The sequence below is a fragment of the Pseudophryne corroboree genome, chromosome 2 (assembly GCF_028390025.1).
Source record: "Pseudophryne corroboree isolate aPseCor3 chromosome 2, aPseCor3.hap2, whole genome shotgun sequence".
In the NCBI taxonomy this organism is placed as follows: domain Eukaryota; kingdom Metazoa; phylum Chordata; class Amphibia; order Anura; family Myobatrachidae; genus Pseudophryne; species Pseudophryne corroboree.
This window is the reverse complement of record NC_086445.1, coordinates 918,311,472-918,444,922: the sequence shown is the minus strand read 5'-3', so window position 1 is coordinate 918,444,922 and position 133,451 is coordinate 918,311,472. Positions and strand designations below refer to the sequence as shown.

Genomic DNA, 133,451 nt, shown 5'->3' with positions numbered 1-133,451 from the left:
GCCTCAGTTAGGATACTGTGCCCGGACGAGCGTACACAATAAGGAAGGATTTTGAATCCCGGGTAAGACTCATACCAGCCACACCAATCACACCGTACAACTTGTGATCTGAACCCAGTTAACAGCATGATAACAGAAGGAGCCTCTGAAAAGATGGCTCACAACAACAATAACCCGATTTTTGTAACAATAACTATGTACAAGTAATGCAGACAATCCGCACTTGGGATGGGCGCCCAGCATCCACTACGGACTATGAGAAATAGAATTATCGGTAAGTAAATTCTTATTTTCTCTAACGTCCTAGTGGATGCTGGGGACTCCGAAAGGACCATGGGGATTATACCAAAGCTCCCAAACGGGCGGGAGAGTGCGGATGACTCTGCAGCACCGAATGAGAGAACTCCAGGTCCTCCTCAGCCAGGGTATCAAATTTGTAGAATTTAGCAAACGTGTTTGCCCCTGACCAAGTAGCTGCTCGGCAAAGTTGTAAAGCCGAGACCCCTCGGGCAGCCGCCCAAGATGAGCCCACTTTCCGTGTGGAATGGGCTTTTACAGATTTTGGCTGTGGCAGGCCTGCCACAGAATGTGCAAGCTGAATTGTACTACAAATCCAACGAGCAATCGTCTGCTTAGAAGCAGGAGCACCCAGCTTGTTGGGTGCATACGGGATAAACAGCGAGTCAGATTTTCTGACTCCAGCCGTCCTGGAAACATATATTTTCAGGGCCCTGACTACGTCCAGCAACTTGGAATCCTCCAAGTCCCTAGTAGCCGCAGGCACCACAATAGGCTGGTTTAAGTGAAAAGCTGAAACCACCTTAGGGAGAAATTGAGGACGAGTCCTCAATTCTGCCCTGTCCGTATGAAAAATTAGGTAAGGGCTAATATAGGATAAAGCCGCCAATTCTGAAACACGCCTGGCTGAAGCCAGGGCTAACAGCATTACCACTTTCCATGTGAGATATTTTAAGTCCACAGTGGTGAGTGGTTCAAACCAATGTGATTTTAGGAATCCCAAAACTACATTGAGATCCCAAGGTGCCACTGGAGGCACAAAAGGAGGCTGTATATGCAGTACTCCCTTGACAAACGTCTGAACTTCAGGAACAGAAGCTAGTTCTTTTTGGAAGAATATTGACAGGGCCGAAATTTGAACCTTAATGGACCCTAATTTGAGGCCCATAGACAGTCCTGTTTGCAGGAAATGCAGGAATCGACCCAGTTGAAACTCCTCTGTAGGGGCCTTCCTGGCCTCGCACCACGCAACATATTTACGCCAAATACGGTGATAATGTTGTACGGTCACATCCTTCCTGGCTTTGATCAGGGTAGGGATGACTTCATCCGGAATGCCTTTTTCCTTCAGGATCCGGCGTTCAACCGCCATGCCGTCAAACGCAGCCGCGGTAAGTCTTGGAACAGACATGGTCCCTGCTGGAGCAGGTCCTTTCTTAGAGGTAGAGGCCACGGGTCTTCCGTGAGCATCTCTTGAATTTCCGGGTACCAAGTCCTTCTTGGCCAATCCGGAGCCACGAGTATAGTCTTTACTCCTCTCCTTCTTATGATTCTCAGTACTTTTGGTATGAGAGGAAGAGGAGGGAACACATACACTGACTGGTACACCCACGGTGTTACCAGAGCGTCCACAGCTATTGCCTGAAGGTCCCTTGACCTGGCGCAATACCTGTCCAGTTTTTTGTTGAGGCGGGACGCCATCATGTCCACCTTTGGTTTTTCCCAACGGTTCACAATCATGTGGAAGACTTCTGGGTGAAGTCCCCACTCCCCCGGGTGAAGATCGTGTCTGCTGAGGAAGTCTGCTTCCCAGTTGTCCACTCCCGGAATGAACACTGCTGACAGTGCTATCACATGATTTTCCGCCCAGCGAAGAATCCTTGCCACTTCCGTCATTGCCCTCCTGCTTCTTGTGCCGCCCTGTCTGTTTACGTGGGCGACTGCCGTGATGTTGTCCGACTTGATCAACACCGGCTGACCCTGAAGCAGAGGTCTTGCCTGACTTAGGGCATTGTAAATGGCCCTTAGTTCCAGGATATTTATGTGAAGTGACGTTTCCATGCTTGACCACAAACCCTGGAAATGTCTTCCCTGTGTGACTGCTCCCCAGCCTCTCAGGCTGGCATCCGTGGTCACCAGGACCCAATCCTGAATGCCGAATCTGCGGCCCTCTAGGAGATGAGCACTCTGTAACCACCACAGGAGAGACACCCTTGTCCTTGGAGACAGGGTTATCCGCTGATGCATTTGAAGATGCGATCCGGACCATTTGTCCAGCAGATCCCACTGAAAAGTTCTTGCGTGGAATCTGCCGAATGGAATCGCTTCGTAAGAAGCCACCATCTTTCCCAGGACCCTTGTGCATTGATGTACTGACACTTGGCCTGGTCTTAGGAGGTTCCTGACTAGGTCGGATAACTCCCTGGCTTTCTCTTCCGGGAGAAACACCTTTTTCTGTACTGTGTCCAGAATCATTCCTAGGAACAGCAGACGTGTCGTCGGAATCAGCTGCGATTTTGGAATATTTAGAATCCATCCGTGCTGTCGTAGTACTACTTGAGATAGTGCTACTCCGACCTCTAACTGTTCCCTGGACCTTGCCCTTATCAGGAGATCGTCCAAGTAAGGTATAATTAAGACGCCTTTTCTTCGAAGAAGAATCATCATTTCGGCCATTACCTTGGTAAAGACCCGGGGTGCCGTGGACAATCCAAACGGCAGCGTCTGAAACTGATAGTGACAGTTCTGTACCACAAACCTGAGGTACCCTTGGTGAGAAGGGCAAATTGGGACATGGAGGTAAGCATCCTTGATGTCCAGAGACACCATATAGTCCCCTTCTTCCAGGTTCGCTATCACTGCTCTGAGTGACTCCATTTTGAACTTGAACCTTTTTATGTAAGTGTTCAAGGATTTCAGATTTAAAATGGGTCTCACCGAGCCGTCCGGCTTCGGTACCACAAACAGCGTGGAATAATACCCCTTTCCCTGGTGAAGGAGGGGTACCTTGATTATCACTTGCTGGGAATACAGCTTGTGAATGGCTTCCAATACCGCCTCCCTGTCGGGGAGAGATGTTGGTAAAGCAGACTTCAGGAACCGGCGAGGGGGAGACGTCTCGAATTCCAATTTGTACCCCTGAGATACTACCTGCAGGATCCAGGGGTCCACTTGCGAGTGAGCCCACTGCGCGCTGAAATTCTTGAGACGGGCCCCCACCGTGCCTGAGTCCGCTTGTAAGGCCCCAGCGTCATGCTGAGGACTTGGCAGAAGCGGGGGAGGGCTTCTGTTCGTGGGAAGAGGCTGTCTGCTGCAGTCTTTTTCCCCTTCCTCTGCCCCGGGGCAGATATGAGTGGCCTTTTGCCCGCTTGCCCTTATGGGGACGAAAGGACTGAGCCTGAAAAGACGGTATCTTTTTCTGCTGCGAGGTGACTTGGGGTAAAAAGGTGGATTTCCCAGCCGTTGCCGTGGCCACCAGGTCCGATAGACCGACCCCAAATAACTCCTCCCCTTTATACGGCAATACTTCCATATGCCGTTTGGAATCCGCATCACCTGACCACTGTCGCGTCCATAACCCTCTTCTGGCAGAAATGGACATCGCACTTACTCTTGATGCCAGAGTGCAAATATCCCTCTGTGCATCACGCATATATAGAAATGCATCCTTTAAATGCTCTATAGTCAATAATATATTGTCCCTGTCCAGGGTATCAATATTTTCAGTCAGGGAATCCGACCAAGCCACCCCAGCCCTGCACATCCAGGCTGAGGCGATTGCTGGTCGCAGTATAATACCAGTATGTGTGTATATACTTTTTAGGATATTTTCCAGCTTTCTATCAGCTGGTTCCTTGAGGGTGGCCGTATCCGGAGACGGTAACGCCACTTGTTTTGATAAGCGTGTGAGCGCCTTATCCACTCTAGGGGGTGTTTCCCAACGCGCCCTAACCTCTGGCGGGAAAGGGTATAATGCCAATAATTTTTTAGAAATTAGCAGTTTTTTATCGGGGGAAACCCACGCTTCATCACACACCTCATTTAATTCATCTGATTCAGGAAAAACTACGGGTAGTTTTTTCACACCCCACATAATACCCTTTTTTGTGGTACTTGTAGTATCAGAAATGTTCAAAACCTCCTTCATTGCCGTGATCATGTAACGTGTGGCCCTACTGGAAAATACGTTTGTTTCCTCACCGTCGACACTGGAGTCAGTGTCCGTGTCAGTGTCTGTATCGACCTGAGGTAACGGGCGTTTTATAGCCCCTGACGGTGTTTGAGACGCCTGTACAGGTATTAACTGATTTGCCGGCTGTCTCATGTCGTCAACAGTCTTTTGTAAAGTGCCGACACTATCACGTAATTCTTTCCATAAGACCATCCAGTCAGGTGTCGACTCCCTAGGGGGTGACATCACTAACACAGGCAATTGCTCCGCCTCCACATCATTTTCCTCCTCATACATGTCGACACAGCGTACCGACACACAGCACACACACAGGGAATGCTCTGATAGAGGACAGGACCCCACTAGCCCTTTGGGGAGACAGAGGGAGAGTTTGCCAGCACACACCAGAGCGCTATATATATACAGGGATAACCTTATATAAGTGTTTTTCCCTAATATAGCTGCTGTATATATTAATATGCCAATTTAGTGCCCCCCCTCTCTTGTTTTACCCTGTTTCTGTAGTGCAGGACTGCAGGGGAGAGTCAGGGAGCCTTCCTCCAACGGAGCTGTGAGGAAAAAATGGCGCCAGTGTGCTGAGGAGATAGGCTCCGCCCCCTTATCGGCGGCCTTTCTCCCGCTTTTTAATGGAAAAATTGGCAGGGGTTAAATGCATCCATATAGCCCAGGAGCTATATGTGATGTATTTTTTGCCAAACAAAGGTTTTTTATTGCGTCTCAGGGCGCCCCCCCCAGCGCCCTGCACCCTCAGTGACCGGAGTGTGAAGTGTGCTGAGAGCAATAGCGCACAGCTGCGGTGCTGTGCGCTACCTTATTGAAGACAGGACGTCTTCTGCCGCTGATTTTCCGGACCTCTTCACTCTTCTGGATCTGTAAGGGGGCCGGCGGCGCGGCTCCGAGACCCATCCATGGCTGGGCCTGTGATCGTCCCTCTGGAGCTAATGTCCAGTAGCCTAAGAAGCCCAATCCACTCTGCACGCAGGTGAGTTCACTTCTTCTCCCCTTAGTCCCTCGGTGCAGTGAGCCTGTTGCCAGCAGGTCTCACTGAAAATAAAAAACCTACTTTAAACTTTTACACTAAGCAGCTCAGGAGAGCCCCTTAGCCTGCACCCGTCTCGTTCGGGCACAAAAATCTAACTGAGGCTTGGAGGAGGGTCATAGGGGGAGGAGCCAGTGCACACCAGGTAGTCCTAAAGCTTTTTACTTTTGTGCCCAGTCTCCTGCGGAGCCGCTATCCCCATGGTCCTTTCGGAGTCCCCAGCATCCACTAGGACGTTAGAGAAATGACAAATAACGTAAGGGGCATGAATCAGGATTATTTTTCTTTCCTGTGGTGGCTAATGTCTGGGCGTATAAGGTAGTCCTTTTCCTGCAATACCACGCCCCTTTATGCAAAGCCACGCCCATTTCAACGAAGCAACACCATCTTTTTTGCGGCGCGCGCATGTTTGTCCCTTTACTAGTGCCAATTATGGGGGATGTGGGGGGGATGGCGGGGGGGGCGCCGAAGAATTTTTTGGCTTGGGCGAAAAAAATTTCTAGTTACGCCACTGCCCCAGTGTGCCTGCATACCATACTTACCTACTTTGCTGCCTCCTCCTCCGGGAGGAGGCAGCGTTGTAGGTGCATGGGGGCGTGGCCGGCAGCAGGACGGGCGGTTCGGGGGCGTGGCCGGCAGCAGGATGGGCGGTCCGGGGGGCGTTGCATCAGGGTCACGTCATTGTGACTCCACCCCCCGCTGTGCTGTGCCGAGAAACGAGGCGCTGCATAGCGGGGGGCGGAGCTTCGATGACGCGATTCAGCGTGAATCGCGTCATCGGACCCCCTCGGGCCGCCCACTTGTTCTCTGCTGCGGGCGGCCGAGGGGGAAAGCGGGAGGCTTGCCCACCTTTCCGGGGGGCCGGGAGGGTATCCCGATTTTCGGGAGCCTCCCGGCCATTCCGGGAGGGTAGGCAAGTATGCTGCATACACAGTCATGCTGCGTATGCAGGGGGCCTAACGGTAAGCCCGATGGGCTTGATGCCCGCGTTGCGTTCGCATTTTTAAGTGCTATTGCCCCGCTGGGCAGCGCTTCTCATGCTGGGCAGCCTTGTCCTGTGCTGGGCTGTCCACAGCATGAGGTTTTTTCAGTAGCAGATTTTGCAATCAAGCAGAATCTGCTAGTGAAGATGAATGAGCGCCAGAATACATTAAGGGGTCTATTCATGAAGCAGTGAAAAGTGTGGAGAAGTGAGCCAGTGGAGAAGTTACCCATGGCAACCAATCAGCTGCTAAGTATACTTTTATAGGAGCCCTTTTTTTAAATGTTACCTCAACACTGATTGGTTGCCATAAGCAACTTTTCCACTGGCTCGCTTCTCCACACTTTTCACTGCTTCATGAATAGCCCTGTAAGTATCTTAGGGGTAAATGTATAAAGCAGTGATAAGAGTGGAAAAGTGGACCGGTGGAGAAGTTGCCCATGGCAACCAATCATCATTGAAGTAACATTTATAATTTGCATACCATAAATTATACAGAGCAGCTGATTGGTTGCCATGGGCAACTTCTCCACAGGCTCACTTCTCCAGTCGTATCACTGCTTCATACATTTACCCATTTTTGGTCTATTCATGAAGCTGTGAAAAATGTGGAGAAGTTGCCCATGGCAACCAATCAGCTGCTCTGTACAAATGTATAGTATGCAAATTATAAATGTTACTTCAATGCTGATTGGTTACCATGGGCAACTTCTCCACTGGCTTACTTCTCCACACTTTTCACGGCTTCATGAATAGACCCCTAAATGTGTCATTTAGTAACCTGCAGGTTGTTAACGAGTTGTTCTGTCATATGTACACATGCAGGTAAATTTTGGTTATATCGTCCAAAACTGTATGTACAGGGTGGTGGCAGGTTGACATCACTGAAAGATATCATTAGCAATTTTTCTCAGTAGTGTATGCACTAGGGGCCTAATTCAGACCTGATCGTAGATGTGCTAAATTTAGCACATCTACGATCAGTCAAACAGACATGCGGGGGGATGCCCAGCACAGGGCTAGTCCGCCCTGCATGTCAGGCCATACCCCCGCTTCCCCGCACAAATACAAAAGCGCGATGCTGTTGTACTTTAGGAGTAACTCCGTACCAGTGCAGCTCCTGTGCGGTGGCAGAGAGCTACTCATCTCCCCGCACGGTCCGGGCACGCCTGTGTTGCTCGGGCCATGCCCCTAAAACGGCGGCCCAGCCCCTGTCAATACGGCAGAGGCGATCGCAGGGCTGAGATGGCCGTCGGCTGTCTGGCTTGCGCCGGCGCATGCGCAGTTCAGACCTGATCGGCTGCTGTGCGAAAATACATAGCACCGATCAGGTCTGAATTAGGCCCGATATCGTTTGCCCAGAAGTTCAAGGGAAACACTGATGATATCGCTCATGGAGCATATCGCCTAGTGCAGCGGTCGCCAACTCATCGCTCGCGAGCATTGGGTAGCTCGCAGACACAATCCAGGTCGCTCAACCCTTACTGGCTGCTGCCGCTGCCCAACTTAGTGGGGGAGTCCGCAACTGACTCCCCCCGGTCGGTCCCTAGCACTCCGCCACAGCGGAGGAGACAGACGCTAGAGGTCATATTGACCTCTAGCTTCTGTCATGCAGCACAGCACTATAGATATCCGGAAGTGCCAGGAGCGCTCAGCGCTGGCGCTCTCGGCACTTCCATTACACCCCACTCCCCACACACAGCATGTTTGGAATCGGAGGAGGCTCCCTCCGCTTGTCCTAGTATCCCGCTTGCCTGTAGGAGTCCTCTGCTCCAAGTATAAAAATGTGTCCTGCTGCAGCAGTGGCGCCAGCGACTTCTCCCTGGCAGCAGGTCCACCAATCTCACACTCCTCTGCTGCTGCACGCACTGGATATAGACCTCTGGCGTTGACCGGTCCCCCCCTCTACAGACTAAAAGGATCTTGTAGGGCTGCGCTGACATCACACCCTCCTTCACACTAACACACACAAGTGCTGGCCGCGCACTGACCAAATAGGGGGACACGTCTGCTGGCGAGATGAGGCTCCTTCCCTGCCTGTTCCTCCAGTTCATCATAGGCACCACCAGAGAGAGAGAGAGAGAGCACCGCAGGTAAAATGTGGAGTAGAATGAGGGACGTACCCCACACCTGCAGAGTAGGTGTGTGGGGTGGGGTTGGGGATGGGGGCATGGGCTTTGACAGCAATAGTGGGGGCCCCCACAACCTTTGTTGCCCTGGGTCCCCACCTGCCTTAATCCATCCCTGCCTGTTACTGTAATGAGCATTACACCCCTGGCAACAAGACCCCTGACAGTGAGCATTACAAGCAGAGCATTACACCCCTGGCAACAAGACCCCTGGCAACAAGCATGACACTCAGAGCATTACACCCCTGGCAACAAGACCCCTGGCAATGAGCATGACAGACAGAGCATTACACCCCTGGCAACGAACATTACACTACTGGCAACAAGTCCTCTGGCAATGAGCATGACACCCCTGGCAACAAGCATGGAACCCAGAGGCAATGACCATTACACTCCTGGCAACAAGCATTACACCCCTGGCAACTAGACCCCTGACAATGAGCATTACAAGCAGTTCATTACACCCCTGGCAACGAGCATGACACGCAGAGCATTACAGCCCTGGCAACAAGACCCCTGGCAACGAGCATGACACGCAGAGCATTACACCCCTGGCAACAAGACCTCTGGCAATGAGCATGACACAGAGCATTACACTCCTGGCAATAAGCACAACACCCCTGGCAACAAGCATGGATCCCAGAGGCAACGATCATTACACTCCTGGCAACAAGCGATACACCCCTGGCAATTAGACCCCTGACAATGAGCATTACAAGCAGTTCATTACACCCCTGGTAACAAGACCCCTGGCAATGAGCATGACACACAGAGCATTACGCCCCTGGCAACGAACATTACACCACTGGCAACAAGACCCCTGGCAACAGGCATGGAACCCAGAGCATGAAACCCCTGGCAATGACCATTACACTCCTGGCAACAAGCATTACACCCCTGGCAACAAGTAGGATACCCAGAGTATGAAACCCCTGGCAATGAGCATGAGACCCTGATAACGAGCAGGTAATTTAAAATTAATTAGAGGCCTTACTGTGGAGCATAATGTGTAATGGGCATTACGGTGTGTGGCATAATGTATCACGGGTATTGCAGTAGGAGGCATAATGTGTCAGGTATTACAGTGTGGGACATAATGTATCACGGGCATTGTGGTGTGTGGCAGAATGTGTCAGGGACATTGCGGTATGTGGCATAATATGTCACGGGCATTACTGTGTGTGGAATAATGTGTCAGGAGCACTGCGGTGTGTGGCATATTGTGTAAGTGGCATTACTTTGTGTGGTATAATATGTCATGGGCATTACGTGTGTAGCATAATGTGTAAGGGCATTACTGTGTGTGGTATAATGTGTCATGGGCATTACGGTATGTGGCATAATGTGTAAGGGATATTACTATAAGGAGGAAAAACTACAAATAATGTAAAGGGCATGAATCAGGATTTATTTTTTTCCTGTGGTGGCCAATGTCTGGGCATGCAGGTTGCAAAACTAGGGTGTAAGATAGTGTTTTCCTGCAATACCACACCCCTTGCAGTGAGGCCACACCCTCTTTTTGGAGCACACGTGCCCATTGTGCACGCTAATTCTTTACTTTTAACATAGCAATGGGAGGGGTGCCAGAAACTTTTTTGGCAGGAGGGTGCAAAATGTATAACTACGCCACTGCCCACGAGTCCAGTCTTAACACTGAGAGCGCGCCAGCAACCATTCAAGTACGGCTTTTTTTTCTCTCAAAAACTTTAGTAGCTCCTCAGGAGGTTTAATTTTTCTCGAGTAGCAATTAAGGTTGGCGACAACAGGCCTAGTGTGTACCCAGCTTTACTCTCCGTGTGGGCTTTGCTGCAGCTGCCTAAAGCTGCGTAGTGCGTACACACTAGACAATGTATATGCCCAGCCAATGGGACGGCCCATTTAACAATACATCGGCCAACCCGTACACACTAGCCAATGTAATGAACGATGGAACAGTCCCTGGTTCCATCCTTTATTACTCTGCATGACGCCACAAATGATATCTTCTCATCTGACTGCACTGCAGTCAGATGAGAAGATGCAACGAACGACAGACGGAGCACGCGATAGTGCGTACACACTGGACAATGGGGGTCATTCAGATCTGATCGCTGGGCTGCTAATTTTGCTGTCCTGCCTTCGGATAGTTGCCACCTCCAGGGGGAGTGTATATTTGCCGTACAAGTGTGCGATGCTATGTGTACGCCAAGCTGCAAAAATCTGTGTGCAGTCCCTGCACAGCCCAGGACTTACTCCTCCAGTGCGATCACATCAGGCTGATTGGGTCCGGAGCTGACGTCAGACACCCTCCCTGAAAACGCTTGGGAACGCCTGCGTTTTCCCTGACACTCCTAGTAAACTGTCATTTGCCATCCACAAACGGCTACCTCCTGTCAATCACCTTGCGAACGCCTATGCAAATGGAATTTTTGCACCATTCCATTGCCGACCGGCGATGCCCGTTGTTGTTGTTGTCCGATGCGCGTTCGCATTGCGGTGCATGCGCAGTTAGTACCTGATCGCCCACTGTGCAAAAACGCCCACACCAGCCCGCCCCTTCAGCCGAGGAGGAGGACTGCAGCACAGCAGTGTTGAGCAGCTGCGAGGCATCTGGCGTGTCTGTCAAACACACTTGTGTTAGCAGCATCTGCCCTGCGGGAGGAGCACAGCACAAGGAAGGCTCATGAGTCCTGGCTTGGAGTCAGGCCTCGGAGTGGGGGGGGGGCTATTTGGGACTGAGTGACGGCAATGTTACGGGTACTAGTGTGCTATGACAGTCCTGCTGCTTGCCTGCCAGTGCCACTACCGCCCAGTCCCACCCGTAGTGAGACAGTGCCTGGACCCTGCTTGCTTGAAATCTTGCACCCCATCTCTGCTGCTCTGCAAATTGCAAAGGCAAGCCCTTAGCCATCTGAGGGGCCTGGCTGGGGGCCATGAAATTATAATTTTTTCCTGTGGGCCTGTCACAGACCATTCACCGTTCTGTTGATACTTCAATAACTTAAATTTGCCTTTCAAGGCTTTAATACTCGTATTTTGAAAATGTTAATAAAAGTAAGTCATTGTCAGTACTAACTAGTCACTCATTTCTAAAAGTACAGAATAAATAATATTTTCATTGCCCAACTCCAACAGGTATCTCAGGAATCCCGGGTTTGAGAATTTTTCAATCCCGAAAATTTACTCTAGCTGGGATCTTATACCCAACTGCTTTAGAGGCACCAAAGGGTTGTTGGCCATAAGATTGTGGTCAATTTACTGCATGTGTCATGTATATGCAGATGAACATTTCTAAATATCGGTTGGGCCTCCCATATCCAAAATGCTTAGGACCAGAAGGATTTTGTACTATTCAGTATTTTGGAATATTTGCATATTACAATGAGAGATCTTGAGGATGTGACCCCAGTTGAAACACAAAATGTATTTGTGTTTCATGTACACCATATTCATGCAGCCTGAAGGTAATTTTATACAATATTTGTGCACTGAACCATCAGTAATGACTATCTCAGTCACACTCAAAAATTGTTGAATTTCAAAATATTTGGAATATCAGATTTTCAGATATGGGAGACTCACCCTATTGTACACAGAGAGAGACACACTTCTTCTGTACATTTCACTCTTTATTATGTCACAGAAATACAAGCAGAATATTCTTGGCGTGTTGCTTATTGAAAAAATGTTGATAAGGAAGGAAATTTATCCCAGGGACTTTTTTTCCTTACAAGACTTCTCGCATCCCAGCCAGTACTCAGCAATGGGCCGTGGGTAACGAGGATAGACATAATCCACGCGTTTGGTCTGGAGGTTGACGCGGTAATATTTGTCTGTGGGATAGAAGAAACAAAACAGGAGGTCATGAGATCAGATGATAATATTTGCAAATGGCTGAACTTGAAGGACTTGAAGAGATATGGACAGTGCTTAGTAATCAATATGTTACTGAAGTGGACGAGGCCACACCATGGAGAGTTTTGAACTCTGACTCCATCAGTACTTTTTGTAGCATCGTGTGACTGAAGGGGTTGTGGCCATATCTTGTGGGTGGCGTGGTTGTGTCACTTTGGCAGACTGGGCCTTGGAACTCTATAACCACCCTGCCTCCCTCCCCTTGGAGTTACTGTGAACTATAGCCAGAGTGATGCATTGTGGGAAAAGTAGTCCAGCTGGTATGCAAAATATTGTCATTGGGAACAAATTAGACATTTTCTGGCCTTGAAGCTCTTCTTTATACTTATTGCTGCATGTTTATCTGGGTTGGGTTCTGGATACCGACGGTCAGCATGGCAATGTCGGGATCCTGGCCGCCAGAATGCCAGCAGGGGGGCGAGCGCAACGAAGACCCTTGCGGACTTGCTGCACTCTGTAGCTCGCTGCGCTCGTCACAGGTTCTATTCCCACTCTATGGGTGTCGTGGACACACACAAGTGGGAATAGCCCTCGGCTCCCTGCCGGCATTCTGGTGGCCGGGATCCCGATGGCCAGGATCGTGACAACATCTCGCTTATCCTCAGTCAGTGCACATATGAGAGATAACATTTACTAGTCCCTACAACATTAACTTCAAAAACGTTTGATTTCTCCTGTCATTAACTTTGTATTTAGTTAATAGATAAAGATAATATATTAACACTTCTATTTTTTAAAGCATTCTTACTTTGCAGCATTTTTTCCACACCTGCCTAAAACTTTTGCACAGTACTTTATGTACATATCTATATATTTAAATGGATTTTTTTTTTAAGAGCAGCTACTCCGAAATGACAACATCGATTTGGATGGTTCAGGTGTCATTCAATAGGGTATGTGATGTATATGTGCAACCAAATTCTGATAAGTGGTCATGTCGTTGATGAATAACGCATCAATGGCCCTCATTCAGAGTTGTTCGCTCGGTAATTTTCTTCGCATCGCAGCGATTTTCCGCTAATTGCGCATGCGCAATGTTCGCACTGCGGCTGCGTCAAGTAAATTTGCTAAGAAGTTTGGTATTTTACTCACGGCATTACGAGGTTTTTTCTTCGTTCTGGTGATCGTAGTGTGATTGACAGGAAGTGGGTGTTTCTGGGCGGAAACTGTCCGTTTTATGGGAGTGTGTGAAAAAACGCAGCCGTTTCTGGGAAAAACGCGGGAGTGGCTGGAGAAACGGGGGAGTGTCTGGGCGAACGCTGGGTGTGTTTGTGACGTCAAACCAGGAACGACAAGCACTGAACTGATCGCACTGGAAGAGTAAGTCTCGAGCTACTCAGAAACTGCACAGAAAAATCTTTTCGCAATATTGCGCATACTTTGTTCGCAATTCTGCTAAGCTAAGATACACTCCCAGAGGGCGGCGGCTTAGCGTGTGTACTGCTGCGAAAAGCGGCTAGCGAGCGAACAACTCGGAATGAGGGCCAATGTCGGGATTTTTTTCCCATAGAAAAAGCATTGAGTGGGGGGCACGCATTTTTTTTTCTTTTTTTGGCCTGTTGACTGGTATAGTGTATAGTCAAAATAGTTGATAACATCAAAACTCACACAGTGCAAAAACATGAAACCTATTCCCATCTTGGAGTCTACGGGGTAATTCAGACCTGATCGTAGCAGCAAATTTGTTAGCAGTTGGACAAAACCATGGGGGTCATTCCGACCCGTTCGCACGCAGCGGTTCTTCGCTGCGGTGCAAACTGGTCAAAACTGCGCACACGTGGTGTGCGCATTGTGCACGTGCGTCGTTGCCCGGCGACGGATGTCGCCAGGCAACAGAGCACCCAGCGAAAAAAAAAGACGCTGCACTGGACGGAAGAAGATGGACAGCTGAGAGGCGTTCCGGGGCGGATACTCACCGTTGGAGGCCGTTTTCGGGGAGTGAGAAGAAGAACGCAGGCATCTCCAGGCGAACGGAGGGCGGATGTCTGACGTCAGGACCGGGGCCTTCATCGCTGGATCCATCACACAGGGTAAGTATGTCCAGGGCTGGTCTTGTTTTGCAGGAAACTTTTTAAGCGTAGCAGGGCTGCACAAGCAATCGCAGCCCTGCTATGCTAAAATACACTCCCCCATAGGCGGGGATTAGTTGATCGCAGCAGCAGCAAAAAGTTACTGGCTGCGATCAACTCGGAATGACCCCCAATATGCACTGTAGGTGTGGCAGATATAACATGTGCACTGTGCAGAAAGAGTTAGATTTGGGTGGGTTATTTTGTTTCTGTGCAGGGTAAATACTGGCTGCTTTATTTTTACACTGCAATTTAGATTTCAGTTTGAACATACCCCACCCAAATGTAACTCTCTCTGCACATGTTACATCTGCCCCCCCTGCAGTGCACATAGGGGGTGATTCAGAGTTGATCGTAACTGTGCTAAATTTAGCACAGCTACGATCAGGCATGCGAGGGGACGCCCAGCAGACGGCTAGTCCGCCCCGCATGTCAGTCCCTGCCCCGTCGCAGAAGTACAAAAGCATCTCACAGAGGCGATGCTTTTGTACTTCAGGAGTAGCTCCCGGCCAGCGCAGCTGCTGCGCGCTGGCCGGGAGCTACTCGTCGCTGCCCGGGTCGCAGCGGCTGTGTGTGACGTCACGCGGCCTGCCCCCGGCACGGTCCGGCCACTCCTGCATTGGCCAGACCGCACCCCTTAAACAGCGGCTTAATGCCGCTGTCCCACCCCCTCCCGCCCAGTGACCGCCTCTGCCTGTCAATCAGGCAGAGGCGATCGCTAGCTAAAGACAGCCATTGGCTGTCTGGCATGCGTCAGCACACTGCGACACCGGCGCATGCGCAGTTCAGGCATGATCGCTGCTGTGTGAAAACGCACAGCACCGATCAGGTCTGAATGACCACCATGGTTTTGCCCAACTGCTAACAAATTTGCTGCTGCGATCAACTTTGAATTAGGCCCTTGAAGGGGTTAAAGGAACATTAACATAAAAAGAAAGAAAGGATTTGACAATAAAAGCTTTCTGGGGAAACACTCTTACTAATTGGGAAATGAAATTGATCGTCTATGTTACTCTTATTATGTACAAATAGCTAATTGTTTTATTTATCAAGCATAATTATCTTTGTGGTTATATTGCAAGAAAATAATAAAAAGATTACAATCATTCCTTCAACATTAACTAATGGTTTGTGGTGCTGACTGACTTTACCTGTTTACAGAGTAAGAAGCTGATTCAGAGGTGGTCGCCGGTAACCCATCATGCACAAGTGGCCGGTGGTTTCCCTCTGCGTATGTGTCTGTCCCACACTGCACATGAGCCGCCATGGTGACACAGAGGTGCAGATTGAAATTGATTGATGATCCATCAATATCGAAGGCCGTAACTAGGAGGGGGGGGGGGGGGGCGTTTTTGCACAGTGGGCGATCAGGAATAGACTGTGCACGCGTGTGCACCGCAATGCACAAGCGCGTCGGCAAACAACAGGCATTGCCGGACAGCGACAATTTCAATCGCACAGCCATTCGCAAGGTGATTGACAGGAAGAGGACGTTTGTGGGAGGTCACTGACCGTTTTCAGGGAGTGTCAGGGAAAACGCAGGCGTTCCCACATAGGTGTGCGCAGGGGGGGTGCCTGGTGCGCCCAGGCACCCCCTAATGTCTGGCACTCCGATCACACATGCCTGATGCAGCGATCGCCGAGCAGGCTGATTACTGTCCCCTCTGTGCTGCACCCTGTCAGGACTGCATTACTGACCGGACACCTGGGTTACTCAAGGGTGCCACTGCCACCGGCTTTCAAACTCCCAGCTCCACCTCCATGTACAAAAACAGCGTGATGTGACGTGATTACGTCATGCTGCTCGCACACCCACTCGTCACACCCGCCACATATCCACCTCTCTCCTTCTATGCTATGCCAACGCCAGCCACTGATGAGGATCAGCATGCAGCCAGCGTTCCTCTTAGGAAGATAAATTCAATACTGGCAGGCAGCCGGCGGCAGCATTGGCACGTCACTCGTTTTTCCAGCAGCAGCAGTACTAGTCTGCGACTGTCAGTGTCAGTGAGTGACTGACTTGTAAGTAAGCTGCTGCAGCTTGCAGGGGAAAGAGACGGTGAGCCAGACCAGGCTGAGGAGGAGCAGTGTAATTGCAGTGAGTGCCATCAGGGGTGTTTGTTTGGTGCACACTACAACATCTGACAATGGGGGTAATTCTGAGTTGATCGCAGCAGGAATTTTGTTAGCAGTTGGACAAAACCATGTGCACTGCAGGGGAGGCAGATGTAACATGTGCAGAGAGGGTTAGATTTGGGTGTGGTGTGTTCAATCTGCAATCTAAATTGCAGTGTAAAAATAAAGCAGCCAGTATTTACCCTGCACAGAAACAAAATAACCCACCCAAATCTAACTCTCTCTGCACATGTTATATCTGCCTCCCCTGCAGTGCACATGGTTTTGCCCAACTGCTAACAAAGTTCCTGCTGCGATCAACTCAGAATTACCCCCAATGTATCTGCTTTATTAGGATTGGTACAAGGGTGGATATTTTATATTGTGTTGACCGTCAATAGATGGCGCTAGACACGCCCAAAAGGCGGTGCTAGACACACCCCTCCCAACGGTGCACCCCCTAATAAAACGTGCTGCGCACGCCTATGCGTTCCCAAGTGTTTTCAGGAAGGGTGTGTGACATGAGCTCTGGCCCCGATCAGCCTGGAGTAAGTCCTGGGCTGCGCACAGACTGCACACAGTGGAAAAACCATTCAATGGTGAGTGAGTGAACGGATTTGCAGCTGTCCGCTGACTGAGGTTTTTTTTTGCAGCTCGGGTACACATGCGATCGCACACTTACACAGCGAATATACACTCCCCTTAGGCGGGAACTATCTGATCGCAGGATAACAATTTTAGCAGCCTAGCAATCAGGTCTGAATCACCCCTCATGTCCGATGGTACAACAAATGGTGCACTAACAGTGTGTCTTTGTATGCTCAACAACGAATTTGTGCCACAGCCAGTGGGCGTATTAACAGGGTAACAACTGACTGCAGCATTAATATAAAGACGCAGTAGCAGCTACAACAAAACTGGCAGTCGCTACTGCAACTACGTCCACCTCTGAGACACCCCTAAAAGAGTGAATATAGACTAACAGTATATAATAATATATATGCCGGTATCAGTCTGACACTCTTATAGGATGAGGACTGGCGGTACAGAGAGGATCCAACAGATTAGGAATGTAAGTGGCCCCTGGGCCTTCCCCCTGGGAACACATTCCTAGAATAAGCATGCTCCTTACTTTGGGGTATTACTCACCTTTTTTAAAGAAGTAGACACTCTGGACTGGCTGGCATTCGGCACGGCTTGGTGGAGGAAGCCAGTCCGGATCATATTCATCATCATCATCAAGCATATCATCCAGCATGTCAATCAAGCTGGGTCTTCTCTTGCGGCTTTTCCTGCGTTTAGACTTTCTTCTCTTGCTACGACGTAAGGAAGGACTTTTCTCTTCTTGAACATAGATCCTGCTTGGCAGCACAGCATCCACTCCATTGGGCACCCCTTTCCAGTCCTTGCTTATATATTTAGGGCCTTGACTTCTTAGTGGTGTGTCTATGGAAATGGGTTCATAAAAAAATGTGAATAAGATACATGCAAGCTTAAATACACGCGTCAAAAGTCATATAACAGTGGTACAAGATATGAGGATGGCCTATATACAGTCTATAAGTCAGTAGAGGTTCAGTATGATTTACCAACGGACACAATACCGACGGTCATAATCCCGACAGCCATTGACCTACTGTCAAAATACCAACATTCATTATGCCGCCATGTTCAAAATGCAGACATAGTCAGAATACCGACATTTGAAATGCAGACATATCAAAATACAGACATAAGTTTTTTTTTGTGTCAGTGTCATCATAGGTCGACATGGACACCATCTAAGTGTACCGCGTCCCCTCGCATGGCTCGCTGCGCTCTGCACACTATTATATTCCCCCTCCAGGTCCACTGGGATGGTAAAGTATGAACAGGTCTGTTTTGGGGCAAAAATTCCTCAAAACGCATGCCGGTATTTTTGTATCTGTATACTTACCGCATATTACAAAATGAACACAAGCTGACCAAGTAAAGAAAATATACAGTATACTAGCCTGGACTAGGCGGATTCAGGTAGGCGGGCACCATGGTACATGCCCCCATTCCTTTTGTTTATGAAAATTGCTTTTTTATTACTATTTAAAAAACACGGTGCATTGACCGCTACAGTGAAATGGCACCGCAGCATTGCAATGGTATGCCACCACCCACCCGTCCCCCAGTAACTTAGAGCAGCTAACAGGCTGGCAGCTGCTGTCTGAGTGCAGGCCGGACGGATGGGGAGGAGGGGCCGCGATCCTCTCTCCTCTCCCAATTGCACCGACCCCGGCTTCCTTACTGAGGATGTCCTTGCCGCCCGGGATCTGTAGTCATGAACTCGTGACTGACCCCAGCATTAAGCCCAAGGAAGAGCAGAGGCAGGTCTGGGCCTTGGTAAGAAAATTGTAATACTATCACTTACTGCTGTCACCCTCTCACTGTCGTCCACTGCACCCCCTCCCTATCACCCACTGCTGTCACCCTCTTTCTGTCACCCACTGCTGTCACCCTCTCCCTGGCATCACCTTCTCCCTTTCACTAACTACCTTACTGCCTCTCCCTGTCACCCACTGCCTGTTACCTTCCCCTGGTGTCACCCACTGCCTCTCACTGACATCAACACTGCCTCTTCCTGGAGTCACCTTCCCTGTCAACCTTTCCCTGTCAGTTACTGAATCTCCCTACCCTCTCCGTCACCCACTGCCTCTCCTTGGCATCACCCACTGCCTCTCCCTGTCACCTACTTCCTGTCACCCACTGCCTCTCTCTGTCAGCCTTTCCCTGTAACTCACTGCCTCTCTCCATGTCTCCCACTGCCTCTTCCTGTCACCCTCTATCTTCTGTCACCCTCTGGCTTTCCAAGACATCACCCTCTCCCCTTCATACGGATATGGCATTCCATTTGAGGTCACGCCCCTCTCCTCTCTCAATTGCTTCAACCCGGCTTCCTTACTGAATATGTCCTTGCCGCCGGGGATCTGATGTCACTAACCCAAGAAGGAGCCACCATCCACGCGCTGCAGTTCTGAGACCTGGTAAGAGAATTGTAGTACTGCATATTTATCACCCACTGCTGTCACCATCTCACTGTCAGTGTCACTCACTGCTGTCACCCTCTACCTGTTACCCACTGGTGTCACCCTCTCCCGTGTGTCATCCTCTCCCTGTAACCCTCTCCCAGTAACCCACTGCTGTCACCCTCTCCCTGTCACCCACTGCTGTCTCCCTCTCCCTGGTGTCACCCTCTCCCTGTTATCCACTGCTGTCACCCTCTCCCTTGTGTCATCCTCTCCCTATCACCCACTGCTGTCACCCTCTCCCTGTCACCCACTGCTGTCACCATCTCCCTGGCATCACCCTCTCCCTGGCACCAACCTTTCCCTGTCACCCACTGGTGTCATCCTCTCCCTTGCTTCACCCACGGTCTCATCCTGGCATCACTTGCTGCCTCCCCCTGTCACCCACTGCCTGTCACCCTCTCCCTGGTGTCACCCACTGCCTCTCCCTGGCATCACCCACTGCTTTTTCTTGGTGTTACTCTCCCTGTCAACCCTTTCCTGTCAATCACTGCCTCTTCCTACCCTCTCCCTTACCTACTGCTTCTCCCTGCCTCTCTCTGTCACCCACTGCCTCTTTCTGTCACCCTCTCCCTGTCACCCTCCCTGTCTACCTCTCCCTGTCACCCACTGCCGTGCCCTGTCACCCACTGTCTGTCACCTTCTCCCTGGTATCACCCTGTCCCTGCTGTCACCCTCTCCCTGTTACCCACTGCTTTCACCCTCTCCCTTGCATCACCCTCTACCTGTCACCCACTCCCTGGTGTCACCCTCTCCCTGTCACCCACTGCTGTCATCCTTTTCCTTGCTTCACCCACGGTCTCATCCTGGCATCACTTACTCCCTGTCACTCACTGCTAGTCACCCTCTCCCTGGTGTCACCCACTGCCTCTCCCTGTTATCACCCACTGCCTCTTCCTGGTGTCATCCACACTGTCAACCCTTCCTTGTCTGTCACTGCCTCTCCCTACCCTCTCCGTCACCCACTGCCTCTCCCTGGCATCAATCACTGCCTCTCTTTGTTACCCACTGCCTCTTTTCATCACCCTCTCCCTGTCACCCACCCTGTTTACCTCCTCCTATCACCCACTGCCTTACCTTGTCACCCACTGTATGTCACCCTCTCCCTGGCATCATCCACTGCCTCTCTCTGGCATCAACCACTGCCTCTCTCCATGACCCACTACCTGCCACCCACTGCTGCTCTCTGTCGTCCACTTCCTGTCACCGACTGCCTCTCTCTGTCCTCTTTCCCTGTCACCCACTGCCTCTCTCCATCACCCTCTCTCTGTCTCTCACTGCCTCTTCCTGTCTCCCTCTATCTCTTGTCACTCTCTCCCCTTCATCTGGATAAGGCATTCCCTTTAGGTCATGCCCCTTGTTGCGAGGCCACACCCACATTGCAAGACCACACCACTTTTCCAGGAGCACGCACACTGAAGGTAACACCAGCCCCCTCTTCCTCTGTCATGGTGCCCCCCTGTCATTCTGTTTTGGATCCGCCCCTGGCCTGTACTCACTGAAACACATACAGTGCCTTGCTAAAGTATTCACCCCCCTTTGCATTTTTCATGTTTTGTTGCCTCACAACCTGGAATTAAGATGGTTTGTTTGAAGGTTTCCATCATTTCATTCACAGAACATGGCTACAACTTTGAAGATGTTTTTTTTCATATTTTTATTGTGAAGCAAACAACAAATACGACAAAATAACAGAAAACTCCGCGTGCATAACTATTCACCCCCCTAAAGTCAGTACTTTGTAGAGCCACCATTTGCGGCAATTACAGCTGCAAGTCGCTTTGGATAAGTCTCTATGAGCTTGCCACATCTTGCCACTGGGATTTTTGCCCATTCCTCAAGGCAAAACTGCTCTAGCTCCTTCATGTTGGATGGTTTCCGCTTGTGACCAGCAATCTTCAAGTCTGACCACAGATTCTCAATTGGATTGAGATCTCGGCTTCGACTAGGCCATTCCAACACATTTAAATCTTTCCCCTTAAACCACTCGAGTGTTGCTTTAGCAGTATGCTTCAGGTAATTGTCCTGCTGGAAGGTGAACCTCCGTCCCAGTCTCAAATCACAGGCAGACTCAAACAGGTTTTGCTCAAGAATATCCCTGTATTTATCACCATCCATCTTTCCCTTGACTCAAAACAGTTTACCAGTCTCTGCTGCTGAAAAACATCTTCACAGCATGATGCTGCCACCACCATGTTTCACTGTGGGGATGGTGTTCTTGGGGTGATAGGATGTGTTGGGTTTGCGCCAGACATAGCGTTTTCCTTGGTGGCCGAAAAATTTAATTTTAGTCTCATCTGACCAGAGCACTTTCCTCCATACATTTGGGGAGTCGTCCACAGGCCTTTTGGCAAACTCAAAACGTGCCTTCTTATTTTTAACACTAAGTAATAGCTCTATGGAGTGTACGGCTTATTGTGGTCACATGCACAGATACACCAGTCTCTGTTGTGGAACTCTGCAGCTCCTTCAGGGTTACCTTTGGTTTCTGTGCTGCCTCTCTGATTAATGCCCTCCTTACCCAGTCTGTCAGTTTGGTAGCGGCCCTCTCTTGTCAGGTGTGTTGTGGTATCATGTTCTTTACATTGAAGAGGATGGATTTGATGGTGCTCCGGGGGATCATCAAAGATTTGGATATTTTTTAACCCAACCTTGACTTGTACTTCTCAACAACTTTGTCCATGACTTGTTTGGAGAGCTCCTTGGTCTTCATGGTGTGATGCCTCTTGCTTAGTGGTGTTGCAGCCTCTGGGGCCTTTCAGAAAAGGTGTGTTTATACTGATAGATCATGTGACACTTAGATTGCACCCAGGTGGACTTCATTTCACTAATTATGTGACTTCTGAAGGTAATTGGTTGCACCAGAACTTTTGAGGGGCACCATAGCAAAGGGGGTAAATACATATGCACATGCCAATTTTACATTTTTTATTTATAAAAATTATTTTTTTATAAATTTTTCTCATTTCACTTCACTAACTTAGACTATTTTGTGCATATGCATCACATAAAATTCAGATTAAAAAAATTCAATTACAGGTTGTAATGTAACAAAATAGGTAAAAAGCCAAGGGGGGTTAATACCTTAGCAAGGCACTGTAGGAGGTTTAAAATATCTGCTACATATTGTAGTACAAAATAACTCATGCTCAACTAGATTATTACAGAATTGAATGGGTCTTTGGATCAGAATGGTGGGTTTAGCAGAGGTGCAAAAATGTCATATGGAAGGAGATGGGCAGAGTGAAGGCATTCCTAGCCAGGGCCGTAAGTACCTGTGTGCCTGGCACACAGTGCAGTCGCCATGAGGGCGCAACTGGCTGCATCCCCGTTCCAAGGGGACTTTAGTCAGTAGCATTGTAATGGGCAGGGAGAGGAGCCGCAGCTCCGGGTACAGTGGAGAAGGAGGAGGAGGGAGGTGGACTCGGGAGCCGCAGCAGCGCACTGTAATTGGTGGCGGCACCGCTGCAGCTGTCCCGCTCCTTCCACATAGGCTGGCCGCCGCCGCTGTGAATGCTGGGATGAGGACGAAACGCGTCTTCATCCCAGCATTATATTATATAAGTCTAAAAGACGAAACACGTTGGGTTTTCCCCCACTGACCTCCTACTATATATATATACACACACACACACACACACACACACACACACACACACACACACACACACACACACACACACACACACGTATGTGTGTACAAGGTATGGTTATTAAAGACTGATTTTATCATTTACATTTAATTATATTAAGTATGTTTAAATTCCATTCCCCTTGTGTGTACCCCCCTCTGCATCCAAACACTGCTGCATTTTTATTTTCTCTTGGTCAAAGCTGTGCTGTAGCTCATTATCTGCTCCGTCATTTTCTTCTTTACCTCAGTAACTGATGCAGAACGGGTTCCTTTGAGAACAGATTTAACTTTAGGGAAAAGAAAGAAGTCACACGGTGCTAGGTTTAGTGAGTATGGAGGGTGTTTTAGCACTGCAATCTGTTTCTCAGCCAAAAACTGCTTCACAGAGAGCTGTGTGGGCTGGTGCGTTGTCCTGACGGAGGATGAATCCATTTTCCCACAACTCTGGCCTCTTTTTTTTTATTGTTTCCCGAAAAGTTTCTTGAACATTTTGTAGTAATGTTGATTCACTGTTGCTCAATCTGGTACCCAGTCTGACAATATAACACCCTCGATACAGATCTGTCTGGCTACAGCTTTGCTGCGTATAGCAGCATTCTGTAGTGGGGTGCATCGCGACATGCCGCATGAATACGCAGTGGCTGCCAGCCCCATTGTAGGGACACATAGCGGTAGCGTGCGTACGCACATGACCAGGGCCGTAACTAGGTGTGTGCCGATGGTGCCTTGCCCAAAGCACAAATGCACTGAGGGCGCACCATCTGGCAGCACACCCGCAAGGCCGCTATCGCCTGACTCCGTAGTGCACACACTCATCTCCCGCTGTCGGGGGGGCATGCTGTTTCTTGCACACAGCGCTAAAATGTCTAGTTACGGCACTGCACGTGACCCACTAACTTTATCAAAGAAAACAAATAACGTGGCTTTGAATTTGGATTTGCTTTGATGTGCTTTCTTCATTCTTGATGATGGTGGTATTTTCCAGTGCATTGACTATCGTTTTGTTTCAGGATCCTATTGGAATATTCATGTTTCATCACCGGTAATAACTTTATCTAAAAAATGTGACTCCGTTTGAATTTGTTCCAAAGTATGGATTTTTTTTCTACATTTTCGTTTGTGTTTGATGTGCAAGGCCTTCTGGGATGTTCATCATCTTCGATATCCTCATGAGCGTCACTAAATCTTTCAGGCCACTCAAACACATATGCATATGACATACAATCTTCCCCGTAAGCCTCGGTTTGCATATGGAAAGATTCGTTGGACGTTTTGTTCAATTTAACTAAAACATTTAAGTTAACACATTGTTCTGCTTTCGATGTAAGCATTTTTATGACGCACGGGAAAAACACAGTTTGTTTGAACATTGGCCCTCATTCCGAGTCGTTCGCTCGGTAATTTTCTTTGCATCGCAGCGATTTTCCGCTTATTGCACATACGCAATGTTCGCACTGCGACTGCGCCAAGTAAATTTGCTAAGAAGTTTGGTATTTTACTCACGGCATTACAAGGTTTTTTCTTCGTTCTGGTGATCGTAATGTGATTGACAGGAAGTGGGTGTTTCTGGGCGGAAACTGGCCGTTTTATGGGAGTGTGTGAAAAAACGCTGCCGTTTCTGGGAAAAACGCGGGAGTGGCTGGAGAAACGGGGGAGTGCCTGGGCGAACGCTGGGTGTGTTTGTGACGTCAAACCAGGAACGAAACTGACTGAACTGATCGCAGTGGCAGAGTAAGTGTCGAGCTTCTCAGAAACTGCTAAGAAATTTCTAATCGCAATTTTGAGAATCTTTCGTTCGGAATTTTGCTAAGCTAAGATTCACTCCCAGTAGGCGGCGGCTTAGCGTGTGCAATGCTGCTAAAAGCAGCTTGCGAGCGAACAAATCGGAATGAAGGCCATTGTGTGGCAGCAAACTACCTGTGCGAGAGGGGTGAAACATCTGTCACAGCACTGTATAAATACAAATTGTTGCATCTTATTAATAAACCATAGTTTGTGCTTTTTTCATTTTTTCTTCTTCAGTGGTCTATAATATAACAGGTGGTGTATGCATCATATAAGCTAAGAGGGGTATACTGATGAGGTGGTGGAAGGTAGGTGAGAAGCTATGATGCCCATGGTGCTTGCAACAACCCACAGCACAGACCACACCCCCACATCACTGGCCACACCCTTATATCAGTACTCACACACCCACCATGCTGGTCACACCCCCTGTGGCAGCACATAATAGGCCCTTCATAAATTTCAGCTCCAGGCCAGTGAGGACCTTAATCTGGCACTGGCGCTGTTCCTAGCAAAGTACACTGGCGTTTCTATAATGGGTGCAGTGTGTGCGGTGCACACGGGCCCCTGAGTCCAGAGGGGGCCCCCACCGCACACGCTGCACCCACTTTTAAAATACTCACCACTCCGGAGTCCAGCGCCGGCATCCGCAGCGCTATGAAAACACAGTGAAATGGCTCAGCGGCCATTTTCCCGGAGTTTTGCGCATGCGCAGTAGAGAAATCTCAGAAAATGGCTGCCGCGCCATTTTCCCGGAGATCTGCGCATGCGCAGTAGTGTCTGAGCCCTCTTGCTCAGACTCTACAGCGCTCCGGGCAGTGAGGAGGGGGCCCGAATGGAGGAGGCTGAACACGGGCCTCCTCCTCTCTTAAAGCGCCCCTGACAGGAGGCATACCAATGCACTTTTCGGCACAGTGCAGAAATGAGATTTCCTTTTCTTGTAACAAGATTATTGTAGTGAGATACAGTGGTGGAAAAGGAGCACTTTAACTTTTAATAGAACCTGATCCATTTTAACAAAATAAGTGAAACTAAAGTAGAAGGTGGTTGGATTTGCCTCTGGAGATTTCTCCGCCTTTCTGCACACCTAGGTGGCGCACTGCTATGCTGTGGAGCGGTCTCCTATAAGACAAGTACACCTGCACCTTGAAGTGCACTGGATAGAAACTCCCAATTCTCTGGTACAAAACCATCAGATGCACTTTAGAAATTACTTCCAAAAGGTGAACCTCTCAGTGCATATAAATGGGAAGCTCACAGTGATAGGGCAATGCTGCTTAAATCAAACCATTACAGGAACTATGCAGATGAATGAAACTGGATGACTGAATTCTCCAGAGACACAAGCAGACATGGTAACTGCTCATAACATTACACCCAGTACTGAATTATAAGCTTTGGTATGAGTCATTACTTAAAATGTAGGTTTCTGTAGGAACTGCTGTGATGCCAGATTTACCAAGCTCCGCAATGCAAAGCCTATTACCTACTATTCTGCAAAATCTTCTTTCTCTGTCGGCCCCTAGTACACATGAGACCCGAAACAGGGTTCTACTTCAACCAATGGTAATGTCTCTCGAGATTTTGTATAGGTTTACTGTAGCTGCTCTGGTTTGCTTTAGAAGTGCAGAGACTCAGGGCCGGTTCTAGACCTTGTGGCGCCCAGGGCGAAAGTTTCCGCTGATGCCCCCCCCCCCTTCCCCACACAGGTAAAACAGAGTGAGTGCACAAAGTTGGCACGCATCAAAAATAGGGGCGTGGCTTCATGGGAAGGGGCGTGGTCACAGTAGCTGTGCCCTCAGTAGTTGTGCCCCCAGCAACTATGCCCCCTGTAGCTGTGCCCCCTGTAGCTGTGCCCTCAGTAGTTGTGCCCCCTGTAGCTGTGCCCTCAGTAACTGTGCCCCCAGTAGCTGTGCCCCCAATACTGTGCCCCCTGTAGCTGTGCCCCTAGTAGCGCCGATTACCTGAAAAAAAAAAATACTTACTATCCCCACTCCTGCTTCCCGACTGCTGCTGTCTTCTGTCTCCGGTGCCGCTCCTCGGATCTATGGGAGAGATATCATGACATCTCTCCCATAGCACCGCACAGACGCTAGAGGTCAATTATAACCTCTAGTGTCTATGGCTGCTCCCACAATGTTGTGCGGTGCGCGATGACGTCAGGGCGCTCTTCACACCTTCGTAAGGGGCGCTCTTCACACCGTCGTAAGGTGCTACGCCCCCTTAACCCTTGCACACCCTTGTGGTTGTGAGGTGTAATTGGGGTGGCCTGTGGGTGGCCAAGATGGTGTGGGTGGTGGATGATTAGGCAGGATGGTGTAAGGGTGCAGTTGGGTCTGTATGCTTGGGGCTAGCATTGATGGATGTTGTAGGGAACAAAAGACATAGGAATTGTAGGAATAGTGGGTGTGGGGTGAAGGGGAATGGGTGAGGGTGTTGTAAGGTGTCATGGAAGTTTGAATGTCACATGGTGATGGTGGGTGGTTTTTGGTGGTTTTTGGTGGGTATTGGTGAGGTGTGTGTTGGGGAGGGGCTTTGTGAAAGGGGAAGGGTGTGTAGAGCTGTGTGTGGTGTTAGGGGGTGATGTATGTCTGTTAAATGGGTGGTAGGTATGGTGGAGATTTGTATTGGTTTTTTATTGTGCGGTGCGCTGAGGGTTGGTCAGGTGGCTGGGTTTTTGTCGTGTATGTGGTAGAGTGGCATGCAGGTGTGTACTGATGCAGTAGTTGTGTGATGGTGAAGGGAATTACTGTTTTAGGGGTGGGATGTTGTTTAAAATGTTGGGTTGTGGAGATCATTTGGTCTTAAAGGTGTGGTGTGGCTAGGTTGGTTGTTTGCAGGTGTGGTGTAAAATGTGGTGTTAAAGATGGTGTGTACTGTAGGTGGGTTGTCAGAGGGCCTTTAGGAAATGGTCCAGGGTAAGGGAAGTGGTGTGTAATGATTGGCAAAGGTTTTGTGGAAGGTAGGTTGACAGAGGGTGCATTGTGTGGCAGAGGTGGTAGATGGGTAGGTGGGTTATGAGCAGGGCCATGGGGTGTATGTATTGGTGCTTGGTTGGTGATGTGATGGCGTGGGTAGGGTGCTGAAGGTGTTGTGGATGGTGTACTGGTGATTTGCAGGGGTAGGGGGATAGTGGTAGGCGAGGGAAAGATGGTGTGGATGTGCGGGTGAGGGCAGGGGTGTGTATGTTTTCTGGTGTGTATAGATGTTGTGCCGTAGGGGTGAGTGGTTATGGGTGGGTGAGGTTTACATGTGTTGTGTGTGATTTCTGTGGAGGGTATTGTAAGGTGTGCTAAGGTCAGTGGTGGTGTTTGTGGGTGGGTGGGTGGGGTGTGCAAATAGTGAAAGTTGTGTTGTTGCAAATGGTTTGGTGGAGGGGTGGTGTATTTGTGAAGGGTGGTAGGGAGATAAGGTGCTAGTGTGTTTCAGGGGTGGGCTTGTGAGGTGGTGTTGGAGAGGCATGTGCATTGTTGTTGGGGGTGTGGTTTAGTGAGGAGGAGTTGTGTTAAGGTGTGGTTGTGGGATGGAAATGTAGGTTGTGACAGTTTGTGTGGAGAGATGGTGGGGAAGGTTGTGCGTGTGTTGTGTGTCTGGTTAGAGAAGGGGAAATGTGGATGTGATTGCAGAGTTGCAGTGTAAAATGGCTTATGTAGCTGCTGTCAGTGGTGGTGGGTGTCCTGTGGGGAGGATGAGAATGTTAGAGACTAAATGGAGGTAGAGTGAGTGAGTGAGTGAGTTATTGTGTGGGCGCGTGTGTAAGGTTTGGTGTATGGTGTCCTTTAGATGGGGGGAGTTGGGTATGGTAGAGGGGGTGCATAGGTGGGGTTGTTGGCTAAGGGTAGGTGTATTAGGGGTAGGGACATAGTTGTTATATGATTAGTTTACTGGTGTGTTGTGATAGGGATTGTGGAGGGTGGTGAAAGTTTTGTGGATTTGGTAGTGGTGGTAGGGTGGGTAAAGGGGATTGCTTGGAGTGGGGCAGTAATTGTGTGTGTATTGGGAAGTGTGCAGGAACGTGGATGATACTGTAGTTGGTGTGGGGTAGGGGGGAGGGATGGGTGAGCAGGCAAGACTTGGTAAAGTTGGTGGTGTTGTGCATGTGTTGCCCAGGGGGATGGGTGACTGTGTCCAACACGGTACCGGCATCCCCTGTGACCGCAACGGCGGGAGTCAGTGCACGTCCACAGCATGGTCACCCGCAGTTGGCTGGGTTTGGCCGACAGGGTTGTTGCTACTGCTGTCCCCAGCGGGACATATATATTAGCGTTGTGATTTTGTGCCTGGCTGTGTAACGCAGGTAGGTGGATTAGGAGTAGGGGCATAGTTGTTATGCGTTTAGGTGGAAGGTGGTTTGTGATAGGGTGTGTGCAGGGTGAAGAAAGTTGTGTTGATTTTGGAGTGGTGGTAGGGCGTGTGTGATGTTTTGGAGGGGGCCTGAAAATGTGTATGTTGTCAATGTGTTTGTTTGTAGGGTAGATGTGTAGTGTTGTGGGATATGTGTGGTTGTGATGGGTACAGATAATATGTGTTGAGGGTGAGAGTGTGGACGTGGTATGTGTTGTATTTAGTGGATGCAGCATGGTGGAGGGGGGTGAAGGATCAATGTTTGTTTTGTTTGTGAGGTGTAGATAAAAATGTGTGATTGGGGTGGTGAGTAGAGTTAGTTTGGAGGGTGTATGTGGTGTGGGGAGTGTATGAGTTGGTGTAGGGGTGAGGGGTTAGGAGGTGTAGGAGTTGTATGTGTGTGTTTGTGACAGATGTTGTTGTAAGGTGGCATAGGTGTGGGTGTTCTGTATAGTGTGTTTTGTGTAAGATATTGTGTTGTGTGTATGGGAGTTTGGGATGGGGAGCACCAATTGGCATGTGGGTGGGTGGTTGTGATAGTAGAAATGTTGTGGGCTAATAGGTGGGGTGATGGTTTTTCAGAATCCATAGGGTGTATAGAGAGGGAGGTGGGTGTGTATTAGGGGTAAAGGTTGCACTGGGTGATGCGGGAATGGCGAGAGGCGTGTCGGGCGGCGGAAGACAGGTGCGGGTGATGGGGCTGGTGAAGGGCAGAGGGAGCTGGCGTGGTATGAGGGAGAGTGCCCTCCGTGACACAGTGTGTGCAGCGGTAGTGGGGAGGGGGGGAGCGGTATGTGCGGCTCTGTCGGGCGGCGGAAGACAGGTGTGGGTGACGGGGCTGGTGAAGGCCAGAGGGAGCTGGCGTGGTAGTGTGGGAGGCTGGCGGACTGGTGTCGGCCGCCTCCATGCCACAGTGTGTGCAGCGGTGTTGGGGAGCGGTGTGTGCGGCAGAGGTGTGGAGGGCGTTTAGCCGTGAGTGTGTGGCCGCGGCGCGGCTGCACTCTTACAGATGGTACGGGGGGTTAGCGGCGGCCTCGGTAGTGGGGGTGTGTCCCGCCGTGGTGGGGAAGGTGGGTGTGCTAGGTGGTGTGGGGTTTGGCTGTGTGGGTGTCCATGCTTACCTGGCAGTGCGGGGCGTCAGTGCGCTGCTGGTTTGTGCCTGGGAATGGTCTGGTGAATCTGTGGCTGCTGGTCCCTTCTGCTAATGGTGTGTGGTTTGCTACCACTGGGACAGGCCAGGAGCTGCTAAGTCCACCCAGGTCTGTGACTCCACCCAGCGTTAGAAATGCAGCCACAGAGTCACAGGGCTAATATATAGGAGATATTACACTTTAAGGTTAATTCTCTAGTGCACGCAAGTCAGCTGCAAGTGCGTGCATGAGACTTAATGAGGGCTCTCCGTGCGTAGGCTGAGCTGCACGCATCTATGTGACAGCACAGCCCCCCAGCCCTCCATGTGCTGAAGCAGCTACCATCCCCGTCACTGCATACTTGCTCCAGCTCTATAACTGATACAGAGATCCATCCGATATCAGGCGGCTCTCTGTATAAGCATAACTCAGCATTGCCTGCAATTCTGAGCACATGCCCAAGACACGCCCCTGACATGCTCAAGACACGCCCCTGACATGCCCAAGACACGCCCCTGACATGCCCAAGACACGCCCCTGACATGCCCTCAGAACGCTAAGTATTTGGGCGAAAGCCCAGTAGTTACTCCTCTCAGCTGCAAGTGGAGATGAGATTGTGTTGCATATGACTGTTATAATAACCACCTGTGGCTGCTCATAGTTGCATATATTCAGCCTAGACGCATGTGCACTGCAAAATATTGCAATATCCTATCCATATGGTAAAACTGATTTGCATGCAACTCTGAATAAAGGACCATAATGTGTGCTTGTGATAGGAATATTAGATTGTAATCGTCCCTGGTAAAAAGACTCATCTCCCTGTATAAAATCCTCTGAATGTGCAAAACTGCAGAGAATGAATAAACAGTAATAATAATAATTACACAGATCAGCATAGGAGAAAATACAAATAGATGAAACAAATCAAACTCTCAGTAAGTTTAGAAACAGCAAGTGGCTCTTTTATACATAGTGATAAGTATACTAGTAGTTTTATTGTGTAAATACATTAAACCAGCACTGCCTCACCTCTTAGCCATGTTCCAAACAGTAAGCTGAACAATTCCCAGCTGTCATCCTGCATCTCTACATACTGTGTGAATATCTCTGATGGGGATGAGGCAGTACACTCTTCCATGGTGGGCTGATTAGCGAATTCATACTGCCAATACTTGTTACCTGTACAGAAGAAACACACGCTCATGTTACACACTGAGAAGCTGGATATGGGGATTACGGCACCGGGATGGTGAACCTAATTGGGATGGCAGTATCGGCATTCTGAATAGTGTCAGGATTCCAGTGTCGGTATTCTGAATTCCGCGCATAGACAGGCACAGGAGCCGACATGGCGCTGGCGCCTGGGACTCCCCCCCTACCCCCCAGGTAACAGACTACCTCTTCCACCCCTTGCTCTTGGACATAGCTGCTCACTTCGGCCACCCTGGTAAGCAGTCTGTGTCCTGGATGGGGGGAGGGGGGAGTAGACCATAATGCGGTGGTGGGGGGATGTCCCAGATCGGCACCCCTGTGTCGGCTCCTGCGCACGCCTATGATTATGTGCAAGTGCTTAGTTCAGCTGTAAACTGTTCAGCGGTTGCTGTTCCTCAGATCCCATAGTGGTCAACATTTTCATTAGAGATGAGCGGGTTCGGTTCCTCGGAATCCGAACCCGCCCGAACTTCATGTTTTTTTTCACGGGTCCGAGCGACTCGGATCTTCCCGCCTTGCTCGGTTAACCCGAGCGCGCCCGAACGTCATCATGACGCTGTCGGATTCTCGCGAGGCTCGGATTCTATCGCGAGACTCGGATTCTATATAAGGAGCCGCGCGTCGCCGCCATTTTCACTCGTGCATTGAGATTGATAGGGAGAGGACGTGTCTGGCGTCCTCTCCATTAGAATAGAGATAGATTAGATAGAGAGAGAGAGATTGTGCAGAGTCGCAGACAGAGTTAGTTTACCACAGTCAGTGACCAGTGCAGTTGCTAGTTAACTTTTATTTAATATAATATATCCGTTCACTTCTCTCTGCTATATCCGTTCTCTGCCTGAAAAAAAAAACGATACACAGCACAGTCAGTCACACAGTGTGACTCAGTCTGTGTGCACTCAGCTCAGCCCAGTGTGCTGCACAGTCATCAATGTATAAATTAAAAGCTTATAATTAATTGTGGGGGAGACTGGGGAGCACTGCAGGTTGTTAGCAGGAGCCAGGAGTACAATTATATTAATTAACAGTGCACACTTTTGCTGCAGGAGTGGTGACCAGTGCCTGACCACCAGTATAGTATTGTTGTATACTACTAATATCTCTTTAAATATCAACCAGTCTATATTAGCAGCAGACACAGTACAGTGCGGTAGTTCACGGCTGTGGCTACCTCTGTGTCGGCACACGGCAGGCAGTCCGTCCGACCAGAATTGTATTATTTATTATTATATACCTACCACCTAACCGTGGTTTTTTTTTCATTCTTTATACCGTCATAGTGTCATCCTAATTGTTACGAGTATACTACTATCTCTTTATCAACCAGTGTACAGTGCGGTAGTTCACGGCTGTGGCTACCTCTGTGTCGGCACACGGCAGGCAGTCCGTCCGACCAGAATTGTATTATTTATTATTATATACCTACCACCTAACCGTGGTTTTTTTTTCATTCTTTATACCGTCATAGTGTCATCCTAATTGTTACGAGTATACTACTATCTCTTTATCAACCAGTGTACAGTGCGGTAGTTCACGGCTGTGGCTACCTCTGTGTCGGCACACGGCAGGCAGTCCGTCCGACCAGAATTGTATTATTTATTATTATATACCTACCACCTAACCGTGGTTTTTTTTTTCATTCTTTATACCGTCATAGTGTCATCCTAATTGTTACGAGTATACTACTATCTCTTTATCAACCAGTGTACAGTGCGGTAGTTCACGGCTGTGGCTACCTCTGTGTCGGCACACGGCAGGCAGTCCGTCCGACCAGAATTGTATTATTTATTATTATATACCTACCACCTAACCGTGGTTTTTTTTTTCATTCTTTATACCGTCATAGTGTCATCCTAATTGTTACGAGTATACTACTATCTCTTTATCAACCAGTGTACAGTGCGGTAGTTCACGGCTGTGGCTACCTCTGTGTCGGCACACGGCAGGCAGTCCGTCCGACCAGAATTGTATTATTTATTATTATATACCTACCACCTAACCGTGGTTTTTTTTTCATTCTTTATACCGTCATAGTGTCATCCTAATTGTTACGAGTATACTACTATCTCTTTATCAACCAGTGTACAGTGCGGTAGTTCACGGCTGTGGCTACCTCTGTGTCGGCACACGGCAGGCAGTCCGTCCGACCAGAATTGTATTATTTATTATTATATACCTACCACCTAACCGTGGTTTTTTTTTCATTCTTTATACCGTCATAGTGTCATCCTAATTGTTACGAGTATACTACTATCTCTTTATCAACCAGTGTACAGTGCGGTAGTTCACGGCTGTGGCTACCTCTGTGTCGGCACACGGCAGGCAGTCCGTCCGACCAGAATTGTATTATTTATTATTATATACCTACCACCTAACCGTGGTTTTTTTTTCATTCTTTATACCGTCATAGTGTCATCCTAATTGTTACGAGTATACTACTATCTCTTTATCAACCAGTGTACAGTGCGGTAGTTCACGGCTGTGGCTACCTCTGTGTCGGCACACGGCAGGCAGTCCGTCCGACCAGAATTGTATTATTTATTATTATATACCTACCACCTAACCGTGGTTTTTTTTTTCATTCTTTATACCGTCATAGTGTCATCCTAATTGTTACGAGTATACTACTATCTCTTTATCAACCAGTGTACAGTGCGGTAGTTCACGGCTGTGGCTACCTCTGTGTCGGCACACGGCAGGCAGTCCGTCCGACCAGAATTGTATTATTTATTATTATATACCTACCACCTAACCGTGGTTTTTTTTTCATTCTTTATACCGTCATAGTGTCATCCTAATTGTTACGAGTATACTACTATCTCTTTATCAACCAGTGTACAGTGCGGTAGTTCACGGCTGTGGCTACCTCTGTGTCGGCAGTCGGCAGGCAGTCCGTCCATCCATAATTGTATTATTATTATAATATATACCACCTAACCGTGGTTTTTTTATACCACCTAACCGTGGCAGTCCGTCCATAATTGTATACTAGTATCCAATCCATCCATCTCCATTGTTTACCTGAGGTGCCTTTTAGTTCTGCCTATAAAATATGGAGAACAAAAAAGTTGAGGTTCCAAAATTAGGGAAAGATCAAGATCCACTTCCACCTCGTGCTGAAGCTGCTGCCACTAGTCATGGCCGAGACGATGAAATGCCAGCAACGTCGTCTGCCAAGGCCGATGCCCAATGTCATAGTACAGAGCATGTCAAATCCAAAACACCAAATATCAGAAAAAAAAGGACTCCAAAACCTAAAATAAAATTGTCGGAGGAGAAGCGTAAACTTGCCAATATGCCATTTACCACACGGAGTGGCAAGGAACGGCTGAGGCCCTGGCCTATGTTCATGGCTAGTGGTTCAGCTTCACATGAGGATGGAAGCACTCAGCCTCTCGCTAGAAAACTGAAAAGACTCAAGCTGGCAAAAGCACCGCAAAGAACTGTGCGTTCTTTGAAATCCCAAATCCACAAGGAGAGTCCAATTGTGTCGTTTGCGATGCCTGACCTTCCCAACACTGGACGTGAAGAGCATGCGCCTTCCACTATTTGCATGCCCCCTGCAAGTGCTGGAAGGAGCACCCGCAGTCCAGTTCCTGATAGTCAGATTGAAGATGTCAGTGTTGAAGTACACCAGGATGAGGAGGATATGGGTGTTGCTGGCGCTGGGGAGGAAATTGACCAGGAGGATTCTGATGGTGAGGTGGTTTGTTTAAGTCAGGCACCCGGGGAGACACCTGTTGTCCGTGGGAGGAATATGGCCGTTGACATGCCAGGTGAAAATACCAAAAAAATCAGCTCTTCGGTGTGGAGGTATTTCACCACAAATGCGGACAACAGGTGTCAAGCCGTGTGTTCCCTTTGTCAAGCTGTAATAAGTAGGGGTAAGGACGTTAACCACCTCGGAACATCCTCCCTTATACGTCACCTGCAGCGCATTCATAATAAGTCAGTGACAAGTTCAAAAACTTTGGGTGACAGCGGAAGCAGTCCACTGACCAGTAAATCCCTTCCTCTTGTAACCAAGCTCACGCAAACCACCCCACCAACTCCCTCAGTGTCAATTTCCTCCTTCCCCAGGAATGCCAATAGTCCTGCAGGCCATGTCACTGGCAAGTCTGACGAGTCCTCTCCTGCCTGGGATTCCTCCGATGCATCCTTGCGTGTAACGCCTACTGCTGCTGGCGCTGCTGTTGTTGCCGCTGGGAGTCGATGGTCATCCCAGAGGGGAAGTCGTAAGCCCACTTGTACTACTTCCAGTAAGCAATTGACTGTTCAACAGTCCTTTGCGAGGAAGATGAAATATCACAGCAGTCATCCTACTGCAAAGCGGATAACTGAGGCCTTGGCATCCTGGGTGGTGAGAAACGTGGTTCCGGTATCCATCATTACTGCAGAGCCAACTAGAGACTTGTTGGAGGTACTGTGTCCCCGGTACCAAATACCATCTAGGTTCCATTTCTCTAGGCAGGCGATACCGAAAATGTACACAGACCTCAGAAAAAGAGTCACCAGTGTCCTAAAAAATGCAGCTGTACCCAATGTCCACTTAACCACGGACATGTGGACAAGTGGAGCAGGGCAGGGTCAGGACTATATGACTGTGACAGCCCACTGGGTAGATGTATGGACTCCCGCCGCAAGAACAGCAGCGGCGGCACCAGTAGCAGCATCTCGCAAACGCCAACTCTTTCCTAGGCAGGCTACGCTTTGTATCACCGCTTTCCAGAATACGCACACAGCTGAAAACCTCTTACGGCAACTGAGGAAGATCATCGCGGAATGGCTTACCCCAATTGGACTCTCCTGTGGATTTGTGGCATCGGACAACGCCAGCAATATTGTGTGTGCATTAAATCTGGGCCAATTCCAGCACGTCCCATGTTTTGCACATACCTTGAATTTGGTGGTGCAGAATTTTTTAAAAAACGACAGGGCCGTGCAAGAGATGCTGTCGGTGGCCAGAAGAATTGCGGGACACTTTCGGCGTACAGGCACCACGTACAGAAAACTGGAGCACCACCAAAAACTACTGAACCTGCCCTGCCATCATCTGAAGCAAGAAGTGGTAACGAGGTGGAATTCAACCCTCTATATGCTTCAGAGGTTGGAGGAGCAGCAAAAGGCCATTCAAGCCTATACAATTGAGCACGATATAGTAGGTGGAATGCACCTGTCTCAAGTGCAGTGGAGAATGATTTCAACGTTGTGCAAGGTTCTGATGCCCTTTGAACTTGCCACACGTGAAGTCAGTTCAGACACTGCCAGCCTGAGTCAGGTCATTCCCCTCATCAGGCTTTTGCAGAAGAAGCTGGAGGCATTGAAGGAGGAGCTAACACGGAGCGATTCCGCTAGGCATGTGGGACTTGTGGATGCAGCCCTTAATTCGCTTAACAAGGATTCACGGGTGGTCAATCTGTTGAAATCAGAGCACTACATTTTGGCCACCGTGCTCGATCCTAGATTTAAAGCCTACCTTGGATCTCTCTTTCCGGCAGACACAGGTCTGCTGGGGTTGAAAGACCTGCTGGTGACAAAATTGTCAAGTCAAGCGGAACGCGACCTGTCAACATCTCCTCCTTCACATTCTCCCGCAACTGGGGGTGCGAGGAAAAGGCTCAGAATTCCGAGCCCACCCGCTGGCGGTGATGCAGGGCAGTCTGGAGCGACTGCTGATGCTGACATCTGGTCCGGACTGAAGGACCTGACAACGATTACGGACATGTCGTCTACTGTCACTGCATATGATTCTCTCAACATTGATAGAATGGTGGAGGATTATATGAGTGACCGCATCCAAGTAGGCACGTCACACAGTCCGTACTTATACTGGCAGGAAAAAGAGGCAATTTGGAGGCCCTTGCACAAACTGGCTTTATTCTACCTAAGTTGCCCTCCCACAAGTGTGTACTCCGAAAGAGTGTTTAGTGCCGCCGCTCACCTTGTCAGCAATCGGCGTACGAGGTTACATCCAGAAAATGTGGAGAAGATGATGTTCATTAAAATGAATTATAATCAATTCCTCCGCGGAGACATTGACCAGCAGCAATTGCCTCCACAAAGTACACAGGGAGCTGAGATGGTGGATTCCAGTGGGGACGAATTGATAATCTGTGAGGAGGGGGATGTACACGGTGATATATCGGAGGGTGAAGATGAGGTGGACATCTTGCCTCTGTAGAGCCAGTTTGTGCAAGGAGAGATTAATTGCTTCTTTTTTGGGGGGGGTCCAAACCAACCCGTCATATCAGTCACAGTCGTGTGGCAGACCCTGTCACTGAAATGATGGGTTGGTTAAAGTGTGCATGTCCTGTTTTGTTTATACAACATAAGGGTGGGTGGGAGGGCCCAAGGATAATTCCATCTTGCACCTCTTTTTTCTTTTCTTTTTCTTTGCATCATGTGCTGATTGGGGTGGGTTTTTTGGAAGGGACACCCTGCGTGACACTGCAGTGCCACTCCTAGATGGGCCCGGTGTTTGTGTCGGCCACTAGGGTCGCTAATCTTACTCACACAGCTACCTCATTGCGCCTCTTTTTTTCTTTGCGTCATGTGCTGTTTGGGGAGGGTTTTTTGGAAGGGACATCCTGCGTGACACTGCAGTGCCACTCCTAGATGTGCCCGGTGTTTGTGTCGGCCACTAGGGTCGCTAATCTTACTCACACAGTCAGCTACCTCATTGCGCCTCTTTTTTTCTTTGCGTCATGTGCTGTTTGGGGAGGGTTTTTTGGAAGGGCCATCCTGCGTGACACTGCAGTGCCACTCCTAGATGGGCCCGGTGTTTGTGTCGGCCACTAGGGTCGCTAATCTTACTCACACAGCTACCTCATTGCGCCTCTTTTTTTCTTTGCGTCATGTGCTGTTTGGGGAGGGTTTTTTGGAAGGGACATCCTGCGTGACACTGCAGTGCCACTCCTAGATGGGCCCGGTGTTTGTGTCGGCCACTAGGGTCGCTTATCTTACTCACACAGCGACCTCGGTGCAAATTTTAGGACTAAAAATAATATTGTGAGGTGTGAGGTATTCAGAATAGACTGAAAATGAGTGTAAATTATGGTTTTTGAGGTTAATAATACTTTGGGATCAAAATGACCCCCAAATTCTATGATTTAAGCTGTTTTTTAGTGTTTTTTGAAAAAAACACCCGAATCCAAAACACACCCGAATCCGACAAAAAAAATTCAGTGAGGTTTTGCCAAAACGCGTTCGAACCCAAAACACGGCCGCGGAACCGAACCCAAAACCAAAACACAAAACCCGAAAAATTTCAGGCGCTCATCTCTAATTTTCATTCAAATCTACATATATTTCAGATGCCTAGCCAAATAAACATTACATTAAAAATGCATGCACACTTGTATATAGAAGGATCCAGCTATAGCATAGTTAAACCAGGTGGGATTCACTGATTGTAAAATTGACACTGAGGGACTTACTGGAAATGCTTTTGTAAATTTGAATGTTGTCACGTCACTATCGTCTTATGTTTCATTCTCAAAATATTATACTGTAGATCTGATTAGAATATGTACCTAGGTAAATAAGCCCTTTCATTTACATTCCAGTAATCTTTTTAGAAACACTGCCTATTTTGATAGAATTTAGGGCCTAATTCAGACCTGATCGCAGCAGCAAAAAAAAAAATCTAATGGGCAAAACCATGTGCAGCGCAGGTGGGGCAGATGTAACATGTGCAGAGAGGGTTAGATTTGGGTGGGGGGTGTTCAAACTGAAATCTAAATTGCAGTGGGGAAAAAAGCAGCAGCCAGTATTTACCCTGCACAGAAACAAAAAACCCACCCGGGCTTGCCCGCACCAGCCTTTCTCATTGTCTGACATCCACATGTTATCTGTACACAATGTATTCATGCTTCACCGGTGACACAAATCCCAGCATGTTGGGCCTATGTACCTATAACAAATTGTGTTTATAATATACTTTAATGTTTTGTACATTGCTTCCATAAAAAAATATTATTAACGTAACCCACCCAAATCTAACTCTTTCTGCAGGGGCAAACGCAGGATTTAGTGAGGGGGGTTTCTGTGAGGGGGGGGGGGGGGGGGGCTGTGTATATGTATGTCTGTAATGCATGTATATATATGTATATATATATATACATACACACGTACATATTTACACACACACACACACACACACACACACACACACACACACACACACACACACACACACACACATAAAGACAAAAAACAAAAATACCCTTCCTGTGCTGAGATTGAGCAGCACCACTGAAAGGTCCCCTGTTAGTAGGATCTTAGAAATAGAAACAAACAATAAATACAGAGTGCGCTATGACAATACAACTGGTTGAGAAATAATCACTTCCAGATTCAAGGGAGGGACTTCTCTTGAATTCTTATCCCTTTGTGGAACTCCTGATTGGGGCCTGTAGAGAAACCCTCTCACCAGAAAAAGCACCCAACAATAATACACAGTTTAGTAGAAGAAATTATATAAAAATAGTTTTTAATCCATAGTCATACATTTGACATATTATAAAACATGATAAAATGACTTTTCAATTATTTGGACACACACCAGAATGCTTGAGATGTTGCAATGACAATCCTCCTCACCTTAACGGTGTGAGCTCTTGGAGGAATGATTGAAGCAAAAGGGATAGTGTACAATAATTGATAAACCCTACGCGTTTCATCCAGTCGGACTTCTTCAGGGGTAAAAACGTGTCTAAAAATATGATGTAAAGAATTCCACCAAAGGCACTTGTGGTTTAAAAGTGAATGGCTGGAATTCAGTGTATCGCAAACAAAATTGAATCCAGAAAAGAAATATAGATCGCATTAAATCGATATACAAGTTGGCATATTAGAGGCCATGAGGAGTAATGGAACCGGTTTGCCTCTGTTTAAAGAAACAAAAGATCCATAGTGGCTGGCGGCGACCAGGATCAAAGGTTAAAACCGAAAAAAATGAATGAAGAAAGTCTGAAACCTCTTCCACAACTTGATAAAATGATTTGCATACAGGACCAATGGTATAGGGACAATCCAGTGATTAACACCACAGCTTGATAAACTATAAACTATAGATACAGCACACCAGCTGAGTGTATGTTTGCAGCATTCAGTAAGGGAGATCTCCCTTCCTGAATGCTGCAAACATACACTCAGCTGGTGTGCTGTATCTATATTGCATCCAAGTGTTAATCACTTGTTGGGTGCATACAGGATAAACAGCGAGTCAGATTTTCTGACTCCAGCCGTCCTGGAAACATATATTTTCAGGGCCCTGACTATGTCCAACAACTTGGAGTCCTCCAAGTCACTAGTAGCCGCAGGTACCACATTAGGTTGGTTCAGATGAAACGCTGAAAACCACCTTAGGGAGAAAATGAGGACGAGTCCTCAATTCCGCCCTGTCTGAATGGAAAATCAGATAAGGGCTTTTACAGGATAAAGCCGCCAATTCTGACACGCGCCTGGCCGAGGCCAGGGCCAACAGCATGACCACTTCCCATGTGAGATATTTTAACTCCACAGATTCAAGTGGTTCAAACCATTGTGACTTTAGGAACCCCAAAACTACATTGAGATCCCAAGGTGCCACTGGAGGCACAAAAAGGAGGCTGTATATGCAGTACCCCTTTTACAACCGTCTGAACTTCAGGAACTGAAGCTAGTTCTTTCTGGAAGAAAATTGACAGGGCCGAAATTTGAACCTTAATGGACCCCAATTTTAGGCCCATAGACACTCCTGTTTGCAGGAAATGCAGGAATCGACCTAGTTGAAATTCCTCCATCGGGGCCTTACTGGCCTCGCACCACGCAACATATTTTCGCCAAATGCGGTGATAATGCTTTGCGGTTACATCCTTCCTGGCTTTGATCAGGGTAGGGATGACTTCATCCGGAATGCCTTTTTCCTTCAGGATCCGACGTTCAACCGCCCTGCCGTCAAACGCAGCCGCGGTAAGTCTTGGAATAGACAGGGTCCTTGCTGGAGCAGGTCCCTTCTTAGAGGTAGAGGCCACGGGTCCTCCGTGAGCATCTCTTGAAGTTCCGGGTACCAAGTCCTTCTTGGCCAATCCGGAGCCACGAGTATATTCTTACTCCCCTCCGTCTTATAATTCTCAGTACTTTTGGTAAGAGAGGAAGAGGAGGGAACACATACACTGACTGGTACACCCACGGTGTTACCAGCGCGTCCACAGCTATTGCCTGAGGGTCCCTTGACCTGGCGCAATACCTGTCCAATTTTTTGTTTAGGCGGGACGCCATCATTCATCATTTTTTTGGTTTTAACCTTTGATCCTGGTCGCCGCCAGCCACTATGGATCTTTTGTTTCTTTAAACGGAGGCAAACCAGTTCCATTACTCCTCATGGCTTCTAATATGCCAACTTGTATATCGATTTAATGTGATTTATATTTATTTTCTGGATTCAATTTTGTTTGCAATACACTGAATTCCAGCCATTCACTTTTAAACCACAAGTGCCTTTGGTGGAATTCTTTACATCATATTTTTAGACACGTTTTTACCCCTGAAGAAGTCTGACTGGATGAAACGCGTAGGGTTTATCAATTATTGTACACTATCCCTTTTGCTTCAATCATTCCTCCAAGAGCTCACACCGTTAAGGTGAGGAGGATTGTCATTGCAACATCTCAAGCATTCTGGTGTGTGTCCAAATAATTGAAAAGTCATTTTATCATGTTTTATAATATGTCAAATGTATGACTATGGATTAAAAACTATTTTTATATAAAGAATTTCTTCTACTAAACTGTGTATTCTTGTCGGGTGCTTTTTCTGGTGAGAGGGTTTCTCTATAGGCCCCAATCAGGAGTTCCACAAGGGGATAAAAATTCAAGAGAAGTCCCTCCCTTGAATCTGACAGTGATTATTTCTCAACCAGTTGTATTGTTATAGCGCACTCTGTATTTATTGTTTTTATATATATATATATATACATACACACACACACACACACGCACATACATATATATATATATATACACAGAGGCGGACTGACCGTAGGGTTTACAGGGAAGATTCCTGGTGGGCCGACGCACCCGTGGGGCCTGTTTTGTTTGAGGACATGTGGTCTTTTTTATAGACATATTGAATAAGATGCAAAATATTTTGCATATATGAAAAATAAGAATTTACTCACCGGTAATTCTATTTCTCGTAGTCCGTAGTGGATGCTGGGAACTCCGTAAGGACCATGGGGAATAGACGGGCTCCGCAGGAGACTGGGCACTCTAAAAGAAAGATTAGGTACTATCTGGTGTGCACTGGCTCCTCCCTCTATGCCCCTCCTCCAGACCTCAGTTAGGGAAACTGTGCCCGGAAGAGCTGACACTACAAGGAAAGGATTTGGAATCCCGGGTAAGACTCATACCAGCCACACCAATCACACCGTACAACTCGTGATACTATACCCAGTTAACAGTATGAATAACAACTGAGCCTCACTAACAGATGGCTCATAACAATAACCCTTTTTAGTTAGGCAATAACTATATACAAGTATTGCAGACAATCCGCACTTGGGATGGGCGCCCAGCATCCACTACGGACTACGAGAAATAGAATTACCGGTGAGTAAATTCTTATTTTCTCTGACGTCCTAGTGGATGCTGGGAACTCCGTAAGGACCATGGGGATTATACCAAAGCTCCCAAACGGGCGGGAGAGTGCGGATGACTCTGCAGCACCAAATGAGCAAACTCAAGGTCCTCCTCAGCCAGGGTATCAAACTTGTAGAATTTTGCAACGTGTTTGATCCCGACCAGGTAGCAGCTCGGCAAAGTTGTAAAGCCGAGACCCCTCGGGCAGCCGCCCAAGAAGAGCCCACCTTCCTCGTGGAATGGGCTTTGACTGATTTAGGATGCAGCAGTCCAGCCGCAGAATGTGCAAGTTGAATCGTGGAGCAGATCCAGCGAGCAATAGTCTGCTTTGAAGCAGGAGCACCCAGCTTGTTGGGTGCATGCAGGATAAACAGCGAGTCAGTCTTTCTGACTCTAGCCGTCCTGGAAACATAGATTTTCAGGGCCCGGACTACGTCCAGCAACTTGGAGGCCTCCAAGTCCCGAGTAGCCGCAGGCACCACAATAGGTTGGTTCAAATGAAACGCTGATACCACCTTAGGGAGGAATTGGGGACGCATCCTCAATTCAGCTCTATCCATATGGAAGATCAGATAGGTGCTTTTACAGGACAAAGCCGCCAATGCTGACACCCGCCTAGCCGAAGCCAAGGCCAAAAGCATGACCACTTTCCACGTGAGATATTTTAATTCCACGGTCTGAAGTGGCTCAAACCAATGTGATTTTAGGAAATCCAACACAACGTTGAGATCCCAAGGTGCCACTGGGGGCACAAAAGGGGGCTGAATATGCAGCACTTCCTTAACAAACGTCTGAACTTCAGGCAGTGAAGCCAGTTCTTTTTGAAAGAAAATAGACAGGGCCGAAATCTGGACTTTAATAGATCCCAATTTTAGGCCCATAGTCACTCCTGACTGTAGGAAGTGCAGAAATCGACCCAGCTGAAATTCTTCCGTGGGGCCTTCATAGCCTCACACCAAGCAACATATTTTCGCCATATGCGGTGATAATGCTTTGCTGTCACATCTTTCCTAGCTTTTATCAGCGTAGGAATGACTTCAACCGGAATGCCCTTTTCCATCAGGATCCGGCGTTCAACCGCCATGCCGTCAAACGCAGCCGCGGTAAGTCTTGGAACAGACAGGGCCCCTGCTGCAGCAGGTCCAGTCTGAGAGGCAGAGGCGAAGGGTCCTCTGAGATCATTCTTGTAGTTCCGGGTACCAAGTCCTTCTTGGCCAATCCGGAATGATGAGTATAGTTCTTACTCCTCTCTTTCTTATTATCCTCAGCACCTTTGGTATGAGAGGAAGAGGAGGGAACACATAAACCGACTGGTACACCCACGGTGTCATTAGTGCGTCCACAGCTTTCGCCTGAGGGTCCCTTGACCTGGCGCAATATCTTTTTAGCTTTTTGTTTAGGCGGGACGCCATCATGTCCACCTGTGGCCTTTCCCAACGGTTTACAAACAGTTGGAAGACTTCTGGATGAAGTCCCCACTCTCCCGGGTGGAGGTCGTGCCTGCTGAGGAAGTCTGCTTCCCAGTTGTCCACTCCCGGAATGAAAACTGCTGACAGTGCTATCACGTGATTTTCCGCCCATCGGAGAATCCTTGTGGCTTCTGCCATCGCCATCCTGCTTCTTGTGCCGCCCTGTCTGTTTACATGGGCGACCGCCGTGATGTTGTCTGACTGAATCAGCACCGTCTGGTTTTGAAGCAGGGGTCTTGCCTGACTTAGGGCATTGTAAATTGCCCTTAGTTCCAGAATATTTATGTGTTGGGAAGCCTCCTGACTCGACCATTGTCCTTGGAAGTTTCTTCCCTGCGTGACTGCCCCCCAACCTCGGAGGCTTGCATCCGTGGTCACCAGGACCCAGTCCTGTATGCCGAATCTGCGGCCCTCTAGAAGATGAGCACTCTGCAGCCACCACAGCAGAGACACCCTGGCCCTCGGGGACAGGGTGATAAGCCGATGCATCTGAAGATGCGATCCGGACCACTTGTCTAACAGATCCCACTGAAAGATCCTTGCATGGAACCTGCCGAATGGAATTGCTTCGTAAGAAGCTACCATCTTTCCCAGGACTCGCGTGCAGTGATGCACCGACACCTGTTTCGGATTCAGGAGGTCTCTGACCAGAGATGACAACTCCTTGGCCTTCTCCTCCGGGAGAAACACCTTCTTCTGTTCTGTGTCCAGAATCATACCCAGGAACAGCAGACGCGTCGTAGGAACCAGCTGCGACTTTGGAATATTCAGAATCCAGCCGTGCTGTTGTAGCACTTCCTGAGATAGTGCTACTCTGACCAACAACTGCTCCCTGGACCTCGCCTTTATAAGGAGATCGTCCAAGTATGGGATAATTATAACTCCCTTCTTTCGAAGGAGTATCATCATTTCGGCCATTACCTTGGTAAATACCCTCGGTGCTGTGGACAGTCCAAACGGCAACGTCTGGAATTGGTAATGGCAGTCTTTTACCACAAAACGGAGGTACACCTGGTGAGGTGGGTAAATGGGGACATGCAGGTACGCATCCTTGATGTTCAGTGATACCATGTAATCCCCTTCTTTCAGGCTTGCAATAACCGCCCTGAGCGATTCCATTTTGAACTTGAACCTTCTTATATAAGTGTTCAAGGATTTTAAATTTAGAATGGGTCTCACCGAACCGTCTGGTTTCGGTACCACAAACATTGTGGAATAGTAACCCCGTCCCTGTTGAAGGAGGGGAACTTTTATTATCACCTGCTGGAGGAACAGCTTGTGAATTGCCGCCAGCACTACCTCCCTGTCCGGGGGAGTAGCTGGCAAGGCTGATTTGAGGTAACGGCGAGGGGGAGAATTCCAGCTTGTATCCCTGAGATACCACTTGTAGAACCCAGGGATCCACCTGTGAGCGAACCCACCGGTCGCTGAAGTTCCGGAGACGGGCCCCCACCGCACCTGGCTCCACCCGTGGAGCCCCAGCGTCATGCGGTGGATTTAGTGGAAGCAGTGGAGGATTTCTATTCTTGGGAACTGGCTGTATGGTGCAGCTTTTTCCCTCTACTCCTGCCTCTGGGCAGAAAGGACGCGCCTTTAACCGCTTGCCTTTCTGGGGCCGAAAGGACTGTACCTGATAATACGGTGCTTTCTTTGGCTGTGAGGGAACCTGGGGTAAAAATGTCGACTTCCCAGCTGTCGCTGTGGAAACGAGGTCCGAGAGACTATCCCCAAACAATTCCTCACCCTTGTAAGGCAAAACCTCCATGTGCCTTTTAGAATCCGCATCACCTGTCCACTGCCGAGTCCATAATACTCTCCTGGCAGAAATGGACATTGCATTTATTCTAGATGCCAGCCGGCAAATATCCCTCTGTGCATCTCTCATGTATAAGACTACGTCTTTAATATGCTCTATGGTTAGCAATATAGTGTCCCTGTCAAGGGAATAAATATTATCAGATAGGGAATCAGACCACGCTGCTGCAGCACTGCACATCCATGCTGAAGCAATAGCAGGTCTCAGTATAGTACCTGAGTGTGTATATACAGACTTCAGGATAGCCTCCTGCTTTCTATCCGCAGGCTCCTTTAAGGCGGCCGTATCCTGAGACGGTAGTGCCACCTTTTTTGACAAGCGTGTGAGCGCTTTATCCACCCTCGGGGATGTCTCCCAACGTACCCTGTCCTCTGGCGGGAAAGGGTACGCCATTAGTAACTTTTTAGAAATCACTAGTTTTTTATCAGGGGAAGCCCACGCTTCTTCACACACTTCATTTAACTCATCTGAAGGGGGAAAAACCACTGGTTGCTTTTTCTCCCCAAACATAATACCCTTTTTAGTGGTACTTGGGTTAATGTCAGAAATGTGCAACACATTTTTCATTGCCGTAATCATGCAACGGATAGCCCTAGTGGAATGTACATTAGTCTCGTCGTCGTCGACACTGAAGTCAGACTCCGTGTCGACATCTGTGTCTGCCATCTGAGGTAGCGGCCGTTTTTGAGCCCCTGATGGCCTTTGAGACGCCTGGGCAGGCACGGGCTGAGAAGCCGGCTGTCCTACGGCTGTTACGTCATCCAGCCTTTTATGTAAGGAGTTGACACTGTCGGTTAATACCTTCCACATATCCATCTACTCTGGTGTCGACCCCGCAGGGGGTGACATCACATTTATCGGCACCTGCTCCGCCTCCACATAAGCCTCCTCATCAAACATGTCGACACAGCCGTACCGACACACCGCACACACACAGGGAATGCTCTGACTGAGGACAGGACCCCACCAAGTCCTTTGGGGAGACAGAGAGAGAGTATGCCAGCACACACCACAGCGCTATATAATTAGGGATTTACACTATTACAGAAAGTGATTTTTTCCCTATAGCAGCTATAATACACAGTATTGCGCCTAAATTTAGTGCCCCCCCTCTCTTTTTAACCCTTTGAGCCTGGAAACTGCAGGGGAGAGCCTGGGGAGCTGTCTTCCAGCGGAACTGTGAAGAGAAAATGGTGCCAGTGTGCTGAGGGAGATAGCCCCGCCCCTTTCACGGCGGACTTCTCCCGCTCTTTTATTAATATTATGGCAGGGGATTTTTACACATATATAGTTTATTAGACTATATTATGTGTTTTTTGCCATTTTTAAGGTAATCTAATTGCAGCCCAGGGCGCCCCCCCCTCAGCGCCCTGCACCCATCAGTGACCGGAGTATGTGGCAGTGGCGTAACTACTGCCCCCGCAGTCCTCGCGGTGGCTTGGGGGCGAGGGGCTGCGGGGGCGCCACTGATTTACAGCAGACTGACATGCGGACGAGCGTCCGCATGTCAGTCTGCAGTCTCCTTCCCTCCGCCGCTTTTTGGAGGGACACGGAGGGCACACAGCGCACCTCCCTGTGTCCCTCCTGCTGCATCATCTCCGGCGGCCGCGGGTCTAATAGGGGGAAGTGCCGTCCGTGAGCTCTAATTGGCTCACGAACCGGCACTTCCCCCTATTAGACCCGCGGCCGCCGGAGATGATGCAGCAGGAGGGACACAGGAGAGACGAGCTGTGCCCTCCGTGTCCCTCCAAAAAGCGACGGCGGGGGGGGAGGAATATCTGGCACTGGGGCATTTCTGATTTCTGGCACTGGGGGGAATATCTGGCACTGGGGGCATATCTGGCACTGGGGGGGGGATATCTGGCACTGGGGCATATATGGCACTGGGGGGAATATCTGGCACTGGGGGGGGATATCTGGCACTGGGGGGGGATATCTGGCACTGGGGGGAATATCTGGCACTGGGGGCATATCTGGCACTGGGGGGGGGATATCTGGCACTGGGGCATATATGGCACTGGGGGGAATATCTGGCACTGGGGGGGGATATCTGGCACTGGGGCATATATGGCACTGGGGGGAATATCTGGCACTGGGGGGAATATCTGGCACTGGGGGGGGGATATCTGGCACTGGGGCATATATGGCACTGGGGGGGAATATCTGGCACTGGGGGCATATATGGCACTGGGGGGGAATATCTGGCACTGGGGGCATATATGGCACTGGGGAGGATATCTGGCACTGGGGGCATATATGGCACGGGGGGAATATCTGGCACTGGGGGGGAATATCTGGCACTGGGGGCATATATGGCACTGGGGGCATATTTGGCACTGGGGGGGAATATATGGCACTGGGGGCATATCTGGCACTGGGGGCATATGTGGCACTGGGGGGGAATATCTGGCACTGGGGGCATATGTGGCACTGGGGGGGTATATGTGTACCTGGCACATGGGGACGACGACTATATTTGGCACTGGGGCATGTAAGTACCTGGCACCGTGGGGGAATATCTGGCACTGGGCACATATGTGGCACTGGGAGCACAGCCCTAGCAACAAGGACTACCTCCTAGCAACGAGCATGACACCCAGTGCATGAAACACCTGGCAACGAGCATGACACCCAGTGCATGAAACACCTGGCAACGAGCATGACACCCAGTGCATGAAACCCCTGGCAACGAGCATGACACCCTGAGCATGAAAACCCCTGGCACTGTGCATGGAACCAAGAGCATGAAACCCCTGGCAACGAGCATGACACCCAGTGCATGAAACCCCTGACAACGAGCAGGTAATTGAAAAGTAATTAGAAGCCTTACTGTAGGACCTAATGTGTAATGGGCATTACGGTGTGTGGCATAATGTATCACGGACATTGCGGTGTGTGTCATAATGTGTCACAGGCATTACGGTGTATGGTATACTATATCGCGGGCATTGTGATATGTGGTATAATGTCTCAGGGTCATTGCAGTGTGTGGCATAATGTATCACGGACATTGCGGTGTGTGTCATAATGTGTCAGGCATTACGGTGTGTGGTTTACTATATCACGGGCATTGTGGTATGTGGTATAATGTCTCAGGGTCATTGCAGTGTGGCATAATACATAACGGGCATTGCGATGTGTGGCATAGGGTATAACGGGCAGGGCATTGCGGTATGTGTCACAGGCATTACGGTGTATGGTATACTATATCACGGGCATTGTGGTATAATGTCTCAAGGTCATTGCAGTGTGTGGCATAATGTGTCACAGGCATTGTATGTGCTATAATGTATCGGGCATTGCAGTGTGTGGCATAATGTATCACGGACATTGCGGTGTGTGTCATAATGTGTCACAGACATTGTATGTGCTATAATGTATCAGGGGCATTGCAGTGTGTAGCATAATGTATAACGGGCATTGCGATTCCTGTCATAATGTGTCACAGGCATTACGGTGTGTGGCATAATGTGTCACAGACATTACGGTGTGTGGCATAATGTGTCGGGGGCATTACAGTGTGTGCATATTGTGTTGTGCATTATTGTGTGCGGCATAATGTCTAAGGGCCATTGCAGTATGTGGCATAATGTATACTGGGCATTACTATAAGGAGGAAAAATGACAAATAATGTAAGGGGCATGAATCAGGATTATTTTTCTTTCCTGTGGTGGCCAACGTATGGGCGTGCAGGTTGCAAAACTGGGGTATAAGGTAGTCTTTTCCTGCAATGCCACGCCCCTTTATGCGAAACCACGCCCACTCCAACAAAACCACGCCCCTTTTTTGGGCGCGCGCATATTTAGCCCTTTCTTGCTCACAATTATGGAGCACGAAGGAGGGGGGGGGGCGCCGATTTTTTTTTGGCTTGGGGGAGAAAAATTTCTTGTTACGCCACTGGTATGTGGTGTGCATGGGGAGCAATGGCGCACAGCTGCAGTGCTGTGCGCTACCTTAATGAAGACCGGAGTCTTCAGCCGCCGATTTTCTCCTCGGTACTCGGTACTCGGAACACCCCCCCCCCCCCCCGGGTGCCCCACTGCTCTGCACATGTTACATCTGCCTCATCTGCAGTGCACATGGTTTTGCCCATTAGAGAAAGCTATTGCTTCAAAATGCCACTGAAATGTGTGTAATCTATGCAGAGCTAGAGTCACTGGAATTATTTATTAATAAAATGCAGACGTTCAAAAACCATCTGATATTTGTTTGAATATTTAACTAGATTAAACAATCACATCTGGTTGTTACTTCTGTTGTGGTTTACTTTGTTAGTAAATAGCACACAAAGGCCCAGCAATTTTAAATGTAACTTTCATATACCGTAGCTTCATTTTGTCCAAAAGATCCTGCTAAAAATACTGCATTACCACTCATGGCCAGTAGGCAGTGTAGCAAGCCTTTTAATCAACACATTATTACAAATGAGGGTTGTAGAACAAGTATTCCTACAGTATATACAATGTCATTATATTTGTGTACATTGTATGTATGTATGTATGTATGTATGTATGTATGTATGTATGCATGTCTTATATCACCAAAGTGATGTGCCATTTGACAAAACCTATGGGTGGATTGGCATCCATAAAATGCCTATGCTTGCCAATATAGGGGTAAATGGCGGGTTTGATGGATGTTATAAAGGCGCAATCATCAAAGGATTGCACCTTTTATACATCAGGCAGAGTCATTAGGAACTTACAGATGCCTGTAATCGCAGGCTATTACATTTACCACATAATCTATGTTATGTATTATGCAGAACTATGCTGCTGTGCCGCATGCTTGTATCATATGCCTGTATTCTGCGTATTGTAATTCTGTTTTTTTCTATTATATCGATTTAGATTCTTATACTTGTTATGAGTATGACACCTAATTGTACTCATGCGTTACCTTAATTTTATGTTTTGATTGATAGTACCCTTAACTATATTTATGTATTATTGACTCCATTCTTGTACTTTTGAGTGTTCGGGCTGTGGAGTCTGCACACTTTATACATGAACAATGACAATTATATTAGTTATGTTAGGAATCTCCCATCCACTATCCTGTGCCTTCCTGTGCTTCAGCATTACAAGCAGGCATGGTATGCGGTTAATATAACGTCTGTCGGAATCCCGGCGTTCAAGATCCTTACGCCGGAATCCCGCCAGGCGGCTAAATGCTGGCAGTCGGAATCACAGCCTAGAATTCCTAGTCAGTGGTGGGCCTGATGCGTGGCGAGCCTGCGGGGGGGACTCGTTGTGCTCGCTGCCGGGATGCCGCCTTCGGGATACTGACAGCCAGGAACTCAACAGCTGGTTTATCATATGTATTCCACATGCATGTGTGGCTGCTTTCTCTGAAGTTTGTAAGACATTCTACATTGAATGTATAAAATACCTTTGAAGAAAAAGGCTTTCTCAGTGCCCTGGATATCATTGGCTGGCAGAGCAAAGGCAGCGTCAATATAATTTGGGATGTTCTTAAAGCCATCTTCAATATCACGGGGATAGTCAGAATCCAGGATCCCATCAGAAAACCGCCAGTACTGAATACCCTACAAAATCACAAGACAAAGCATGAGTATGACATTAAACATTATGGAGCCTTGGAGAGAGATAAAGTGGGTGGAGAGATAAAGTACCAGCAATACAAGGTAGATTAAGCTGCTCACAAATACAATTTGAATCAAACAATCCAAGATTTATTTGGAAGTTACTATTTAGCACTGCAGCACGACATACTCTGTAATATCACCCATGGGCGTATTTATCTTTACAAATATTAAGGGGCTTACTTATTGACATTACTTTTCACACCCTTTTCACATTATTTTAGTATCACCTGAATATATGAAAGGGCATTTGGAGCAGTTTTCATGAAAAACTGCTCCAAACCCTTTAATTGTCATTTTTTTAGTAAGCCAATAATGATTTGTGCCCTGTGATAATTTTGCCAGCTCAGGCTGGCGAGATCACAGGGCAGCACTGTGATGTACACCCTTTGTCCAGTTTTTTCTGCCCCCTGGCAGAGAAAGCTGTGAGGGGTCCGGGCTCCAGTGATCAGCTCTGTGTGTCCCATGGACACTCAAGCTGATCACAGTGTAAAAAAATAAAAAGCAAAAACATGCCAGTCCAGGGAGCCGGTGTCCGCTGCCCCGGCGAGCGCTGCCGGATGCCAGGTCCCCCATATGCTCTGCTGTGACCCCGGTGCAGTAAAGTGACGCTTTACAGCACTGGGGGTCACAGCGCAGAAGAAGGACTAGTAAGTATGAATCCGGGGCGGGGCCTTTATCCAGTGCGGGGGTAGTTGCAATGGAGGGGGGAACCAGTGGCGGCGGTTGCGACGAGCGGCAGCGCATGTGCAGCAGGCCAATGGGGTAAAATGTGGAAAAATACCCCGATGATGCTGTGAAGAGGTATCGCAAGGACAGAGCTTGACTGCAAGCTCTGTACCTGCATGCGATAATTGATACATCCATGCGATATACTAAATTATCGCAGTGCGAATTTGGTCATCAGATGTGGATGGTGATAAATAGACCTCTTAGATACCCCAAATGTATGTACAGGGGACCAAAGCAGATATCTGCTGCAGTCGCCCATTCTTGCTTGCAGAAGCAGCCCCCAGTAGGGTTTTATGAAGGCTTCTTTTTGCCAAATTTACAAAGCTCCAGATGCTGGTAGCCGTTGTAGCCTATGGGCTACAGATTGCAAAATTATCCATAGAATCCCTCCACTGCACTTTCCACTCGCACATGTGCGCCCAGGTCCCGAAGGAGAAGTGATTGCATTCACTTCTAACTAGAGATGTGCAGTTCAGACTTTAGGAAATCCGAGCCCCACCCAAACTTCCAGTGTCTGAGTAAATCAGTGCCCCGGCTCGGGTTTTCCCACCTGGCTTGGATTCCAAATCAAGGCAAAATGTAATCATTCCAGCGTGAAAATTTTGCGGGTTTTGGATTCGGTATAAGGCCACTGTGATTTGAGAGCAATGCTGTGTGCTGTGTGCTGTGTGCTGTGCTATGCTGTGCTGTGTCCACCCACAAGTGCTATGCTGTGTATATCCACAAGTGACTGTGCTGTGTCCATCCACAAGTGGCTGTGCTGTGTCCATCCACTCCCTGCCCCTGTGTCCATCCACAAGTGGCTCAGCTGTGTCCTTCCACAAGTGGCTGTGCTGTGTATATCCACAAGTGGCTGTGCTGTGTATATCCACTCCCTGTGCCTGAGTCCACCCACAAGTGGCTGTGCTGTGTCCATCCACAAGTGGCTGTGCTGTGTCCATCCACAAGTGGCTGTGCTGTGTCCATCCACTCCATGTCCATCCACACTAGTGGCTGTGCTGTGTCCATCCACAAGTGGCTGTGTGTATCCACAAATGGCTGTGCTGTGTATATCCACTCATTGTGCCTGTGTCCATCCACAAGTGGCTATGCTGTGTCCATCCACGAGTGGCTGTGCTGTGTCCGTCCACTCCCTGTCCATTCACAAGTGGCTGTGCTGTGTCCATCCACAAGTGGCTGTGCTGTGTGTATCCAAAAGTGGCTGTGCTGTGTATATCCACTCCCTGTGCCTATGTCCATCCACAAGCCGCTGTGCCTGTGTCCATCCACAAGTGGCTGTGCTGTGTCCATCCACTCCCTGTCACTGTGTCCAGTCCCCTTAGCCTAATTATGCTGTCACAAAGTGGTGCTGCACTGACTCCGCAGGCCATACCCCAATGTGTTCAGATATAAGCAGTGTTACTCCGCAGTGTGAGCTACGAAAAAAGTTTGTGCGACCTGTGTGCACTGTACCCCAGTCCATCTGTTCTCATATATATATAATAGCCCTTTGAATCCTCGCAGTGTGAGCTGAGCTGGCATCTTGGCACTGACTGAAAAAAGGACCCAATTCTGTGGTTTTAGCTTTTTTTTAAATGAATTTAAAAAAATAATACATATTCAAAACCAGTGAGGCAGTTTTAGCAAAACCAAAACCTGACAACTAATTAGAACCAAAACCAGCATAAACGTCTCTACTTGTGTTCTAACACAATGCAGGGACAGGCTACTTTAGGATTCTCTGTCCCTACAGGTGTATTTTAATTCATTCCAGCGATCAATAATTTCTTATTGCCGTGAATAGCTTTGATAAGAAATTATAATTATCGGGTCTAAAATCCAATAATTAATAAATATGCCCTGAAAAACAACTACATAGATTGGATTATTGGAGCTGCCCTGTGTAAAGATGGAGTATTTCAGTTAAGTTAAAATAAATGTACTTGTCTGTGAGAGGCCACCCATATGGTTAATGCATTTTCAAACAAGAGCTTCATCATGAAGATCAAAAAACAGTCAGAGCAAATACAAAAAAAAGTTTATTTTATATTATATATTCTGTCCGGGTAAGGCTATAAGAAAATTTCATAGACATTTAATTTCTGCTGAAGCTCTGCCAGTTTCACCAAAAAATGGAGAAAACCTGGCACAAGTGTGAATTTGTCTAGAACAGGCTGTCTTCTAAAATGGGCTAACCTTGTAAGAAAATACTTGCTATGGAGGCCACCAAGAGTTAAATCCTTCCATAGGACATCAATACAAACTTCACAAATTTGTTCTTTATAGGAGGTTGGCAGTAAGAATAACATTGTTGAAAAAAGCCCTTTTAGTTTAACAATAAGCCTGTGGGAGACCCACGTATTAATTGGATGAGAATTCTGTTGGTGCATATTTTGGAGTCTAAGATTTTACATTATCCCAAGAATACTGGAGCATATTATGTATCAAAGCTTAGAGAGGGATAAAGTGGAGAGAGATAAAGTACCAACCAATCAGCACCTATGATTTTTCAAACACAGCCTGTTAACTAACAGGAGCTGATATCTCTCTCCTCTTTATCTCTTTGGAGGCTTTGATGATATACCCCATAGTCCGTCCGGACTTTCCATTGGTGAAGCGCAGCCATGATAGCCGAGGGAGCTTCTCTGCTTCAAGGACAAGACTGGAACATGGATCAAAGTGGAAGTAAAACATATGGAGGTAAATTATACGAAACAAGAAATAGGCAAATCTTGGAGTAAAAATTTTGCTGTCAGCAATGACCTAGGACTTGTCAGAACATTTATATCCCAGCAGGACAATCAATGACCCAAAGCAAAAGACAGGTTAGAGTGGCTTAAATACCCAAAAATAAAATAAATCAATGTACGTATCCCGTCAGTCAGGATGCCGAAGGTCCTCAGAATATAGACAGCAGCATCCCAATGGTCAGAATCCCAACACATTCTGGTAAGTAAACTAACCCTATACCTTACCAACCCCATAACCCTAACCTTCCCTACCTGCAGCCTAACCCTCCCGCAGCCTGTCCCTAACCCTGCCCTCCTGCAGCCTAACCCTAACCCTCCCCTCCCGCAGCCTGTCCCTAACCCTGCCCTCCTGCAGCCTAACCCTAACCCTCCCCCTAACCCTGCCCTCCTGCAGCCTAACCCTCCCCTCCCACAGCCTGTCCCTAACCCTGCCTTACTGCAACCTAACCATAACCCTCCCCACCCACAGCCTGTCCCTAACCCTGCCCTCCTGCAACCTAACCCTAACCCTCCCCTCCCACAGCCTCTCCCTAACCCTAACCCTGCCCTCCTGCAGCCTAACACTAACCCTCCCCTCCCACAGCCTGTCCCTAACCCTGCCCTCCTGCAACCTAACCCTAACTCTCCCCTCCCACAGCCTCTCCCTAACCCTAACCCTGCCCTCCTGCAGCCTAACCCTACCCCTTCCTCTGATACTTATGTTTGGGATTGTGACCGTTGGGATTCTGGGTAGTATTAGGATTCTGATGTCTTCTGATCGCTGGCATCCTGATCCTGATTGTCTGGATGCCAACTACATCACCAAAAAAAAACATCTCAGTCCCATTAAGAATCTGTCAAATGTTTTTGAAATTGCTGTTCACTAACACTTCACATCCAACCTTATGGAACCCAAGCAATATCGCAAAGAATGATGGGCAAGCAATGGAGAGTCCAGAGCACCTGCCCATCTGGCCATCGGCCCTTCTGGCATTTGCCAGGAATGCCAGATGACCAGTCCGGCTCTGTGTGACATGATGTCTATGCTATGCAGAACCTACAGTATATCAAGTCTCCTTTTCCAGGTAGCCCTAATAAATTCTTATAAACTGTGTTTATTAATGTCTGTTATTAGATCTGATATTGGACTGTATACTAGAGATGAGCGGGTTCGGTTCCTCTGAATCCGAACCCGCCCGAACTTCAGGTTTTTTACACGGGTCCGAGCAGGCTCGGATCTTCCCGCCTTGCTCGGCTAACCCGAGCGCGCCCGAACGTCATCATCACGCTGTCGGATTCTCGCGAGGCTCGGATTCTATCGCGAGACTCGGATTCTATATAAGGAGCCGCGCGTCGCCGCCATTTTCACACGTGCATTGAGAGTCATAGGGAGAGGACGTGGCTGGCGTCCTCTCCGTTTAGAGAAGAGAGAGACACAGTATTTTGGGGAGCATTATTAGGAGGAGTACTACTATACTGTATACTACTATACTACTTGCTGAAGTGATATTTATAGATTAGATAGTGTGACTGTAAGTGTATTATCTGACTTGTGGGGGAGACACTGACAGTGGGGAGCAGTTAGAGTCTGAGAGCAGGACTCAGGAGTACATATAACGTACAGTGCACACTTTTGCTGCCAGAGTCAGTGCCACACTGCCATTGTTGTGACCACACTGACCACCAGTATAATAATATATTTTGTGATTGTCTGCTTAGGCCTCGGAGTACTAGTTGCAAGTTGCAACGTGACCTGAAGTGACCACCAGTTTAATAATCAATCACCACCAGTTTAATATATATATATATATATATATATATATATAATTGTATATAATATATATATATATATATATATATATATATATATATAATATTGTATACCACCTACCCGTGGTTTTTTTTTTTTCATTCTTCTTTATACATACTACTATAGTAGCTTACTGTAGCAGTCTGCGGTGCTGTGCTGACCTGACAGTGTCCAGCAGGTCCGTCATCAGTCATTACATAATAAATATATATAGTACCTGTCCGGCTGCAGTACTAGTGATATTATATTGATTTCATCTCATTATCAATAATTTATCATCCAGTCTAGACTCTATATTAGCAGCAGACACAGTACGTTAGTCCACGGCTGTAGCTACCTCTGTGTCGGCACTCGGCAGTCCATCCATAATTGTATACCACCTACCTGTGGTTTTTTCTTTCTTCTTTGTACATACTACTATAGTATAGTAGCTTACTGTAGCAGTCTGCGGTGCTGCTGAGCTGACAGTGTCCAGCAGGTCCGTCATCAGTCATCATTACCTAATAAATATATTATCTACCTGTCCGGCTGCAGTACTAGTGATATTATATATACATACATATATATATTGATTTCATCTCATTATCAATCATCCAGTCTATATTAGCAGCAGACACAGTACGTTAGTCCACGGCTGTAGCTACCTCTGTGTCGGCACTCGGCAGTCCATCCATAATTGTATACCACCTACCCGTGGTTTTTTTTTTTCTTTCTTCTTTGTACATACTACTATAGTATAGTAGCTTACTGTAGCAGTCTGCGGTGCTGCTGAGCTGACAGTGTCCAGCAGGTCCGTCATCAGTCATCATTACCTAATAAATATATATCTACCTGTCCGGCTGCATTACTAGTGATATTATATATACAAACATATATATATATATTGATTTCATCTCATTATCAATCATCCAGTCTATATTAGCAGCAGACACAGTACGTTAGTCCACGGCTGTAGCTACCTCTGTGTCGGCACTCGGCAGTCCATCCATAATTGTATACCACCTACCCGTGGTTTTTTTTTTTCTTTCTTCTTTGTACATACTACTATAGTATAGTAGCTTACTGTAGCAGTCTGCGGTGCTGCTGAGCTGACAGTGTCCAGCAGGTCCGTCATCAGTCATCATTACCTAATAAATATATATCTACCTGTCCGGCTGCAGTACTAGTGATATTATATATACATACATATATATATATTGATTTCATCTCATTATCAATCATCCAGTCTATATTAGCAGCAGACACAGTACGTTAGTCCACGGCTGTAGCTACCTCTGTGTCGGCACTCGGCAGTCCATCCATAATTGTATACCACCTACCCGTGGTTTTTTTTTTTTCTTTCTTCTTTGTACATACTACTATAGTATAGTAGCTTACTGTAGCAGTCTGCGGTGCTGCTGAGCTGACAGTGTCCAGCAGGTCCGTCATCAGTCATCATTACCTAATAAATATATATCTACCTGTCCGGCTGCAGTACTAGTGATATTATATATACATACATACATACATACATATATATATATATATATTGATTTCATCTCATTATCAATCATCCAGTCTATATTAGCAGCAGACACAGTACGTTAGTCCACGGCTGTAGCTACCTCTGTGTCGGCACTCGGCAGTCCATCCATAATTGTATACCACCTACCCGTGGTTTATTTTTTTTCTTTCTTCTTTGTACATACTACTATAGTATAGTAGCTTACTGTAGCAGTCTGCGGTGCTGCTGAGCTGACAGTGTCCAGCAGGTCCGTCATCAGTCATCATTACCTAATAAATATATTATCTACCTGTCCGGCTGCAGTACTAGTGATATTATATATACATACATATATATATATTGATTTCATCTCATTATCATCCAGTCTATATTAGCAGCAGACACAGTACGGTAGCCCACGGCTGTAGCTACCTCTGTGTCGGCACTCGGCAGTCCATCCATAATTGTATACCACCTACCCGTGGTTTTTTTTTTCTTTCTTCTTTGTACATACTACTATAGTATAGTAGCTTACTGTAGCAGTCTGCGGTGCTGCTGAGCTGACAGTGTCCAGCAGGTCCGTCATCAGTCATCATTACCTAATAAATATATTATCTACCTGTCCGGCTGCAGTACTAGTGATATTATATATACATACATATATATATATATTGATTTCATCTCATTATCAATCATCCAGTCTATATTAGCAGCAGACACAGTACGGTAGTCCACGGCTGTAGCTACCTCTGTGTCGGCACTCGGCAGTCCATCCATAATTGTATACCACCTACCCGTGGTTTTTTTTTTTCTTTCTTCTTTGTACATACTACTGTAGTATAGTAGCTTACTGTAGCAGTCTGCGGTGCTGCTGAGCTGACAGTGTCCAGCAGGTCCGTCATCAGTCATCATTACCTAATAAATATATTATCTACCTGTCCGGCTGCAGTACTAGTGATATTATATATACATACATATATATATATATTGATTTCATCTCATTATCAATCATCCAGTCTATATTAGCACTGCAGCAGACACAGTACGGTAGTCCACGGCTGTAGCTACCTCTGTGTCGGCACTCGGCAGTCCATCCATAAGTATACTAGTATCCATCCATCTCCATTGTTTACCTGAGGTGCCTTTTAGTTGTGCCTATTAAAATATGGAGAACAAAAATGTTGAGGTTCCAAAATTAGGGAAAGATCAAGATCCACTTCCACCTCGTGCTGAAGCTGCTGCCACTAGTCATGGCCGAGACGATGAAATGCCAGCAACGTCGTCTGCCAAGGCCGATGCCCAATGTCATAGTACAGAGCATGTCAAATCCAAAACACCAAATATCAGTAAAAAAAGGACTCCAAAACCTAAAATAAAATTGTCGGAGGAGAAGCGTAAACTTGCCAATATGCCATTTACCACACGGAGTGGCAAGGAACGGCTGAGGCCCTGGCCTATGTTCATGGCTAGTGGTTCAGCTTCACATGAGGATGGAAGCACTCAGCCTCTCGCTAGAAAACTGAAAAGACTCAAGCTGGCAAAAGCACCGCAAAGAACTGTGCGTTCTTCGAAATCCCAAATCCACAAGGAGAGTCCAATTGTGTCGGTTGCGATGCCTGACCTTCCCAACCCTGGACGTGAAAAGCATGCGCCTTCCACCATTTGCACGCCCCCTGCAAGTGCTGGAAGGAGCACCCGCAGTCCAGTTCCTGATAGTCAGATTGAAGATGTCAGTGTTGAAGTACACCAGGATGAGGAGGATATGGGTGTTGCTGGCGCTGGGGAGGAAATTGACAAGGAGGATTCTGATGGTGAGGTGGTTTGTTTAAGTCAGGCACCCGGGGAGACACCTGTTGTCCGTGGGAGGAATATGGCCGTTGACATGCCTGGTGAAAATACCAAAAAAATCAGCTCTTCGGTGTGGAAGTATTTCAACAGAAATGCGGACAACATTTGTCAAGCCGTGTGTTGCCTTTGTCAAGCTGTAATAAGTAGGGGTAAGGACGTTAACCACCTCGGAACATCCTCCCTTATACGTCACCTGCAGCGCATTCATAATAAGTCAGTGACAAGTTCAAAAACTTTGGGCGACAGCGGAAGCAGTCCACTGACCAGTAAATCCCTTCCTCTTGTAACCAAGCTCACGCAAACCACCCCACCAACTCCCTCAGTGTCAATTTCCTCCTTCCCCAGGAATGCCAATAGTCCTGCAGGCCATGTCACTGGCAATTCTGACGAGTCCTCTCCTGCCTGGGATTCCTCCGATGCATCCTTGCGTGTAACGCCTACTGCTGCTGGCGCTGCTGTTGTTGCTGCTGGGAGTCGATGGTCATCCCAGAGGGGAAATCGTAAAACCACTTTTACTACTTCCACCAAGCAATTGACTGTCCAACAGTCCTTTGCGAGGAAGATGAAATATCACAGCAGTCATCCTGCTGCAAAGCGGATAACTGAGGCCTTGGCATCCTGGGTGGTGAGAAACGTGGTTCCGGTATCCATCATTACTGCAGAGCCAACTAGAGACTTGTTGGAGGTACTGTGTCCCCGGTACCAAATACCATCTAGGTTCCATTTCTCTAGGCAGGCGATACCGAAAATGTACACAGACCTCAGAAAAAGAGTCACCAGTGTCCTAAAAAATGCAGCTGTATCCAATGTCCACTTAACCACGGACATGTGGACAAGTGGAGCAGGGCAGGGTCAGGACTATATGACTGTGACAGCCCACTGGGTAGATGTATGGACTCCCGCCGCAAGAACAGCAGCGGCGGCACCAGTAGCAGCATCTCGCAAACACCAACTCTTTCCTAGGCAGGCTACGCTTTGTATCACCGCTTTCCAGAATACGCACACAGCTGAAAACCTCTTACGGCAACTGAGGAAGATCATCGCGGAATGGCTTACCCCAATTGGACTCTCCTGTGGATTTGTGGCATCGGACAACGCCAGCAATATTGTGTGTGCATTAAATATGGGCAAATTCCAGCACGTCCCATGTTTTGCACATACCTTGAATTTGGTGGTGCAGAATTTTTTAAAAAACGACAGGGGCGTGCAAGAGATGCTGTCGGTGGCCAGAAGAATTGCGGGACACTTTCGGCGTACAGGCACCACGTACAGAAGACTGGAGCACCACCAAAAACTACTGAACCTGCCCTGCCATCATCTGAAGCAAGAAGTGGTAACGAGGTGGAATTCAACCCTCTATATGCTTCAGAGGTTGGAGGAGCAGCAAAAGGCCATTCAAGCCTATACAATTGAGCACGATATAGGAGGTGGAATGCACCTGTCTCAAGCGCAGTGGAGAATGATTTCAACGTTGTGCAAGGTTCTGATGCCCTTTGAACTTGCCACACGTGAAGTCAGTTCAGACACTGCCAGCCTGAGTCAGGTCATTCCCCTCATCAGGCTTTTGCAGAAGAAGCTGGAGACATTGAAGGAGGAGCTAACACGGAGCGATTCCGCTAGGCATGTGGGACTTGTGGATGGAGCCCTTAATTCGCTTAACAAGGATTCACGGGTGGTCAATCTGTTGAAATCAGAGCACTACATTTTGGCCACCGTGCTCGATCCTAGATTTAAAGCCTACCTTGGATCTCTCTTTCCGGCAGACACAAGTCTGCTGGGGTTGAAAGACCTGCTGGTGAGAAAATTGTCAAGTCAAGCGGAACGCGACCTGTCAACATCTCCTCCTTCACATTCTCCCGCAACTGGGGGTGCGAGGAAAAGGCTCAGAATTCCGGGCCCACCCGCTGGCGGTGATGCAGGGCAGTCTGGAGCGACTGCTGATGCTGACATCTGGTCCGGACTGAAGGACCTGACAACGATTACGGACATGTCGTCTACTGTCACTGCATATGATTCTCTCACCATTGAAAGAATGGTGGAGGATTATATGAGTGACCGCATCCAAGTAGGCACGTCACACAGTCCGTACTTATACTGGCAGGAAAAAGAGGCAATTTGGAGGCCCTTGCACAAACTGGCTTTATTCTACCTAAGTTGCCCTCCCACAAGTGTGTACTCCGAAAGAGTGTTTAGTGCCGCCGCTCACCTTGTCAGCAATCGGCGTACGAGGTTACATCCAGAAAATGTGGAGAAGATGATGTTCATTAAAATGAATTATAATCAATTCCTCCGTGGAGACATTGACCAGCAGCAATTGCCTCCACAAAGTACACAGGGAGCTGAGATGGTGGATTCCAGTGGGGACGAATTGATAATCTGTGAGGAGGGGGATGTACACGGTGATATATCGGAGGATGATGATGAGGTGGACATCTTGCCTCTGTAGAGCCAGTTTGTGCAAGGAGAGATTAATTGCTTCTTTTTTGGTGGGGGTCCAAACCAACCCGTCATTTCAGTCACAGTCGTGTGGCAGACCCTGTCACTGAAATGATGGGTTGGTTAAAGTGTGCATGTCCTGTTTATACAACATAAGGGTGGGTGGGAGGGCCCAAGGACAATTCCATCTTGCACCTCTTTTTTCTTTAATTTTTCTTTGCGTCATGTGCTGTTTGGGGAGGGTTTTTTGGAAGGGCCATCCTGCGTGACACTGCAGTGCCACTCCTAGATGGGCACGGTGTTTGTGTCGGCCACTAGGGTCGCTTATCTTACTCACACAGCTACCTCATTGCGACTCTTTTTTTCTTTGCGTCATGTGCTGTTTGGGGAGGGTTTTTTGGAAGGGCCATCCTGCGTGACACTGCAGTGCCACTCCTAGATGGGCCCGGTGTTTGTGTCGGCCACTAGGGTCGCTTATCTTACTCACACAGCTACCTCATTGCGACTCTTTTTTTCTTTGCGTCATGTGCTGTTTGGGGAGGGTTTTTTGGAAGGGCCATCCTGCGTGACACTGCAGTGGCACTCCTAGATGGGCCCGGTGTTTGTGTCGGCCACTAGGGTCGCTTATCTTACTCACACAGCTACCTCATTGCGCCTCTTTTTTTCTTTGCGTCATGTGCTGTTTGGGGAGGGTTTTTTGGAAGGGCCATCCTGCGTGACACTGCAGTGCCACTCCTAGATGGGCACGGTGTTTGTGTCGGCCACTAGGGTCGCTTATCTTACTCACACAGCTACCTCATTGCGCCTCTTTTTTTCTTTGCGTCATGTGCTGTTTGGGGAGGGTTTTTTGGAAGGGCCATCCTGCGTGACACTGCAGTGCCACTCCTAGATGGGCACGGTGTTTGTGTCGGCCACTAGGGTCGCTTATCTTACTCACACAGCTACCTCATTGCGCCTCTTTTTTTCTTTGCGTCATGTGCTGTTTGGGGAGGGTTTTTTGGAAGGGCCATCCTGCGTGACACTGCAGTGCCACTCCTAGATGGGCACGGTGTTTGTGTCGGCCACTAGGGTCGCTTATCTTACTCACACAGCTACCTCATTGCGCCTCTTTTTTTCTTTGCGTCATGTGCTGTTTGGGGAGGGTTTTTTGGAAGGGCCATCCTGCGTGACACTGCAGTGCCACTCCTAGATGGGCACGGTGTTTGTGTCGGCCACTAGGGTCGCTTATCTTACTCACACAGCTACCTCATTGCGCCTCTTTTTTTCTTTGCGTCATGTGCTGTTTGGGGAGGGTTTTTTGGAAGGGCCATCCTGCGTGACACTGCAGTGCCACTCCTAGATGGGCCAGGTGTTTGTGTCGGCCACTAGGGTCGCTTATCTTACTCACACAGCTACCTCATTGCGCCTCTTTTTCTTTGCGTCATGTGCTGTTTGGGGAGGGTTTTTTGGAAGGGCCATCCTGCGTGACACTGCAGTGCCACTCCTAGATGGGCACGGTGTTTGTGTCGGCCACTAGGGTCGCTTAGCTTAGTCATCCAGCGACCTAGGTGCAAATTTTAGGACTAAAAATAATATTGTGAGGTGTGAGGTATTCAGAATAGACTGAAAATGAGTGGAAATTATGGTTTTTGAGGTTAATAATACTTTGGGATCAAAATGACCCCCAAATTCTATGATTTAAGCTGTTTTTTAGTGTTTTTAAAAAAAAACACCGAATCCAAAACACACCCGAATCCGACAAAAAAAATTCGGTGAGGTTTTGCCAAAACGCGGTCGAACCCAAAACACGGCCGCGGAACCGAACCCAAAACCAAAACACAAAACCCGAAAAATTTCAAGTGCACATCTCTACTACACTACTGATGCAATAGTGACCTATGTAAATCTTGTGTGTAGAACACCCAGAATACAAGATACTTCTTTGTGTGTTTTTGTTGTTGTTGTTGTTGTTGTTTGTTTTGTTTTTTAGGGTATTGTATATCAGAAAGTAGGCATCTGTGCCAAAAGACAACATAAGATGCACTCAGAGATGCTTTTAGCATGGCCATGTGTATATTTCAGATCACTAAATTGTTATTTCACTGTGAGATTTTCACATCTCATTCTGAATGCAGTCCTCAAGAGTCACATCATGTCAACTTCATGCTTAAGGGAAAATGCTTGTGTCATCCTCCAGGGGGCCTCTCTCATGCATTAATGGTTCTCAGTGTTTCTGGAAATCACACAGACAGCTCCATCAGCAACTCTGTGTTCTACTTTCTAACAGTCTCTTTGTCAGATATGCACACTTTAAATACTAATGAAACCATTCTTAAATGTTAAAATATCAATTTTGATCACGTTATTTTTCGCACTCACATACTCAAAGACATTGGGCCAATTTTGCCGGTAATAATGTAGCATATTTGGCTAGCATAAGATGAAGAAGAAGAAGAAGAAGAAGAAGAAGAGATAATTAGCTAATATGCCCAGTTTCCACGAAGCAAAGGTTTGCTGGGCGGAATATTCTACCCCCTTTCATCCCTTTAGGAGTCGAATTTGGAAAAATCCCTGCTTATTGTTATTGGGTGGCTGCAAATAGCTGTCACAGTTTCCAGACCACCCAGCAGGTCACATGTTCTAGGTCACCCAGCAGCATACTTGCCTACCCTCCCGGAATGGGCAGGAGGCTCCCGAAACACGGGTGACCCTCCCGGCCCCCCGGAAGAGCAGGCAAGTTTCCCGATTTCCGGGGGTCACCCCCTTCCCGCCGCCCACTTAGCGAGTAAAGTAGGCGGTTCGGGCAGGCGATGACGCGATTCTTGTTGAATCGCGTCAACATAACCACGCCCCCTGCTGTATAATGCCAGTAATAGCGGCATTACACAGCAGGAGGCGTGGCTTAAATGACGTGATCCAGAAGCCACACCCCCGTTCTGCCTCTGGTCCGCCCCCGTTCCGCCTCTGGTCCGCCCCCCTGTCACGTCACCTCACTGCCCGCCCCCTGCTGAGCCGACCGGCTGCTCTCTCCCGGAGAGAGCAGCCCAGAAGTCGGCGACTATGCTCAGCAGGTGTACAGGGAGAGCTCACCAACTGTCACATTTTCCAATGGTCGGGAAACTGCGCATGTGCAGGACCGGTTTGCCGATTGACAGGCAGAGGCATATGGGAGGGGTGAGGGTGGACGGCATTGCCGAAAATGGGGGCGTGTTGTCCCCATTTTCCGGGAGTGGCGAGGCCAGGGACTGCAGACACAGTTTCCTTGGCCTCACAAGCTGCACTACAACGGCAAGCCTGAGTAAGCTCGGGCATACTCAGCCTGCCGTCGCAGATGAACATGGCGGTTGCAATCGCATCGCAATTGCAAGAAGAAGGCGGTATGCACGTTCTCCTGAATTTGGTCGCAAAGGATTGCATTTGCAAAGCTTGCTTTGCAATTGCAATTCTTACTGAATTAGGCCCCAAGACCTTTAATTTGGTATATGATGTTCCCTGCTCATACAACAGCAGCATAGAAATATGTAACTCATAAAAGTCGTCTTTGTACTAAGCTGTGGAGAGAGATAAAGTGAACAGAAATAAAGTACCAACCAACCATCTCCCAACTGTCATTTTTCAAACATAGGGGGTAATTCTGAGTTGATCGCAGCAGGAATTTTGTTAGCAGTTGGGTAAAACCATGTGCACTGCAGGTGGGGCAGATATAACATGTGCAGAGAGAGTTAGATTTGGGTGGGTTATTTTATTTCTGTGCAGGGTAAATACTGGCTGCTTTATTTTTACACTGCAAATTAGATTGCAGATTGAACACACCCCACCCAAATCTAACTCTCTCTGCACATGTTATATCTGCCCCACCTGCAGTGCACATGGTTTTGCCCAACTGCTAACAAAATTCCTGCTGCGTTCAACTTGGAATTACCCCCATAGCCTGTAACATTGCAGATAGGACCTGATTGGCTGGTACTTAATCTCTGTCCACTTTGGTCCCTTTTTACTACAATCCGCATTTCAAATGCGGTTGTAGTGTGATATTTTTGCCTAAATGTGCATTGCAAATGTAAAAAATGTCACTTGAATGTATCAAAATTCTCATGCAGGGACAGAGCTTGCGGGAAAGCTCTGTGCATGTTGGGGGTAATTCAGACCAAGGGTGTTGTCAGCAGAGCCAGGCAGCAGTGTGCTGCGCATCCGTGGAGACACTCTTACTGTATTTTTCCAGAAAATACAGTGAGAAGTTTGCGGAAGGGAATAACGGGGGTAATTCAGAGTTGATCGTAGCAGCAAATTTGGGTGGGTTATTTTGTTTCTGTGCAGGGTAAGTACTGGCTGCTTTATTTTTACACTGCAAATTAGATTTCAGTTTGAACACACCCCACCCAAATCTAACTCTCTCTGCACATGTTATATCTGCCACACCTGCAGTCAGTGGCGGTTCTTGCCACGGGCAAGCAGGACTTTTGCCCGGGGCGCCGCCTTCCGGAGGGCGCTGGCGCCATCCGGAGGGCGCCGCACCGTGGCAAGATCCGCCACTGCTGCCCGCTGTGTCCCCCGTCCGCTGCCCGCTGTCGTCCCCGTCGTCTCCTGTGAAGGGAACTAGACGCTATGCGTCTAGTTTCCCTTCGTGGAGAGTAACTGCTGAGCGGTGCACGATGACGTCATCGCGCACCGCACAGCAAAGGTCCTCTCCACGAAGGGAACTAGACGCATAGCGTCTAGTTTCTCTTCGTGGAGAGGACCTTTTGCTGTGCGGTGCGCGATGACGTCATCGCGCACCGCTCAGCATTCAAGCGGCGCTTTCAATGTACAGGGGGCGTGACTCACCACGCCCCCTGTATTAGGCCACGCCCCTTCTCTGCCCGGGGCGCTCTGCGCCCTTGAACCGGCCCTGCCTGCAGTGCACATGGTTTTGCCCAACTGCTAACAAATTTGCTGCTGCGATCAACTTGGAATTACCCCCGTTATTCCCTTCCGCAAACTTCTCACTGTATTTTCTGGAAAAATACAGTAAGAGTGTCTCCACGGATGCACAGCACACTGCTGCCTGCCTCTGCTAACAACACCCTCGGTCACATTATTTTAGTAAAATATGCCGGTTTATCTCTCTCCAAGGCTTAGTAGCTTAGCCGTACAGTATTTGATTGGACAGATGAGTAACCCATAAGATTCCCATATATAAATAGAGTTTTCAGGGACATATCTAGGCAGCTCTCTCAGCTCTGGCACTCCCTACCACACATGACCTGCCAGGCGCCAATTCCAGCCCTCAAGTGGTTTCTTTCGTTTTTAGGGGTCTATTTTTTAACATTATTCTTACTAAAATAATGTGGAAAAGGGTGTTTTCACACCCTTTTTACATTATTTTAGTATCACCTAAATGTATTAAAGGGCATTTGGAGCAGTTTTCATGAAAAACTGCTCCAAACCCTTTAATTCACTTTTTTTTAGTAACCCACATCGCATTCCCCATACTTATAATGGGAAATGTGATGTCGCCGAATTTACTAAAAAAATTTTTTGAAAAAATACCGCAGCTCAGGCTGGCGAGTTCACAGGGCAACACTGCGATAAGCACCCTTTTGCCCAGCTTTCTCTGCCCCTGGAAGAGAAAGCTGAGTGGGGACCCAGCTCCAGAGATCAGCTATGTGTGTCTGATGGACACACAAGCTGATCACAGTGTAAAAAACAAACAAAAAAAAAGTACAAAAACAAACAAAACATACTCACCTGTCCAGGGAGCCGGTGTCCACTGCTCCGGTGAGTGCTGCCGGGCGCCGGGTCCCCCATATGCTGCAATGTTACCCCGGTGCAGTAAAGTGATGCTGCAAAACGGCAGCGCACTTTACAGCACCGGGGGTCACAGCGCAACAGAAGGACCCGACGCCCGGCAGCCTCCTAAAGCAGCGCGGACCAGCTCCCTGGACTGGTGAGTATATTATCCTGCTGGGGTGGTGTCCGCAGCGCATGGTGGTAGTCGCGATGGGTGGGGTGGGGTCGACTGGGTGGCAGCTTTAGCGGCGATGTCGGCGGGGGCGGCGCATGCGCACCAGGACATCAGGGTATTTTTTACAAACAATACCCCGATGATGCTGCGAAGAGGCATCGCAGGGACAGAGCTTGACCGCAAGCTCTGTTCCTGCATGCGATAATTGATACATCCCTGCAATGTAATCAGTTATCGCAGTGCGAGTTGGGGCGATTTTATCACCTGTCATCCGCATCCTGGATGCGGATGGTGATAAATAGGCCCCTAAGCCAGAAACCTGCACTTGTTCCGTTGCAGGAAGTAAAAATTAGGAGGTATTTAAGGTTTACTGAACACCATAGAACTCTTGTGTTTCTGTTAAAAAGTAACAGCGTCTTTGATAAACTAGTTTATAAATGTGTTTTGTGTCTACTTTGTCAAAGGTTTAGAGGTCGTTTTATAAAACATTATTTTTACTAAAATAATGTGAAAAAGGGTATTTTCACACCCTTTTCACATTATTTTAGTATCACCTGAATGTAGTAAAGGGCTTTTGTAGCCGTTTCCATGAAAAACTGCACCAAACCCTTTTATTCACTTTTTTTTTAGTAACCCACATCGCATTCCCCATACTTATAATGGGAAATGCGATCTGACCAGATTTACTAAAAAAAAAAGTGAAAAAATACAGCAGTGTGCCCTGTGATAATCTCGCCAGCTCAGGCTGGCGGGATCACAGGGCAGCACTGCAATAGGCAGGCATTTGCCCAGCTTTCTCTGCCCCTGGCAGAGAAAGCTGAGCGGGTACCCGGTCCGATGGGTCCGGTCCGGTCCGATGGGTCCGGTCCGGTCCGATGTCCGATGGACACACAAGCTGATCACAGTGTAAAAAGAAAAAAAAAAAGAAAAACCCCCAACATACTCACCTGTCCAGGGAGCCGGTGTCCGCTGCTCCGGTGAGCGCTGCCGGGCGCCGGGTGCCCCATGTGCTGCAATGTGACCCCTGTGCAGTAAAGTGACCCTGCAAAGCGGCAGCACACTTTACAGCACCAGGGGTCACCACAGCACACAGGATCCAGCGCCCGGCAGAAGCAGCGCGGACCGTCTCCCTGGACAGGTGAGTAAATTGATCTGCTGGGGAAGGAGGTCTGCGGCGCGCGGGGATGGTTGCGACAGGGGGAGGGTCGACCGGCCAGCGGCGGTAGAGGTGATGTCGGAGGGGGCGGCGCATGCGCAGCAGGACATCGGGGTATTTTTAACGAAGAATACCCCGATGATGCTGCAGAGTGTCATCGCAGGGACAGAGCTTGGCCGCAAGCTCTGTCCCTGCATGCGATAATTGATACATCCCTGCGATGTAATCAATTATTGCAGTGCGAGTTTGGGCAATTTTGTCACCTGTCATCCGCATCCTGGATGCGTATGGTGATAAATAGGCCCCTTAATCACTAGAGTTCAATAAGACTTTCCTCTAGTCTCCAAACATTCACGTGTCCCCTGAAAACTCACCTCTTTAGGCAAGTTTTATCAAATTCCGGAACTGCCCACATAACCTATATAAACTTTCCTATCCAATTACATCCTCACTGTAGAGTCCACTCATATCCTCATAGAGGGGCAGATGTATTAAGCCTGGAGAAGGGCTAAAGAAGTGATTAAGCAGTGATAAGTGCAGTGATAACGCACCAGCCAGTCAGCTCCTAACTGTCATTTTTCAAATCCGTAATGACTGGATGGTGCGTTATCACCTTGCGCTTATCACTTCTTTATCACTTCTTTATCCTTTCTCCAGGTTAATATATCTACCCCTGAGTTTAAAAAATGACAGTTCCCGGCTCTTTGGTTTGTCCCTTGCTGCCGCCCGTAGTGCCCTGTTGCTAAGTGATATGGGGGCATGCCGCGAGTCCACGCCCCCATTTGCAGTGCCCACGCGCCCCCTTTGTCGTCGCATGCACACGGATGTCAGGGACGGAATGAGGCCCCAGTCCGTCTCTGCTTGTGGCCATATAATACAGACCACCAAGAACCTTTTTAATCTGGTGGACCTTTAAGCATCAGATAACACCTATCCTTGTGTATCAATGCCTAATTCCCTATAGATTGTATGCGTGCGAGCAGGGCCTTCCTACCTCTAAGGCAGTCTTGTTTTTTCACTGTTGTATGCAATTGTTTTATTTTATGTTATCACTGTTTCCAATTGTAAAGCGCAACAGAATTTGCTGCATAAGAAACTATTAATTAATAATAAATAAAGAGAGTTTGGATGGCTCCTGACACTCATTCTATCCATAAGTGGAAGGCTCTGGTTAATGAAACAGTAGGTCATGGGATTGCTGATGCCAATGTCGATTTGGCCTAAGCCTAGACTTAAATATTTGTTCTTTTTTGGGTCCAGCCATGGAACGAGATAAACTGTAGAGAGATAAAGTACCATGTTTGCTTGTTTTTTTCGTATTGAAAAATGTAATTACAATCACTTGATTTAAAGGTGAACTGCCCCTAAGTTGTGTCTGTACAGAGTCCCAGTTGCAATTTCAGATGCATGCACAGAGAAGTGTATTGACTATGTACCGGTCTTCCTGGGCTGTGACAGGGAGGTTGCTTAGCACACAGAGATGGTCCATCTTATGGGCGTGTTAGAATGTTGCCAACGTGTCTGTGAAAGTGGTTGCGTACACGGATGTACACAGGGATGGACCTTGTAGCCGGATTTGGGTGAAGTAGCAGATGGTCAACCGGCAATAGACGCATAGACGGACACAGCTGCATCCACCTCTGAATCAGCCACTATGGGTGTTAACTTTTAATAGCAAATAAAGAGCTTTACCTTGTTTTGTAAATCTCTACCCTTATCCAGGGCTGTCTCGGCAGCATTGTAGGCCCTGGGCAAAGCAATGCACTGGGGCCCCTACCTACTCATTCACGGGAATAAAAAAAAAAAAAAAAAACAATCAGAACATACCCCTCCTGTGGTCCTGCGCCATCTCTCCACATGTTTCCATTCAGTGAATGGCGGTCAGCACTCTGATTGCTGGATAGCTCCATCCATCCACCAATGAGCATGCTGACAGCAATTCACTGTCTGGCTGCAGGCAGGGAGGAAGGTAGAGAATGCTGCCTCACTGCTCTGATTGTGTGTAATTCACAATCAGAGCGGCCAGCAGCTTTTTCGAAGGCCCCTAGAACCGTGGGGCCCTGGTCAGCTGCCCAGTGTGCCCATAACATAAGATGGCCCTCCTTTTATCCAATCTATTATTAGGCCCACCCCAGAAACTAGTCATGGTACATTTCTTCCCGCCGGGACTTACAAAGAGGATGAAATAATGGCATTTAAATATAGTTATTACAACCGTAGTTACTCACCTTAAAAAGATAAGTCTTTCCCTGACAGTTCATACGCGTGAAGGCGGCATCTATTGGACCTTCTATACCCCACACATCCTTAATAAGCTTTGGGTATCCATCCAGCGCACGTTTGTCGTCGAGCTCATAAAAGTATTTACCTTTAGAAAAGAGTGAAGGAGTTATTTTACTTATACATGGCCTACCATATTGGTCAAGCTTATCATCTTATTGGACATAGAAAACAATGGTCAGACAGTTTGTAATTTCTATTCAGCTCGGTTTCAGTGCTTTTCATAGTCATGTGTCCCAGACTCAGTACCTCTAAAGGCATAGACGGAGCCATTTTTTAAGTTAGTGAAGGCATCAAAGGGTTTCCCACTGCACAGCTCCTCCGTGTAGTCTTTAGTCACAGGCTGATCAGGCTGCTCCGTCGTGGCCGGTACTTTTTGTTCCTCTGTCTCAAGTACAGGAAACGTGGTCACTTCTGTGGTTTCCACAAGGTCATTATCAGTTGACGGCATCATGGAAACTGGCGTACTTGTGTCATAGTTGTACTCATCTTCAGGAATGTCAAACACGTCTCCACGTGTTTCTGAAACAGAATAGGGTTTAGTCAGTTATGTTTACAGTATTTAGGATCCTTGTTGGTCATATTATAATATATTGTTGTAAGCACTTGGCACAGAGATTACTCCATTGGAGCTATTTGCCTTTCACTTGGTTGTGTGTTTAACAGAAATGGAGGACCTGACTATTTTACTACAGGGAGCAGCAGCTAAAATGTCACTGTTCATAACCTTTGCAAAAAAGTTGTTTAATTCAGTATTAGACCTATCACAACTGTCTAAAAACTCTCATTACTGCAGGCCGTTGACCTACAAGCTGTGCTGTCTGAGGCAACCAGGTCATTCTGCCTAGTATTGGACTGTCCTTGGCTAATAGATAGTATCCAATAACAGGATAAATACTCATTTACCTACAATATGAATAATTGCTGATCACATGACTTGAGATCTGTGTCACACATCGGGGTCTTAGGGCATCCCGAAACACTGCATCTCCATTGCAAACAAACAGTCCAGCTGCATGGGCATAGCCATATAGGATTCTGTTAGGTTATTCTCTCAGTCCAACCGGATTCCAGAAGCTGCACTCATATGATCTGACTATCCAGTGAGCTTCAGAGAACTCATATCATTTAGGGATGACCATCGATGGTTGTCATCGATGGCAGAACTGTGAGTGGCCATCGATTGTCACAGACTATGCTATGGGAGACCATCGATGGTTTTGCTCATCAATGGTTATCCCTGTTATTTCTGTGAATAACCCGCGGGCCAATCACATAGCCCGGGGACAGAGCTCCGAGTCCCGGCATCTTGTAAAAAAAATATATATGTATTCGTTTAGGCTAAGCCATCGATGGAGGGAAACCATCTGGTTCTCTCCCATTGATGGCAAAACCATTCGACATCGGCCTTAAACCATCACTGATTAGGAATCATTGATGGTCGATGATCATCCCTAATATTCTGATGAGGGTAGTTCCCTGTCTTCTGGCTTCAGTTGCTTTCTGCTCAGTTCCTGTGTTCTCAGCAAGTGCTCCATTTACACTAATTGCCTGTTTCTTAGCAAGTGTTCCATTTACACTTAGGGCTCAATCCAATTAACCTCGAGTTCATGGCGTCGTAAGTGCGGCTGTATGCGAATCCGGACTCCTGCGTATGCGCACTCTGCTGACCATGCAAGTGCGACGGCCATTGCTGGGGAGGGTCATTTTTCTAAAGTGTAGCCCATAGGTTATAATGGGCTAACACCATCTTCTGCAGAAAATCTGCTTACATACTTCCCAACATGACCCTCTCCAGGAGGGACACAATGCTCTTCTTCTGGACTTTTCTCTTAATTTATGATTGCCGGCACCTGTTTTGACCAGGTTAATGGATAAGAAAGGTGTTTCAGCACAGGTGAGGGCAATCATACATTAAAAGGGTAGTCTAGAACCAGAGCATTCTATCCCTCCTGGAGAGGGTCATGTTGGGAGGGATGTGCTTATACAATTGCCTGTCCCATACTTGCCTACCTGACCCTCTCCATGAGGGAGAAAATGCTCTGTTCCTGGACTTTGCTGGTAATGTATGGTAAGGTGATGGCAATCATACATTACCAGGAAAGTCCAGGAACAGAGCATTTTCTCCCTCATGGAGAGGGTCAGGTAGGCAAGTATGGGACAGGCAATTGTATAAGCACATCCCTCTAAACATGACCCTCTCCAGGAGGGATAGAATGCTCTGGTTCTAGACTACCCTTTTAATGTATGATTTCCCTCACCTGTGGTGAGCTAGTTAATTGATAAGAAAGGTGTTTCACCACAGGTGATGGCAATCATACATTACCAGGAAAGTCCGGGAACAGAGCATTTTCTCCCTCATGGAGAGGGTCAGGTAGGCAAGTATGGCCTGTCCACTGCAAGTGCCACAAGTAACTGCTCCAGCTGCTAGCACACTATCAGTTGTAGGTGACAGGTCTTTATGTTTTCTCTAACGTCCTAGTGGATGCTGGGGACTCCGTAAGGACCATGGGGAATAGACGGGCTCCGCAGGAGACATGGACACTTTAAGAAAGAATTTAGATTCTGGTGTGCTGTGGCTCCTCCCTCTATGCCCCTCCTCCAGACCTCAGTTTGAATCTGTGCCCGGACGAGCTGGGTGCTGTTCAGTGAGCTCTCCTGAGCTTGCTGTAAGAAAGTATTTTGTTAGGTTATTTATTTTCAGGGAGATCTGCTGGGAACAGACTCCCTGCATCGTGGGACTGAGGGGAGAGAAGCAGACCTACTCTCTGAAGATAGGTCCTGCTTCTTAGGCTACTGGACACCATTAGCTCCTGAGGGATCGTACACAGGATCTCACCCTCGTCGTCCGATCCCAGAGCCGCGCCACCGTCCCCCTCGCAGAGCCGGAAGACAGAAGCCGGGTGAGCATAAGAAGCAAGAAGACTTCGAAATCGGCGGCAGAAGACTCCAGTCTTCACTGAGGTAGCGCATAGCACTGCAGCTGTGCGCCATTGCTTCCACACACACCTCACATACTCCGGTCACTGTAAGGGTTCAGGGCGCAGGGGGGGGGGGGGGGGGGGGGCAGGGGGGGCCACCTTGGGCAGCAATTAGGACCTCTTTGGCAAAAGTTAGCATATATACAGTTGGGCACTGTATATATGTATGAGCCCCCGACAAAAACTGTACATTGAAGCGGGACAGAAGCCCGCCGCTGAGGGTGCGGGGCTTCTTCCTCAGCACTCACCAGCGCCATTTTTTCTCCACAGCTCCGCTGAGAGGAAGCTCCCCAGGCTCTCCCCTGCAGATACACGGTAGACAAGGGTGAAAAAGAGAGGGGGGGCACATAATTAGGCGCAAAAGAATCAATACAAACAGCGGCTACTGGGTTAACATTAAGTTACTGTGTTATTCCTGGGTTATATAGCGCTGGGGTGTGTGCTGGCATACTCTCTCTCTGTCTCTCCAAAGGGCCTTGTGGGGGAACTGTCTTCAAAAAGAGCATTCCCTGTGTGTGTGGTGTGTCGGTACGCTTGTGTCGACATGTTTGACGAGGAAGGCTATGTGGAAACAGAGCGGGCGCAAATGAATGTGGTGTCTCCGCCGACGGCGCCGACACCTGATTGGATGGATATGTGGAAGGTTTTAAATGATAATGTTAATTCCTTGCATAAAAGGTTGGATAAAGCTGAAGCCTTAGGACAGTCAGGGTCTCAGCCCGTGTCTGATCCTATGTCGCAGAGGCCGTCAGGGTCTCCGAAGCGCCCACTATCCCAAATTGTTGACACAGATACCGACGTGGATTCTGACTCCAGTGTCGATTACGATGATTCAAAGTTACAGCCAAAATTGGCTAAATCCATCCGTTATATGATTATAGCAATTAAGGATGTGTTGCACATCACAGAGGAAACCCCAGTCCCTTGACAAGAGGGTTCATATGTATGGGGGAAAAAGGCAGGTGGTGACCTTTCCCCCTTCACACGAGCTAAATGAGTTATGTGAAAAGGCTTGGGAATCTCCGGATAAAAAACTGCAGATTTCCAAACGGATGCTTATGGCGTATCCTTTCCCGCCAACGGACAGGTTACTCTGGGAATCCTCCCCTAGGGTGGACAAAGCTTTAACACGCTTATCCAAGAGGGTAGCCCTGCCGTCACAGGATACGGCCACCCTCAAAGATGCTGCAGATAGAAAGCAAGAGGGTACCCTGAAGTCCATTTATACACATTCAGGTACCTTACTGAGGCCAGCGATCGCGTCGGCCTGGGTGTGATGTGCTGTAGCAGACACCCTGTCTGAGGAACTTGATACCTTAGACAAGGATACTATATTAATGACCCTGGGGCATATAAAAGACGCTGTCCTATATATGAGAGATGCTCAAAGAGACATTAGTCTACTGGGTTCTAGAATAAATGCTATGTCGATTTCTGCCAGAAGGGTCCTGTGGACTCGGCAATGGACAGGTGATGCCGACTCAAAAAGGCACATGGAGGTTTTACCTTACAAGGGTGAGGAATTGTTTGGGGAGGGTCTCTCGGACCTGGTCTCCACAGCTACTGCTGGAAAGTCAAATTTTTTGCCATATGTTTCCTCGCTACCTAAGAAAGCACCGTATTACCAAATGCAGTCCTTTCGATCACAAAAAGGCAAGAAAGTCCGAGGTGCGTCCTTTCTTGCCAGGGGCAGAGGAAGGAAGCTGCACAACGCAGCTAGTTCCCAGGAACAGAAGTCCTCCCCGGCTTCCACTAAATCCACCGCATGACGTTGGGGCTCCACAGGTGGAGCTAGGCCCGGTGGGGGCGCGTCTCCGAAATTTCAGCCACAAGTGGGTTCACTCCTAGTTGGATCCCTGGGCAATAGATATTGTATCTCAGGGATACAAGCTGGAATTCGAAGAGATACCCCTCACCGATACCTCAAATCGGCCCTGCCAGCTTCCCCCCTCGAGAGGGAAATTGTGTTAGCTGCAATTCACAAATTGTATCTTCAGCAGGTGGTGGTCAAGGTTCCCCTCCTTCAACAAGGAAGGGGTTATTATTCGACCATGTTTGTAGTACCGAAACCGGACGGTTCGGTCAGACCCATATTAAATTTAAAACCCCTGAACATATACCTGAAAAGGTTCAAGTTCAAGATGGAATCGCTCAGAGCGGTCATCGCAAGCCTGAAAGGGGGGGATTTTATGGTGTCTCTGGACATAAAGGATGCTTACCTTCATGTCCCCATTTATCCACCTCATCAGGCGTACCTCAGATTTGTGGTATAGGATTGTCATTACCAATTTCAGACGTTGCCGTTTGGTCTCTCCACGGCGCCGAGAATATTTACCAAGGTAATGGCGGAAATGATGGTACTCCTGCGGAAGCAAGGGGTCACAATTATCCCATACTTGGACGATCTCCTCATAAAAGCGAGGTCAAGAGAGCAGTTGCTGATCAGTGTAGCACGCTCTCTGGAAGTGTTACGCCAACACGGCTGGATTCTAAATATTCCAAAGACGCAGTTGATTCCTACGACTCGTCTGCCTTTCCTGGGCATGATTCTGGACACAGACCAGAAAAGGATTTATCTCCCGATAGAGAAGGCTCAGGAACTCATGACACTGGTCAGAAACCTATTAAAACCAAAACAGGTGTCGGTGCATCACTGCACGCGAGTCCTCGGAAAGATGGTGGCATCATACGAAGCCATTCCCTTCGGCAGGTTCCATGCGAGGACCTTTCAATGGGATTTACTGGACAAATGGTCTGGATCACATCTTCAGATGCATCGGTTAATCACCCTATCCCCCAGGACCAGGGTGTCTCTCCTGTGGTGGCTGCAGAGTGCTCACCTTCTCGAGGGCCGCAGATTCGGCATTCAGGACTGGGTCCTGGTGACCACGGATGCAAGCCTCCGAGGGTGGGAGGCAGTCACACAGGGAAGAAATTTCCAGGGTCTGTGGTCAAGTCAGGAGACTTGCCTTCACATCAACATCCTGGAACTAAGGGCCATATACAACGCCCTACGTCAAGCGGAGTCTCTGCTTCACGACCAACCGGTTCTGATTCAGTCAGACAACATCACCGCAGTGGCTCATGTGAACCGCCAAGGCGGCACAAGGAGCAGGGTGGCGATGGTGGCGGAGAATCACGTAAGCGCACTGTCAGCAGTGTTCATTCCGGGAATGGACAACTGGGAAGCAGACTTCCTCAGCAGGCACGACCTCCACCCGGGAGAGTGGGGACTTCATCAAGAAGTCTTCACGCAGATTGCAAGTCAGTGGGAACTGCCACAGGTGGACATGATGGCATCCCGCCTCAACAAAAAGCTACAGAAGTATTGCGCCAGGTCAAGAGACCCTCAGGCGATAGCTGTGGATGCACTGGTGACACCGTGGGTGTTCCAGTCGGTCTATGTATTTCCTCCTCTTCCTCTCATACCCAAGGTGCTGAGAATCATAAGAAAAAGAGGAGTGAGAACAATACTCATTGTTCCGGATTGGCCAAGAAGGACTTGGTATCCAGATCTGCAAGAAATGCTCACAGAGGACCCGTGGCCTCTGCCTCTAAGACAGGACTTGTTGCTACAGGGGCCCTGTCTGTTCCAAGACTTACCGTGGCTGCGTTTGACGGCATGGCAGTTGAACGCCGGAACCTAGCAGAAAACGGCATTCCTCCGGAGGTCATTCCTACGCTGATAAAGGCTAGGAAGGATGTGACGGCTCAACATTATCACTGTATATGGCGAAAATATGTTGCTTGGTGGAGGAATTCCAGCTGGGCCGTTTCCTTCACTTCCTACAGTCGGGAGTGACTTTGGGCCTAAAATTGGGGTCCATTAAGGTCCAGATTTCGGCCCTATCCATTTTCTTTCAAAAAGAACTGGCTTCTCTACCTGAAGTTCAGACGTTTGTAAAGGGAGTGCTGCATATTCAGCCCCCTTTTGTGCCTCCAGTGGCACCTTGGGATCTTAACGTGGTCTTGAGTTTCCTTAAGTCACACTTGTTTGAACCACTCAAAACGGTGGAATTGAAATATCTCACGTGGAAGGTGGTCATGTTACTAGCCTTGGCTTCGGCTAGGTGTGTGTCAGAAATTGAATTGGCGGCTTTGTCACATAAAAGCCCCTATCTGGTTTTCCATGCAGATAGAGCAGAATTGCGGACCCGCCCACAATTTCTGCCGAAAGTGGTTTCATCCTTTCATATAAACCAACCTATTGTGGTGCCTGTGGCTACTACTGACTTGGAGGATTCCGAGTTACTGGATGTGGTCAGGGCTTTGAAGGTTTATGTAGCCAGAACGGCTAGGGTCAGGAAAACAGAATCTTTGTTTATCCTGTATGCTTCCAACAAGCTTGGGGCGCCTGCTTCAAAGCAAACTATTGCTCCCTGGATCTGTAACACGATTCAGCAGGCTCATTCTGCAGCTGGATTGCCGCTGCCTAAATCGGTTAAGGCCCATTCCACAGGAAGGTGGGCTCTTCTTGGGCGGCTGCACGAGGGGTCTCGGCATTACAGCTTTGCCGAGCGGCTACTTGGTCAGGTTCAAACACTTTTGCAAAGTTCTACAAGTTTGATACCCTGGCTGAGGAGGACCTTGTGTTTGCTCAATCGGTGCTGCAGAGTCATCCGCACTCTCCCGCCCGGTTGGGAGCTTTGGTATAATCCCCATGGTCCTTACGGAGTCCCCAGCATCCACTAAGACGTTAGAGAAAATAAGATTTTACTTACTGGTAAATCTATTTCTCGTAGCCCGTAGTGGATGCTGGGCGCCCGTCCCAAGTGCGGACTTCTTCTGCAATGCTTGTATATAGTTATTGCTTAAATAAGGGTTATATTATAGTTGCATCAGGGTTGGACTGATGCTCTGTTGTTGTTCATACTGTTAACTGGGTAAGGTTATCACAAGTTATACGGTGTGATTGGTGTGGCTGGTATGTATCTTGCCCTGGATTATCAAAATCCTTTCCTTGTACTGTCAGCTCTTCCGGGCACAGTTTCTCTAACTGAGGACTGGAGGAGGGACATAGAGGGAGGAGCCAGAGCACACCAGAATGTAAATTCTTTCTTAAAGTGCCCATGTCTCCTGCGGAGCCCGTCTATTCCCCATGGTCCTTACGGAGTCCCCAGCATCCACTACGGACTACGAGAAATAGTTTTACTGGTAAGTAAAATCTTATTTTAGGTAGTCTAATAACCGAGGCTAGCATTGAGTTGCAGTTTCCATTTCCAGTTCTGTGTATCAGTGTATAAGGATGGGATGTTGCCCATAGCAACCAATCAGATTCCAGGTATTATCTTCTAGAAGGTGCTATATAAATGAGAAGTAGAAGCTGATTGTTGCTATGGGCAACATCTCATCTTAAATAGAACTCCCATCTTAGTAAATTTACCCCCAGGTCTGTGCTCCTGGAACCAGCTTGCAGTTCTAAATTCCTCACTCCTGGCCTCAGTTCTGAGTTCTTTATTTCAGTTTTAGCTTATTTCAGGTCTGAGTTACCATTTTCTGTTTCTCTCGCTGGAGGTAATTCAGACCTGATCGCAGCAGAAAATTTGTTAGCAGTTGGGCAAAACCATGTGCACTGCGGGTGTGCCAGATATAACATTTGCAGAGATAGTTAGATTTGGGTGGGTTATTTTGTTTCTGTGCAGGGTAAATACTGGCTGCTTTATTTTTGCACTGCAATTTAGACTTCAATTTGAACACACCCCACCCAAATCTAACTCTCTGCACATGTTATATCTGCCTCCCCTGCAGTGCACATGGTTTTGCCCAACTGCTAACAAATTTGCTGCTGCGAACAACTCAGAATTAGGTCCTCTGGGGGTCATTCCGAGTTGATCGTAGCAGTGGCAAATTTAGCACAGCTACGATCAGGCACACAGATATGCGGGGGGATGCCCAGCACAGGACAAGTCCACCCTGCATGTCAGTGCCGCCCCCCAACTCCCCCCCCCCCCTCCCCCTCCCCACAGCAGAAATGCAAAAGCCTTGCAAAGCTGTGCATTTCAGAAGTAACTCCCGGCCAGCGCAGCTCCTGCGGCTGGCCGGGAGAACACCTCCTCGCTGTCCGAGTCGCAGCGGCTGCATGTGACGTCACGCAGCGGCTGCGTGTGACGTCACGCAGCCGCCGCAGCCGGCCCCCCCCCCAACGGTCCGGCCATGCCTGCGTTGGCCGGACCACGCCGCCCTAAACGGTGGCTTAACGCCGCCGTCCAGTCCCCTCCCACCCAGCGACCTCCTCTGCCTGTCAATCAGGCAGAGGCGATCGCTACACTACAATGGCCTTCGGCCGCCCAGCATGCACCGGCGCACTGCGGCGCCGGTGCATGCGCAGATCCGACCCGATCGCTGCGCTGCAATAAACTGCAGCGAGCGATCGGGGCGGAATGACCCCCTCTTTTACTAAAAGTGGGATCTAGCTCTGAGTTTCTGGATTCAGGTTGCAGGTCTGAGAACTCCACGGTCAGTTCCAGATTCCTATGGCAGTGGGTTCCAGTTCTGTATTCTGATTTTAAGATTCCTTCCCTACTGCCAGTGCTACTTTGGTTCCCGTACTTCCTAAATAAGCAGTGATCTTATCAAAGCTCACAGTCTCAGCTTCACTTCTGCTTCAGCTAGTGTCTGTACTGCCGGCTCCAACTCAGTGACAGGAACCAGGCGCTGCAGGATAATGTCACACTGCAGCAACCGGCTTCCAGTCCTGCGGTGGGAGCTGGCATTTTACTGTCACCCCTATATAGGTGACACCCGGACGTAGTCCGCACCCACCTTGTGATGCCTCTGTACAAGTGCATTTTCCTTGTTTTTATAAGTCACTGGCTATTACTGGTGACTTGTGTGATTAACATGCAAAAAATCAGGACATCGATGTTAATTCTGGTAGAGTTGCATATATTAACATGTATTACATACAATGACTTGAAACCTCCCAACTGTGCCGCTTTTCACAGGATTTGGGACTGTCCCGCTGTCCCACCTGTGGGGGGAGCAGCTGGGAGGCTCCTGTCACTCACTGCAGCGGTGAATAGACGCTATGCACATGAGCACAGCATCTATTCACGGGAGACAGAGGGAATGGGGGCATGTCAGTAGCTCACAGAGCACAGGGCTTGCCCCCTCAGTGACAAAAATGGGGGCATGGCTCGCGATTGCGGCACTCCAACAAAACCACGCCCCATTCTTCATAGGCCACCCCTCCCCCCCTTTTCGGACGCTCCAGATGTTTGGAGCTATGCATACGCTAATCTTACCTTTAGGTTTGCAGAATGACTTGTAGTCGCTGCAGCAGCTCTGGTAAAAAGTACATAAGGTGTCACACTGACATTTATTGTTGGCATTGAACCCATCAAAACATCGCCCTGCACAGGACTCTGTAACATAAAATATCAAATTTCAACAAAAACATCACACAAAAAATACCTTGAGAAAAGTTAGAAAGAGGTTTAATATTTTACCATGATCTTTGTCCATTTACTAATTTGCTCTACTTGAGTTCATTTACTAGATCAGCTATATATATTTATGCATAGCCTGATTTAGAGTTAAGCAAACAAGCACACTGCTCCTGGAACAAACCATACTGCAGTCAAAAGGCTACAAATGCAATTATATTTTTTGCATACAGGGTAAATACCAACTGCTTTTGAATGCAGCAAACAAATACTGGACAGCTTTCTTTTTACCCTGAAAGTCAGAATTAACCTACAGCACCCCTTATTAACTTTTAATCTTTCTGCACATTATAAATCTGCTCCACCTGCAGTACAACAAGGTTTGTCCTTTATTTATATGCTCCTGACTCTGAATCAGGCTGATAAGAGTTCAGACAGCCTTGTGCCAATCTATTATCAACATATATTTTTAATATTTTGTGTAAAAATACTTTACTTTTTTAACACAACAATACCTATGTAGAAGTCATTAATAGTTAATCCTGAAGCCTACCTGACCTCAAAGAGTCATGGGAAAATAAGCTACAACAATACAGGGGAAGAAATGGTCTGGAACATAGGACCTCATTTAGTAAGGATCGCAAAATTTGCGATTTGCAATCCGTCCGATTATCGAATGACTGCGCATTGCGCACATGTGAGTAAAAATAGTAAAAGAAAATTGCATACACATCGTGATCACAATGCAGCTGTTTGACAGAAAGGCGGCATTTCTGGGCGGAAACCTGATGTTTTCTGGGTGGAAGTGATCATCGCTGACATCAGAGGCCCTCCTTAAAAACACCTGGGCACGCCTGCTTTTTTTCAGACACACCCAGAAAATACCAGATTTCCGCCCAGAAACACCGCCTTGCTGCCAAACAGCGGTTGCATTGTGATCACGATCTGAACGCAGTTTCTGTCGCTATTTTTGCTCACGCGTGCGCAATGCAAATGCCGCACAGTCATTCGATAATCGGCCAGATTGCGAATCACAAATTTTACAATCCTTACAGAATAAGGTTCACTGACCCAAGTCACAGCAAGATGTAGTAGAGTGGTTGGGAGATGACTTCTTGGCAAGATGACATACAAGACATAAAACTGGGTTACAGAAAGAGTGCCACAGGCTACAAATTCATTCAGTCACCTCATTGTCAGGATTCAAGATTTTAGCATCAGAGCAATTTGCAGATATTGGGCAGTCGCCAGGCTACGTACATGCTTTTGCTAATGCACAAATCTGCCCATGTATGCAATAGGGGTGTAGTACGGGTGACCGGCGGTGGGTGTTTTCTCCAGGTTTATAATTGACTGCCCTATATAAATGCTTTTCATGAAAATATTTTTTTAGAAATATAGAAATAAAAGTTCATTTTTTTTATAAAAAAGAGTGCACAACACATTAAGCCTTCTTTGGCCAAAACCCACTAGTGGTTTTTGCCTCAACCCCCTAAACTGTTACTGTTTTTTGCTTAATGGCGCACCTCCAACCTCCTGTTTGAATGTTTAACATTTGGGTCAATGCACTCATTACCTCTCCTCACTGGTTGGTTTGTAGATAGGAATTAATATCATAATAATTTTTCTGAATCCTGTGCATAGTCTCTTAGACGGTTTGTTTCCCCCTCCCCAGTAAATCTGTGCTGTTTGGGATCCTGTAAATTGCTGGATTTAAAATACTCCATAACTGTATCTTTTAATAGTGTTTCCATTACTTTCCTTACTACTGATGTAGGGATCACTGCCTGGTCTGTAGCTAGCTACTTGCCTCTTCCTTGCGGCTGCTATAATCCCCGGGTACGGCCAGCACATATAAACATACATGTAAAGTTGTATTCAAATATATGTGCTGGCCGTATTCCCCCTGCAGTCTTTGGTCAGCCCAGGGGCAGCAGCCGCTGCGGATTATAAGAATAGAAAAGTTCAGATGGTATAGAAAAAGTATAAAGAGCTAATGCAGCGCCAACTCAAAGCAGCTACCCCCTTGCACCGAGGTATTCCCTTATACCAAAGTGAAATAGTGAGTGTATATAGAATAGGTGCAATAGGGTGCGCACCCTATTGCACCTATTCTATATACACTCACAGATACTTGCAATTGTGCGCACTCCCTGGGATATCAAAGTGGACTTCCGGATCCTGAGGTGGAACGCATGACGGGATCCTGGCTGCCCGTGGAACGCAAGTCCTCCATGCGTTACAGTGAGCGGACAGGCGGACACTGAGTTTGTATGTTTTTAAGCACTTATAGCAATGTTAAAAGTAATAAACCACAGGGGAATAAATGGTGGTAATATAACAAATCCCCATAAATAGATTTGGAAGCTGAGAGGGCATTATTAGCATCACTTAGGGGCAAATTAGGAACTGAGCAGTCTACACCAATAAGGTCTCACTAGAGGGTTTATGTAGCAAACAGAACCCTTTCCACCTTGAAAAAGGCTCTTACAGAGCAGGAAGGTGTTGGTGATTGGCCAGACAGACTGACAGAACAGCACCTCTAGTGGTAAAAATCAGGAGTTGCAGATCCAGTGATGAGCCAGCATCCTAAACCCGGGAGGTAACTGATTGACATCACGTATGCCATTTTGGGTGGGCACTTCTGACACCTCACATGGAGGTCTATTTACTAAGCCTTGGATGGAGATAAAGTTGCCTGAGATAAAGTACCAGCCAATCGGCTCCTAACTGCCATGTCACAGGCTGTGTTTGAAAAATTACAGGAGCCGATTGGCTGGTACTTTAACTCCAGCGACTTTATCTCCATACAAGGCTTAGTAAACAGACCCTTAGGGGGACATTTACTAAGCAGTGATAAAAAGTGGAGAAGTGAGCCAGTGGAGAAGTCAGCATTAACGTAACATTTATAATTTGCATACTAAAAAAGCATACAGAGCAGCTGATTGGTGGCCATGGGCAACTTCTCCACTGGCCCACTTCTCCACTTTTATCACTGCTTAGTAAATATCCCCCTGAGGGGGACATTTACTAAGCAGTGATAAAAGCGGAGAAGTGAGCCGGTGGAGAAGTTGTCCCATCAACCAATCAGCAGCTCTGTATAATTTTATAGCATGCAAATTATAGATGTTACTTCAGTGCTGATTGGTTGCCATGGGCACTTCTCCACTGGCTCACTTTTCCACTCTTATCACTGCTTAGTAAATGTCCCCTAGTCTTGTACGCATGTTTGCATGATATTTGTTGGATTTATACTTGGAAAACATTTTTGTTTATGCAACATTAAAATAAACTGTACTTCACTATATATCCTCTCTCTTTCTTCATATGTGTAGATACATGTGACTCCTAGGAGCAACACATGTCACACCACCAGAAGGGAGAGGACGTATATACAAGTGGAGAATACACCTGCAGTTTGGATGTCTGGAATAATTTAGGGGCCTATTTATTTATCACCATCCGCATCCAGTATGCGGATGACAGGTGATAAAATCGCCCAAACTTGTACTGCGATAACTGACTACATCGCATGGATGCATCAATTATCGCATGCAGGGACAGAGCTTGCGGTCAAGCTCTGTCCCTGCGATGACACTCTGTAGCATCATCGGGGTACTTTTTTGAAAAAATACCCCAATGTCCTGCTGCACATGCACCGCCCCCGCCGACATTGCCGCTACTGCTGCCGCCCGGTTGCCCCCCCCCCCCCCCCCGTCGCGACTACCCCCGCGCGCCGTGGACCCCCCCAAGCAGGATAATATACTCACCTGTCCAGGGAGCCGGTCCGCGCTGCTTCAGGGGGCTGCTGGGCGCCCGGTCCTTCTCCTGCACTGTGGCCCCCAGTGCTGTAAAGTGCACTGCCGTTTTGCAGCGTCACTTTACTGCACGGGGGTCACATTGCAGCATATGGGAGACCCGGCGCCCGGCAGCGCTCACCGGAGCAGCAGCAGACACCGGCTCCCTGGACAGGTGAGTATGTTTCGGGTTTTTTTTACTTTTTTTTTTATTTTTTACACTGTGATCAGCTTGGGCAGAGAAAGCTGGGCAAAAGGGTGCATATCGCAGTGCTGCCCTGTGAACTCGCCAGCATGAGCTGGCGAGATTATCACAGGGCATACTGCGGTATTTTTTCACATTTTTTTTTTGTAAATTTGGCCACATTACGGGGGTTATTCTGAGTTGATCGCAGCAGGAACTTTGTTAGCAGTTGGGCAAAACCATGTGCACTGCAGGGGGGCAGATATAACATGTGCAGAGAGAGTTAGATTTGGGTAAGTTATTTTGTTTCTGTGCAGGGTAAATACTGGCTGCTTTATTTTTACACTGCAATTTAGATTGCAGATTGAACACACCCCACCCAAATCTAACTCTCTGCACATGTTATATCTGCCCCCCCTGCAGTGCACATGGGGGGTCATTCCGAGTTGTTCGCTCGGTAAAAATCTTCGCATCGCAGCGATTTTCCGCTTAATGCGCATGCGCAATGTCCGCACTGCGACTGCGCCAAGTAAATTTGCTATGCTGTTAGGATTTTTACTCACGGCATTTTCATCGTTCTGGCGATCGTAATGTGATTGACAGGAAATGGGTGTTACTGGGCGGAAACAGGCCGTTTTATGGGAGTGTGGGAAAAAATGCTACCGTTTCCGGAAAAAACGCAGGAGTGGCCGGAGAAACGGAGGAGTGTCTGGGCGAACGCTGGGTGTGTTTGTGACGTCAAACCAGGAACGACAAGCACTGAACTGATCGCAGATGCCGAGTAAGTCTGGAGCTACTCAGAAACTGCTACGAGGTGTGTAATCGCAATATTGCAAATACATCGTTCGCAATTTTAAGATGCTAAGATTCACTCCCAGTAGGCGGCGGCTTAGCGTGAGCAAATCTGCTAAAATTCACTTGCGAGCGAACAACTCGGAATGAGGGCCATGGTTTTGCCCAACTACTAACAAAGTTCCTGCTGCGATCAACTCAGAATTACCCCCTACATTTACATTATAAGCATGGGGAATGCGATGCGGGTTACTAAAAAAAAGTTAATTAAAGGGTTTGGAGCAGTTTTTCATGAAAACAGCTCCAAATGCCCTTTAATACATTCAGGTGATACTAAAATAATGTGAAAAAGGGTGTTTTCACACCCTTTTCACATTATTTTAGTAAAAATAATTTTAATAAATAGACCCCTAAAAACAGACTTGGGACATAATTCCGCTTTGATACCCCAGAGGGTGCGCACAATTGCAAGTATCTGAACTTTATTCTTGAGCCATGTGGAGGAGATAGTGACCACCTCAGCATTTGTTGCAGCGCTACTGAGTTGGAGCGCAGGTTTTTCCATACTTTTGTAGCTGCTGATTAAAACCTTGCGCATGAACATATTGTTTTACATTTGAACTTAAGTCATGTAGTATGTCTGTTTTGTATTGCCTCTGTCTATCTGTTTGGCCTGACTCTGCATTAGTCACATGTTTATTTGCAGTTTCGACACTTCTGTTGACTCAGAGGACTCCAGGCTGAGAAAACAAAGCAGCAGTTTCTCTGTCAGGCTACATCCACGTGACCACTGAGAATCAACATACGTGGAAGCATGCTGTACTATGTACTATGGGTCTAATTCAGCATGAGTTGTAGTTTTACAAAATTGCAAAACTACAACTCTTTCCAGTAACATGTGGGCGGCTACCCAGCACAGGGCAAGGCCGCCCCGCATGCTGGGTCCTGCCCACCCCCCGCTAAAATGCGAGCGCATTGCTAAACAGTATGTTTAGGGTTGCCCCCTGCCTCAGCAGCCTAGCTGCAAAGGCAGTTGTCGGGCAGCCATGTTGTAGGTCGCAGCAGCTGCAAGTAACGCCAAGAAAATCTGGGGAGTGCCGTCTCATTGGAAGCCCCATCTCCCAGTCACAATCCAGACTGCCTGCACAGCGCATACTTGCCTACTCTTCCGGAATGGCCGGGAGGCTCCCGAAAATCGGGTAACCCTCCCGCCCCCCCGGAAGAACAGGCAAGTCTCCCTATTTCTGGGGTCCCCCCTGCCCGGCCGCCCACTTAGCGAGTAAAGTGGTCGATCCGGGCAGTCGATGACGCGATTCAACAAGAACCACGTCATCATAGCCATGCCCCCTGCAGTATAATGCCGGTAATAGCTGCATTACACAGCGGGGACGTTGCTTACATGGCGCTATACATCAGCAATGACCCGTTCCGCCTCCGCCACGCCCCCGTTCTGCCTCTGGCTCGGCCCCCTCTGCTCATCACGTCACCGCCCCGCCCCCTGCTGATCCCGGAGAGAGCAGCCATAAAGTCGGCAAGTATGGTCCAGCGTGTGATCAGCAGACAGTGCTAATGGGAAGCCACTGCAATCACTGAGGGCTCACTGGTGGTGGCAGATTTGTAATGGGGGGGCTACAGCTCTGCATTCACTAGGTAAAGTCTGACACTGCTTGGGACCCATTTGCTATAGGATCCACAAATGTCTTCTTATGTTCCTGAACTATTATTATTATTTTTTTATCTTTTAATTTAGGGTTTTCACCAATAGAACTATATGAAAACATAACAAGTAGATCCATACAGCTCAATAGTCATGCGAGATCACAGTACAGCAAAAAGTTGCAATCAAGAGCTAAGAGTAAACGAGAATATTAGAAATTCCCATAGAATTCGCAGTGGCTGACTCTGGCATGCCCAGAAAATGGTTGCAATGTGCATGCTTTTTTATATAACCACTCCCCATTACTTCCCCAGGCCCCAAACAATGACTACCTGCTACTTTGTGAATAAATCCTGTGTGTATGTGCTGTCGCTAATCAATCATTGTGCGTGTGCAGTGCAGCTTTGGAGCATGTGCAGTGGCAAATAATTGCTCCATTGCATACAAGATAGAGATTGCGTGCACCTCTGGATCAGAACCGCAGAACCGTTACCATTAGATACTGTCATTGTCTATATAAAAACCAGGTAGTTAATTCAAAGATTTTCATAATGTCCTGCTGCACTCATGGTCTAGGTATTCCTTATATGCTTCCTATTTATACCCCTTTTCCACCTAAAGCGCAGGTCGCAGCTGGGAGCCTGACACGGGTGCTACCCGGCTGTGACCCGCCTCAGCTCCCTTTCCATCTGCAGTCACCTACCCCGGCATATTATTGGGTTGGTGACGGTGTTGGTGACGCGCCGCCCTTTCATACAGTGTAAACGGGAAATGGGTCGCATCGACCCGGCTTCCGTGTACACAGCACAGCTTACCGGGTTGAACCCTGCAAGCAGGGCCGGTTCTAAGACTTGTGGCGCCCCGGGCAAAATATGGGGGCGTGGCTTCAATTGGGGGCGTGGTCACGACGCTGAAAGAAAAGGAAAAAAAAAGTATACTTACCATCCCCGTTCCTGATCCAGACCCCCTCCGCCGGCGGCGCCGCTCTTCTCCTCTCCTCTCTTCTCTTCGATCTATGGGAGAGACGTTATTACGTCTCTCCCATAGATCAGCATAGACACTAGAGGTCAATTATGACCCCTAGTGTCTGTGCCACTATGCTGTGCGGTGCGCGATGACCGCATCGCACAGCAAAGGTCCTCTACACGAAGGGAAACTAGACTGTAGCGTCTAGTTTCCCTTCATGGAGAGGACCTTTACTGTGCGGTGCGCGATGACGTCATCGCGCACCGCACAACAAAGGTCCTCTCAATGAAGGGAAACTAGACGCTACGCGTCTGGTTCCCTTCAAAGCGGGGGGGCACAGCAGGGCACTGCGGGGGGCACAGTGGCGGATCTTGCCCTGGTGCTGCGCCCTCCGGAAGGCGGCGCCCCGGGCAAAAGTACCGCTTGCCCGTGGCAAGAACCGCCACTGCCTGCAAGCTACCCGAGTTGGAATGTCGGGTCACTCGACCCGGATTATTCCAACTCGCCCCTTTTACACCAGCCAGCAACACGGGTTATGCGCCTTCATGTGCAATAACCCGTGTTATATGCTGGTTGGAGTAAAAGGCGTATTAGTATAAAACATTTCTACAACTTTCTCTGTATCAGGAAAGGTCGTTTGTCTCTCAAAATACAAAAGTTCCAAGAAGGAACATTTAACTGCAACTACGATGGGGAGGAGTGAGGTCTATTTTCTGTCCCGACCTAATTCTAATGTCCAAGGGCCTGATTCGGATTTGGAAGCAAGGCAGAAAACGCATGTAACTTTGTGACTGGAAAAAAACCATGTTGCCATGCAAGTGGAAGAGATATATTTATATTTTTTCTTTGCATGGTAAAAACTGACTGCTTTTGCATGAAGCCCACAAATGTTAGACAACTTTATTTTTACACTGTAATTTAGATTTCAGTTTGAACACACCCCAACCAAATCTAAAGGGCCCTACACACTGGCAGATAAAATGCACGATATGAACGTTCTCGTTCATTAATGAATGAGAACTCGTTCATATCGTGCAATGTGTAGGCACCAATGATTAACGATGCGCGGCCCCGCACTCGTTAATCGTTGGTGCCCCGTCGCTTATGCATGCAGGCCAATATGGACGAGATTGTCCATATTAGCATGCAGTGCTATGGAGCCGGTTGACGGGAGGAGTGAAGAAACTTCACTTCCCCTGTCACCTCCCCCCCCCGCCGCCGGGTCGCCCGCCAGCCATATCCGTCGTCGGGCAGCTTGGCAGCGGATCTGTAAGCGGATCTGTAAGTGTATAACTCTCTCTGCACATGTTACATTCTCCACCTGCAGTGCACATGGTTTTGCCCAGTTGCATGCGTTTTTTCTTTGCTTCCGAATCAAGCCCCATGTGCACGGGTGTAGTATGGTATGCTGGTGGCCGGGCTCCCGACAGCCAGCATACCGGCACTGGGGTCCCGACCGCCGGCATACCGACAGCTGGACGAGCGCAAATTAGCCACTTGTGGGCTTGCTGCGCTCGCCACGCTGCGGGCACGGTGGTGCACATTATTCTCCCTCCAGTATGCCGGGTGTCGGTATTCCGGCACCGGTATACTGGGCGCCGGGATCCCAACAGCCGGCAAACTGAATACCACCCCATGTGCACTAGTGGTTGAAAAATCATAATATAGCATTTGACTTTTCAGCATTGATTGTTAGTTTTGTCACTGCAGAAACTCTTTACAATGTGATAACCAAATTCCAACATGATAAAGCATTAACTGATATCTGAATATGAACACGCATAAAAAGGCAACAATGCATTATAACACTAAGCAGATTCTAAAGCACATCGTAATACCAACATTGTATTTTATGTATCACTTCTACATAAACCTTCCAAAGACAACAACAAGTATAGGCGTTTACTATAGCATCCAATGAGATTCTAGCTTACATTTTTTATAGAATCTACTAGATCAGAGGTTCTCAAACGCGGTCCTCAAGGCACCCCAACAGTCCAGGTTTTAAGTTTATCCATACTTGGCCACTGGTGACTTAATTAATACCTCAGTCAATTTCGAATTAACCATCTGTGCTGATACATTGATATACAGTATGTAAAACCTGGACTGTTGGGGTGCCTTGAGGACCGCATTTGAGAACCTCTGTGTAGCTAGATGATAGCTGGAATCTAATGGCCAACTACTCCACTAGTTGTCTTTAGAATGTTTTCATAAATATCCCCCAAGTTAGTATTCTACTAAATAATTTAAAAATAGGGTTGATGTAACAAGCAGAGAAAAAGAGCAGAGAAGGGGATCAGTGGAGAAGTTCACCATAACAACCAATCGGCTTTGACGTAGCATATATCAAGTACAATGTACAAACCGATAGATAGAAGCTGATTGGTTTCTATGAGCAATTTCTCCAGTGGTCCACTTCTCCCCTATTTTCATTCCTTGATACATCAACCCCAAAGTTTTATAAAAAAAAATAAAAAAAAATAAACCATTATATCCAAATATTCCTTGTAACTTACAAACAGTCTCTCTATTGCATCTATTACATAGCTACTTATGGAACCAATAACAGCGTCTACTAAATTATATGACATGTGGACACATTAAATATACTTGCGTTCACCTGTTTATTACAGACCCTTCAACATGACCCCTTCCACCAGAGAGAAAATACTCTGCTCCTGGACTTCCCACTTAATTTATGACAGCTCATCTGTACATCATCTTTCTTCACATAGCTCAAGCCTCCATACTTTTTGGTAAAGTGAATACAACCGGTGTTCAACATAGTGTTGTAGACATCTTCTGTATCACATAATAGAATTCCTGAGCACCTAGCCTATGCCTCTGATTCCCATAGTTCACCTACCTTCAGCAGCTTGGCCAGAACTGATCGCCCCCAACAGCAGGAGAGCTTGGAGGAGCAGAGCCCTCATTACTGGTCTCTTGGACTCTCCAGTCCACTGTGGAGCTTGCTGGTCTCTGACCTGAGTTTATCATCCTGTTTGTTTGAGGTTTCACCACTTTTGTTTGTAGACACTGAAGAGATAACAGGAATTTCCACTGCTTCTCTAGTTTCCTGGAATCCCAGTGGTTATTGCTTAATATTTTGCCACTGAGTGATGACTGTTTGTCTGTAGTTATCGATGATCTATAGTGTCTAACAGTTTAGCAGCTGCAGGAGCTTTTATTTAAACATATGCAGAGTGTAGATTAATGTCACCTAGTTTATTTTATGAACGCGCATATTTCTCTAGTTTGCATGATGTCACATTGCAGAGCTGCCAGTACACATTATGCCACACAGTACCCCCAATTCACATTATATAATACAGTGTCCTAAATTCATATTATGCCACCATTACAGTCCCCTGATCATAGTACTGTGCCACATTAGCATGTACTCCAGTTCAAAATATACCAAATCACAATGCCCCAGTTTATATTATGCCACACTATTGTGCCTCCAGTTAATATTGTGCCACATTACAGTGCCCCAGTTCATATTATGCCACACTATAGTGCCTCCAGTTCATATTGTGCCACATTACAGTGCCCCAGCTCATATTATACTGTACCACACTAGAGTACCTCCAGTTCAAATTATGCCACATTACAGTGCCCCAGTGCATACTATGCCACACTATAATGGTGGGTACATTACAGTGCCCTCTTACCATTGTAACATCCACTGCACACTCATCTCTGAAAATGTAATGTCACTCAATTCAGGCTGAGCAATGGATCAGATCCAACTGCTTAGCAGGCAAATCTGGGAAATTGGTATGCCACTTTATAACCTGGGTCTAGGCCTCCCTGAGCCTCTGGGCTCCAAAGTAATGAAAACCCTTGCACCCACTATAGTTACGCCCAAGCTTAGACCTCAAAAGTCCAGTTTATAAAAGTGCCTTAAGAATGTAAGCTCTCATGAGCAGGGTCCTCTTCCCTCATGTGCTTTTACTTCTTTTACTTAAACCATCTTCTATTTCATACTCCTTTCGACGGCAGCAAAGTGCTCTGTTTTCTGCCACCCTGATACTTATGTCGGTATCGTCTGCTGATGCAGCTATGTTAATATACCCTGTACTTGTCCTATATTGTCTTGAACTGTAAGTCACTGTTTTCTTGATAATAATAATAATGATAATAATAATAATAATAATAATAATAATAATATTAATAATGCACCCCCATGTGGCCAAATTGTCATGTGGCTTTTACATGCAATCACTTGTGAGGCAAGCATATTATGGACATGTGAAAAATCTTTATTTAGAAGCAATACTTCTACAGTATATATTATAATCATGTGTCAGCATAATGTCTCTTTAGTTTAAGATGAGTTGGATGTCTGTCTGGGATGTTGGAACATCAGCAGCAGCAGCACCACCCACACACTTACCCACCCCGGGGCCTGATTCTGTGTTCAGTAACGTCTATCCTGCTGCAAGCGAAAAGCAACCAAGATACATACAACCAGTGGTGCAAGTGGGCGGGTACGGGTGGGTACGGCGTACCCGTAAGAATTTAGCCGTGGGTACGCCGTACCCACACCGACGGGCCGCCACTCCTCTTCCTTCCCTCCCCTGCTCCACGCCGCACCCGCCGTCCCCGCTGCACCGCCGCACACGCCGCACCCGCCGTCCCCACCGCACCGCCACTGATGTGAGGGAAGGAGAGCGCAGCCTGCGCCTCTCCTTCCCCTCAGTCTCCGGTGGGTGTCTCAGTTTACTTCAGCGCCGATCCGTGAGCCAATCAGAGCTCGCACCCGCGAGCTCTGATTGGCTCACGGATCGGCGCTGAATTAAACTGAGACACCCGCCGGAGACTGAGGGGAACGAGAGGCGCAGGCTGCGCTCTCCTTCCCTCACATGACAGACAGGACGGCGACGGCAGCGGTGAGTAGGGGAGGGGGGCATGTTTACCTGGCACTGGGGGGGGGGCATGTTATACCTGGCACTGGGGGGGGCATGTATACCTGGCACTGGGGGCATATCTGGCACAGGGGGGCATATATACCTGGCACTGGGGGATATCTGGCACAGGGGGGCATGTATACCTGGCACTGGGGGATATCTGGCACTGGGGGGGCATGTTATACCTGGCACTGGGGGATATCTGGCACTGGGGGGGCATGTATACCTGGCACGGGGGGATATCTGGCACTGGGGGCATATCTGGCACAGGGGGGCATATATACCTGGCACTGGGGGATATCTGGCACAGGGGGGCATGTATACCTGGCACTGGGGGATATCTGGCACTGGGGGCATATCTGGCACTGTAGGGGCATTTCTGTATCTGGCACGGGGGGCAATGTATATCTGACACAGTGGGGGCATTTGTGTATCTGGCACTGTGGGGCAATGTGTATCTGACACTGTGAGGCAATGTATGGCACTCTGGGGGCATTTCTGTATCTGGCACTGTGGGGCAATGTGTATCTGGCACGGTGGGGCAATGTGTATCTGGCACTCTGGGGACATTTGTGTATCTAGCACTGTGGGGCAATGTGTATCTGGCACTGTGGGGCAATGTGTATCTGACACTCTGGGGACATTTGTGTATCTGGCACTCTGGGGACATTTGTGTATCTGGCACTGTGGGGCAATGTGTATCTGGCACTGTGGGGTTATGTGTATCTGGCACTGTGGGGCAATGTATATCTGGCACTGTGGGGCAACGTGTATCTGACACTATTGGGGTCATACGTGTATCTGCCCCTCCCCCATATGTGTATCACGCCCCCATTTTCATTGGCCACGCCCCATGTGGCATTTGGTCACACCCATTTTTAAGCGCGCGCACCTTCGGCGCGCGCACACAGTACCCGTAAGACATTTTTTCTACTTGCACCACTGCATACAACCAAGAATGCTCAGAATTACTACAAGAGTCATATGCAGCCCTCAGCACATGCACAATTGGCTAAAGATCACTCAGTGGGCCTGCATTCGGAATTACACGCAACTCAGAATCAGACCATTATTTTGTGTTTATGACAGTGATCTCAATGCTGGGTCTCCAAGAGGCTTGCTACGTCAATAAACCTTGACAGCCTGGGATTGGTATAGAGCACAATGGGGCTGATGTATCAAGTAGTCAGGAATGAGGAGGAGGCCTGTGTGCTATTCCTCTATCCAAGCCCCCTCCCCTCTAGCCGGCAGTGCAATACAGTCTGATCACTAGGGGCACAGACTCTATTACGCATGTGCAAAATGCTGGTAAAACAGTCCCCGCTCCATTTTCCTGGTGATTTGTGCAGGTGTGGCCACCGATGGGGTCTCCAGAGATGTGGGTATTGAAAAAATGGGTGCTGGGTGTGTGGTGCAGGCGTCCCTGGACTCAGGAGCCCGTGTGCTCTGCACTCCATGCACGCATTATAGATACGTCACCTGAAGTAGTGAAAAGAGTGGGGAAGTGGACCAGTGGAAAAGTTGCCCATATCAACCAATCAGCTTTGAGGAAGCACTTATAAAGGGGTTCGGTATGATATCCTGCCGCACGGGATGCTGAATGTCATTATATTGAGATCGGCATCCCGAACGGTGTAATGCCGGCAGGGGGGTGAGCACAACTAAGCCCCTTGCGGGCTCGTGGCGAGCTTTGCGCGCCACAGGTTCTATTCTCCCTCTATGGGTGTCGTGGACACCTATAGAGGAGGAATCACCGTCCGGCGGCGTTATGGTGCCCCCGTCGGAATCCTGGCATGTGTATTGTGACCGCCAGGATCCCGACGATCGGTATGCACACCTTATAAAGAATATTCTATGAAATTATAGGTAAAAGTTGATTGGTAGCTATAGGCAACTTCTCCACTGGTTCACTTCTCCACTCTTTTCACTGCTTAATACATCAACCCCCAACGTTGGAAGATAAGGTCAGCAGAGGTCAGTTGTGCTGAAGACTGAAGCCATCCAGATATAAACGGAACTAGACATGTACTGTTAATGAATAGCACTTGAGAAAAGGGTATAACATTACAAAATCTGACACACAGCACTAAGAGGTTCTTTGGTCCATGCAGGATCTAAACTCTGGACATTACAATCATACAGAGGAAAATAGCTTTAATTGGCTCTCATTAGCAATGCTGTATTCCATCCACACCAAGCCATTAAACATTTCTAAGGAGAATAGGTTAAAATAGTAGAAAGAAATGAGCTTATATGGAAATGTTTTCAATGCTGAATCCTGGAAAAGTTATATGAAGACCATTAGCAACAAAACAAAATCAATGATCATATTTAAGAAGCAGAATAGAAGACGAGAGTCAATAATAGATATTTATTTACTACGATAATAATATGTACTTATACTGCATTTTTTATAGAAACTAGATGTGAATTCCTCCAGTAATATTACAGATTGCATATAAACTAAAGCAGTCAGGTTTAGGCGTGGACGGCTATATATAGACATAGATCATTGCCTGTCTTTTTACATTTATATCTGTCTTGTTCTTATTAATTTGATACCCATTCTGTTCTGTTAGGTCTGGAACATTGGGGGTGGGGCCTGTATAAGAAAAGTGCTGTAAGAGATAATAGACGGACATGAGAGGAAGTTATAAATAAAATACACGTTTTAGTAGTTGCAAAGTATAAATGGGAAAAATAGTTGTAGGATTTGTATTCAGGTTTTTAGAAGTTATACCTGTGTCTGCTCTAAAGGCTCTTTATTGAAATATTACTTACCCACTCCGATGTGAGGATCTTCTTCAGTGTTGGGATGCCGATGTCTGTCGTATTACTGCCAGCATCCGACCGCCGGGATTTCGTATGTATTCCGTGTACAAGGCATAATATTGAAAGTATTGGCCGAGATCTTCACCTCCTAAGTTAGATAAATTCTTTGGCAGTGTGGTAATGATGGTGTGGAGAACCTGTAACTACCCGCTAGCCCAGAAACACTCCAATATCTTTAGCACCCGGTTCATTTCATTAGGGAATTTCAAAAAGTTACTTAGGTATGCCTAATACGCACTCAGCTAGATCTCCCTTGCGGGATCCGGTCTGAAGGTCGACACTGTCTAGGTCGACAATGTTTAGGTCGACCACTATAGGTCGACAGTCACTGGGTCGACATGGATGGAAGGTCGACAGGGTTTCTAGGTCGACATGCGTTTTTCAATTTTTTTTATTTTTTTGAATGTTTTCATACTTAACGATCCACATGGACTACAATTGGAGCTGTAATCTGTGCCGAGCGAAGCGGTAGCGGAGCGAAGGCACCATGCCCGAAGCATGGCGAGCAGACGCGGTGCACTAATTGGGGATCCCGGTCACTCTACAAAGAAAACGACACAAAAAAAAAAATTAAACCTCATGTCGACCTTTAGACCTGTCGACCTAGCACATGTGGACCTAGAAACCCTGTCGACCTTCAATCCATGTCGACCTAGTGACTGTCGACCTATAGTGGTCGACCTAAACATTGTCGACCTAGATACTGTCGATTTGATGTACCACACCCCTCCCTTGCGCAGCTCCTCCATTAAACAGATCTTCAAACTCCATCTGCACACACAGACCCATGGGTTTTCCATAGACACCGGATAATTGGGAATATTAGGCACATGGCATCACATAAGAGGGAAGGGGGGTGTTACTAGGCCATGAGAGTGCCGAAGTGGAGAGAGATAAAGTACCAGCCCATCTGCCATGTTACAGGCTGTTTTGAAAAATGACAGGAGCTGATTGGTTGGTAGCAGACCCGGCGCTACCCGCTCAGCAAAGGGATGCAGTGCAGATAGGCGCCAGGTAGAAGAGGCGCTCTACCTGCCCTGCATCCCCGCTGCTCAGCTACTGCGCCGCCTGTCCCCCTGCTGCTGCCGGCTACTGTTCCTGTCACACTGACAGGCAGCGGCGCCGGCAGCTTGTATCCTCCTCCTCTCCCTCCCCTGTTACAGCGGAAGTGTTTGGCCGAAAAGGGGAGGAGCTACATGTAGCTGAGGAGGTGGGGCTACATGGGTCTTAAGGGGGTGGAGCTAAATGGGACCAGGCTGCTACAGTACAGATCCTACCTGCCAGACAGCTCGGTAAGTGGATGAAAAGTGAGTGAAAGAAAGAAAGAAAATGTATGTATGTATGTATGTATGTATGTATGTATGTATGTATGTATGTGCTTCTATATCTGTGTATGTGTATGTATGTGCGTGTGTGGGCCAGTGGCGGAACTAGCGCCAGTGCAATGCACTAGGGCCCAACACCATAAAGGGGCCCATTACCAGCGGCATTACAATGAGTCAGAATTACTCATGACATGCCACCCGTCGCTGTGCCACTGGCCGCAAAAAAAGAGTATGCCGGAGCCGAAAGAGATGAGTGGTGGGGGGGATGTGAGTCGCAGCGCTGTTATCACTTCACATGAAGGGTAATGAGAGGATGATCCCACCACTTATCAGCCTTCAAGACAAGTCAGCGCCACTTCACCTTTCTCAGCTGGCTGCTCACACACACTGCATGCTTGGAGGAGGGACACATTGAAGGCGTGAACAGCTGCAGGGAGGGCTGCTGCGGAGCATCAGCCGCTGTGGAGAGCAAGCCAAAAGCCAGGTCAGCTGTGAGTCTTAAAGTATGTTTGTTTCTGTTCTGAAAATTAAAAAAATGTGACTCCCGGGCACACTCATTCAGTCTCTCCCTCCCTCTCCATCTTTCTCTCCCTTTCTTCTGTCTCACTCTCCCTTTCCCTCTCTCTCCCCCTCCCCCTGTATCTCTCTCTTTCTCCATCTCCCTTCCTCTCTCTCATCTTTCCTCTCCCTTTCCATCTGTCTCCCTCTCTCTTCCCTTCTCCCTTTCTCTCTCTCTCTTTCTCCATCTCCCTTCCTCTCTCTTTATCTTTACCTCTCCCTTTCCATCTGTCTCCCTCTCCATCAGTGGCATAACTACTGTGGGTGCAGGGGTGCAGCTGCTTTGTGGCCAGGGCTGCTTTAAGGACCCGCTGCTCCCCCTGCACTCAGTCATGGGATTCCTCCAAGGCCCGTTGCCCCCCTTCACCCCAGCTAAGAACGACCGCCGCCGTTAGTATAAACCTGGGCCTAATGCCGGAAAGTACCCGCCCCCATCAGAGACCCTTGCTGGAGTCAGGTAGTGCTCACTTCCCCCTCCCTCCCTCTCTCCCTGACACTCTCTTGCTACTTTCTCTCTCTTTCCCGCCCCCTGACAATGCCGTCTGCCTCATTCTTTCTTCCCACACCCTCTCTCTCCCTGATACTGTCTTTCTCTCTCTCTCCCTGACACAGTCTCCCTATTTCCCCCTCCCCGGCTCTCTCTCTCTCTCTCCCAGACATTGGCCCTCATTCCGAGTCGTTCGCTCGTTCTTTTTCATCGCATCGCAGTGAAAATCCGCTTAGTACGCATGCGCAATGTTCGCACTGCGACTGCGCCAAGTAACTTTACTATGAAGAAAGTATTTTTACTCACGGCTTTTTCATCGCTCCGGCGATCGTAATGTGATTGACAGGAAATGGGTGTTACTGGGCGGAAACACGGCGTTTCAGGGGCGTGTGGCTGAAAACGCTACCGTTTCCGGAAAAAACGCAGGAGTGGCCGGAGAAACGGTGGGAGTGCCTGGGCGAACGCTGGGTGTGTTTGTGACGTCAACCAGGAACGACAAGCACTGAAATGATCGCACAGGCAGAGTAAGTCTGGAGCTACTCTGAAACTGCTAAGTAGTTAGTAATCGCAATATTGCGAATACATCGGTCGCAATTTTAAGAAGCTAAGATTCACTCCCAGTAGGCGGCGGCTTAGCGTGTGTAACTCTGCTAAATTCGCCTTGCGACCGATCAACTCGGAATGAGGGCCATTGTCTTTCTCTCCCTCTCTCCTTGACACTGCATCTCTCTCTCCCTGACACTGCCTCCCTCTCGCTCTCTCTGATCCTGCCTCTCCCTCTCTCCATGACACTGTATCTCTCCCTCTCCCTGCCACTGTTTCTCTCTCTGACACTGTATCTCTCTCCCGCTCTCTGTCACTGTCTCAATTCTTCCCTCCATGACACCCTCTCTCTCTCTTGTTCTCTCTCTCCGTCTCTCCATCTTTCTCTCCCTGACATTCTCTTACTCTCTCTTGCTCCCCTCTCTCTCGTTCCCTGACATTCTATCTCTCTCACTCCCCTCCCTCTCTCTTTTGCTCCGCCCCCTCTCTGACTGGGACCTGCTCCCTCCCTGATTCCTTCTTTCTCTTTCCCTTTCTCTTTCTCCCTGAAACCCTCTCTCTCCTCTCTGTCTTTCTCTCACTCCTTTTCCTGACACGTGTCATAGGCGCGCGCGCTATCACTTTGTAAAGTGTGGAAGGGTGCAAATTTATTGTTTGCAGGAGGGAGCCGAACACCCTAGCACCGGCCCTGGTTGGTAGTTTATCTCTCTCTACTTTAACACTCTCCAAGGCTTAGTACAAGTGCCCCAAGGGGAGATGTATCAATCCTTGGAGCGAGATAAAGTGGAGAGCCCATAACAATCATTCCCATTCTAGCTATCATTTATCTAGCGCAGACTGGTGGCTATGGGCAAAGTCAACACTTTATCTCTGCCGAAGGTTTGATACACCTCAGCCGTAATGTCATGTGTGCTATGTGTCAGCATTTTTACAGCTTGCAAGTATGGATCATTATGAAGTTTATATCTCAAGTTTGCTTCCATTCAACCGAGCTGACACCCGAGAGAAACCAGATGTCTTTTCCAGCTTTTTTTATTCTATTTAATAATTAAGGCCCAAATTGCTATTACTATAACATGACACAACTCTGTTCAACATATCATTGATCCCAGCAGCTAGCTGCTTGGAATAATAGTACCCAGAGGATACTGGTGATGTGCTGGGGACTCCAAAGTGGCAGCTCGATACTGTACCAGCCTAGAATCTAGAGATAATCAAATGCAAAACAGGTCAAAATAAAAACTAAACTCCCATTTAGTCAGGGAAATCAGAAAATACATTCATTTAGAAAGTAGTTTGCCATCAAGAAATATAATCATCTCGTTTCATGGGGTTGCAGTTAAACTGTAGGGCTGTCAAAATCCATACAGCCAACAATACCAATGGCGCCCCAGGCAGGGGCGTATCTAGAGAGGAGAGGCCCGTCTGCAGGCTCCATCAGGGCCGCCTCCTCTCTAGCCGGCGGCATTGCTGTGACTCTGGGCAATAGGGTCCCTAGGGTACCCTAGCGCTGTCCCAGAGTCTACAGCGCATGCTCAGATCTCTGGGAAAATGGCGTGGTGGCCATTTTTTCCCAGTGATTTTCCTACTGCTTATGCGCAAAACACCTGGAAAATGGCATTGCTCCATTTTCCCAGTAATTCCTGTAGTGCTGCTGCTTTGCCGCAGGACTCCGGATGGTAAGTATTACAAATAATGGATGCAGGGTGTGCGGTGTGGGCCCCCCCTGGACCCCGGGGGCCCGTGTGCTCACACACACTGCACCCATTATAAATACGCGAGTGGCTCCCACGATACCCACAGAGTGGGAATAGATCCTGTGGTGAGCGCAGCGATCCGCCAAGCTCATAGCGTGGCAAGTGCAGCAAGCCCACAAGAGTACTCTTAGCGCTTGCTCCGCTGCCGGAATTCTGGCGGGCGGGATGCCGCTGCCGGGATATTGACAATCGGCATCCCATCTGCCGGTAAGACGTATGTAATCTGTTTCATGTTCTTCTGTAGTTAGTTGTAGACCAATGGCAACCATTATTAGTACAGGACAATCACAAACATGCTTATAGGATTGGCCAGTGGTTCTCAAACTGTGTGCCGTGGCATCCTGGGGTGCCTCAGGACACTTGCTGGGTGAGCCTTGGATTGGTGGTCCAGGACCAATTTGAATCATTTATGGTCAATGTAATTGGCAAAACCAGTGCTGGTGGCTGTCACTCATAAAATGGGATGCAGTCAGGATCCCAGCTGTTGGTATCCCAGCAGTCAGAAATCGACCCTATTCTGAATGCCGACACCAGCATCCAGAATGGATACACCATCCCGGGTGGTCTTCAGTATGTCGACTGTTGGGATCCCGGCGCACAGTATACCGGCGCTGGAATCCCGACAGCCGGCATACCGACACTTTTTCTCCCTCGTGGGGGTCCACAACCCCCTGGAGGGAGAATACCGTGCCCGCAGTGTGGCGAGCACAGCAAGCCCGCAAGGGGCTCATTTGTGCTCACCGCGCTGTCGGTATGCCGGTGGTCGGGCTCCCGGTGCCGGTATGCTGGTCGCCGGGATCCCGGGCGCCGGCATCCCATACTACACCCCAGCATCCCGGCACCAGAATACCGACAGCCAGGATCCCGAACGAGAACACACCGCGCCCAGGGGCGCAGCCAAAACTTTGTGGGCCCCATAGCAACATTTTGAAGGGGCCCCTGTCCCAATGCTTCTAGAGAGACACCTCACCGCAGCAAGTTTAATTTTATGCCCCATAATAGTGCCCTAGTTCATTTTTTTAAACCATATTAGTGCCCCAGTTTATTTTATGAGTCATAATAGTGCCCTAGTTCACGTTATGTTACATTATAGGGCTGCCAGTATACATAAGGCAACACAGTACCCCCAATTCACATTATGGCATAGTTTCCCCAGTTCATATTATGCCACACTATAATGCCTCCACTTCATATTGTGCCACATAACAGTGCCCCAGTTCATATTATGCCACACTATAGTGCCTCCACTTCATACTGTGTCATATTACAGTGCCCCAGTTCATATTATGTAACATTATAATGCCCTCCAGTTAATTTTATACCACATTACAATGAGCAGGTCCAGAGGCATACCTGGATGTATTGCAGACCACAAGGCAAAAGTTTGTAAGGGCCCCTATGTATCACCCGATGGTGAATAATATATATAATACATGTAACTGTGACAGGGAAGATGGGCCCCTCTCAGCTCTGGGCTCCATAGCAGCTGCACTCCCTGCACCTATGGTAGCCAAGGGCGTAGCTACCATAGGTGCAGGCAGTGCAGCTGCTATGGGGCCCAGAGCTGAAAGGGGCCCACCTTACCTGTCAAAGTTACATGTGTTTTATATATTTTTCACCATCGGGTGATACATAGGCCCAGAGCTGAAAGGGGCCCACCTTACCTGTCAAAGTTACTTGTGTTATATACATTTTTCGACATTGGGTGGTACGTAGGGGTCCTTTCAAACTTTTCCTTGGGACCTGCAATATACCTAGGTATGCCTCTGGACCTGCTCATTGTAATGTGGTATAAAATGAACTGGATGGCATTTTAATGTTATATAATATGAACCGGGGCACTATAATGAGACACAATATGAACGGGGAGCAGTATATATATCATAATGTGAATTGGGGGTACTGTGCGGCATAATGTGTACTGGCAGCTCTGAAATGTGACATAGGGTAAACTTAAGCACTACTGCGATTCATAAAAGAAACTAGGGCACTACTATGGAGCATAATATTAAACAAGGCTCTACTATGGTTGAGAAAGCGAACTAGGTTACTACTATAGGGCATAAATGAATAACTGCTGCAGAGAAGTGTCTCTCTAGAAGCATTGGGATGGGGACCCTTCAAATTGTTGCTACGGGCCCACAAAGTTCTGGCTACGCCCCTGATGGTAGCTATGCCTTTAACCGCGTCGCAAGTCAGGTAAGCCGCGGGGGATGGGGGGGGGGTAGGTTTAGGCTGCGGGGGTTTTAGGGTTAGGCTGCAGGGAGGAGGAGTTATGCACGGTTAGGGGTAGGCTGTGTGTGTGTGTGTGGGGGGGGGGGGGTTAGGTTTAGGCAGTGGGGACAGGGTGTTAGGTCTAGGCAACAAGGGGGGTGGTTAGCAGAGGCGGATTGGCCATAGGGTTAACAGGGAAGATTCCCGGTGGGCCGACGCACCTGTGGGGCCTGTTTTGTTTGAGGACATGTGGTCCTTTTTATAGACATAATGAATAAGATGCAAAATAATTTGCATATATGAAAATGACTTTGCCACTTAGCCTGTGATTGCAGATGATCTAGTGTATGCTCTGTCTGCCTGCTTGGCTGACATATAAGATTGAGTGAATAGTGATTGGGATACAGTTGGTGTAATAAGCAAGAAAATATATATTTCTAAAGAATGATATAGTTTCCTAAATTCTGAAGGTGTATCATATAATGTGCTCATAATATTTAATTTTATTTCTTTTTAACTTCCCCCTTGATGCTGGACATGCCCACTATCTGGAAAGTCTTGGGGGGAGGGTGCCACTAATACAAATTTTTCCAGGGCCGCTTTTTGTTCCCAATCCTTCCCTGGTGGTTAGGGTTAGGCAACAAGCGGGGAGGTTAGGGTTAGGCAACAAGGGGGGAGGATAGGATTAGGCTGCGGGGAGGGAGGGTTAGGTGGTTGGGGAGAGAAGGGAACACCCCTTACTCACCAATGTTAGCTTCTAAAACATCGGGATCCCGGCATCAGTATTACGACCGCCGGGATCCCATATGCCGGCAAATCATACTGATCCCCATAAAATATGTGAACAAACAGAAGCAAATCTTGTCCCTAACTATACAATTGAACCTAAGGATGATATACAAAACACAATTTACTTAATTCAATATTTTTTTCTGAATTTCTCAATAAGAAACTTTGGTGTAGAGGTGCCGTGAAAAATATTCTGATACTCTAGGGCGCCATGATTCAAAAAAATTTGGGAACCACTGGAATAGACTGATGCTTGGAATTTCATAAGCAGGTGGCAGAGTTTAGGCTACATTCTGTATTCCAGGAAGAACACACCTAAATCTTATAACATACTGTATTACAGTAAACTTCAAAGGCAAATTGCAGATTGAGTGCAAGGGCATAGCTACCATATGTGCAGGGGATGCGGCTGCTATGGGGACCGAGTCGTCTCTGGGGCCCGAGCCTTCCCCTGCACCCAGCTGCTGAGTCGCGGCGCTGGCAGCTTTTTACATTACAAGTGTGCTGCTGTACTGCTGCCACACCTGCTCACCCGGCTGGCTCCGCCTCCCCTGAGTACTAACTAATGCTTGGAGGAAGCATGGCTGAGCATGCAGGGACATACCCGGACCACAGCCACGCTTCCAGCATCTGTGAGGAGACAGGAGAGCGCATGTGGTGGCCCCAATGGTGAGTGCTGCTGATCGGCCACTGGGGTAGGGAATCTTTAAGTAATCGGGTGGGGGGAATATCTTTGAGTAATCCATGGGGGGGCGCATCTGTGCAGTCGGGGCGGGGGATGGAATTATGTTATGGGGCCCCAAATGACATAGCTACACCCCTGATTGATTGTTATCAAGCTTGTCAAGATATATTATTATGGCATACCTTCCAACTGTCACAGTATCAGTGGGACAGTACTGTTTTACAGGCACTGTCCTGCTGTCCTAGTCATGAACTGCAGTGACCCGCAGGTAGGAGGAGGTTAGGAGAGGGAGGCACGCTGTCACTGCTGTTCTGCACAGCCCCCACCCCTGAGCAGTGAGCTTTCCACACATTTTAACTTGTGTGCTGGCAAATGGGTCCCTCCTCCTCCACGATGATATATTCACAGTGACATCTTCGGGAAGATGATGCTGCACAGTGAAAGCAAAGATAGTGCCAGAGCCTCTGGTCTCTTGTGTACATTCACCATCTTCCCCGCTGTGCAGATGGAGCCGTGGAGGAGGAAAGACCCATTTGCCAGCACAAGTCACAAGGTAAGATGTGCAGCTGAGGGGAAAGTGAGGGGTCTCAATGCTCAGAGAATGGGGACCCGCTGTACACAGCCCCCCTCAGTATTAATACGCCCCAGGCACAACCCTGTGATTCCATCCAGTACCAGTGTACTGCAACAGCCTGTGCTCATAATCAGTGCACTGCAGTCAGTGTACTGCAACAGCCTGTGCTCATAATCAGTGCAATGCAACAGCATGTGCTCCTAATCAGTGCACTGTAGCAGTCTCTGCTGTCAATCAGTGCACTGTAACAGCCTGTGCTCCTATTCAGTGTACTGCAACAGCCTGTGCTCCTAATCAATGCAATGCAGCAGCCTCTGTTGTCAGTCAGTGTACTGCAACACTGAACAGCCTGTACTCCCTATTCAGTGCATTGCGAAAGTCTGTGCTCCTAATCACTACATTCCAACAGTTTGTGCTTCTAATCAGTGTCATGCAGCAGCCTGTGCTCCTTTTCAGTGTACTGCAGCAACCTGTGCTCTAATCAGTTGTCAAAGTCAAAAAATATTGCAGTACACACATCATGTACAAACTACACACAGGTGGCCTCCGTGCACATACTTGCTCTGTTGTGCGTGCGCATATTCGCAATTTGCGTATGGTCGCTCCCGCGGTCCTGTGCATTAGCGTGTGGTATGAGTATTTATGGTAGAGTTTGTGAGCGCATGGAAGGCTATCAAAACACATTACATATTTAATCCAAATAGTGCACACATAGTCTCCTTGCACCACATCAAAAATTAACAGCAGTTTAAATGGTAACAGAACAAAGGGATTCACCTTTACAGAATAGGAGGGGACAGAACAAGGTTACAAGGTGGTGTTTGGTATCCAGCTGTAGGGTATTTTAAGGGAAACATTCCGGTGTTGGTTTGAGGAAGATCGCATGTTCCTGCGGATAGTTATGTGCAGGAGCAGACTATAGATATAAACTGTATTTACTGTACATTATGTATGCGGCAGGAATCCAGAGGAGACCACCCACAAGAGCAGTGAAAATAGACATCGCCCACCTATTCAAACAGACCTATGACCTCTCCTGTACTGTAAATGACCATCCCTGTGTCCAATGGACAAAGAGATTACAGTATCCATTGTGTTATGTTTTGGATGAAGTGAATAAAGAGAGCCTGCAGCAGGCCTGGTCAGACACAAGGCTCACAACGTTATCTATCAGATGACCGAGGACCGGACCGGGTTGCGCAAGCGAATCCACTCACGTATGTAACATTGACTGTAGCCATTTACTCTGTTATATTGTATTGTATTGTTTGTATTGTAACCCCCTTTCAGCAATAATACGCTGTGGTGTCGGAACCTAGTGGTTTAACTACAGACTGGTGTCGTGTATTTCTTTCCCTGCTAAGGTTTAAAGTGTAATAGCATCACACTGCATTGCTGCATAAGGTTTAAAGTGTAATAGCATCCCACTGCATTGCTGCATAAGGTTTAAAGTGTATTCATTGGGTGTGTACGCGCTGTGTGTACTTTGTACCGTCAGCGCTGCATTTGTACGCAAAGTCCGTACACGATACGGGACTCTGTACGCTAACAGCGTAAAAAGTACGTAAAGTGTGTTTAAGGTATAGCTTTCATTCCTGTATATAAATCAGCATTGTCAATTGGGGGCTCTCACGGGATATCACGTTCTTAATGATGCACTGTACATTACAAACGCGGCTGTAATTGACCGGCTCCAATGGACGCATTGAGAAGCTGATGAAAATAACATCCACGTTAATGTAATTTTGTGGTATCAGTAAGCCGCTGGTATGAAATTCAAGGGACAATGCGTTTCTCATAATATTTAAGATGCTAAAATGTATTTTTATTGTTGCAAAACAAGGTTCAAATAAGTCATATTGTGTTTGATTCAGATTGGATTGTTTATCTGTTAAGTAGGTTTAAAAGTACATTTAAAAGTTGCTGCATAGCCTTGATATAGTTTTTATTTTTAACTCAGGCCTAAAATAACTTCTGGTGCTTGTATGATGTGTGATTTCTTTGTGACAAAGGAAGCTGCATGGTCTGTCCTCCATTTTGGACTAACCACATGGCCTGTCCACCATTTTGTGTAACCCTCATGGATGTGGAAGGGGGAGGAACAGCGACCATTTTGGGAAGGTCATTTTTCTAAATGGCTGATTTTCAGTCTGCTCAGAATAATCAGCTTTCCTTGGTCACATGAAACACAATTTATGAGTTACCAATGCATTTATTTAACCCATGCCATAGTCAATTACAAATAGTTTCAATAGGGCCTAGTGAAAGTTAATAGTGAGATGAATACTTGATGTAAGAATTACAAACAGATATAAACAAAGGTTGTTTTTTTTTACCTCTAGGATTTAGTTAACTCTGCTTACTATAAGATAGCCATTGAAATGCAAATTAACCTGTGTAACTGCTTTTTCCTAGCAGTGAAAAACCACCTTTACAGGCAGCCAAAAGCACATAGCATTGATATGCAAATTAGAAGCACTGAATGGGTAAATGAGTCCCATAGGAGACCAGTGAATAGTACATATATATAATATTATAATTATGTGTGTGTTTATATCAATGTATGTTCTGCAAGATGGCTATCCAATCTGAATCATATCATTTAATTTATTGATTATTGCTAGAGTCATTATAGATCTGTGTGAAATAGGATACATTTGTTGCTATATAGGTAAATTTATAGGTAAATCTGAAATAACAGTATTTTAAGGAAGTAAGCGTAAAGCACAAACACAGTCTGGCCTAGTTGTAAAGGTTTATACGGAACAAGTGTGTGTTGTGTTTAGTGGGCAATAGTAGTTTTATTGCTCACATTTATAGAATTTGTGTGATCTGTTTTATTGCGTACGCACATTGGTATACGTGGTACGGAATGTGAGGACAGTGTACAAAAACGTGCACGTAGTGCAAGGCCGCACACGTGGCATAGAGGTACGCACAGTTGCGTAATTACGCAAGCTTGCGTAGGGTTGTGCGCGCATAATAAAACCACACGATGGGTTCGTTTAGTTTAAAGGTGGGACAGTAGCCACGCTACAATAGCACCAAACCACCCGGTTTCTAAAGAAATTTAGTATAAAAACAAAATTTAGTATAAATATATTTTTTTTAAATTGCCTCTGAGGGCAAAGCTGCCAACTTGAATGAATCCTAATTTTTTTGTACAGAAAAAAATAAAGTGTATTTGAGTGAGCGAATGCAGGAGTGAGTGGATACTGAACCCAAGAACTGAAGTGGTCTAAGCTAGGTGGTCTAGGTGGACACACTGGGTTAGTAGAGGCCCGGTGGCGTAGGTTCGCAACCCTGCGTTATTAACTAGGTGGTCTTAGTGGACTGAGTGGTATCCCATACAACTCTTAGTGGTCTGAAGTGGTCTAGGCTAGGTGGTCTACAGCAATCGTAGGGCATATAGATAACTAGTATCTATAGGCTGTGCTATTGCATCACATGTCCGTTTGTTCTGCACAGTGCAACGTGATATTATTGTGTCATATGCGCTGTGGAAGAGCATACGCAGACGTGATTGTATAGACAAAGGGGTTTTTCTTTGATTACTTCGGGAAATCTCCCTGGTGGGCTTCACTGGAAAGGGTGAAAGATAGTTATCTAATTTCTCTGTTTTTCACCCTACAAACAATTCCAGTTGAAAGATACCGAAAAGGAAATTTTCACTGCCTCTCTCAGGAAAATATTCCAAACAGAACTTCCACCGAAAGAAATTACGGTGTAAGGTCTGATAGGAGCCCTAAGTTGGTTACATTGCGATCCGCTACCAACAGTGTATCGTTGTACTGGCCAGCATGGGCGAGAGCGAGTGGAAGGCGCTCGGGTATACTTCCACCGTCTACTTATATTGAGTATTTTGGTGTTTGTGGGAATTTTTTTTTTTATTATTAGAAGAGACCCACAAATATGGGAGCCAGTTGCTCAAGTAAGAGACGTTTAGACAGGGTTCAGGCAGAATTGTGGCCGAAAGGCTCAGCAAGGTTTATCATGTGTGAAAAATATGGCTCACACACAGAAGTTTTATGCAATGAGTGGGTATGTATGACTAACAATGATAGGGTACCATTCCCTAGAGTGGGCAGCTTTGAACCAAAGGTATTACAGAACTTAAGGATAAGGATATGTCTGATAAAATCCAAGAAACAAAGGAGTAGACATACAGATTGTTTAAATTTATGGCAACAGGAGGGAGACGTGCAAAGGGAATTAGCTCGAGCAGCAGGTTCCAAACCGAGCGGGAAAATAATGGCGACTGTACCACCACCACTACCGTATATTGCGGGGGAGAAGATGGCTACAGTCAATGGTATATCCGTAAAATATAGTAGTATGTAAAAACAATGTATTAACCCTAATTATTTTTTGCAAGATGTATCCTGTTTTTGAAGTCTTTTCAAGGTTATAGGTCACAAGAGGATGATGGACTTGCTGGCAGATCAGTTCCTGTATTTATTTACAGAGAGAGAGAGAGAGAGAGACATAAGATGCATTGGAGGGAATGGTAATTGTATCGCTGGCCTGTAACTGTAATTGTATGTAACTGTATGTTTTAACTGCTGTAACACTGTAGGGGTGCAAGGCGCCTTTTCCTGGGGAATATGGCCGCACGCAGCAGCTGAGGAACAACACAAGTCCAGTTTCTGGTACAACTGACCCCGGCCAGTTTTATTGAAACAGAAAATAAAACAAACCCCAAAATAAAAATACCTTGCCTGTCCGGCACTAACTAAACATAAGATATTCCTAACTGTCACTAAACAAAACACAGAGTTCTTCAGTACATACTGTATAGCTTACTTGCATCAGAAAGCGTGTCTCTCACACACAGATCCTGCAGCCTTCCCAGGCAGTCTGCCCATACTAATCAGGTTAGAAGCACTATAACACTCTTACACAGCTGAAACCCTGATTAGCCCTCTGTGAGGCCAAAGACCCGAACTGGGCCCAATGTCTAGAACTCGCCTTATCTCTCTCTCAGAGCCTTTACCCAGCTTTTACAGCAAACTGAAAAGGTTCAGACAAAACAAAAAGCATTTCTCCTAGAAGTTAACATTTTCTAAAACATGTAAGACAAGAACCTGGGACAAATATACCTGCCCTCAAACACTATCCCAGTGTTCTTGTCACATATCCCCCTCCCCTGTTTCGACCTAGGGGCCGGAACACTTGTAGCCCCCAAACAGAAGATGCGAGACAATGCATCTGCGTTGGCCAATTGTGTTCCCGGTCTATGTTCGACAGTAAACTTAAAGTCCTGCAACGCTAGAAACCATCTAGTTACACGAGCATTCTTGCCTCTATTTACATACATCCATTTTAAAGGGGCATGGTCTGTCACTAGTCTGAATTGTCTACCCAAGAGGTAATATCTCAAGGTATCTAGTGCCCACTTAATGGCCAAAGCCTCCTTTTCCACAATGGCATACCTTTTTTCATGCTCATTGAGTTTCCTACTCAAATAAATGATAGGGTGTTCGTCCCCATCTCTGGTTTGGGACAGCACAGCACCTATCCCTACCTCTGAGGCATCTGTCTGTACCACAAATTCTTTTGAAAAATCTGGTGTTATCAACACCGGTTGTGAACACAAAGCCACTTTTAACGCTTGGAACGCCTTTTCTGCATCAGGGTTCCATTTCACCACATTTGACTGCTTCCCTTTGGTAAGGTCTGACAACGGCACCGCTGTGGTCGCAAAATTAGGAATAAACCGTCTATAGTACCCAGTAATTCCCAAAAAAGCCCTTACCTGTTTTTTATTCACTGGACGAGGCCAGTTTTGAATAGCATCAACTTTATTCAATTGGGGCCTAATCAGACCTCTGCCTATGGTGAAGCCCAAGTATTTGACCTCCTCCATTGCGAGGCAGCACTTCTTTGGGTTAGCAGTTAACCCTGCCTCTCTGATTGAGTCCAGTACTGCTTGTACTTTAACCAAATGGGACCCCCAGTCTGTACTGTGAATTACCACATCATCCAAATAGGCAGCTGCATATTTTCTATGGGGCCTCAAAATTTTATCCATCGCCCGTTGAAAGGTTGCTGGAGCCCCATGCAACCCAAAGGGTAACATCTTATACTGGTACAGCCCCTCCGGAACCGAAAAGGCTGTTTTTTCTTTGGCGCTATCAGATAAAGGTATTTGCCAGTAACCTTTGGTCAGGTCCAATGTGGTGAGAAACCTGGCTGTTCCCAGCCTTTCTACAAGCTCATCCACACGGGGCATGGGGTATGCGTCAAACTTGGACACCTCATTTAACTTACGAAAGTCATTACAGAAGCGTATGCTACCGTCGGGCTTCGGGATGAGCACTATGGGACTGGACCACTCACTGTTAGACTCCTCTATGACTCCCAGTTCTAACATGGTTTTAACTTCCTTAGAAATAGCTTCTCGCTGAGCTTCAGGAATCCTATATGGCTTTAAATGAACCCTGACCCCTGGTTCTGTGACAATGTTATGTTTTATTATGGTCGTTCGGCCAGGCAGCTCTGAAAATACCTCCCTATTTTGGATGAGAAATTCTTTAACCTGATTGTTCTGATCAGCTGATAATGTCTCTGACACCTTCACTGCGGGAAGCAACCAAGGTGAAGACACCGAAGGGCAAGGCTCCGCTGACAGAGACAACCTATCTTTCCAGGGTTTGATTAAGTTAACATGGTAGATCTGTTCGGGTTTTCTCTTTCCCGGCTGGTATACTTTGTAATTAACCTCATTCACTTTTTCCCTAATCTCAAATGGACCCTGCCATTTAGCTAGGAATTTGCTTTCCACAGTGGGTACCAAAACAAGAACTCTATCGCCAGGAGCAAATTCCCGTATCTTGGCACTCCGGTTATAGACCCTCTGTTGAGCACTTTGGGCCTGTTCCATGTGCTCTCTGACAACAGGTACCACGGCTGCAATCCTATCCTGCATTTGTGTTACATGCTCAATAACGCTTCTATAAGGAGTGGGCTGTCCTTCCCACGTCTCTTTGGCAATATCCAACAGCCCTCTGGGGTGTCTACCATACAACAAATCAAATGGAGAAAACCCCGTAGAGGACTGAGGAACTTCTCTGATGGCCATTAACAAGTAGGGCAACAAACAATCCCAGTTTTTCCCATCTCTCTCAACAACCTTTTTTAACATACTTTTTAATGTTTTATTAAACCTTTCCACCAACCCGTCAGTTTGGGGATGGTAGATGGACGTCCTGAGGTGAGTGACCTTAAATAACTTGCACAACTCTTTCATGATCCTTGACATAAATGGAGTACCTTGGTCAGTCAAAATTTCTTTTGGTATTCCCACTCTACTAAATACCTGCACCAGCTCCCTAGCTATCGCCTTGGTTGTGATAGTGCGTAAAGGGACAGCCTCAGGATATCGAGTGGCATAGTCCATAATTACCAGGATATACTGATGGCCCCGAGCAGACTTTAACAAGGGCCCCACGAGATCCATGGCTATTCTGTCAAACGGGACCTCTATAATAGGCATGGGAACTAGTGGGCTCCTGAAATGGGGTCTAGGGGCATGATACTGGCATTCAGGACAGGAAGAACAATATTCAGACACTTCTTTATAAACCCCTGGCCAAAAGAACCTTTGTAAAACTCTTTCAGTGGTTTTTCTCTGCCCCTAAATGTCCTGCGGTAACGTGACTATGAGCTAAATCTAGTACCGTTCTCCGATAAGGCTGGGGAACTACCAGCTGTTCCACCACATCCTCACCCCTTTTGACAATGTGGTACAAGAGCTCATTACAGATGGCCATGTGGGGATACGTAACCCTGTCACCTGGTACCACAGGTTCCCCATTAACAATCTTAACATTCTCTCTAGCCTTTATTAAGGTAGGATCCTTTAACTGTTCAGACGCAAACAGATCCTTCTTTACCTCCAGGTCAGGCACGCTTTCAGTTCTAACTACTATGTCTCTGTTCCCGGCAAGAGGGTCCTCACTGGACTCCCCATCTGTCACTTCCCCAGCCAAACTAGCAAAAGGCAAAGGGCCAGAAAGTTCCGAAGACCAACGTACATCCATAAAATCACCGGTATTATCAACTGGCTTTTTACTTCTCACATCTGTTGATAACCGTGATTCCCACAGTTTCCAAAAATGAGGAAAATCCCTCCCTATTATGGCCTCATGCACCAAGGTAGGGACCAGTCCCACTTTAACCATTGCTGACCCACAACAAGTTTCTATATTCACCTCAGCAGTGGCATAATGTTGGGTATCCCCATGTATGCAAGTTACCCCAATAGGTATTTGCTGGACCTTTAAGGGGTTCACTAACCCAGCTTTCACGAGGGTAACTAAACTTCCTGAATCTAGCAAGGCCTCTACCCGGTTACCCTCTAAGAACACATCACACATTTGTTTTTCCAGCTCAGGTGAAGGTACCACAGTACAGGCTAACCTAGCAAAGAAAGACATTCTGCGACATTCAAAGGCAGCATCACATTGCATGGGTTCTTGCGTGACTGGGCAATTGGCAATAACATGACCTGGCATACCACACCTAAAACATTTAACCACACGATTATCAACCCGTTTGGGCAGCATAGACCGTTCTAGCCCCATTGGCCTGTCTCCAGGGCCAGTGTTTACAGTCTCTCCAGCCTTGCGTTCTCTTAACCGCCCAGCAACGTTTTCCCACGGAACAGTCTTACCAGTCTTTACTGAAGGGCGCTGTCGAGGATCTATGGGTTGCTGGGTGGTCATCAGTAGTTCCTCTGCTGCCAAATACCTCTCTACCATGTCCACTAATTGGTCAGCAGTACCCGGGTTTCCATGGCTCACCCACTTGCGCAGGACCATGGGCAAAGATCTCAAGTAGCGGTCCATGACGACTCTTTCCACCATCTGGGGACCAGTTAATGTCTCTGGCTGTAGCCATTTTTTTGTTAGCTGAATAAGGTCGTGCATCTGGGAGCGCGGAGGCTTCTCCATGGCGTACAGCCAACGGTGCACCCGTTGTGCTCGTATTGACAGCGTGACTCCCAGGCGGGTCAGGATCTCAGTCTTTAGTTTATCATAGTCCCGAGCCTCAGCAGGGCTTAAATCAAAGTAAGCTTTTTGGGGCTCACCTGACAGGAAAGGTGCCAGCAGACTGGCCCACTGTGCTTTCGGCCAGTTCTCACGCTCGGCAGTCCTTTCAAACGTGGTCAGATAGGCCTCCACATCATCAGCCTCTGTCATTTTCTGCAGGAAGTGACTGGCCCGTATAGAACTAGAGCTGGTTGGAGCACTGACGGCCACATCTCCAACCCGAGCTGCAAGTCTCTGCACCACTTCTGCTAAGGCCTCTCTATCCTGACGCTGTTGCCTGTAAAGTTCATCAACAACTGCCTGCTGTTGTCTCTTATTTTCCTCCATTGCCACCTGCTGCTGTCTTATATTTTCCTCCATTGCCACCTGCTGCTGTCTGTTGGCCTCCTGCTGTAGTCTCCAATTTTCCTCCATTGCCACCTGCTGTTGTCTCCTATTTTCTTCCATTGCCACCTGCTGCTGTCGGTTGGCCTCCTGCTGAGCCGCTGTAGCTTGCAGCAAGGCTTTAAGCAGATCCTCCATGTCGACAGATTTTTCAGGCGGCTTTGTAGCTGCTTTCACCCAGGACATATATCAAACCCTCAGGGGTGAGTCTCAGTAACTTCACACTGGGCTGTATCTGCATAAACCACCGTTTTCTGCAGGCCTCACAAAGCTGCTGCTTTCACTTATGCGCAGAACGGTGTGCTCGCATTCTCCACCAAGTTGTAACACTGTAGGGGTGCAAGGCGCCTTTTCCTGGGGAATATGGCCGCACGCAGCAGCTGAGGAACAACACAAGTCCAGTTTCTGGTACAACTGACCCCGGCCAGTTTTATTGAAACAGAAAATAAAACAAACCCCAAAATAAAAATACCTTGCCTGTCCGGCACTAACTAAACATAAGATATTCCTAACTGTCACTAAACAAAACACAGAGTTCTTCAGTACATACTGTATAGCTTACTTGCATCAGAAAGCGTGTCTCTCACACACAGATCCTGCAGCCTTCCCAGGCAGTCTGCCCATACTAATCAGGTTAGAAGCACTATAACACTCTTACACAGCTGAAACCCTGATTAGCCCTCTGTGAGGCCAAAGACCCGAACTGGGCCCAATGTCTAGAACTCGCCTTATCTCTCTCTCAGAGCCTTTACCCAGCTTTTACAGCAAACTGAAAAGGTTCAGACAAAACAAAAAGCATTTTTCCTAGAAGTTAACATTTTCTAAAACATGTAAGACAAGAACCTGGGACAAATATACCTGCCCTCAAACACTATCCCAGTGTTCTTGTCACACTGCTTACTGTATGAGGTGTAACTATAGGTATACTGTACTTTGTAATATATATATTGAATCTATATCTTTTTTTTAATAACAAATATATCCAGCCAAATCGCAGCTCTCCTCCAAGCAGTCACCTTGCTGCAGGAAACTCAGGTGGGGCCTGTCCGACCAGGTAGAGCAGTAACAATATTCCCCAATGAAAGAACTGGTGAGGTCACAGCTACCGGTAATTGTGAGACAGATCATTGCACAGAGACAACAACACCTCACAGTAAACAGATTAGGAACGGAATGGTAGGATTACACCCTGTCTTGGAAATAGTAACCCCCAATGGGGGAACCGATAGTCAGGGAATAATCCTCACCAGGAATAATGCAATTTATTGCCCGTGGCCCAGAGATGAGCTGCGATCAATCATTTCAGAATTCCCCGACCCTCGGAAGCATTTAGCCAGATGTCAGAAATTTTTCAGAGATCTGGGTAATGCATATGAACCGACAAACAAACACTGGCAGATATTTTTGAAAGCGTGCCTACCTCCTAATATTGACACCCAAAAATGTATCACTGATTGTAGATTAGAGTCGGATAGTCTTATGACTGACAAAACACAATCAGCAAAACTTAGAGCAAATTAACATGCAACTAGAGTGGTATTTCCTCACAACTGTTAAGTGGAGAAAAAATTTTCTCCATAAAACAGAGGGAAAATGAAATGACATCTGAATACTCCCATCAGGACCTGCAAATAATAGATAGATACATGGGGGTATCAGATACAGGGAACGATGCAAATTACAGGAAGGTAGCTGTTTCTGTATTAATGAATGGACTCAGACAGTAAGGGACAGGGGACAAACATTTTTTGCCTGATTGGAGAGGGGCCACAATAGCTTGTCGTAGAGAGTGTGCGATTGAACACCATAAGAATATTGCTAGGCATAGAGAACTGCAGGAGGAGAGGCTGGGGATTGAAAGTATACAGGCTCTTACACCAGAGTCTCATCAGCCTAAACCCCAAAAACCCTGGTGGTAAGAAAAGACCGAGAAATTGTTACATTTGTAAAAAAATAAAGGACATTTTGCTAGAGATTGCAAGAGTAGTAGAGCACATAGCCAATGTAGACCCCTAGACAGAGAAAACAAGCCACGTTATTAAACACATAGACGGGATCAAGGGACATATAGTAAGGAGTCACGAGCCATATAGAAAACACAGATTCGGTTAATGGGAAGAATGGAATAAATGCAACTTTACCCTTTTGACAGAACTTACTGGGGTTAGGAGGAGGTCCCTAAACTTCTGCTTCTTTCTCTAGCAGAAGTGACCTCTAATTAATTTAACAGAAGTTTTGTTAGAGATGGTATACATATAGCGTGCTCCCGCCCAGGAAGTACGAATTATGTTGGATACACACGAAGACTAAGGTTGCATTTCGCTGTTCTAGATACATGTCCATCACAGGTAGAGGAAATTATCTCAAAGATACCGGGTTCCCTATGAATTTAGAATGGACAGGACACTGGATTGATGGCTGAGATAGTCCCAGTAGAGATATAACGCACATAGATATTTTTGGGGGAGCAGATCGAGTAGAGAATCATTCCCCTTAGTGCCCAATCCAGATGTCAAACTTTGTAAAATCTTCTTTGCCTCTACCAACTTATCTGTTACTAAACTCTATGTGATTTGTCTTCAAAGCTTCCTCTTCATCTCCTACGTTCACCGACACGGTTACAGTTCAGACGCCACAGGCCTACTCGGTCTTTCAGAGTTCTGCCCAAATCCAATATATCTCACCAGCATAGGGACACCAGTATCAGTGTGCCTGGTCATGCACAAAGGGTGGAGAATGGGAATACGGGTGAAGGGAGACTGTATATAGACACCGATATGCATGATGGCGTGACAGCCTGATGGTGAACGCAAATCTGAAAAATGTTCTTTTTATTATTTCCTTTCTCTTTTCACTCTCCACAGATGGTTTACGTCACACAACTGATAATACACAACAGTTAAACACATTGAAATGCAAGATTTATGTTCCCTATAGAAAGGTCGCTGACCCGGAGAGAACTCGTGACAAAGAGCAGAGTGTAGAGAACCTCGTATCACTGGAGTGTCTGTTCCGGGAAGGTTGAGAGGCAGGACTGTTGAAGGGTATCTGAGCACAGATCTAGAACGGTTGTAGTATCATTCTTTGTTATCACCTCCCCCTGTATTTTCCTGTCTTTTCCCCTTCTTATTTTCCTCCTTTCCCTAAACGAAATGGATCGATCACGAGAGACTGTGTTTAGGGTTCTATTAGTAATTCTGGTTTTGATCAAGACAGTTTGTTTTGGTGAGGGTCCCAGAGAGGTCGAGCAGGGATCTGGAATGGGTTCTGATGACGAGTATGAATTTGTAGAATCTCAGGAGCGGCACATCGCTCAAGTAAAGGCTAGCATCAGTAAGCGTCCTGGTAGTCAGGGAGCTCGGAGGCACTGTGAGGGGTTATTGTCTGATGAATGTTGTGTTTGTAGGAATTGTGAGAATATAGTTGAGGATGGGTGCATCCAGAGATGTCAGTCCAACCTTAATATCGACATGGACCGTCATCCGTTGAGTGATTACCACTCACTAGTGGGTAAGGTCTTAAACCAGACAGAATGCTTGGTGTGCTCACAGGTACCTCAAGGTCAGAGCAAGTCAGGATTAGTACCGTACCCTTTAGCAATAGATGAGGTACTCGAATTACGGGGTGGGAGACCGGTGGACAAGAAATTCAATATCTCTAGGCCCCCTAGTTTGAAGCTCCACCAGTATCATGCAGACAGGTCCTTATTGTGTTTTAATATTTCCAACTACCGAAAACCGGGAAATTGGGAAGTGACGTGGAATAACCAGACAATGACCTTTTCACACAGAGCTGATAGGATACCCATAGACTCTGAATTTGTACGCCAAATAGCCAACAGTGGTAGGTATTTTCGGTATAGGTATACTCGTGGAAGCAAGACCATGTGGGTTGGAAAAGTATTGCCAGGGTATTGTGCTCATATCATCCAGCCCGATACTTGTACTGAGCAGATGGGAGAAGTAGGGATTGGTTTCTTTAATGGGAAAATTTGCAATATGGTGATGTTATATTTTGTCCCCTATGTCCTCCCAGATGATGCCTATTTCATATGTGGGAGGAAGGCGTGCAAGTGGCTTGCCCCGAGCTCAGAGGGATTGTGTTATATTGGGAGAGTACTGCCAGAGGTCATGACCATAACCCATGACAAGATGAAAGACGTTCACCGCAGTGCTCAGGCTCCTTATACTCATACTCACTATGAACACATCATCAAGAGACACCTCATAGATAGGACAGAGCACGCAGCCTCTGATTTGATCCACGAATCCATCGGAATTCAATCCCCTCTCGCATTAGACATCACCCGTACTGCCAGAGAAATTATAAATTATAGGTATATCCAGTGGTGGGATTCAAATAAATTAACAACAGGTTCTATGTCCTAATGACCATTTTAACTATACCAAAAGATATACCGAAAGGTAGTTTAATAATTCACGCATTAAATACTGCAATAAGAACAGTAAAAGAGGTACAGACAACTAGATTATGTTTAAAGGAAGATTTTTAATATTAAATACCTGACAAACAGTTATTGAAGATATTTCTATATTGCTGTTTGATTGGCGTCCTCACTTGCAATTTTCTTTGCTTTTATCCGAGCATCATCAGCTGTGTGATTTACCCTTAACCATCTTTGCACTGTAGGAGTAGGATTCCATTCCCTTAGCGGTAGGCCGATTAGACTGATAATCATTAAGTTTGATATATTGGAAATACTTAGGCGACTTCTCTACTCAGAACATATAATGTTCATCTTTGAAAAACCCCTTTCTGCTTCTGCTGAATTTACAGCAATTGTTCTGACAATATTTTTAGCTCTTTGAACACTTTCAGGAATTGAATAGTTCTGGTAGTTTTTTAAAACATTTTCCACAAAATCTCGATACTCATTAATATCAATTTGGTAATTGAAATATGTATTAAATACATGCAATTGCTCTTCAGCTGCTTTCCATGGAACTATTACTTCTTCAATATTCCAGTAATCTGGCTCCAAAAAAGTGAGAAATTGTAATGTATTACTATCATCAAATTGGCTACAACTTGCTTTTAAATGTCCACAATCCATTAATCTTTTTTTCAAATTCGTTACAATGCCTTCTAAAAGTGTTTCCCGAGGAAGGCCAACAAATCGATGATTTTCTACAAAATCTATATTTTTGTAGCTTTCTGAAGTAATGAATTCATTAACTTTTTTTTCGTATGGACCCTTTTCTTTTTCAAGCATTTCAAATGCTTTAATAGATCGTATCACAAGTTTTTCAGCCTTTATTATGTCTGTATTTCTTGCTTGCAGTGCATTGGAAAGCAGAGAAATTTTGTTTAAAATATCAATCATCAATGCCAAATCAGTGAAAAGAAATATATTTTTAAGACGGGTAGCCATACCCAAGTACTTTGCATTTGAAGAAAAATAGTGATGTAGCGCAGGATAAGCGCGCCACACAGCTAGGGTTGACCTTAAACTATAGGCAGCCCATCTTGGTCCCAAAACTCTACCAATCTTTATAATTTCAATTCCAAGTTGTTCGGATATTTTGGTAAGTTCAATCTGGTTCTTATTGGATTGATGAAAAATAGTATATATCTTATCAATGAATATTTTGAAATGATTTACTTGCTTTATTTCCTTTATTGAGTCATCTAAAACAAGTTGGAGGTGATGGTTTAAACAGTGCCATATTATTATGTTTGGAAAGTCTTTTGTTATCCTAGTGCGCTCACTCCAGATTTTCTCCCAAGCATAACACTTGCACCATCAGAGCAAAATCCTATTCAATTTTTTTGTAAGTAGTTCTTAGTAAGCCCAACTTTATTTAAACTTTACATAACTGAAGAACATATTGTCTCTGCATCTTGTTTTTCCAATTCAACTAGCTCAACAAAAATTGTTGGAGATGAAACTGAGTCCTCAACTTTTAAGAAAAGTATAATAACTGGTTTGCAAGATATCGTTGAAGCTTCGTCAATAATCAAACATATTTTCTTATCATTTTCAGTAATTTTAGTAAATATTTATTTTTTAATTTCCTTTGCAATAAAATCAACTATTTTCACAGCAGTTTTATGTGAATGCAATCCTATTACCATATCTAATCCATTTTTCATTTGCAGTTCAATCTCATCTTCTATGTCTGAAAATGGTTTACATCTTTTTGACAGGCTGTAAACTGTATTAAATACTCTACAAGTAGTACTGAAATATTTTTTATTCATTGTATCTACTACGTTTGTTATAGTATCCTGCTCACGTATTTTGAAGTTGTCTTTACAAATGTTATGAGCCTTTGATGAAAAATGTTCTTTCATTTTTTTCCTTAGAGAAGCTTGTTGTACCACTCTGTTTTTCCCTGATGCCTCAATCTGAAAACCTTTCCAGTTTCCACTCTTTTGACGCATGAACACTTTTCTCTTTTATGAAATCATATTTTGCACAATACTCACAACCTAACTTTTTGTTAGAAATTCCAAGTCCTTCATATTTTTCTTTAAAATTTTTATATTGTTGCACTGACCAGCATTCAGGAAGACTATTTACAATATTGGAGTTGTTGTGATTTTCTATTTCAATTGACATGCTGCTTTCTTCAGGCTGGATTGGTTGTGCTACTGACTGTGTTGAACCTTCCAAGGCCAATTCTGATACAACAGAAGAATCTGACTTTGGTTTCTTATTTAAAAAATCTGTCAAACTGTGTTGCCTTTTCATCCTTAGTTTCAAGGGCTACGTAAAAAAAAAAAATCTTTTAAAATATAATAATAACATTTATTTATGGACATGTAAGTAGAAGCATACATCTCAGTCTCACCCTAAGTACAGAAATCATGGTCCCATGGCAGCATGAAGAATGGTACTGTACATCCATATAACAAGGATACAAACAATGTGGCAGATGTATTAAGCATGGTGATGAGATAAAGTGGAGATAAAGTGTAAGGAGATATTTCAACAGCCAATGTTTGAAAAATTACAGTTGGGAGCTGATTGGCTGGTGCGTTATCTCCTTCCATTTTATCTCACTTTTTGTTCACTTTATCTCTTCACCAGGCTTAATACATCGATCTGCCCCAATGTGAATGTTCAAATATTCTCTGTAAAGCACCATTACCAAAATGCAGCCTCTCTGACCACTCCCATCTCCCTCAGCACCTCAGTCAGGGGCCCTTCCTGGCAGTCTCCCCTCCTTCTTCATACTGCGCCATTTTGATGCCCCCCTCCCTCCTCCACCACTGCAGGCTAATAATGGCTCCTCTCCTCTCTGGCCAGCCCACAGCCAGCCCAGCAACCGAGTCCAGCCATACTGGCTCCTCTCTCAGTCTCTCCCCAACACCAACAGCATTGTGCAGCTGCCTGGCAGCCCCTGAGCTACTCATCCTCGGCAAGCTAGCAGCAGCCTCCCTCCCCTCCTTCTTCATACTGCATAACTGCGCCATTTTGATGCCCCCGGCGGGCCCGCCCGGCCCCTCCCTTGCCACATTAAACACTGCAGTGACAGGCTCAGCACAGCAGCATAACTCACCCAGATGCCGACGGTCGGTGACCCAGTACTGTCCGTACTCCCGGGCTGCCTGTCTCTGCTCTTCTGTCTGTGCCGCAGTCTCCGCCTCAGACGCTGATGTGATGTCACAGCCGCAGCCGCCGGGCCGATAGGAACTGGCTGAACAGTGTTGTGCCCGTGCCGTGCGTCTGTCTGTCCCCGCTCTGGCACTCCCGAGTCCCGACTCCGTCCCAAGTGACGACGACTTGTTGTAAGTTGTTGTCTTACAGACTGCCCTTCTGCGCACCGTCCGCTGCCGCGTGATGGCTGATGGTGGCTCCGCCTCTGAGTCCTCTCCTCTGCACAGTCTGCACAGAAGTTCAGAACACGTGTGCAGGGGGAGCCAATCCTTGCCAACAACAAGGGAGGCAGGGTGGGGCTTACACAGGCTGACTGACAGCCTGGCCAGCCCTGCCCAGCCCAGAAGAGCAGAGCCAGGCAGGCAGCCATTATATTAATTTATAATCATTGTCCAGGCCAGGGCAAGCTGCGGTGGACAAAAAAAGTAATAAAAATTAACAGCAGGCGCCCGGGTTGTATCAGTGGGTCAGTGGTGGAATTCAGCAGGCCAGCAAACGGTTCTGCAGAACCGATAGTACATTAGGTATCGGTTCTGTAGAACCGGTGCGAACCGGCTGAATCCCACCACTGGGTATATCCATGCGCTAGCGAACTTGATAGATAATATCACTGAGATGTATGATGACACCTTCAGGTATATGGGAAGGGAGTTACAAGCTTACAAGCAGGAACTGATACCACGCAATTGGTTCTCAGGTTTAGGAAAGTGGGCTCAAAATGTCATCATGAGTGTAGGGAAGTTTCTCCTTTGTATCCTGGGAGGCGTCATAATTATTGGTTTGATATTTAGGTGTGTTTGAATTCTGACGCGGCGCAAGCACGGCACAAAATTGATGAGTCTAAGGAGCAAGGGTACTGTTACAGCAGCAGATTTAGTTTACGACCCATCCATAGAGACTGTGATATGATAAGGATTGCAAATGAATTTCATGGCCTGTTTCGTTCACCCGTTTTTCTTTTGTCTCCCCCTCTGCCCAGATACATCCATCCGGAAAAAGACATCAGCCCTACCCAAAATGTTTATGTGAATGTATTTTATATATGTGTCTTATCTTCATCTCTGCAACCTCCAGTTAATGACACACATAGTCGACAGGTGATATTCACACATACTAGCACTCACATACACTTCCCCCTCCATGTATCATCAACTAAATGTGCACCCCATTTGTTGGAACAAGAAGCCGAAAAGAGCTCGGTAGTGTTTGTTGGCCCATTTACAGACCCTTAATACGGGATGAGAAGGATTTAATGTATACTTCGCAATACCTTGAAGCTTATGTAGAACATATATGGCACGATGATACATGCCCCTCAGACATGGATTCATACATACATACTTTTACTATCCATACTAGGTCATACATTTCCCACCTACAATTCTCCTCTGACAACTCCAAGCTTCTGTAGATATTGTGTAGATATTTTTCTGTTTAGTGATTAGATAGTGGCAGTTATTGGTGACTGCCAAAGGGTGGACTGTCAAAGTCGAAAAATATTGCAGTACACACATCATGTACAAACTACACACAGGTGGCCTCCGTGCACGTACTTGCTCTGCTGTGCGTGCGCATATTCGCAATTTGCGTATGGTCGCTTCCGCGGTCCTGCGCATTAGCGCGTTGTATGAGTATTTACGGTAGAGTTTGTGAGCGCATGGAAGGCTATCAAAACACATTACATATTTAATACAAAAAGTGCACAATGTACACATAGTCTCCTTGCACCACATCAGAAATTAACAGCAGTTTAAATGGTAACAGAACAAAGGGATTCAACTTTACAGGATAGGAGGGGACAGAACAAGGTTACAAGGTGGTGTTTGGTATCCAGCTGTAGGGTATTTTAAGGGAAACATTCCGGTGTTGGTTTGAGGAAGATCGCATGTTCCTGCGGATAGTTATGTGCAGGAGCAGAATATAGATATAAACTGTATTTACTGTACATTATGTATGCGGCAGGAATCCAGAGGATACCACCCACAAGAGCAGTGAAAATAGACATCGCCCACCTATTCAAACAGACCTATGACCTCTCCTGTACTGTAAATGACCATCCCTGTGTCCAATGGACAAAGAGATTACAGTATCCATTGTGTTATGTTTTGGATGAAGTGAATAAAGAGAGCCTGCAGCAGGCCTGGTCAGACACAAGGCTCACAACGTTATCTATCAGATGACCGAGGACCGGACCGGGTTGCACAAGCGAATCCACTCACGTATGTAACATTGACTGTAGCCATTTACTCTGTTATATTGTATTGTATTGTTTGTATTGTAACCCCCTTTCAGAAATAATACGCTGTGGTGTCGGAACCCAGTGGTTTAACTACAGACTGGTGTCATGTATTTCTTTCCCTGCTAAGGTTTAAAGTGTAATAGCATCACACTGCATTGCTGCATAACGTTTAAAGTGTAATAGCATCACACTGCATTGCTGCATAAGGTTTAAAGTGTAATAGTATCACACTGCATTGCTGCATAAGGTTTAAAGTGTATTCATTGGGTGTGTACGCGCTGTGTGTACTTTGTACCGTCAGCGCGGCGTTTGTAAGCAAAGTCTGTACACAATACGGGACTCTGTACGCTAACAGCGTAAAAAGTATGTAAAGTGTGTTTAAGGTATAGCTTTCATTCCTGTATATAAATCAGCATTGTCCCAGTATACTGCAGTAGCCTGTGCTCTGATCAGTGTACTACAGCAGTCTGTGCTCCTTATCAGTGCACTGAATCAGCCTTTGCTCTGAATCAGTGCGCTGTACCCAGAGCCGGCCCTAACCAATATGATGCCCTAGGCAAGATTTTGGCTGGTGCCCCCTAGCACCACCGCTGGTTCTGCCTCTGACCTTGCACCTCTTTCCCAGCACTATCACCCCTCACCCATAGCAGTCCTTGTACCCTCTATATTTTTTTTATTTTTATTTTTAATGGTGAGCTTTGCAGTCAGATTTACTAGAACCATTACGGAAACAAGGTACAGTTACCCCCTATATTTTAAATAGGAACAGTTCGCACATTTGACGCACAGCCCAAAAAGGGGCATCTTCTTGTTGGCAAGGGACATGGACACACAATAGTAACCCCAATTCCAATTACGCCACACAGTGCTGCAACTTTATTCACATTTGATCATGCGATAGTATCCATAATTCATATTACATCCCACAGTAGTATCACTTTACCTTATAAACGTTACTCCTCACAGTAGAGCCCCTTATTCACATTACATCACACTGAATTGCTCCTTATTCACATTACACCACACCTTATTGCTCTTTATTCACATTAGACGACACAGTAGTGCCCTATCTATTTGCAACGCCACATAGTAGAGCACCTTATACACATAATGCCACACATTAGTAATGCATTTATACACAATTCCACACAGTAATGCCCCTTACACATGAGACACATTAATGTCCTTATAAACATAATGCACCTTACACATTATGACAACCTTTATTAATGCCCTTTTACACATAATGTCCCTTACACATATGCCGCACATTATTAATGCCCTTATACACATAATGACACACATAGTGCCCCCTACACATTTGCTGCACATTATTAGTGCCCTATACACATAATGACACACATACAGTAGTACCCTGTTACACATATGCCGCACATTATTAATGCCCTTATACACATAATGACACACATAGTGGCCCTTTACACATATGTTGCATATTATTAATGCATTTTTACATGACACACATAATGCTCCTTACACATATTCCGAACACTACTGCACAACCAACCCACTCACATGCACACAGCACTCACACTACCACTAACACTGTGACCTCTGCCTCTGCTTGGATACAGATGTGTCCTCATAAATCTTGCATCAATGCTAACGTTGGGCACTTTTTTTTAAAGAAAATGCATCTTATTTGCATTGCTATGTGGCTAGGATGCACAAGCAGCTTCTGCTGATTAAACTGATATGCAGCATGCCAATATACTGTGTGAGACTGTGGCTGTATCTGCACATAAAATGCTACATACAGAATATAGGCATTCCACATATTTTAATCAGCAGAAGCTGCTGATGCCCCTAGGCATATCAAATGCCCTAGGCAATTGCCTAGTTTGCCTATGCCTATGGCCGGCTCTGGCTGTACCACTTCATACCTCCCAGCATGACACATTCCAGGAGGGACAAACTGCTCTGCTCCTGGACTTCCCTCTTAATCTATGATGCTGTCACCTGTGTTGAACTAGTTCATTGATAAGAAAGGTGTTTCACCACAGGTGATGGCAATCATACAATAAGAGGAAAGACCAGGAGCGAGCATTTTGTCCCTACTGGAAAGGCTCATGTTGGGCGGTATGCCTCTCTGTCCTAACTAATTATTCTCTCTCCTGCTTCCATCGCAGTGCTTCCGCTGGGATATATTGGAATTGTTTCTTGGTAATCAGAGCCTATTATATAATGCTGCAATTACAACTGACAGAGCTGCACTTACTAAAAAAAAACTAACAACAACCATAGGCGTGCGCAGCTAATTTTATTAGGGGGTGCACTGCCGAAGGTGCGTGTCAAGCATCACCTTTTGGGCATGTCTAGCACCGCCTTTTGGGCATGTCTAGCCCGGCCAGGAAAATATCAAGCACTATTTTACATTTAGTAAAATCACATGGCTTAATCTAATTTCTCCCTAGCTCCTAATAAAGTAGATATAATACACCTCAGAGAAATTAAATGAAACATAATGGTGTGACCACCGGCCGGTACTGACTGTCCACTACGGCATAACCCTGAGTCCTAGCTGCCGCTTCCCCCTATCGCTGCTTCCACTTTCCCAACCTATCCCTGACCCAGTGGTGGAACTAGAGAGTGGTGGGCCTAGGTGCATATGCATTCCCCTCCCCTTACACACACCCCACCCCTTGCACCCCCAGCATCTACACCCTGATTTTGAGTGGGCCAGGAGATTTAGGGGGCCAAACATTTCAGTTTTAATATAACACAAGTAAAGTTTAAAATGTACACATGTGCCATCAGAGCCACATCTGCCTCTTTCTATGCCATCAGAGCCCTACTCTTCAGGACACCAGCATTTGTCACACATGTCCCCATGCCCCTTATTCACTTAACACCATATAGTAGGAGTCAAAAATGCATATTATGCCACACAGTATGAGCCACAATTCACTTTACGCCACACAGTATGAGTGGAAATTCACATTATGCCACACGATATGAGCCAAATTCACACAAAGCATTACCCCACATAATATGAGCCAAAATTCACATTTACGCCACACATTATGAGCCGAAATTCAGATTACCCCTCACAGTATAAGCCAAAATTCACATTACCCCACACAGTATGAGCCAAAATTAAAATTACCCCACACAGTATGAGCCGAAAATTCACATTTACACCACACAGTATGAGCCAGATTCACATTACGCCACACAGTATGAGCTGAAATTCACATTACACCACACAGTATGAGCAGAAATTCACATTACACCACACAGTATGAGCAGAAATTCACATTACACCACACAGTATGAGCCAAAATTCACATTACACCACACAGTATGAGCCAAATTCACATTACACCACACAGTATGAGCCAAATTCACATTACACCACAAAATATGAGCAGAAATTCACATTACACCACACAGTATGAGACAAAATTCAAATTACCCCACATAGTATGAACCGAAAATTCACATTTACACCACACAGTATGAGCCAAATTCACATTACACCACACAGTATGAGCCAGATCCACATTATGCCACACAGTATGAGCTGAAATTCACATTACATTACACAGTATGAGCAGAAATTCACATTACACCACACAGTATGAGCAAAGATTCACATTACACCACACAGTATGAGCAGAAATTCACATTACACCACACAGTATGAGCCAAAATTCACATTACACCACACAGTATGAGCAGAAATTCACATTACACCACATAGTATGAGCCAAATTCACATTACACCACACAGTATGAGCCGAAATTCACATTACACCACACAGTATGCGCCAAATACACATTACGCCACACAGTATTAGCCAAAATTCACATTACGCCACACAGTATGAGCCAGATTCACATTACCCCACACAGTATGAGACAAAATTCACATTTCCCCACACAGTGTGAGCCAAAATTCACATTACGCCACACAGTATGAGCCGAAATTCACATTTCCCCACACAGTATGAGCCAAGTTCACATTACACCACACAGTATGAGCCAAAATTCATATAACACCACACAGTATGAGCCAAATTCACATTACCCCACACAGTATGAGCCAAAACTCACATTATGCCACACAGTATGAGACAAAATTCATATTACGCCACACAGTATGAGCCGAAATTCATATTACGCCACACAGTATGAGCCAAATTTACATTACCCCACAAGGTATGAGCCGAAATTCACATATCCCCACACAGTTTGAGCTGAAATTCACAATATGCCACACAGTATAAGCCAAAATTCACATTTCCCCACACAGTATGAGCCAAAACTCACATTATGCCATACCGTATGAGTCAAAATTCATATTACGCCACACAGTATGAGACAAAATTCACATTACCCCACACAGTATGAGCTGAAATTCACATTACGCCACACAGTATGAGCCGAAATTCACATTACGCCACACGGTATGAGCCAAAATTCACATTACACCGCACAGTATGCTCCCAGCAGTGCCAGATACACATAAAACCCCCTAGAGACTGCTTGACTCAGCTAATATATTTATGTAACCCTTCTTCTCTTTTTCATCTTTTTCCAGAGTGTATCCACTGATCTATTTTTTATTTTATTCTTTTTATTTATTTTTTTATTTTTTTATTTAATAAAACATTTTTTTTTGGGGGGGGGGCTTTACTTCAGGATGTAACATAATCAAGTTATTCCCGCTGCCCTGGCCCCCTCCTTCCCCTGCAGCAAGAGCAGGCTCAGCTGCAGGCTTCAGCGCTGACTTACAGTCGCAATGACAGTGTTTTGAAGAGTTTAACCTCCAGGCAGCAGCAGCTCAATTCCTCCTGAGAGGAACGCTGAGGATTGAGAGCGCGGGCAGTGGAAGACAGGACTCGGGCAGGCGGAATGTGAAAGCGCGGTGTGAGTCACATGACGAAGCACAGGCCGGACGAAGGATGTTTCACAGTGACGTAAGTCCCCCTGTGCGGCCGTTGGTATATACAGCCTGTGCCAGCCAGCGCATCATTCTGACCGGGTGGAAGGTGCAGCAACGGAGGCACAGTGACAGGAGAGAGCAGGAGGCGGCGTCCTATTACACACAAGCGGGCCTCGCGATCATCATTGTGCTTGGCGTGTGGGGGGTGCCGGACATTAGGGGGTGCCCGTGCGCACCAGGCACCCCCCGTGCGCACGCCTATGACAACAACAAAATAACCCAGAAGACTTACAGATGGCTACAGGCAGCCCGCTCTTCGTTTAAGTGTTCCTGCCAGCATAAGAAAATATAATTTACCTGTTTGTACAATGCATTTATTTCTTTGTTACAGTCTATGGGTTATGATCATAGGCAAACGCAGGGCGGGTGTGGAAGGGGGATGGGGGTCCGGTTGTCTGGAAACCCCCCTCCTATTGCCAAGTGGCCTAAATTATGACCAATAGTATAGAATACTATAACTAGAGCTGGCTGCCGCTATATCATGCAGGTTAAGGGACTAGGCCAGAGGTTCCCAAACTGTGTGCCGTGGCTCCCTGGGGTGCCTCGGGACACTTGTAGGGGTGCCCTGGGTTGGTGGTCCAGGACCAATTCAAATTATTCATGGTCAATATAATAGGCAAAACCAGTGCTGGTGGCTGCCAGTCATAAAATATGTGGACAAACAGAAGTGAATCCTGTCCCTCACCACACAACTGACCCCAAGGATGACATATAAACACAATCTACTTAATGTAATATTTCTTTCTAAATTTCTCAATAAGAATTTTTTGGCCTAGGGGTGCCGTGAAAAAAATTCTGATATTCTAGGGCGCCGTGATTCAAAAAAGTTTGGAATCCACTGGACTAGGCACCAGTGACGTGCGGTGAAGTGAGTGGCCAGTGAGGCACTCCTGATTCACGCACAATTGCGCCCCCACCCCTCCAACTTAGAATAAAAAAGAAGTAGGTTCCCCCTTATTTAACCATAGCCAGCACGAGGCTGAACTAGCGAGGGGGATAATGCCATAATGGGGGGAATACTCTGTGTGGTGTCCCCTTGCTATCTTATTAAACACCCCAAAACCAGTCAGCCCAGAATTGGAAGTGAAAGTGGGACCCCCCAAAAAAATGTGTGTGCATGGAGCTAGAGGGTACAGTATATATCGATATATATGGAGCTGAAGGTATGTGTAAGTGTATATATATATATATATATATATGGGTGGTCTTCAGTTTGCCGGCTGTCAGGATCCCGGCGCACAGTATACTGGCGCTGGAATCCCGACAGCCGGCTTACCGACACTTTTTCTCCCTCTTGGGGGTCCACAACCCCCCTGGAGGGAGAACAAATAGCGTGGCGCACATAGCGCGGCGAGCACAGCAAGCCCGCAAGGGGCTCATTTGCATTCGTCATGCTGTCGGTATGCCGGCGGTCAGGATCCAGGTGCCGGTATGCTGTTCGCCGGAAGCCAGGCCGCTGGCATACCATACTCCACACACATATATATATATATGGTATGTCCAACCAGAGTCAAAGTGTGCTGGGACTTCTAGTTCCTCAGCCAGCTGCAGCATGACATGAAGTGGGACAGGTATAATTTTCATCTGAGAATGGCCAGTTACTCGCATCTCCCAGTACAGACGGGTAAGTGCCGGAAGGACAACCCCTAATGCAGCTGACATCTGGTCACTCCCCTGAGGCTCTCAGCGGTACAAGAGCAGACTGCAGCAGTGCATTAGCTGCCATGCCTGTGGGGATCCGAGCACTGAGCTGCGGGGAGAAACCCTTCACTTAAGTATGACAATACTATCAGCCCCATGCTGGAAAATTAACATACAGGCAGACAGAGAAAAGAATCTATTCGCTCAATAATCTTAGCTGTATAATCCAGTAGCCGTCTCAGAAAAAAAAACCCTCTGTATGGTTTATAAAACTACAAGTAAATTACACTTCAGAAAAGGCTGCGCTTGAAGAAAAACAGCATTCTGATGGTTCCAGCAGTGTTAAAAAAAATAGATATAACCTTTAATATATAGAACATACATACAAATTAAAAACAAAATCACAAATAAATCACAATGTGTCACTTGAAGCCAGATACTATAGGAGAAACAGGGTGGTATTTATGTGACCGGCGGTCGGGAGACCGACAGTCACATGACCTCCTCCAGCATCCCGACCCCTCACTATCCCGATGGTCGGCATGCCGACCAACAGGGACTATTTCCACTCGTGGGTAACCACGACACCCATAGAGTGGGAATAGAACC

At 47.1% G+C, this 133,451-nt stretch overlaps 1 protein-coding gene across 1 annotated transcript; it reads right to left on the bottom strand.

Annotated features, from left to right (window-relative positions):
* Positions 1-11,947: 11,947 nt before the first annotated feature.
* VTN (vitronectin) lies at positions 11,948-93,243 on the bottom strand. The gene is made up of 8 exons (XM_063956140.1): positions 93,122-93,243; positions 82,716-82,835; positions 72,740-73,012; positions 72,439-72,578; positions 51,901-52,057; positions 31,420-31,569; positions 17,588-17,884; positions 11,948-12,172 (listed from the first exon to the last, which is right to left on the bottom strand). Exons 1-8 carry the CDS (start codon positions 93,186-93,188, stop codon positions 12,045-12,047), a joined length of 1,332 nt encoding a protein of 443 aa, XP_063812210.1. The 5' UTR covers positions 93,189-93,243; the 3' UTR covers positions 11,948-12,044.
* Between the last annotated feature and the right edge of the window lie 40,208 nt (positions 93,244-133,451).

Bases quoted from the DNA above. Each gene is read 5' to 3' on its own strand.
- VTN (XM_063956140.1), bottom strand. From the start codon at position 93,188: ATGAGGGCTCTGCTCCTCCAAGCTCTCCTGCTGTTGGGGGCGATCAGT. The intron at 73,013-82,715 runs GTAAGATTAGCG...ATTCTGTTTCAG, and splicing joins GTCATTCTGCAAACCTAAAG to AAACACGTGGAGACGTGTTT. The intron at 72,579-72,739 runs GTACTGAGTCTG...TCTTTTCTAAAG, and splicing joins CTCCGTCTATGCCTTTAGAG to GTAAATACTTTTATGAGCTC.